This window comes from Patiria miniata, unplaced genomic scaffold (genome assembly GCF_015706575.1).
Source record: "Patiria miniata isolate m_02_andy unplaced genomic scaffold, ASM1570657v1 HiC_scaffold_6, whole genome shotgun sequence".
In the NCBI taxonomy this organism is placed as follows: Eukaryota; Metazoa; Echinodermata; class Asteroidea; order Valvatida; family Asterinidae; genus Patiria; species Patiria miniata.
Genome location: NW_024037073.1, coordinates 15,748,901 through 15,870,982, shown reverse-complemented (window position 1 = coordinate 15,870,982; position 122,082 = coordinate 15,748,901). Strand labels below are relative to the sequence as shown.

The window sequence follows — 122,082 nt, the reverse complement described above, 5'->3', positions numbered from 1 at the left end:
AATGCATCTGAGCTGGACTTGTACACTTTGATCTACACAGTTCAAGTAAAAAGGTAAAGGGTGAAGGACCTTTATTAGCAGGAACCGAGTGCCCGTCTCTCTTTTGGTAGCGATTGGGCCAGACCCATGTAATATGCTGCTGTGGGGGTATCACCACACCTCTACAGCGAGTCTGTTACCTTCCCAGCATTGAATACCTGGGTTGAGAGGAGTAATTGAGGTAAAGCGCCTTACTCAAGGGCACAACACGCGGCCAAGGCGGCGGGGCTCGAACCACAACCTCACGATCATGAATCCTGTGCTCCACCGCTAGACCACACATGCAGTTCAAGTGGACTTCGAAGTTTGAGCTAAGTCACCTAATGCCACGCAACATATTGCCGTAATAATGAGCCAAAATCGACTAAAACACAATAATTACAATTAATGAAAAGCAACAATTAAAGATCAAGCAAGGTTTATAACTATCTTTCGCACCCAAACTGACGCCCCAACCCCCAATGCTTGCAACAATCGAACCACGATGTATCAAAATCGATAAAGCACGCCTAGATGCAATCAAGTAAATATCAGGTCGTCAACTTTGTGTTTTATTTTCGCAGCCAACAGCCACATTTTCTCGGTCGTTCAAAAGTGTACTCGTCACTTTCCCGCGAAAGGGACGCGCCCCATGTTTCTCACCTCCGCACACAATGCGCTGTTGACACAATGGACAATGTTTACCCTTGCCTCGTCCATTTGAAACTTTATGCTTGTTTTATTTTAAACAGATACAAATTTGTTCTTATATCCATATGTTTAGAGCTAGAGCTGCATCGATTTTCGGCATAAACAGTGAAAAGTGTCATCTCTCTGTCATGTTTTGACTGTTTGTTTAATTCAGGCGATGTCTGCGAGTTTTGATGGGCGCACACGAACTTGTTTTAAGTCGTGGACACGAACGTACACACACGCGCGCTGCAATTTTATTTCATTAAACGAAATACCAAGAGAGGGCGCTAGGCACAATAAAAAGTGGTCTTTATTATGACCAGCCTGCCCTTCCTTTAAATTTAAGAAACGTCTTAACAGTGTTCGATGGGAATCTGTTTCTGTTTTGCTTTTCATTTTGTGTTTATTTGTTTTGGTTGTTGATAGTTTCCTGTTTTTTCGAAGGAGGTGTTGCCGCGCCTAATCTTATGCCCCGGAAATATATGAGAACACCTATCTCAATGAACTTTTCTCATCTAATTCATTTAAAGGTAAGAGTAGATCATTTGCAGCTATCCAAACAGTAACCGTAACCGACAACATTATTGTGAAAAAGCTTACCTTGTTTAAAGATATTAATGACATATTCCTTCGGGCATGCTGTCATTTTGAAGAAAACAACAAAAGAGGGTCATTTCCAAAGATGTGTCAAGTGACAAACTTTTGGAAATTTCCGCTCATCCGTCCCCAGCCGTTCTAATTTGTAGTTCGTTTGCACTTGGGCAAATTCGTGAATGGGTGACAACTGGCCAGCTGAATGAACATGTCCCGAATGCTGATTTCGGCATTTAGTGAGGTTTGCGGTAAAACCATTTGGAATAAACCCTTTTGAGAAGTGGTTTTGAAAAGAATCGGTTGGTTGTAAAACTCGACGTGTCACGAGAGGGCGCAATTCAAATATGACTCGGCAGCTGTCGAATTGAAATCCAACTCCAGCATATTGTGTTTATGATTATATTTGTTGTAAATGTTTTCTCAAAATATACAACATTCACAGAGCTAAAAGTTGATCAGCTTAGTTATTAAGCCACCATCTTTAGTTTCAATACACTTGTGTTAGTTCAAATGAAAACAATGCACAAAATGGTCTAGCCTACCTAATCACAAAACTAAAACAAAAAACAACGAGAGACATGAACCTAAAGATATAAAAGAACACTATCAACAATTGTGCCCCGTGCTCTCCGGAAATAAAGACTTTTTTTTAATAACGAGTGTTTATTGTATTTGTATAATTTGTTTGAACAAAAACACTACTCTTTCCGATTGTGAGCATATGGTTTTGCGGCAAAATCTCTGCAAGAAAATAAGGTTTTCATTTTTGCGCCGGGTCAAATAATTCGAAGTTCAAATTAATTAGATAATTTTAACGTCCGTGGATGATTTCGTTCGATGGCTCATATATATTCGAAAGTGAATGACTTTTATATTGACATGAGAATTTTCTTGAACTGGCCCTTTTTGAGATCATAAAATAAAAGCGAGCGCCAGCGCGCGCGCTCGAGTCGAGGCCAGCCCAGCTATCCAGTTTTTGGAACAAGAGGGCGCCCTTCATGTATTGCACTGCGGTTTACTAAGTTACGAAAGTGGCCCGGGGTTCAGAAATCCGGACAAAACATGATTTCGCATGTTCGTAATTCTCTGTAAACGAAACAAAAGATGGAAGGACAAGGGGAGGGCGCTTCTAGCAGCAGTTTGCTTGGAGTGCTGGATTCACCGGCGTATTTATACCTGCTGACGATATTTGCATGTAAGTGTATAGCTTGACTTAGTAACTCCAGCTGAGCTGACAATCATGCTCATATTCATTCACATGTAGCGCTAGCCCCATAAATGTGGCCTATTTACTGGACTGCCTCCGTAAACATAGGCCACACATCCACATGTACAAAAAACGTGTCGACTTTGCCAAATTTTGATTTTCACATTTAGGCTTAGTTTTTAGGATTTTTTTTGCTTTAGAAGCATACTCACCCTATATAGGCTAGTCAGAAAGTGCTGCCTTTTTCAGATGTCTAATTTTCGTGAAATTTCATGTTGAAATTTTGATACGCAAACGTGTAAAAATGAATCTGGAAATTTCACGAAAAATAAACATCTGAAAAAGGCAGCACTTTCTGATTAGCCTATATAGAGGGTGAGAATGCTTCTAAAGCAAAAAACCTTCAAAGTAAGCCTAAATGTGAAAATCAAAATTTGGCAAAGTCGACACGATTTTTGTACATGTGGATGTGTGGCCTATGTTTACGGAGGCAGTCCAGTAAATAGGCCACATTATGGGGCTAATGTAGCGCTGGAGACATAACCTATTTGTTGGAGTGTGGTAGCAAGACCAAGAGACCCTAAAAAAAAAGGCCTCTAGAAAAATGGTCCATTTTCACCTTTATAATCCCACCCCAGATTCCATGGACATACCTCACACCATTCAGCAGTCATTCACGAAGCTAATGATCGACTTGAAACAGAACCAAAAAAAAAATAAAATGTGAAAATTGTTGGCGATTTTGGCGGCTTGTCCATAAAAACCGTCCAGTTCCAACGGCTGTCGTCCATCTTGTTTACTTAATTATGCAAATGAATGCATCACGTGATGATTATCGAAAAAAATTTGCACGATGTATGTGGGTACCACACCGCTTTCAAGCTCCGCTAGTGGGTTCAATTTTCGTCTGGTGCGTTGTCTAGCTTTCCACGACTGCTTTTCACGACAACGCACCAGACGAAAATTAAACCTACTACCGGTGCTTGAAAGCGGTGTGGTACCCACATACATCGCGCAAATTCCAGATTTTACCGAGCGATAATATTCCTCCCATTTCACAATTTAACATGTTTAAAGCCGCTCAATATTTGTTTTATAATTATATTGATCAGTGTCATAGCCTTGTCAGTTGATTGAACTTTCAGTTCAATACAAAATTGGTGGAAAATGTATTTCTCTCTTCCAAACCACCCCTTCACGAAAATGTTTTAACCCAACTCTGTAGCACTTGCTCTTTGGAACAACGCGCGCTACGCGAAACGCTCAACGCGCACACCAGCATGCATTTGCACGCAAATACCGGTACCACGTCATGGAACAAGAACGATCCTAACTGTTGAATAGTATTTCCCATTCCCCACGATCGAATGGGACTTTTTGAGCCCCGGCGTGAATGGGAGCAATAACGAATGTCACGTGATGTGAGTTCCACCAATCAAATGACAAGGATCTGTATGTCAGTTATATAATATCGATTATCCACCCTCAAACAAATATTTGTGTACACGACTTTCTTTGTCTGTATTATTTTTGTTAGGTTATCCTCTGACGTATATTTCTCGGACCTATTTGCACGGGCAGTCCCCGTCAGTCAAGCATGCCTACTTCATCTTCTGGGGCCTACTTCTCATGTTCGCCAACTTCGGTGAGAAACTGACTGAATTACATTCCAAAATGCTTACTGAAACCTCTAAGGTGTAGGGCTGTCCCAGTATACCCAAATATTGGATAATCAACCGAATTTTAGAATCTAGGTTTTTGCTAGTTTGAATATTAACCCTAACTCCCTTGGCCTTTTTTGCTACCGTAGGATGTATAGTGGAGCTGCTAAGCGAAAAATCGTGCACTTTGTGGTAAAAGCATGAAATTTGGCATGTGGGGTCAAAATGGGCTAAAAATCATTTTAAGATCGGGACCCATCCTGGATCTTGCCCATTTTGGGGGCGGAGCTTGATTTTTCAAAAAAGGGGGTGCAAACAATACAAACTCATGAAAACTGTATTTAACATCAAATTTCCTTGTTTTTTTACGCTTTGAAATAAACTTAAACATGACATATAACATTCTAGCATTCTAACACCTGTTCATTTTCCACCCATTTTGTGGGCGTGGTCTAAATGGTAAAAGAGGCGGTATATATTAGCAGTTTGGTTCTAATATGGAAAACATCATTCAGTTTGGTGGTAAAATTCTGAAAATTGGCATGTCCAATTGAAATGGGCGAACATAATTTTTAGAGGTGAACGCATCTTGGATCTTGCCCATTTGGGGGCGGAGCTTGATTTTTCAAAAAGGGGAGTGCAAAAAAAGAAAACTCAGAAAACTGTATTTTACATTCACTTTGTAAATTCTAACATTCTAACGTGTTATTTTCACCCTTTTGCGGGCGTGGCCTAAATATGTAAAGAGGCGGTACATTAGAGCAGCTTGATTCAAACGAGGGAAAATCATCATTTTTGCTGGTAAAAACACAACTTTTCTATCGGTTAACTATGTTTACCATACACTGTAAAGATAAGTTTAAACGGTTGCAAGACTAATTGTTGCCCTTTAGGGGTGGAGCTACATTTTAAAGTAGGCGGCTATAAAAAAAATCATATCTAAATTGTTATGATTGTCTACAAGTAACTTACACAGGGTGAGTCAAAAAAAGGAAACCCAAATGGCAAGACAAATTTGTTTAATGAAGTTCTGCATGTAGCACTATCAAAATCAAGATATGAAAGCCCAATTTATAAGCTTTGTTTTAGTACAAGAGTCATTCAAATCACTTATGTACTTTGCAAGTTACAGAATTTTAAACACAAACGCCGTCTTAAAAGTTCTGTCAGCAAAACGAAAACAATTCACATATAGGGGGATGCGCTGGAATTGTTTTCGTTTTGCTGAAAGAACACACACCATTTTTTGTGATACGTGGACAGAACTTTAAAACAGTGGTTATGTTTAAAATTCCGTAACTTGAAAAGTACATATATGAGTGATTTGAATGATTCTTGTACTATAAGAAAGCTTATGAATCGGCTTTCATATCCTAGATTTTGAAAGTACTACATGCAAAACGTTATTAAGAAATGGTCCCGCCATTTGGGTTTCCTTTGTTGTTCACTCACCCTGTATACTTACAATGGCGGCATTTCCTAATTGTGCATGTATTATAAACACTATGGGGATCATAAGGAGAGGGAGGGGAATTAGGGGCGGCCCAATGAAGGATTTCTTGAAAGTGCTCTTCTAATATGTTTAATATATATATCTATATATATATAAGAGAGAGTTTAACTCGGCCTCCGAGACGATGTTTGCTCATGAAAGGATCCGAGACCGCGGGCTCCCGCGGCGCCAAAATCGCTCCACGTCCGTGGAAAAATACGGAGGGTGTCTTCCGCCGGGTCGGACACTTCGGGTCGTCCTGATTTTCCCGTACGGACCGGCGATCCTTTTCGTCTATTTTTCGTGACAGCATTTTGCACAGGAATTTTCCGTCGTGTGCGCTTTCACGTTGACTGCCTGGCCGCCCCCTGTGCTGGCTTTTCTGCGAGTCTAGACTGTGCGAGGTCAGCGAGGTCAACGTAGGGGTTTCGTTTACGTGTTCTACTCAGCCGTACTGCCAAAGCGTTCACCAAATTGTGATATGGGGTGACCTTGGTAAAATATTTTTTCTTCATGGTGCGTGGCCACCGAGTGCCCCTATTCTTTCATATGCTTCGCTTGCCGCCCCTGCGCCGAGTGCAACGAATACTCAGAAGGACTACACATTAAGTATGCCTTGCACGGTCTGACCAATCGAAAGTCTACACTGCGTAGTAGGGTAAACTGGGGTAAAAACGCCCGATTTTTCAGTTTTTGTTAAATATCTCAGTACTACTTGGAGACACCAGGAAATAAATGTGTGGTTTTATGCAATACATGTCTCCTCTATCAGGTGCAAATATAAAATCATGGTCATAATATTGATAGGGGGAAATTTTCCCCCATTTTCGGGAGGAAGTTTGGCGGGCGTTTTTACCCGGGCCTCGGGGTAAAAACGCCCGCCCACATTTATAAAAAAAAAAATGGCTATACCTCAGGCTTCCCTGTAGTATAGTCATATTTTTGTAATTAATTTAATATTGAGGGATACTCCATCAAATACAAATAACTTTTCAAACACAACTGGTTAATTATATCTACAAACTTGATCATTTGAAACAGGTATTTTTATGTGGAAGGAAGCGGAACATTAGCGTACATAATTCGCCCATAACAAACTTGTACTGAAAATCTATTTCAATCTTGTTTAGCCAAATCATAGTTCCAAGTTATTAGGCCACAAAAAAAAGTCTCCGGTTTCTGGTATGCGCGCGCGTCGCCGTAGCCATGCGCGTCGGCAAAATAAAAAAGGTTTTTTTCAATACAAGATGGTGTTTCAAAACCGCCAAACTCACTGGTTTGACTGGAATTCTGCTGCTGCACAATTTTAACGTGTTTTTAGATGGGGTTATGATCGAGAATAAGATTTATGTGGCCTCTCTGGACTCCCATATATTTGCACTAAGTTTAGTCGGGCACCATTTGCAGTCATCAGCCGACATTTGAAGCCAAAAAAAAAAAAAAAAAAAACCAGGTAAAAAAAAAAAAAAAGCTGCGTCGCCGCACCACTTTTGGGGCAAGCTCCATACCAGAAACCGGAGACTTTTTTGTTTGGCCTTAGGCATGTTTGTATGTTTCTAGCCTTCTGCTGATAACCTAAGGCTTTATCAAAGGAGAACTACAGTACTAAGATACGCACATTTCTGTAACAACGAGACAGAGTTCTTAGAGAAAAGAAATGTGTTCGTAGACATGATGGAGAAACTTCTACTCTGTAACCACAAGAAAGAGGAAATTGCCAACTGGTCATAAAAGACGTACAATTTGAAATCTGTGAGCAATACATCATGAATGAAACACGACCAAAAGAACCACATCTAGTCTTCAAGATCACCTACATGTACACACCACTCATTAAAACCCAGCGGCTAACAAAAGTATTGCTGAAAGACTGGCATTTAATTCCAGAACACCTGAAATTATGCAATCCGTTTCCCAGCAAACCAATTACTGCCTATATAAGGCCAAAAATCTTGAAGGTGTACTTGTCAAATCAAGATTTATCAATAACCAGGAATTGGACTCATTTACAAGGTTCCCAAAAATGTTATTACCGTAGATGCACTTATGTGTATCAACATGTATGCACTCTAACATTTGACACGACTAATTTAGCCGAATATAAAATACTGGTTTTGGCGTACTACTGATGAAGCTCTGCTATTAGAGCATGAGAGCAGAAACCAGTCTAGTTGGGTCTTAGAACCATTTCTAGTCATTTTTACTTATTAAAAGTACACTGAAATCACCATAGATGTGTTATTTTTTTTTTCTTGAGAATATGCCATGAGCTCATGATTTCTCGGGCATTCCCTAATAAATGCTAGTCTGAGTACGTTATCCACGGAGCCCAGACTCCTGTCTAACGTCTGATATATCAAAGCATGCCAATTTATGCGATCTCACGCCTCAGCCAATTGGAGTCGACTTTACTAAACGTCATTGCATTCCTAAATCAGGACTACCGGTAAAAGTTTGATTGGTCAATTCGAATGCAGTGTTTTGTAATGCAACAACAGCCGGGCGCGTTATCGCGTAACATGATAACAGAGTGCGTGACACAGGGCTTTTTAATCCATTGTCTATGACGCGCAACGGGTGAATGAAGGAAAACCCGATATAGAAAGCACCCGCTGATTGGTCAAAATCTAGGAGGTCAAGAAGTGGGGTCTGGCCTAATTAATCAGCGAATCTGCTCACATATCATTACATAGACTAAACAAGTGCCAGATTCCTTGCCACTACGTAACGTCAGTTAGTTATACGGCCTACATGTACCTCCCCACTTCACACAATGCACTGTTTAATATTTATGTGGCAGGACTCTAATAGCTAATACTTACTCATACAACAAACATAATGCTGTAGAAAGTTCTAACAGTGAGGTTTTTGAAGATAAATGAGGCTTCATTAAAGTTTGATGTCAAGGAAAGTACTGGGCGTTTTTACCCCGAGACCCCTGATTAGCCCGGGGTAAAAACGCCCACTCAAATAAACATTATTAAGCACATATTAAAATAGATTTTAATATTTTAATCATTTATAATTATGTAATTAACCCTTCTTAATATATATCAACTAAAGAATAATAAAAATATAAAATACTTTTTTTTATAAAATAATTTTAAGCGATATAGGCTAAACCTTCGACGGCCATTTTTTCAAACTTTTTTTTAAATATTTTTTTCAACAGCACCTATGCACCCTTCAAATATGTTAATGAATTTAATTCTTGTTATTATTAGTTTTTATCTACAGTGTACTTATTAAAAATATATTCCATTGAATAATTCATCTTGTCATTTTTTACTAGCAGTGGAAACAAGTCAAGTGGGCGTTTTTACCCCATGGGCGTTTTTACCCCAGTTTACCCTATATCCGGGCTATGCAAAACTGTCGATGGCAACGCGTACTGCACCCTGCTCCACACCCTGGAAACGAGGTTGGGTCTACGGTGCTCGCTATTTGCATGATTTGAAGCACAAGCATGTGAGTGACGTGTACATGTATAGTGCTCTGTTGCTTCCATCGTGTGTTAATACAGCTCCATGCTTCCACCAAGGCTGAGCGTTGTGAGTTCGCTGCCCGCCACAGTGTTGCGTTATAATTTCGGGGCCTGTCTGGGATCAACGAAGGATCGATGCATTGCTTCAAACATCGCGATCTTAAACGCAGTCACACAAAAAATCAACGAAAATGTGTCCGATCCGGCGGAAGACACCCTCCACATTTTCCCACGGACGTGGAGCGATTTTGGCGTCGCGAAAGACCGCGGTCTCAGATCGTTTCAGGAGCAAACATTTCTCGGAGGCCGAGTACAATTTGCTCTTATATAGATGGTTGACCCAAGTTGAATAACAGTTGACTCGACAAGTTCCTCGCAGACAGTCTCGCAAATTGTAAGACGTTCAAGTTTACGTTTGTTGAAGACTCCATTATACTGAAACTTAATTATGACCTTCTTAATCGGCCTTCGCCTGTGTACTACGGCAAGCCTTTCAAGTACGTTTTCTCACAAATGCCACTGCCTCACAAAATGCCAATTTAACAGACCAAAGGGAACATTTACAGACTGTTGTCATGGTACATAATTATCATGGGCGTCAATCGGTGGGGGACGGGGAACCCCTCCACTCCCCCCCCCCCATTTTAAAGCGGTGGAGACTTTTTTGGTCCCCCCCCCCCCACTTTTCTTCCCCGAATAAAAATTGTAGCTACTACATGTACAATGATTCCATTACTCAGAATAGCTGATTCAATGACACCAAACTCGAAAATGGTGTTTAAAAGATGATCTTCGTTTTCCAAATGCGACTGCCTCACAAAAAGCCAATTTAACAGACCAACGGCAACATTTACAGACAGTTGCCATGGTACATAATTATCATGTGCGTAAATCGACGGGGGACAGGGGACCCCCCCCCCCCACACACACACACACACACACACACACACACATTTTGAGGGGGGACATTGTTTGGTCTCCCCCCCCCACACTTTTTCTTCCCCGAATAAAAATATTGTAGCCTACAATAATGATTCTATTGCTCAGAATATATGTAGCTGATTCAATTACTCAAAACTCAAAACTTTCACAGATGATCTTTTGCTCAAATTGGTTTTAGTGATCAGAAATTGCCTCAGATCACACCACAGAAATTGATATTCTTTAACTGCATGTCTCACCAACTATATCCCCCATTTACATTTAACTCCCCACATTTTCATCCCCAACACTACGCCCTACCCGATCTATGATCGGGTAAACCAGCTTGTATATATATATATATATATATAGGCATATAAACATGAAAATGTGCACAGAATATACGTCCATTCAGGCGCGGTTCTAGAACCAATATTTTGGGGGACTAGCACGGTGGATCCAGAATTTTTTCAGGGAGGCGTGCTGAAATGTTGACCGGTTATTTTTTCCAGACACTTAGGCCTCCGAAAATCAATAGGTGGGGAGGGGGGGGGGGGGGGGGGTTCATGCCATATTTTCAATGGGGAGCGCCAATAAAATCCTAAAATCATTCACACTATATTAACTAATGCACCCTTGTCACTGCTATTTCTTCTTTAGGGGGAGACCGTTCGCATGTACATCACAATCCTTCTTTATGCTATAAATGCAATTTTTTTTAAAGGAATTTATTTTGAGGGGGCTAGACAAAATTTGTCTAGCTACAGCCCCCCCCCCCAGCCACCTCCCCCCCCCCCCCCCCCCCCCCCCCCCGTAGAACCGCGCCTGCGTCCATTCCTTGCAGTGTGTACTGTTGGATTTATATTAGATGGATGTTGGGACTTGGGGGAGTAATGTGTTACTGACTGAAAAGGAGGGAATAATGTTGTTTTTTTTCGAGAAATTATGTAACTTCTTAAATAATGCGTTAGCAATGTCCAGTTTGCTGACGTCACGATCCTAAAACCTCACAAAGTCAGTACGTTTTTCTATATAATATCTAAGGGTAAGTTTGGTAAAATTTGGATGAATGGTTTTTAAATTAAAAATAGTCTAACTTTCTTGGACGTGCTAGGGGGTGCCCTTTCAGGCGTTTTTATGCCCCGCGGCGAAGCCGAAGGGGCATACTGTTTCCGCCTTGTCCTTCCGTGGGTGGGTGGGTGTGTGAGTTTGTCTTACATTCCCTATGTGGACTTGTGAACAAAAGATGTCCACATAATGCAGGTTGTGTTAACGTTATGTGGACTAAGCCGTGTCCACATAACGTTTTGCCCTTTCTGGAAAACAGGTTTAGAGGCATTTTGAGGTTAGGTTTATTTGTAGCAGAATGAAGAGAAACACTATAGGGAATCATAGAAAAAAAAATTGGGTTGAAAGAGTTTTCACAGTTTAAGTAAAGTTATTTTTTGTACTGAGTTTTCTTAACTACACGAAAACAAAGGAATGTCCACACAAGGTATGTAACGTAAACCTGGGTGTGTGTGTGTGTCCGGACAAATCTTGTCAGCGCGATAACTTGAGAAATACTTAAACATATGAACTTCAAATTTGGTTCGTGGATTGTTCTTGGTATTATCCTAAGAAGCCTATTGCATTTGGGACCGAAAGGTCAAGGGTCAATGTCACACTGGCTACAACAAAAGAAATTTTGTCAGCGTGATAACTTGAGATATACTTTACATATGAACTTCAAATTTGGTTTGTAGATTGTCCTTGGCAATCCTAAGAAGCCTTTTGCATTTGGGGCCAAAAGGTCAAGGGTCAAGGTCACAGTGGCTAAAACAAAAGAAATTTTGTCAGCGCGATAACTTGAGAAATACTTTACATGTGAACTTCAAATTTGGTTTGTGGATCGTTCTTGGTCATAGGCCTATCGCATTGGGGGTCGAAAGGTCAAGGGTCAAGGTCACAGTGGCTAAAACAATAGAAATCTTGTATTTATTCTGAGATCATAGGGTTTAGGGATTAATTCATATAAAACCTACACGAACGTGTTTGCTTAATTTTCATTCATACAGATGTGAGTAAATGCTTCAAAATTGGAAGTACCAGTAAAAGCAAATGCCATGTTTTTTTCATACGAACATGGTATCATTTGTACTTTATGAACTTTGTTAATATTAATTTTTCGCGATTCACATAATAAATGCTGTAGCTTTTGCGCAGAATTATTTGCTTTATGATTTCAAGGTTGCCCCAACCCAGCCTTGTGAATGACAAGTGCATATTTGAAATCTGAAGCATTTACTCCTTAATATTCATACGAAACGTACAGATGGGAGTAATGCAAATGCCAGTTTTTATTCATACGAACTACCGTATGGTATTATTTGTACTTTTTCGCGATTAACATTAATAAATGCAGTAATTTTTGCGCATAATTATGTGCTTTTATATTTTCAAGGTAGCCCCAACCCAACCTTGAAATATGACAAGTAAATATTTAAAATTTGTAGCATTTACTCCTTTTTATTCATAAGAAACGAAGTATACGCTTATAGTGTAGCAAAAGCTTAAAGGTAAAAGTAATTATTTTCAGAATTTAGCAAACGGTTTTTAGTAAAAGTGTTTGCTTAATTTTCATTCATACAGATGCGAGTAAATGCTTCAAAATGGTAGCAAAAGCAAATGCCATGTTTTATTCATACGAACATGGTATCATTTGTACTTTATGAACTTTAATAAATGCAGTAATTTTTGCGCAGAAGTATTTTACTTTATAATTGCAAGGTTGCCCCAACCCAGCCTTGTAAATGACAAGTGCATATTTGAATTCTGAAGCATTTACTCCTTTATATTCATACGAAACGAAGTAAACGATAAATATTTTTTTTCTGGTAATGAAACCAAGGATCCTCAAATGTGCATGCCCCAGGCACTGTAGCTTGCAAATCCCGAAAAAAAAAACGTTGAGAAAAGACAATGAGAAGAAATTACAGTATTAGAGGTGGGAGGAAAACCCCAGAAAAATAGTCTGGGGAAAACCCACGGAATCAGGTAGGGACTGAAAACCCAATCCACATGTAGACCATGGGTGCCGATGCACAGCGCATTGTGCACGTAAACGGCATTGCGTTCGTCGCGTTTGATGCGCTTTTTTTGTATCTGTCCTCCAGCACGTGACCCTCCCCGGTGCCGCTTTCCGTTTCGGTTATGATAGTTTTATTTTCTGCAAACTTACAAACATGTAAAGCTTTACATTTTGAAGGCCATTTACTCAAGAGCAAATGGTTTTTAGTAAAAGTGTTTGCTTAATTTTCATTCATACTGATGCGAGTAAATGCTTCGAAAGTGGTAGAAAAAGCAAATGCCATGCTTTATTCATACAAACATATGGCATCATTGGTACTTTATGAACTTTAATAAATGCAGTAGTTTTTGCGCAGAATTATTTTGCTTTATAATTTCAAGGTTGCCCTAACCCAGCCTTGTAAATGACAAGTGCATATTTAAAATCTGTAGCATTTACTCCTTTTTATTCATACAAAACGAAGAAAACGATTATTAGGCCAAAAAAGGCTCTGGTTTTTGGTATGCGCGCGCGTCGCCATAGCCATGCGCGTCGGCAATGTAAGATGATGTCTTTCAATGTAAGATGATGTCTCAAACCACCAAACTCACTGGTTCGACTGGAATCCTGCTGCTGCACAATTTTAACGTGTTATTTCTCATAAAGTTATTTCTCATGTCTAAGTTTATTTCAAGCATGAAGAACAAAGGAAAATGGATGTTAAATACAGTTTTTCTGAGTTTTTAATTTTTTGCACTCCCCTTTTTGAAAAATCAAGCTCCGCCCCCCAAAATTGTGCAAGATCCAAGATGTGTTCACCTCTTAAAATTATTTTCAGCCCATTTTAACTAGACCTGCCAATTTTCAGGATTTTACTACCAAACCGAATAATGTTTTCTATATTAGAACCAAACTGCTAATATATACCGCCTCTTTTGTACATTTAGGCCACGCCCACAAAATGGGTGGAAATTAACTGGTGTTCGAAAGCTAGAATGTTATATTTTATGTTTAAGTTTATTTCAAACCATAGAAAAACAAGGAAAATGGATGTTAAATACAGTTTTCATGAGTTTGTATTGTTTGCACCCCCTTTTAAAAAAAATCAAGCTCCGCCCCCAAAATGGGCAAGATCCAGGATGGGTCCCGATCTTAAAATGAATTCTAGCCCATTGGGACCCCACCTGCCAAATTTCATGCTTTTACCACAAAGTGCACGATTTGGGCCAAAAATGGACCTAAGCAGCTCCACAATTCTGCAAAATCCTCCAATTGGCCTCACGGAAAAATAGCATGTAGCCTCATTCTTGCAAATTCCTCCATTATTTCTTGAATATGGTCCGTAAAGGGGTGACCACTGCCTGAATCCTGCAAAAACCTGCGGCAGTGACCTGTCAATAAGTTGAGGCTTGGCCAGTGACATCCTGGAGCAGTACGGGGGATTTCAAGCATAATCCAGGCCTATATTTATGCATGGCTGAGCAAAAACAACAAAAGAACACTCTAGCGGTCCATAGTATCCATCGCCAAATTTTAACCGTCGCGCTTCGTATGCAAGTTTTTGACCAGCGAGGAAGGCAGCTGCAGCTGGCGTGTGTAAAACTTGATCAGCGAGTTTGGAAGATTCAGTCAAACGGAGTTTTGAATTAATCGAATGCTAAATTATTTGAATACAGGGTGAGTAAAAAAAAGCGAAACCCAAATGTCGGGACCATTGTTTTAGTGAAGTTCTAAATGTAGCACTTTCAAAATCTAGGATATAAAAGCCCAATTCATAAGCTTTCTGTTAGTACAAGAATCATTCAAATCACTCATGTACTTTTCAAGTTACAGACTTTTTATACACAACCTCTATTTTAAAGTTCTGTCCACGGATCAAAAAACGGTAAGTGTTCTTTCAGCAAAACAAAAACAAATCACATAGGGATGTGTTTAATTGTTTTCGTTTTGCTGAAAGAACGCACACCTTTTGTGTGATTCGTGGACAGAACTTTAAAACAGTGGTTGTGTTTGAAATTCCATAACTTGAAAAGTACTTGAGTGATTTGAATGATTCTTGTACTACTAAAAGAAATTTTTATGAATTGGGCTTTTATATCCTAGATTTTGAAAGTGCTACATGCAGAACTTCACTAAAAACAATAGTCCCGACATTTGGGTTTTATTTTTTTGGTCTCACCCTGTATGGACAGCCCTAATAAGTGACCAAAGAAATTGACTGGAGTGGGGTTTGAACCAAGGACCTCCGGATTGCCGTTCCGGTGCTCTACCAACTGAGCTATTTCCCGGTTTGCAGCATTGCTAATGTTACCAGCATCGCGACTTGGGGTGTGATCCCTGGCTACATGGCATACATGTATATCCAGCGTGTCCCAAAATACCAGCAACTTTTGTTTGCGAGGCTTAAGCGTCAGCGCGGAAACACAAACTGATACCATTTCAAAGCTTGGAATCTGAACTTTATCCCTGGCGAGTATTGGTTTGATATTTAACCCCAACCACCCTGAATCCTTCAAAATCCTCTTTGCCAAAGTGGAGGAATTTGGAGGATTGAGATTACATGACAAAAAAGCGTTACTGATTTTGTAGGATGCACTTTGTCAAGGTCTTGGGCCGGACCTTGTGTTGTTTTTGCTCAGCCATGCATAAACAAATATAGGCCTGGATTATGCTTGAAATCCTCTGTACTGCTCCAGGATGTCACTGGCCAAGCCTCAACATGATTGACACTCACTGTCGTGGATTTTGCAGGATTCAGGCAGTGGTCATCCCTCAAGAAATATGGACCATATTCAAGAAATAATGGAGGAATTTGCAAGATTGAGGCAATGCTATTTTTTCATGAGGCCAATTAGAGCATTTTGCAGGATTGAGGCTACATCCTTGCGAAAAGGCCTAGGGAGTTAGAGTTAAAACAGTTTTAAAATTATTTGTGTTCACATAAAGGAATATATTTTTACAGGTACATGTAGTTTAGTGTCACTTCTATCTTTAAACCGTGTAAGCTTTTTAACAATAATTTGGTCAGTTACTTTTTGGGTAGCTGCAAATAATCCACTCTACATGTATCTTTAACTGAGCTGCCTTTTTTCCCCTGCTAACAACCACTCTCTGATCCGTTAATTTTATACTTAATTGTCTCTCCTTGAAGTATTATTAACTCATTGTATATACAGGGTGAGTAAAAAAACACGAAACTGAAATGTCGTGACCATTGTTTTAGTGAAGTTCTGCAAGTAGAACTTTCAAAATCTAGGATGCAAAAGCCCAATTCATAGGCTTTCTTTTAGTACAAGAATCATTCGAATCACTTGTCAAGTTACGGAATTTTAAACACAACCACCGTTTTTAAGGTTCTGTCCACGGATCACAAAAAAGTTCAGTGTTCTTTCAGCAAAACGAAAACAAATCACATAGGGATGTGTGTGAATTGTTTTCATTTTGCTGAAAGAACGCACACCTTTTTTTTGTGATCCGTGGACAGAACTTTAAAACAGTGGTTGCGTTTAAAATTCCATAACTTAAAAAGTGCATAAGTGATTTGAATGATTCTTGTACTACAAGAAAGCTTATGAATTGGGCTTTCATATCCTTTATTTTCAAAGTGCTACATGCAGAACTTCACTAAAACAATAGTCCTGATATTTGGGTTTCATTTTTTTCACTCACCCTGTATTATTAACTCATTGTATCTATGGGGTATTGCCTTGCTGTGGGTTTTGATCCGTTTGCATTGATACTTTACCCTTAGAGTGATCTATTTTTCCCATCAGGTGATCGTGGGATCTCGTTAACTTTTCACATACTCGTATGCATGTGTTGTGTGCTGCCATTCATTCTACCTCCTCCATGCTGATCAAGTAATTCTGCTGGTAATGCTAAATTATTCATGAAATCATTCGTTACGCACTATAAACTGCACCTTATTTAAGTGAGGCCAAAAACAAATGTGTGTTTATGCTAACCTGACCTGTATAGGTACCTGTATTTTTTGCGCTCAAAGATATAGTCCATCATTTGTAATTTGTGCATTTTGTCCGTTTGAAGCAACAAAAGTGTTCAAAATCTAATGAAGGATACTGAACAACTAACCTGATAAAGTTTCAGTTCAGCTTCAGCTGTACCGGTATATTCCGAGAAAAACAGCATTCTAGGATCTCAATTTCAAATCAAAAGTTGCTGAATAATGTTTTGAATTGTTTAGAATTGCAGCTATACGCGATGTCGCGTGCACTGATTCGACGAATTATAGCAACCGCGCACGCGTGAGCGTCGTGCCAATGCTTGCGCGCGCTGCGCCGAATAACAAAACGAACTACTAATTTAAATTTTCCTACGGTGCGTCTTAAGACACACCGTTGGAAAGGCCTTCTTTCGTTGATTACTTCAACATGATAGCTTGTCAGAAAGATTAATTTCACAGGGAGTTTAGTCCCCTCGCTATCTTTCAACCAACTATGTTTTTTAACAATAATTCGCCAGTTACTTTTTCGGATAGCTGCAAATGATGGATTATAGCTTTAAATTGTCAACCTCAAAACTTGTTATTGTTGAGAAATTTAAAATTTTGAAATTCCCTCTTTACAGTTCCGTCTTTTACTAGGAACTGGACCACTTCCATTGAAATCCATCAATCACTGTGCGTCCAATACAAAACTGTACATGACATAATGGAATCCACCACTGACGCACTGGTTGACATTTATGGACATGCTACATGTACATGTACGGTTTGTATCTCAATAGCTGTACAGGAAGCTAGGCACATCGGATAGCCCTAGCACTGCTTCAGGCCATTATTTAGGCCCAAGTCCATCGTACATGTACTCCATCAATATTTAGTCACGCCAGGCCTTCTGGACTAAGTCCCCAAACTATATGCACATATTTCCCACCAACATTGTAGCGGTACCTACCAGTAATGATGTGCAAACCCGACCCGAAACTGAAACCGACCCGACCCGAAACTGAAACTGACCCGACCCAAAACTGAAACCGACCCGACCCAAAACTGAAACCGACCCGATCCGAAACTGAAACCGACCCGATCCGAAACTGAAACCGACCCGACCCGAAACTGAAACCGACCCGACCCGAAACCGACTTCGGGTCGGGTTAAGTCAGTTTGTCCATCTTTTCAGTTGGGTCGGGTCGGGTCGGTTTAGCCATCTTTTGAAAAACCGAAATAAACCGAAAGAAACTGAATAAACAGTTGAGAAATTCAGGTGATGCAATATAATAATAGACAGTCACTGTGACGGCAGCCCATTGTGTGGTGTGGCCACCGAGCGCTTTATCAAGTGCCCACGGTGTTAATTTCTCCAGTCGGATCGGGACTGACAGTGAAATAGATTGTAACAGTTTTCATACCGCGTAGTGACCATGCGTTTGATTAACCCTAACGTCTTAAGGGCTCTTTGGGGGTCAAGGACCAAATACCACAGAATACTACATGTTTTGTGCACACTTGTATGGAAAGAAATGCATACTACAAGTTACTACTGAGTAGTATTTTGTAGCTTTAGGTGACGTTAGGGCTAATAAGCGGAGTTACTCTCGATCAACCCACTGAGTATGACAGAGAGAGAGACGATTGTTTTGCAAAAGAATTCATGTCACGTGGGTGAGGGTAGGCACGAAAAATTGATCACTTTGTCCAAGCGGAAGCCAGGTATTCGTTTTTTGGGGTTTTTTTTTTTGGCTCGGCTTTACCTTATTTTTTGTCGGGTCGGCTTGAGTGAGTTAAGATCGGTTTCGGTTCGGATTTGGTTTATATCTCTAATGTTTCGGGTCGGTTTGACTTGGTCAACCGAACCGGTGCACATCATTATCTATCAGTACCTGGATAATTTTAGAGCGTCACCGTAAACACACAATTTGGCTTTACCTTATTTAATGTCGGGTCGGGTCGGGTCGGGTCAGCTTGAGTGAGTTAAGATCGGTTTCGGTTCGGATTCGGTTTATATCTCTAATGTTTCGGGTCGGTTTGGCCTGGTCAACCCGACCCGTTGCACATCATATCAGTATCCAGTACCTGGATTATTTTAGAGCGTTATCGTAAACACACTAATTTGATTTGGCACAACTAGGAATATATGCACTGACTACCGGCATCTCATCCGTTGCTGTTTTCATCCTACATTAATTTAAGGAATGCCCAAGTCATGCAAGTCGTGCCTCAATGGAATGTGTAATATTTCATATCAGTTGTTCACATTTGTTTTCTCACATGCACGCTGTACTCACATGTTACCATCTATCTTGCACTGGTGCACCCTTGCTGGTCTGCTTTTAATTTATTCATATATTCATGTAATTTACATATATATATATTCATGTTATTCAGGATACGATGTCATCCATTCAGCAATCTCCATATTGGTCAACTATGCCCTGCTGGTCACGATGGGCGGTACCCAGCTGATGGTCGCTTTGTCATTCATATTCAACATGGTGAGTAGTGTTACCACCGTTGGTACCAGGAGTTCTGTTGAGTTATTCCCCTCTCCCCACCCCAACTCCACACTCCCACCCTAGTGTGTGTTTGCCTGCAATCGGGGTCCCTCTTTTGTTTGGGGCCGTATCATAAGTCCGATGCCTCATAGTTCCGACGCCTCATAAATTTCGGACTTATGAGGCGTCGGACTTATGAGACATACAGTTGATTGATTCTGCCTCATAGGTCCGACGCCTCATAAGTCCGACGCCTCATAAGTCTGACGTCGGAAAAAACAAGGCGTTTAATTTGTCGGACTTACGAGGCGACAGAGCTATGAGGCGTCAGACCTATGAGGCATCAGACCTATGAGGCGTCGGACTTAAAAGGCGTCGGACTTATGAGGCGTCGGATCTATGAGGCGTCGGACTTATATGGGCCTTTATTTGGTTAGGGGATGCGATTTTGTCGGACTTATGAGGCGTCGGACCTATGAGGCTTCTGACTTACGAGGCTTCGGACTTATGAGCGGACCCTTTTTGTTTGTACTCAAACTTGTCGGGAAGACCTCCCATATGTTTTGTGCACGAATCCAATCCGGGACCTCTTGGGATTTTGAGACCCTATTGTCCTCTATTGTTCAACGTCCCCTATTGAATGCAGAAACAAAGTCAATCTCCATTCAGTTGAAGTCCAACTGGCACCAAACTCGGGTCATAGATGCGACATGGGAACATATGATAATGTTGTCAAAGGTCACAAACCAAGGTCAAAGGTCATCTATCAAAAAAAATGGAAAAGAAAACAGGCGAGACGCGTGGTTCGAGAACCACCTTGTTTCCGGTTTATTTCGGGTTATTTCGGGGTTTTCCAAAACGGCTTAACCGACCAGAGCCAACCCCAAAAACGCAAACGCAAAACCGACCTGAAGTCGGTTTCGGTTTCGGGTCAGGTTTCCACATCACTGTTATGCAAGCGGGTGATATCTTAGCATGGGTGCCAGGTGCACAAAAGCAGCCCTTTTTTGGTCACTGTTTGAGGGTAATTGTTCATAGGATTCTTCATCACTGTGCTCATTTTTTGCCCTTTTCATTTTTGTCTCCAGGGCTATCTTTTGACCGCCTACGCCCTGTTTTCCACCGACGGCTACGATCTGATCTGGACCACGCCTCACTGCATCCTGATCTTCAAAATGATCGGGACGGCCTTTGACCTTTACGACGGCAAGAGGAAGGAGGTAAAAGACTGAGTCGGAATCTAGTGTTTTTTGGGCTACGGCTTTTAAATTTTGCAGTTGGAATGCTACAGTGAGTAGCCACAGCCGTTGGCAACAATTAATGTTTTGGGGCTTGGCCAATGCTTGAGCTAAGCTGTAAGCCATTTGCAGTTAAAGCTATAGTCCATCATTTGCAGCCATCCGAAAAAGAAACTGGCGTATTATTGTTGAAAAACATACTTGGTTGAAAGATAGTAAGTGGACTAAAACTCCCTGTGAAATTAATCTTTCTGGCAAGCTATCATTTTGAAGTAATCAACGATAGAAGGCCTTTCCAATGCACCGTAGGAAAATTCAAATTAGTAGTTCGTTTTGTTATTCGGCACAGCGCGCGCAAGCATTGGCACGACGCACAGGCGCGCGCGGTTGCTATAATTCGTCGGATCAGTGCGCGACATCGCGTATAGCTGCAATTCAAAACAGTTCAAAACGTGATTCAGCAACTTTTGATTTGAAATTGAGATCCTAGAATGCTGTTTTTCTCGGAATGTACAGCTGAAGCTGAGCTGAAACTTCATCAGGTTAGTTGTCCAGTATCCTTCATTAGACTTTGAACACTTTTGTTGCTTCAAACGAACAAAATGCACAAATTACAAATGATGGACTATATCTTTAAACAGTTTTTCTTTGTTTGGCAACAGAACGGCTGTGCTGAAAATTCAAATCTTTGAACACTCGACCATTTTTAAGACTCAATTCTATTTATTTGATGCAAAATGAAAATAAATGCCCCAAAACAAAATTAAAGAGACAATATTTTGATACCTGAGTTGTACATGTATTTCTCCTGTTCTTAGTAGAGTATATGTAGTGAATTCCTCACTACTTCATCATAAGTCAATCACAAGTCATGTAGTCTGAAAGGTAGCGTCCATCATTTGTAACTTGTGCATTATATTCGTTTGAAGCAACAAAAGTGCTCAAAATCCAAAGATATGATTGACTTGTGATTTGACTTGTGATCGACTTGTGATTGACTTGAGATTGACTTGAGATTGACTTGTGCACAGTGGTTTAAAACCATGCAATCAAAGTCAAATCACAACCAGAATTTTTTCGGTGCGTTGGGGTCCAGGTTATCAATGGGCAACATATGTGAAGCTAGTAGTAGATCGGTGCCCACGTTTTACTTTGAGATCCTTCTAAAAAAAATCCACATTTTGTAGCTTCGGCCAGTTTGTTTCTTAAAGAAAAAAATCAGTAAACAAGACCTTAAAATTGAGACGCTTTTACAGTTAATGGGCAAACCAGGTTATGCTGTAAGTGAAAGTCATACAGAATCGTACTGAATGCTTTCCCCCACTTCATAATGGAATAGAAAGAACCTATTCCCAAATAAACTGTGCTACAATTATACTCCAAAGTGGTACTTAAAGGGAAAATACAACATTTGCAAACATCAAAAAATAAAACTACCAAATCATTTTGAAATACCTTGCTGGACTGTTAGTGAATGACAGTGTAAAGCATCCTGTAAAATCATGGCACCTGGTATACTGTCATTTTCAAGAAAATTGGTATTTTTGTATCAATTTCCAAAGCTGGTCGGCCGACCAGCTTTGGAAACAACTGGCTTTTTTTCAAATACTGGTCCCAATTGACCATCGCACTTGTTTGCAATCGATTACACACCTACGAACGGGTACAAGCCAGCTAGACTGGTTCCCTGACCATACAATTCCCCAATGTATGTAAACTGCTCTGTTTTTTCTTAAATGGAGTCAGGGAACCAGACTACAGGAAAATGATTGTTTTTCTTGGTTTTTATAGCATTTTCGAACCCAAAACCTCAAAAAAGTCAGTGTAACTATATTTGCTATATATTTCCAACCCCCCAATTCCATCCATTTCTGAAAATTACAGCAAAAGCAAATGATGTATATTCCCTTTAAACACATGACATTTTGAATAAAAGTTAATGTCTGGCACGTGCAAATACCGGTAGGTAACGAAAATAATATTTCTTTACTAGAAAGTTTTTGACATTAGCTGCTCTACATGACATCCAAAGCCTACAAAGAACCTGCCTGTGCAAATTGTTCACCTTTATTTCATGCCAAGGACACTCAGTAAAATGTAATATCGACGTACCTGCGGCATACATGAGCAATGCGTGAGGCGCGCTCACTAAAGGAATTCCACTCTTCATAGCTTGTCAACAGAGGGCGCTGTTTTCTTGCTCAGCCGCTGTATTCTGATCACCGGGCCGGCAAAAATGATCAATTTTTCGGAATGAAGGCGATTTTGCGGGATTTTTGCGCTATTTTATTTTCACAGCCAGATAGTTGGTCTAACGATTTATGAAGAAAAAAGTGGAAAATGCCCTGGCCGTTGGTGGCCGATTGCAAAAATGTGTCAAGTTTTAGTTTTGTAAATATTTTTCTTAAAATAGCAATATACATGTACTCTTTATGTCTACCCTCATTTTACTGACCCCTTGCTACAGCTATCGGTATAAATCATATATCAAACGAAAGACTGATAAAGTGGCTTCAGAAAAAATGGGTTACAGAAAACAACAAGTTAAGGTCTTGGACACAGCAACTCCTTAAATCTCATGAAGCCAAGTTATAATGTGCCATTATTGAACAAAGAGGCTGGGTAATAAAATGTAAATTTCGAAGTGAATTAAACCTCAAAATAACTTTTTGGTGATTTGAATTTAATATCTTTAGACATGTCAGGTAAAAGCAATGACAAAAACTGGAAAAAAATGGGGTGAAATGTCTGGGTCTTAAACCACTTTGTTGTGATCAAGTCAGGATTGACTTGTGATCAGGCCAAAAAAAAATAAGTCGGTCTCTGGTCAGCGCGCGCGTCGATTTTAATCATGCGCGTCGATCTTTTTTTTTTCCGAAATGTTCTGCGGTAGCTCCAACAGCGCCCTCTATTTCCGCACCTCCTCAATTTTTTTTACCAAAGAGCACCAAGGAATGGGAAATTGCACCAAGGCAAATGATCGAAAGCACCAAGGCAAATTATTGAGGACAACAATGTACATGAGGACACCAAAAAAGCAAAATAGTACCTAGCTTGTCTGTACAATCCAAGCTTGAAGAAAAAAAAAAAGCAAAAAAAAAAAAAAAAGCCGCGTGGCCGCGTCAATTCCGGAACTTTGGTCAGACCAGAGACCGAATATTTATTTTTTTTTGGCCTAACCTGTGGTTGATTTGAGATTGACTTGTGATTTGACTGTGATTTGTACAATTCATGGACTACATTAAACAAATTCTTGCAGGAGAAACTGAGTCAAGAACAGAAGGAGTTGCGTCTGAAAAGCCCGCCCTCATTCCTGGAGTTCAGTAGCTACGCATACTTCCTTGGCGGCTGTTTCTCCCCGCCCGTATTCCCCCTCCGGACCTACCTGGATTTCACGGCGGGCAAATTAACGGACAACGACCAGGGGCTGCCGCCCAATAGCATCAAGCCGGCATTCCAGAAACTCGGCGTGAGCTGCGTGTTCATTGTGCTGTACACGTCATTGTCTCCTATCTTTTCCAATGCCTACATCATGTCTTCCGAATTCGCAGTAAGTGGCAGATTCTAAACAAATAAACAGTGTTGTATAAAGAACATGCGAACAAAATGTGACTGGCTCCACAAAAAAGTATTAAAGAGGTTGTGGAATGCTCGAAGACATTTCCGTCATTTTTTGGGTATATGTAGCCTAAGGTGTGATGAAATAAAAACGACTATTGTTTCTGTCATGAAATGAGTACAAAGGTTACTTTTGAGAGCTATTTTTCAGGTCCTGTTTCGACCCGAACGTGCAATTTGTGTAAAAGTCGTCGTTGCGGGCAGCAAACAAAACACAGTAAATCGTGACGTAATAAACAGGACTCGTTTATGCTACTCTGCATCGGGAGTTATATACCCGAAAAATGACGGAAATGTCTTCGAGCATTCCACAACCTCTTTAAGCCGTGCTGTGCATTATTGTGTAATGGCCCGCTCAACATTGAGAGGGTGAACATTTTGTCAAAATATGATTTTCATTTTTGTCATGAATGACTTCTTGTAACACACCTAGAGTTTCAGGTTTCATTTACAGAAATGTTGATTTTGATGAACAAAGTGGAAAAACCAACCATTTTGTATGCATCGTTCTGTTGTTCTACAACAAAGCCAGCTATTTTCAAGCCTGTTTTCTCAGTTGTGTAATTCGAACTCCAAGGAAGTAATTAATATGCAAATACGTCATGTCTCCAGAACGGGAGGGGCTATGGAGCTCTGCTATATATACAAAATGAAAGCTTACGTTGTGGGCTTTCCAACCATGTATATAACCCAATTTCACTTTTTGGCGACATAGTACCCTTTTTTTTGTTGAGCCTGTCACATATAATGGAATGCCAGACATAGAATATTTAACCAACATAAATAATATAGGTATGGTTTGAAAGATACGCCTTTCCACTTCAAAATGAAACATTATACGTCCAAATCCGATAATTTTTGACAGAGTTATGAGTCATTTTCCAAGAGAGGTCAAGTTGACCATCGGACCGAGTTTTCAATTTTAGGCATCGGGACAAATGTAGCCTAATTGCCTCTGTACTGGGATATTTGCCTGGCCTACAAAAATGTGTTCAGCAAGTAAACACAATTCCAAACACTTTCTTGCTATCGCCTCATGCTAATTTTTTTTTTTTATCATGTAAACGTGGGAAACCAGTTTATTTTATCATTTGATTGTTTTGCTCTCGCAGAGTTTGTCTTTCCCGTTCCAAGTGTTGGTGGTGATGGGATGGGGCAAATGTGTCCTCTTCAAGTACTCTGTCATCTTTCTGTTGGCGGTAAGCAAATTATCTGGTCACAATAAGAAAATAAGTATTTTTTCTCCCATTTTCAATTTTTGTGTTCTATTTGATTGAAAAAGTACCTGTTCCATTGTTGGCATGTGCAACCCACTAACAAATTTTTTTTTTGAGGATTGATTTTGCATTTCCACTGCAAAAAAAAGATCCGATTGAATTATTTCCGGGCCACTTGAAATCTGTAAAGTATTATGTCATTACTAAATGTGACCTGTTCTGTCAAAATCAGACTTTTCTGGGCATATGGTCCAAAATGAGATTTGTGCATATTGTTAAAATATGTACATTTCCCTTTTAATAGGTGGTTTAATTTTTGAAACCTGTAATTCCTGGGCAAAGTTATGCTATTTTGAAGTTCATTGTGTCGAAAAGTAGAAAACGGAGAAAATGGCCACGAACGTCACAAAACAGTAATTTCTTTAACTGATATACCTCAACAAATCATCAAAAATACCATATTTAGAGTTCAAATTAGGGTTTCAAACTTTTATAGTAAATTTTAGACATGTTCAGGATTACAAATATGCAAAAATTAGAAAATCGAAAAAAAATCACCACCACAGCGTTTTTTGGCCCTATCTCAATTTCATCCTCTGCCCAGAAGCGTCTGCTTTTGACAGAACAGGTCACAAATGTTCGGAGATCTGATTAATTTCAATAACTCCTCAAAGAGTCGATATTATTTTATAATGTTAAAGAAAGCTAAATAAAAAAAAGTTTGAACAATTGGAAATAACACAGGGAGAGGCATCTTTGCTAGGATGTAACCTCAATCCTGCAAAATCCTCCAACTGCCTCCGTGTAAAAATTGCATACAGCCTCAATCCTGCAAGATGCACCGTTATTTCTTGAACGTGGTCCTTGGAGGGGTGACCAACTGCCCCAATCCTGCAAAATCCTCCGGCAATCACTGTCAATATGTGATGCGATCAAGCTAAATGAATCATTTGTCGACCCTGGTCATTTTTTTTTTACAGATTTGAAAAAAAAAAATCTCAGCATTACTGCTGTGAAAACCGCGTGCTGGAATCATCTGTTATTCAAAAATTATGAAAGTTGGAACACCAAGAAAAATGATGAAATGATGTGAAGAAGTGGTCCTATTTTGGCCCAAATCTCCAAATGAAAATTCCCGACAAACGACTCATTTAGCCTGATCGCATCACATATGTTAAGGCAGCCCATTGACATCCTGGAGCAGTGCAGAGGATTTCAAGTATAATCCACGCCTATATTTATGCGTGGCTGGGCAAAAGGTCCGGCCCAAGACCTTGACAAAGTGCATACTCCGAAATCAGCCACACCTTTTTGCCATGAAGCCTCAATCCTGCAAAATCCTCCATTTTCCGAAGAGGATTTCGGAGGATTTGGGAAGGTTAGGGGTAATCCTTACTTTTAGGACACCTCTATTTTTTACAAGTTCTGTTCAAAACTGACTTTTGCAGATGTCTGTCCAGTACCAAAGTGACTTTTGCAGGCTAAAGCAGTCTTTTTTCTTCATATAAACTCATGTTAGTTGTAATTTTGAAAGCACTTTCAAAGAAAATGTGACTTTCCTACCTTTTTCGCAGTCAGACGTGCATGTTGTAGTTCTCACAACACAGTGAAAGCCCTACATAATGAAAGCCCGATGCTGATTGGCTGCTCAAAAAGATAAATAAGATGTTTATTTTTTATCAGCCAATCAGCAACGAGCTTTCATTGCATTGAGCTTTCACGTTTGCCATCTTGGTTTTTGAGTCTGAAAGCCCTACATAATGAAAGCCCGATGCTGATTGGCTGCCAAAAAACAATAAATAAGATGTTTATTTTTTATCAGCCAATCAGCAACGAGCTTTCATTGCATCAAGCTTTCACGTTTGCCATCTTGGTTTTTGAGTCTGTTTTCTGGTTGTCATCGTCGTCTTTTACCCCTGAATTTCCCTCATAAATCAAAGCCCTGCCCTCTTTCCACAAAATTAAACTTGCTGATATTCAAGAAGGTGTCATTGCCAATTGTTCAGATGTGCCAAGAAGTATCAGAATGTCAATTTTGAGTGTCATTTAGCCAACTGTTTCGGTGAGTCTTTCCCTTCCTATATAGGAACGGGGTCCTAAAAGTAAGGATTACCCGGTTAGGGTTAATCGTCGGGTATCGTTCCCTTGCTGATCCTCAGGAGGGTGTTTGCATCATGAGCGGGTTGGCCTACAATGGACGAGACGAGAATGGCAATGCATTGTGGGACGGCTGCGTTAACTTCAGGCCTCTGGTGTTTGAGCTGGCGACGAATGGCAGGGATCTTGTCCAGTCACATAACATCACTATTAACACTTGGCTCTCAAGGTGGGTGTGGAAAACATGGAGAACTCCAGTTCTTCAAAGTGTTATAGGACCATAATTTTCAGTATGTATTGATAATAATAATAATAATAATAAGGCAAAAAAAAAAACCACTCGGTCTCTGGTCAGCGCGCACATCGATTTTAATCATGCGCGTCAACCTTTTTTTTCTTCTTCAAATTAACACGGAAGCTACAACAGCACCCTGTATTGCCGCACCTCCTCAAATTTTTGTACCAAGGAGCACCAAGAAATGGGGAAATTGCACCAAAGCAAATGATAAAGGGCACCAAGGCAAATGATGGAGGACACCAATGTATAATGAGGACACAAAAAAGCAAAATAGTACCCACCTTGTCTGTACAATTGAAGCTTGAAAAAAAAAAAAAAAAAGCCACCAAAAAAAAAAAAAACGCGTCGCCGCATCAATTCCGGAACTTCGGTCTGACCAGAGACCGATTATTTTTTTGGGGGGCCTAATACCGGAGTCTTATATAGTGTACGTATCTACCAACAATTAGTACTCAAGGCGCTGGAAATTATGTCTATTATTAGAGACAGGTAAATGAAGTACATGAGAAATATGAGACCCATTATGTAGCTCCTTATAAGGGTATATACAAGGTGCTGTGGCGCATATTGCAGCCACTGCCAGAAACACCGGGGCAAACCTCTTCTCTTAATAGCGATAAGTGTCACTGGGTTCTTTAACAAGCATTACACAACACACGGGACCTACGGCTTTACGTCCCATCCAAAGGACGAAGCAGTAATGGTAAAGTGCCTTGCTCAAGAGCGCAAGCACCATGTTCCCACGTTCAGGATTCGAACCCATGTACCACGGCACACGAGCCGAACACCGTAACCATTGGACCACAGCACCCCACTTTGATAAAAGTCTTTGAGGTTTCTCGCCAGAATTTAATGCAACAATTATCTTGTGATATATAGGTTCATTCTATAAAAAGTTCAGGTAAGCTCAGGCACAAAAAGCGGACACAGTTGCCCAGGCTAGATATTTAGGTTTTTTTGGGGGTCGGTTCGGGTCGGTTTCTTTGAAATTTTGTCGGGTTGGTTTCCGGGAGTTCAGATCGGTTTCGGTTCGGATTCGGTTCGTATCTATAATGCTTCTGGTCGGTTTGGCCTGGACAACCCGACCCGATGCACAACACTACTGTGAAGGGGCTTTGTACCGGTATATCCGTAAACATTTGAGAATCAGTGCGCCAAGGTACCAAAAAAAGACGAACAAATCTGGTTCCTGATCTCTCCAAAATAGTCTGAATATGACGAAGAATGCGGACCAAATCAAGAGCTCTCTATCTGTTTGGTTCACCTTCCTTAACATAACAAGTTAAAGAGGTTGTGGAATGCTCGAAGACATTTCCGTCATTCTTTGGGTATATGTAGCCTAAGGTGTGATGAAATAAAAAAGACTATTGTTTCTGTCATAAAATGAGTACAAAAGGTACTTTTGAGAGCTGTTTTTCAAGTCCTGTCATGCCTGTTTCGACCCGAACGTGCAATTGGTGTAAAAGTCGTCGTTGCGGGCAGCAAACAAAACACAGTAAATCGTGACGTAATAAACAGGACTCCCGATGCAGAGTAGCATAAACGAGTCCTGTTTATTACGTCACGATTTACTGTGTTTTTATTGCTGCCCGCAACGACGACTTTTACACAAATTGCACGTTCGGGTAGAAACAGGACCTGAAAAATAGCTCTCAAAAGTACCCTTTGTACTCATTTCATGAGAGAAACAATAGTCGTTTTTATTTCATCACACCTTAGGCTACATATCCCAAAAAAATGACGGAAATGTCTTCGAGCATTCCACAACCTCTTTAAAGGGAATATACATCATTTGCTTTTGCTGTAATTTTCAGAAATGGATGGAATTGGGGGGTTGGAAATATATAGCAAATATAGTTACACTGACTTTTTTGAGGTTTTGGGTTCGAAAATGCTATAAAAACCAAGAAAAACAATCATTTTCCTGTAGTCTGGTTCCCTGACTCCATATAAGAAGAAACAGAGCAGTTTACATACATTGGGGAATTGTAAGGTCAGGGAACCATGCAGTCTAGCTGGCTCGTACCCGTTCATAGGTGTGTAATCGATTGCAAACAAGTGCGATGGTCAATTGGGGCCAGTATTTGAAAAAAGCCAGTTGTTTCCAAAGCTGATCGGCCGATCAGCGTTGGAAATTGATACCAAGATAGCACTTTTCTTGAAAATGACAGTATACCAGGTGCCATGATTTTACAGGATGCTTTACACTAACTTTTCACTAACAGTCCAGCAAGGTATTTCAAAATGATTTGGTAGTTTTATTTTTTGATGTTTGCAAATGTTGTATATTCCCTTTAACATTACAAGTTAAAAACATCATTGCATACCTAGGAAATGGAATTGACTTTTTTGAGGGAGACTAGGGGGCACTTTTGAATTGTCCCAATAGTAAGTATACAGATTACCCCAACAGGTACATCTACAAGAGACTCAAGTTCCTGAACAATCGTCTCGTCTCCCAGTCAGCCTCGCTGTTCTTCCTGGCAGTCTGGCACGGTCTGTACATCGGCTACTACATGGGTTTCGCCCAGGAGTTCCTTGTTTTCTTCATTGAAGCTAAGGTGTGGCATCATTTTAAAAATAAAAGAAAATGTACTGGCACACATTCTGGACTAAATGAAATAAGTTTCCCTTATTCATTTCAGTCCATCTTTGAAATGTTTTGTTTCTATGCAGTGTCAAGTCAAGTCAATCACAAGTCTTACAAGTCTATCACAAGTCCATCACAACATCAGACTATTTTTTTTGGGGGGGGGGGGTGGGGCACTTGGGGGACAAGGAAATATTTTTTGAGGGCGGTCAAAATAAAATGACCCACATCATCGTGCCGATGCACACTTTAAATACTAAAGCCTGTGTATGTGCACATGTCCATTGGCAATTGTCTGGAAATAAGTTACTCGAGCAACTTGGAGGTGTAGTCATTTTTATGAATGAGAAATGTATCAAAGTGCAGAATGGTGTATCACAGATGTATAACAAATGTACAAAGACGTTGGCTGCACACTATCTACAGCTGTATCAATGCATGTGTGGCGGGTTTTGTCTGAAGTACCAATGTTTATAATGCTTTCATTGGTCCAAAATGTGTCTACATGTTATGAATCTTAGCAGCGAAGAAAATAAACATAATCTATTTGTTGATTAAGTGTTGGGAGAAAACGGGGTGGGGACCCCCCCCCCCCCCCCTTCGTAGTGCCACCACTGCTCACAAGTCTTCACAAGTCTGTCACAAGTCCATCACAAATACATAACAAGACCATCATTAGACCAAATTAGTATGAAATAAGACCAAATTAGTATGAAATACCTTATTGACTGTAGGTGAATAATAGTCTCAAGCATGCTGTGAAAGAATGACACCTGGTGTGCTGTCATTTTCATGAAAAGTGGACTCTTTGTATCAATTCCAACGATGGCAGACCATTGTTGGATGAAACTGATTTTTTTCTCCAGTACTGCCCCCAGTTTACCAAATTTAGGTGGTCCTTGTTTTTTCTTTTACAACCTGTTACACATACATAAATGGCTGCAAGCCAGCTTAATGTCTGGTTCACTGCTCTGTCAGTTCCCCAGACGACCATAAATCGTTCAGTTTCGTCTGAAGTAGACTCGGGGAACCAGACTACAAGAACAGCATTTTTTTTGCTTGGTTTTCCAGCATTTATGAACACAAAACTTTAAACAGGTCAGTGCAACAAATAGCTACAAAATACTAACTCCCAAATCTATCCATTTCTGAAAATTACAGCAAAAGCAAATGTTGTTTGAAACAGTATCAGAATACTCTAGAATGCCTTGATTTCAAATGTCACAGTAAACATGAGCCATACCTAATGCAAGTTGCCGATTCAAAACCACCAAGAAATGTCTGCTCACTTTGCGTGGTAATCGGTTCCTGAATTTCTTCAGTCCGTTTTTCAAGATTAAGCTGATTTCTTTTTGGGTTTTTTCCCCTCCAAATTCAGGTAGTTGATATCAACAAACGCTACCCACCCTTGGCCCGGATTGCCGAGATACCCCCGGTCAAGATCTGCCTGCTCGTAGTCTTCAAGGTGTGGAATGTCTTCACCTTCAGCTACGCACTGATTCCCTTTGTGCTGCTGCGATGGAGGAGAACACGCATAGTAAGTCATTAAAATATTGGGAGTTTTTGTATATATGACCAGTCACCAGGAAATTGCTATTTTGCAGTACAGTGGGACAAAGCAAAAATTTAAAGGGGTGCAAATTGTTTTTTTTTCAGGTGAACTTACGTCTGGAAGTCCTGTTCACCAGCAACCAATCACTTTCTCAGATATATAAAGTAAATTACTTATACAGGGTGGATAAAAAAAAAGGAAACCAAGATATTATTGCTAATTGGAAGAGAAGTAGGGCACGTGTGAATCAAAGGGAGATATCCTCTGTTAGGGTTGAATCTCCTCTTTAAAATGACACCCTGATCATGTCTTTACATTCACGGTTGACTGAGCAGTGACCAATGTTATGAAAGGGTCTATTTAGAGACTTGCACAACTTTTCATGGTGAAATCTCTGTTTTTTTTCCACCCGCCTTAATTGGCAACCATAGCCTTTCACTCTGTGACAAATGACACCACAAAAACCACAATTGAAAAGTGGCGCAATGTTTTAAATAGACCCTTTCATAAAATTGGTCATTGCTCAGTCAACCGTGAATGTAATGACATGACCAGGGTGTTATTTTAAAGAGGAGATTCAACCCTAACAGAGGATATCTCCCTTTGATTCACGTGTGCCCTATTTCTGTTCCAATTAGCACTAATATCTCGGTTTCTTTCTTTTTTGATCCACCCTGAATTTTATTACGAGGCCAGACCACCTGCTGCCTCGAAGTGGGTGTCGCGTGTTTCCAACCCATGACATGCCCCTTTGTGAGACGAACCGCCACTTTCTCCGCGAGCAATCACCCGCTACTCAGGTGATCAACTCCGGAACACACTCACACAGACTTTCCCTAGTTGGGTACCATCAGACACAGAACGACGTATTGGGTACCATTGTTTCCTCTTTGCGAGTACCCACAAGTACCCTCTTGTAAAAACACACAGACACACATCCAGGCCTACCTTACACACCTAGTGTGGACATTCCTTTGTCTTCGTGTAGTTCAGAAAAACCTGGAGAAAAACTTTACTCGCACTGTGAACACTTTTTCAACCCAATTTATTTATCATGATTTCCTTAAGTGTTCCTTTTCATTTTGCGATGGATAAACCTAACCCCAAAATGCCTTTAAACCTGTTTTCCAGAGATGGGGAAAACTGGTGTGGGCCTGGCCTAGTCCACAGAAGGTTCACACAACCTGCGTCGTGTGGACCTGTTTTGTTTTCATGTCCACACAAAGATTGCAAGGTTAAACGTGAATTACATACACCCCGAGGACAGACAGACAAAAGGACAACAGGTGGAAAGATTTCCATTTACGAAGTTCACTAATTTTCCTCTGTATTGACTAACAAGCCCCCAGATAGCAATTTCATGTCATCAAAGTCAATTTGAGCAGTGAGAAAATACAAGCATTTTCTTAGAAAACACTTAGAATTTTTCAGTCCAATCTCATAGGGTTTGTACACAGGGTGTTGAGTGAACTTCGTATATGGCAATCTTTCCCAACAGGTTCTGTGTTGTCCTCGAGAGTTCATCTTTTGTTGAAAACGGTCCTCGATTGTGCGTTTGTGTGCTTAGTCTTTGGGAGAGTGTTATATTATAGGGACAAAGGGAAAGACAATGCCTTGTCCTCGAGAGTTATGCAAAACACAACTGTGTGTGCTTGATTGTGTAGTGAAGATGTGCCATTTTTCTCCCTGTGTTTTGGCTGCCCAGGCACAAAGCACATATTGTACATTTGGCCTTTTGGACGTCAACTTTTTGTACCGTAGAAAAAAAGCTACCCAAATAGACTCTTGATGGCACATTCTATTGTGAATATTGTGTTATATTATAGGGACAAAGGGAAAGACAATGCCTTGTCCTCGAGAGTTTTGTACCGTAGAAAAAAAGCTACCCAAATAGACTCTTGATGGCACATTCTATTGTGAATATTATGTTATATTATAGGGACAAAGGGAAAGACAATGCCTTGTCCTCGAGAGTTATGCAAAACACAACTGTGTGTGCTTGATTGTGTAGTGAAGATGTGCCATTTTTCTCCCCATGTTTTGGCTGCCTAGGCACAAAGCACATATTGTACATTTGGCCTTTTGGATGTCAACTTTTTGTACCGTAGAAAAAAAGCTCCCCAAGTAGACTCTTGATGGCACTTTCTATTGTGAATATTGTGTTATATTATAGGGACAAAGGGAAAAACAATGCCTTGTCCTCGAGAGTTATGCAAAACACGACTGTGTGTGCTTTATTGTGTAGTGAAGATGTGTCATTTTTTCTGTGTTTTGGGTTTTTAGGGCACAAAGCACACATTGTACGTTTGGCCTTTTGGATGTCAATTTTTTGTACCGTAGAAAAAAAGCTCCCCAAGTAGACTCTTGATGGCACATTCTATTGTGAATATTGTGTTATATTATAGGGATGAAGGGAAAACAATGCCTTGTCCTCGAGAGTTATGTAAAACACAACTGTGTGTGCTTGATTATGTAGTGGAGATGTGCCATTTTTCTCCCTGTGTGTTGGCTGCCTAGGCACAAAGCACATTGTACATTTGGCCTTTTGGATGTCAACTTTTTGCCTATAATGTACTGTAAAAAAAAAAGCTCCCCAAGTAGACTCTTGATGGCACATTCTATTGTGAATCCGTTATTTCTCCACTTTTCATGGAATTGTTCCTTTCATTCTGTGTAGGTGTATTCAGCCATGCACTACGCCCCCCTCTGGTTTTACGTCGTGTTTATACTCGTCTTCCAGTTTGCCATCGATCCAGCACTCAAGAAAATGGAAAGAAGCAAGAGAGAGGCAGCATCTATGTAAGTGTCATTTGTGGAGTTCATTTTGTGGATGAGATTTACTTTGAGAGAAGGGGGGGGGGGGGGAAATTTACAGATGATTTGCCATGTCTAGACTATTAGCCTATTTGAGATATGGCAGACACAATAGGGGGGCGCTGTTTGATTTGGGTAAAGTCTTTGGTATTTACTCAAAGCAAACAGCCCCCCTTATTGTGTGTACCATATAGGCTAGTAAAATTTGCTCCATTTTAGCAGTTTCATTATGCCATAGATGGGGGCTAGTCCAAGTATCACCCGTTATCCACGAAGCTAAGTCTCCTGTATAACGTCTGATATGTCTAGACATGCAGATATATGCAAGCCGCGCACCAGCCAATCGGAGTCGCCTTTACTAAATCGTGACGTCATTTCATTCCCAAATCAGGACTAATGGTTTGATTGGTCAATTCGAATGCAGCGTTTTGTAATACAACAACCGGGCGCATTTTACGTAACATGATACAGAGCGTGTGACACAGGTTTTTTATCCATTTCTATGACACGCAATGGGTGAATGACTGAAGACCCGATATCGAAAGCGCCCGCTGATTGGTCAAAACCTAGAGGTCACAATGCGAGGGCTTTCGCAACAGTCTATTACATAGACTAGGTGGGGGCTTGGGTACACGACCATTTCCTGTGCATACAATGTTCATAATAAAGTTTAATGCACGCACGCCTGGAGCCAGCGTGGAATGACGTCATCCCATATTTCTATGTTTTATTGTACCAGCCATGTGATAGACATGCCAGAGGTCATCTATCACTAGATCCTAGTTTGGAGCATGGTACATCCACCAGAGGGGGTGTCACTTTCATGGCCCTAGTGGGGTGAATATAAATAGGCGGGAAAACCCACTGTATTTGTGAACATTTACATAGGCTTGCACTGTTCACATGGGGATTGCCTGGATCACCCCTGCTGACCAAAATGGAAGAGTTTTAACCGTCACAGGGCAATCACGGGGCAAGTATGTGGTTGTCATGGTTGTTTGGGGTCTGAAGGATACCAGGGGTGAATGGACTGGGTTTGAGGGCTGGGTGGCTCAAATTACATAGTGGTAAGAAAGCATACCACGCTACAGTCAGATTTGTGTAATTAAAGGGGCTGGCTCCAGCGAAGGTTCTTAAAGAGAAGCAACTGTTCTGCTCATAGAAACTGGGACCACTTTCACACTTGCTGGATTCGAACCCACACCCTTTGAAAATTACCCTTAAGATTGTGGAGTAAAAACATACTGAAAAGGCTAACTCTCATTTTCCTTGTGTTTGCAGGAGTCAAGAGTCCGAGACTGCCAAGACAAAGTAGAAGCCCTAGGGCAAGTTCGAGCAAGGTCCAGTGGTGAACTAGTGGTTAGTTCGTGACGTACCTAACGCATGCGCACTGAAGTTGAAGTGCCAACGACTCTAGTCGAACAATTGTCATGTCAACGACCGTCAGAAAATGGCGGTCGCGGTCGCACAATTATTCAACCCTTGTTTCCTCTTTATTTACACAATAATAGTGATTGTGTATTGTTTCGGACATCTTACATAATCACCAGTATTATGACAAAAGTGACATAATCGTAAACTAACATGGAAAAAGTGTGCCATGAAAATGAAATTTAATGCTTACAGTTTCGTTTTCCGCCATTTTTGATGATAGTTGGTCGCCTCTGCACAATGCTATGGAAATTGCTATTGATAACCAGCTATAAATCGTTGCGCGACCAGCCACGGTAGGCTGGTTCCAATAGTCGACTAGCGTAGTCAACCATCGTCGACTAGACAGTTCGGGCAAACATTAGTCGAACTATGGCTAACCATTGGTCAACAATAGTTCTTGCGCGAACTTGCCCCTGTCTGCCAATCTTTGGAGAGTTCTAGTTTAGCTGAATAGAGGCGATTCACAATACCGCTAAACTGTCGCTAGAGGGCTCAAACCCAGAGAAAATCGCTCTGCATTGTGGGGAAAAGTTGACAATGTGTGACTCGGAACGTAAGATGTCGCCGAAGACTCGGTTACATAGCGATTCGTTACATGGCAAAATTGAGCATCAGTTTACAGTTATTTTTGGCCATGGTTTTCGCACGTGAAGCAGCAGAATGCTCTTCACATACCTCAAAAGTGATGTTTCCTGAGAAGTTTCCATGGGGCTGTCGCGTAGTTACAGATGACGACCCACAAGCCAAAAATAGACCTTTTTGGGAATAAACGTTGGTGGCAGCACGTCTTGTGATTCGCTCCTATTTCGTGTCGAAAAGCCGACCTTAGTCGCTGGTAGAATATATTGAATTATCTCTGCCCAACAAACTTGCTGTGGTGACTGCACTTGTAAATTGATTAATACTATACCTCATCCATATTCATTCTTACTGGTCCATTCACCATCACGTGACAGCCAATAGTTTTGCTATTCACCAAGTACGCATCCGTACCTCGATAATATCATACCATGTTTATGTGTATGCTATTCATAAATACCTGAGACAGCCTACCATTCCTTTTGGTCAAGAGCCCATCACGTGGGTGGTTTTAAACCGCTGATAATGAGTATGCGTTGCACGCCAGCTAATTTCCATATAAAATTTTTAGGGCTACGCGCGCGCAGTACATACCATATAGACACAGCCAGAGGGCTGTTTCACAAAACAGAAAGTAAACTTGTTGAAAAAAAATCGTTGGAATTTTGTCAATTTTTGATTTTTTGACTGAACAGGTATTTATGAATAAGAATAAATATGTGCTTGGCCATTTTTAAAAAGTACAAAGTACGAGCCTAAGGCGAGCGTCATTATCTGTGACCAGGCCCCTAGCTGGTTTTAAAGGAACGTGTTTAGAACTGGCCAAACACATGTTCATTCCCTTAAAACATATCGTGAGAAATTTTGTTGTCTGATCATATTTTCTTTTTAGATTTTGTCACCCGTACTGGTTTTCTACGTTACATCATTGTTTTTATTACATGTACTGTCAAAAAGAGTTTGTTTTAAAATGCCAGCTGTCAAATATTGAAGTAGTTATATGTACGAAAAGTTTAATACGCTAATTTTTTTTTTAGAAAATTTCTATAACGACACTTGGAACATGAGAACTTGGGTGCTCTGTAATAAAAAAAGGTGCTTCTATGTGTCGAATAATTGCAATTCATTGCTATAAAGTACTGTTCTTCTAAGGTATGGGTCAAAGTTTAAAAAAAGAAACATTCCTCTGAGATTATATGAAACTAGAGAAATGGTCTGTGTTTGTAAATTATGATAATATCGAAATAAGATACAAAAGTTATATACTAATATTGCAAAAAGCTTGCTGTGAACACCATGTAAATTTGTAGAATTCATAAAAATATGGATTTGGCGTTATTGTATGTTTTGTCGGGAAGTGTTTTTAAAATGATTAATTATATTGGTTCTATAAATTGGTTCTCAGGTTTTATATGAGGTGTATATTGTGGCTGATTAGATCGTTAAATGAGCTGATAGTTGTAGAACAGGAAGTCCCTGTGTTGTACAGGGTGAGTAAAAAAAAAGCGAACCCCAAATGTCGGGACTACTGTTTTAGTGAAGTTATATGCATGTCGCACTTTCAAAATCTAGGATATGCAAGCCCTGCTCATGAGCTTTCTTTTAGTATAAGAATCATTCAAATCACTTATGTACTTTTCAAGTTACTGAATTTTAAACACAACCACCGTTTTAAAGTTCTGTCCACGGATCACAAAAAAAGGTGTGTGTTCTTTCAGCAAAACACACACATCCTTATGTGATTTGTTTTCGTTTTGCTGAGAGAACACTTACCTTCTTGCGATCCGTGGACAGAATGGTAAAACGGTGGTTGTGTTTAAAATTCCGTAACTTGAAAAGTACACGAGTGATTTGAATGATTCTTGTACTAAAATAAAGCTTATGAATTGGGCTTTCATATCCTAGATTTTGAAAGTGCTACTTGCAGAACTTCACTATAAAAACAATTGTCCCGACATTTGGGTTTCGTTTTTTTTTTACTCACCCTGTATTAGTTATCCCACGAGCGCGAGTGGAACACGGAATAACTATAGATTGTGGTTGTAACTGAACAACCACAGAGCTGTTCCCAAAATGTTTTTGATCGTCTATTGCACAGCAGAAAATGATTTGATGATTTTTCCAAAATGTTATCACCCTTAAAATTGAAATTATAACCTTTAATAATTGCACAGGAATCATACCGTATCGTATTATTGAGATATGGTAGCCACAAAATTGCCTCATTAAATATTCATGACGTCATAGCATTAGAACAATAAACTGCACAGTGAAAATAATGCAATATATATCTTTCGGATGTTGCTTCCCAACTAATATATGATATCAGCCCCATCAGATTTACAATGCATGAGATATGTTAATAAGAGTCTAAAATTAACACTTCCGGTAAAACCGGAAAAAGGAAACAAAAAATCTTAACCAAACACAATAGCTGTTGGACCGATCCAGTAAGCTCCGCCCAGTGCGCACGTGGGCAAATTAACATGTGCTCCTCTCCAATGCCACGCTGCATTTTCCTTCCGCGCGCATCATACGCACGTGCACGCATGTCGGACTTTAGTGCACGCACGTCGGACATAAATCACGGCTGTGATTGGTCAGAACACCATGGGGCGGTGCTTACTGGATCGGTCCATTGAAAGTGGGAACAGCTCATTAATGTAGTGTGTCTGTGTCCCACTTTCCATGAGGCCAAAGTCTGAGTGGTACGTAGGACTAAAGACGCACTACATTTTCCATGTTCCACGAGTGCAAGTGGGGTAGCGAATTTATCTTCAAGCAAACTTGACGCACAGAAAAGATGGAACACGCACGCTGGACACTAACTTTTCAGTGGTTATCCATTTACCAGGCGTGCAGCGGAAATGGTGCACGCATCTTGGATTAGTACACAGAGTGCGATACGGACCGTGGTATTCAGTAATAAAGTACACTGTTGTTGCCATGGATCGACCAATCAGGATCAAGAATTCAAGTTTGCTTTAAGTTGAAGAGAAATATTTTTATCTCCATGGTGCAAACATTCCATCAGAATTAATTTTTGAAGATTCTGTCTTTCCTTTTTTGTTGTAGTTATTGTTATTTTGCCCACCAAATTTTTAAGTCCTTGGATTTGTTTGTCGAAAAGTTGAGCTTGTTTAGTTTTAAAGCAGTCAAGCATGGTATTGCTGAATAGCCATAGCTGCGTTAGATTTTTTAATGGTAATCACACAAATGTAATTATAATTGTCTTTGTTATATGTTTTTGATGTATTGGTGATGGTCCCTTAAGCGTGATATATCTTTAGTACTACTTGTAATTGCGCCTGATGTATTTTAAATCACAGAGCCTTTATATTTCAATTGGTTTTGTTACTTTCGGTCAATTATTGGACAAAATGGGTCTTGGACATTAATGCTTAGAGATTTGTGACAAATTAGAATTTGTGTTTAGTTTTATTTTGATTGGTGGTGGAAGGTGTAACAAGGTTTTATTTTTCACATAGTAGAGAACAATCTAATGCACAATTATATTTTTATTGTATAATCTATTTTTGAGAATTCAAAAATCTTCATGTATAAACATTTGAACTTCCAACCCTCATTTTGAGTCTTTGCAAAAACCTCGTTCCCGGGGCTTGCTTGATTTCAACACTGCTTGTAATAGAGCAGGTGCCGGTAGTTTAAGAGTATACTGCTTGACACTGTGGGAACAAGGTTGGGGTCAATGTGAACGGATAAGCAAGATGGATGAAAAACTCGATTTTTTTTAATATTGTCATTTGATGAAAATTCTGAAATAAAAATTGTTTTGATACATGAAAATCGACTTTGTTTACAGTTCTTGCAGCTTTGAAGATTGTTCAACCCAGTTTCCCAATGCATTTGACCTTAAAGATAACACACTGAATGCAAATGATAAAGTCTAGGTATTGAATACAAAATGGTAAATATTGAATAGAGGTCACACCCGGCCCCTGCCCAAGCCCCCGTAATAAAAAAAACTTATAACGTGAATTTCGCTGGAGCAGAGACAACAGGTCAGTGTCATCAAACTTTCGACACACTGACTGTACCATTATTATCACTTGGGGAGTTGCTTCTAAAGTAAAGTATACTGTTGTTTTATTAATAAGTATAACATTTCCTTACATTAATTTTATTTCCCTATCAATTGTATACAAATGGTTTTTTTTTTACTGAAACAACTAACAAATCTCATTATCATTGTCCCTGATTATTAAAATAACAATCATCTTTAATTGAACATCCCTATTAGACAAATGGACGACGCCACCGGGCGTAAAGTACGGTCAAAGGTTAGTTCAGGTCACACCATATCCACAAGTTGAGGAAAACTGAGCGATTGTGCATGCAAAAATGTCTTCTGAAACCGTGGAAACTGCGAGTAATTCCGGCCTTTTGGCCGGGGTTGCAGGTCTTGTGGGTCTAGATGCCCCAAGCTTTCTTTATCTCATGACACTGCTTTTGTGTAAGTGGAGATTTTTAAAACTTTTCTTTTTAAACAGGCGCCCGCCGGCAACAAATACTTGCCGCACGTTCATTTGATTGTACTTGCTATTATTAACGTTAGGTCTGTCGACTCGCCCCCTGGCCGACCTTCCCCATACCAACTCACCCCTTTCCAATTCGCCTCCTGACCAACTCGCCTCTTACAAACTCGACCCCTGGCCTAATCGCCCCATTTCCAACTCGCCCCCTTCATGCCCTTTTGTGGGATTTGTTTGAACTAAAACTTGAGCGAAATTTATCCTCGACCATGTCGACCCGCCATAATAATCTATGCAGCAGGTAACGCTTGCAACGTGCAAGCATTGTCAAATTATGCAAATTGAAGGTGAGCGCATAAAAATAGGATCGCATAGCTTTAGGCATGTTAGGGGGTCTGACGATATGTTAACTTTTTGGAAGACAGTCATGCATCATGACAATGGATATTTGGCTGGTGCCTGTTTCCTTGTCATGCTTGTTATATTGTAATCAACGTTGTTTTCACAGAGGCTTTCCCTGATTTACTCATTGATAGTGGATATTTATCCCGATATTAAGCCAGCTAGATTGTACAGCGCCCTCTTTGATGCGTATATGTTGGGCGCGATTGGTGGCTCTGGAGGATTTTGATTCATGGCTCTGGAACATTTTGTTTTAAAGGGAAATAAAGTCTGAAAGTGGGACAGTTCAGGTGCAAAAATCATACACATTTGCCGAAGCCAGATATTTGGGGTTTTTTCCGGATCGGTTCGGTTTCGGGTCGGTTTTCTTTGAATTGTCGTCAGGTCGGGTCGGGTAAGTTTAAGGTAGTCGAATACCGCCCCCCCCCCCCCCCCCCCCCCCCCAGCAAGCATTACTCCACTATCCCCCATTGACAATAATGATTGTTGTCCTTTTTCCCCTAGGTTATCCATTGTGCTACATTTCCAGGACCTACTTGCACGGCCAGTCACAATTTATCAAGCATGTCTACTTCATTCTGTGTGGCCTCACGCTGGCATCACTGAACTTTGGTAAAAGAACAAAAAAAAAACTAAACGGACAAATTTGATTTGCAAGCAATGTTTCTCCATTTTTTTATTTTTCTTTTTAATGCATTTGCAGTGACTGACTCTCGTTAACCCTAACCGCCCTGAATCTTTCAAAATCCTCTTTGCCAAAATGGAGGAATTTGTAGGATTGAGGTTACATGGCAAAAGTGCGTTACTGATTTTGTAGGATGCACTTTGTCTATGTTTTGGGCCATATCTTGTGTTGTTTTTGCTCAGCCATGCATAAATATAGGCCTGGATTAGGCTTGAAATGCTCTGTACTGCTCCAGGATGTCACTGGCTCTGCCTCAACATACTGACAGTGATTGCTGGAGAATTTTGCGGGATTGCGGCAGTGGTCGCCCCTCCAAGGACCACATTTAAGAAATAACGGAGGATTTTGCAGGATCGAGGGTGTGTACTATTTTTACGCGGAGGCAGTTGGAGGATTTTGCAGGATTGAGGTTACATCCTAGCAAAAATTTGAAACAAATAACAAGTCAATATATTGACAAAATTTGCAAAAAATATTACAAATATGTATGAATTTAAAAAAAAGGAAAGAATTCCATACATGGACATCACATATTTTCCCCTGCAGTAACCAATCAGCCATGAGAAAGCGCTAACATGTCCTAAAAGCCATATTTAGTAGGAAACAAATATTGAAGCATTTATTAAGAAAACACTTGGAATTATTTAGACCAGTCTCATAGGGTTTGTGCACAGGGTGTCAAGTTATGTCCAGGTATGGAACTCTTTCAATTAAAAAAAAAAACCCCAAAAAGTGGTTCAAATTGTACTTATTATGAAAAAGTGGCATCAGGTTTTGTTGCCCAGGATTCTAACTTTTTCCCCCTTCATTATGTAATTCATATTGCCCATCATTAAATATTCACATATTCATATGTGCAGGCTATGACATCGTCTACTCAATGATCTCCGTGTTGGTCAACTACGTCCTGCTGGTTACAGTGGGAGGAAGCCAGCTCTCTGTGGCTCTGTCCTTTGCTTTCAACATGGTGAGTTTATTTGCAGATTGAAGCATTGTCTCATTCACTGTGCATAACCACTTCGCGCCGGGATTAGACATTGACCGGACCCAGGCGTGGGATTGTTTTTCACGAACCTTGATGCGAGACGGGTTCAGGTCGTCATCTATGGGTAGCACACCCTGATAATTCCGGCCTCGCTCGCTGCGAGCGGGTCGCAGACAGATATTTCCGGCCTCGCTCGTTGTGTGTGTATCCGTCATCTGTTCCGAATACCGCAAAACCTTTGTGTGTATACTGACTTGAACTGGTTAAAGGTAATATACAGGGTGAGTAAAAAAAAGCAGAACCCAAACACAAAAAAATACATTTCATATTTTAACAAACTATGTAGCACCAAAATTAATCATGACTTGAAAGCCTACTTTTAAGTGAGAAAATGATTTCCATTGCCTCTACACATCAAAATCTTATCACTATTTAAACGCAGTAACCCTAAAATCAGTTTCCTCCAAAAAAGTAATGTATTGTGTGTTCTCACTGTTTGGAACAACAAAGAAAATGACACACCATACTTGTTCCAACAACTGTAGTACAGGTTCATAGTATCTTTATCAACAACCTTGCTTTGGCTAACAATAGGATTAGCCGCAGACTCGTATGACTCGTGACTCGGACTCGAGTCCCATTTTCCGTGACTCGGACTCGAGTCACGGTGACAAATGACTCGGACTCGACCCTAAGGACTCTGACTCGGACTCAACCTACGTGACTCGGGACTCGACCAAAATTACCACAAATCACTTGGGTGGTTTTTTTTCAACAATATAATTACAAATTGTTTTGAAGACGATCCTCTCCTGAGCAAGCGATACAGTCTGTGCGGTGCATCTAAAGTACTGTACAAACGCACGTGCGGCTGGCTTGTTTCCGATATATTGATTTGGAAAATCAATGTATCGAAACACATACCCCAGCGTCCATACATGATATTGTGTAAATGCAAGCTTGACAGTGTTTGGTACCAGATTATCCTTTCAAGACACTGATGCCTTGCTTTATTTGACATGTTATTTCCAGTACATTAAATTAGAGAAAAGCTGTGAAAATAAAGGAAACACTTATACCCTGTGAGGTTTTTATAGCAAAATTTATTTCCAATATATTTTAAAGGTGACTCGTGACTCGGACTTGACCTTTGTTACTTGTGACTCGGACTCATGCTCGACCTGCATGACTCGGGACTCGGACTCGAGAGAGGTGACTCGGTCTCGGACTCAGACTCCCTGGTTGGTGACTCAAATACAAGTCTGGCATAGCCGTTCCCTCATAGTTGCCCAAACTACATGTTTTCAACTATCGTTGACTAGCATGCATTTGATCCGAATCAGTCAACATGTGGTTCTAATTGTTTCTTGTTTTGACTTGCTCTCGTCAGGGTTATCTGCTGACTGCGTACATCGTGCTCTCCACCGACGGCTACGACGTCATGTGGACCACGCCCCACTGCATCTTGACCCTCAGGATGATTGGCACCGCCTTTGACCTTTTTGATGGCCACAAGGACGAGGCAAGTATCAGTTCAAATTTTACTTTAATGAACAAAAACCTGTGAATAAAATTTCATGTGATTTACTTGTATGCCTGTTTTGGTGACTCATATAGAGCGTGAGCCAGTTGCTATGGCAGATAACAAATAATTTGTGATGTATGTCCCAACATGCGTGCACAAAACTCCGACGCGACGCGCATGGCTGGAAAATGCAGTGTGGCATTGTACACAATGGGCGGGGCCTCATAATGTGGGGTGCTTATAAAGGGTGGCCCCCCAAAAAAACGGAACGGCGTACTTCCGCTACCTTGAGACTCAAACAACCTATACCAATGCAGGGGGAATTCTGTTAAAAGCAAAATGATACCAAGATCGCCTGATTCGGTCCAGTGGTTTTTGTTTCTAGAGCCTATTTTGTGAAACAAAGTCGGGAGTCATTTTGTCCCGTATTATGTAATGATACCCACATGAAAGATGTGTGCTTCACAAAATAGGCTCTGCAGCACAAAGTACTGGACCGAATCGAGAGATCTTGGTATCATATTTCTTCTAAAAAGAGACCGCTTTTCTGCAGCCAGTATGGGCACCCATTTATAGTTGCTGGGTGGAAAGAGCCAATTGTAGTAAAGTGTCTTTCCCAGGGACACAAGTACCATGTTCAGGGGTCAGGGACCGAACCCATGTACCATGGCACACGGGCCGAACACCGTAACCATTGCACCCCAACACTCCACGTGCTTGATGCAAATGCCTGATGGTGAATTGCATCGCGAATCATTCCAATTGCTTTCGATTCCCGCAGAGTCAACTCAGCGCTGAGCAGAAGCAGCTGAGCATCAAGACCGTCCCCTCCCTCCTGGAGATGTGCGGTTACACCTACTTCCCGGGGGGTTCTTTGCCGGACCCCAGTTCTCCATCCGACGGTACCTGGACTTCACGGCTGAGAAACTCCTAGACAATGACCAGGGGCACCCGCCTGCCTGCGTCATGCCGGCGCTGAGCCGCCTCGGTGTGGCGGCTGTGTACGCCATTCTGGAGTGCGTACTGGCGCCCATGTTCTCCAACGCGCTCTTGCAGTCGGAAGAGTTTGCCGTGAGTAGACTTTCCCCTTTTAGGCCAAAAAAAAAAATATTCAGTCTCTGGTCAGACCAAAGTTCCGGAATTGACGCGGCCACGCGGCTTTTTTGTTTTTTTTCCTTTTGTTTTTTTTTCTTCAGCTTGGATTGTACAGACAAGGTGGGTACTATTTTGCTTTTTTGGTGTCCTCATGTACATTGGTGGCCTCCATAATTTGCCTTGGTGCTTTCGATCATTTGCCTTGGTGCAGTTTCCCATTCCTTGGTGCTCTTTGGAAAAAAAAGTTGAGGAGGTGCGGAAATAGAGGGCGCTGTTTGAGCTACCGTGGAACATTTTGGAAAAAAAAAAGATCGACGCGCATGCTTAAAATCGACGCGCGCGCTGACCAGAGACCGACTTATTTTTTTTTTTGGCCTTACTCTGTCTTTTCCAGTGGTTTGGTCACACATTTTTATTATTATTAATCACTTCTGGTGATGAAACCAAGGATTCCTCAAAAGCGCCCTAGGTAGACACTGTAGCTCGCAAGCCTGAAGAAACCTGTGGAGAGAAGACAATGAGAAGAAGTTACAGTTTTAGAGGTGGGAGGAAAAGCCCAGAAAAATATTTTTGGGGAAAACCCACGGAATCAGGCAGGGACTGAAAACCCAATCCACATATTGGCCCAGGCGGGATTCGAACCCGGGTCACAGCGGTGGAAGGCGAGGAAAGTACAGCTACGCCAACCCGACTCTCATGGCGTTGAAGCATGATGGGACGAATATTCAATGAAAAGCCTCCTGAGATTACCATGTGACCCCAAACATGGCGGTATCCATGAAACTATCCATGCACGATCCGTCAATAGACCATTATCATGTTGCGGCCATCTTGATTTCCCCAACAACAACCTCGTTCTTGCTGCGCCATGTTGTTTCCCATCATGCCTTGCACGATCTTAATCCCTCAAGTGGATTTGTCCCATTTAAATGTGTCAAAATATGACACATTATAATTAGGGCTGCAGTCGTTTTGCAGTATATAACGCGCGATGCCATCTTTACAATGTTGAAAGTTGTGTTTTTGAAGAATCAGTCCTTTCAAACATAAGGTTTTGACGTAGCGTTATTTAGCAAGGATTTGTTGACACACAACGTATCCCAGCTGTATCCTGGTATCAATCAAGCAATGACCTTTAAAGTGTCTTCAGTATTAATGTACCATTGAACCAATGATGTAGACTACATGTAGAAGAAATCAAGTTATTTTCTTTAAGGCCAAATAAAAAAAGTCTCTGGTTTCTGGTATGGAGCTTGCCCCAAAAGTGGTGCGACGACGCGGCTTTTTTTTTTTTTTACCTGTTTGTTTTTTTTTTTTTGGCTTCAAATGTCGGCTGATGGCTGCAAATGGTGCCCGACTAAACTTAGTTCAAATATATGGGAGTCCCGAAAGGCCACATAAAGCTTATTCTCGATCATAACCCCATCTTAAAACACGTTAAAATTGTGCAGCAGCAGGATTCCAGTCAAACCAGTGAGTTTGGCGGTTTTGAGACATCATCTTGTAAGGAAAAAAAAACCTTTTTCATTTTGCCGACGCGCATGGCTACGGCGATGCGCGCGCATACCAGAAACCGGAGACTTTTCTTTTTGGCCTAATCACTGATTCAATACAATTTTGTTCAAAAGCATTATCTATTTATTGAGGCGTTAGTGAAGGAACGCGCACGCACCCATTGAGTCGAGGCCGATGCACACATAATGTGTTGTGTAATGAGCGTACTGCCATTGCCATTGTTTCCCCCTTGTTTTAATGCTTCTTGAAAAATTGCCCCTTAATTATTATTTTCTTTTCTTGTCCAGAATTCGTCGCTACTCTACCAGATCATTGTGGTTGGAATCTGGCACAAGATTGTGTTCTTCAAGTACTGCACAGTGTTTCTTATTGTGGTAAGAGTTGTATCTTTGGGGGAAAAAAACAATTGACCCCTAATCCACCGCAATCCTCTGAAATCCTTCAGGTGGTATTGGAGGATTTTGGAGGATTGAGGCTGAATGGCAAAAAAGTGTCGGTTGATACTGGAGGATGCATTGTGTCGAGTTCAACCCATTAACAGGGATTGTTGGAGGATTTTGAAGGATTGAGGCAATGGTCACCACTCCACTGAACAAATTCAGAAGTCCGGTTTTCACATGGTGGCAGTTGGAGGATTTTGCAGGATTGAGGCTGAGTCCAATGTTTACATGGTTGCTTTTGGAGGATTTTGCAGGATAGAGGATGGTTCCTATAGTCAAAAGGGCCTTGGGGATAGGGTTGATCAGTGGATGAAGATAACATTATGATAAAAAGTATTTTGAATCATCAGTCAGCTTCCCAGTTTGTTCATGAACAGATTGGACTTTCAGCCAGTTTGCATAATATTGCTGTATTACCGAAGATGGATTTTTAAAACGTTTTGAAACTTCACTGGCTTAACTTACTTCTACTGGCTCAAAGTTATTAATGACTCTCTTTGACACCAAAATTATCACGGCCATCGTATATTGAAGTGTCTAAAGGTTTCAAGGGCCGTTTGTCATTACAATTGTGTTGTTAATGCTCAGCCATGCATGAATTTAGCCTGCCTAGATTATACTTGAAATCCTCCACACTGCTCCAGGATGTCACTGGCCCTGCCTCAACATATTGACAATGATTGCTGTAGGATTTTGTGGGATTGATCGAGGCAGTGGTCACCCCTCCAAGGACCACATTCAAGAAATAACGGAGCATAGATGCAGGATTGAGGCCTTATGCAATTTTTACATGGAGGCAGTTGAAGGATTTTGTAGGATTGAGGTTGCATCCTAGCAAAAATGTCCAGGGAGTTTTAAGTCAATTGGAAGGTATGGTAGAGCAAGGGTTAGGCTTTGTCTTGATTTTTTTCTTCTTCAAATTCAAACTTTTTTTTTCTTCCTTGTTTAGGACGGGTCCTGCATCATGAGCGGCCTGCCCTACAACGGCAAGGACGAGAAGGGCAATGCATTGTGGGACGCCTGCACCAGCGTCATACCCTGGAAGTTGGAGACAGCGACGGTCACCGCAGAGTACATCCGCTCCTTCAATATCACCACCAACGTCTGGGTGTCCAGGTCTGTGGTTAAGTCGAGGCTTTTTTTGATTATACCTTGCATGATTTGAGACCGATGGGTAGCCCTCCCCCATGTTCCTATACCTTATACATACTCTACACCATTGTTACCTAACACATCCCCCTAGATATCTCAAAAAAATTCCTGAGATTCCCAGAATACATTGACCAACACAAAGGGGGAAACCCTCTGTCCCATATCTTGCTTCAGATGTTTTAGAGACCTCACCTTTTTTCTGCTGTTGGATGAGGATAATAAATAAATAATTAATGCTTGGGCTTTATATAAGCACCGTCGATATCAGAATTTTCAACAATCGATACATTGGAAATCCAATATTGAGATTATTCGATACATCAATTATCCCATGTAAAAGTTAAAGACTGTAAAGTTGACTCTTTGATTTAAAAGAAGAAAAAAAAAGTCCCAGTTTTCCACGGCTTTATCTGGAGCACATTGCACATACTTTTAAAAACAAACCTCAGCACAGAGAGTTTGTCCAGAACGGGCGGTTTCTTTTGAGGTTTTACATTGGGGGAGACCGTGAATTCCAGCGAATGCAGAGACCAAAAAGCGATGCCGCTTGGTGTTCCGCGGTGTTTTTGTTTCGAGTCTCAAGCACAAGTTGCCGCCGAGCTTTATTTTATTATGCAGCAAACGTTAAACACAAAGTAAAAGCACAAACGGGCGATTTATTTTGACGATAAGCTGATGCATCTTCGATATTTTCGTTATCATTCTTCAATATCGAAAATTTTGATCTTTTGATATGATTAAAGAATTTGCTATCGACGATATCGATATCAAAATAACATTGAATAATGGAGTAATATCGATATAGCGGTGCTACTTAGCTTTAAAGTTGCACTACCCGTGCCGTTTTTGAGTTTCATCCTGAAAAATTAGATTTCTTTTCTAAATTGCTTTGTTTTCAAGAAATGCAAAAGTTATTCACATTTGAATGACACATCGACAGAAAAAAAGGCCCACGTTTAGTTATTGAATTATTACTTAACAAACTTCGAGCGGCCCAACAATTATTTCATTCTCTCGGGATAGACTGGTTCCCGACCCACAATCAGTATCAATAATGTCAAGACCGGGAGTCAGTCTGCTCGCAAAGCATCTGTTTGTGCCCAAAAAACGAAGCTTTCTTTTTTATTTGAATTAAACATACTTGTTGAAAACTTATTAAGGTAAAAAAAATGAACTTGCTGAAGAGTATGGGAAAGCAGCCTCAACATACCTGTAGGTCAGTTGATTCATTTGAATGTTAAAGGAAGATTTTATTTGAAATTGTCTTTGTTTCTTACTCTGTGTAATCTGCTCACAAGTGCCCAGTTATCGGGGTTATTTTTTCAGTGGTATTAACTCTTTCAGTGCCTGCGAAATCTGAAAAGTTTAACCCTAAAGTGCCCAACTTCGAGCGTTTTTGTTAATTGTTCAAAATTCTGTAAAAAAAAGAAGTAAATAAGTTTTACTCACTAAATTTGTTGTTGTTGCTCTCTGGTATATCCTTGGTATATTGGAAAGTCAACAGTAGTCACGTACATAGTGATACACCCTGAGACACTGCCCTGCACACAGGAGAATTCCGCACTTTTTGCAGAAAATACGAGTGTCAGTGCTGCGCCCTCTCGCAAGAACTCGAATGAAACAAATAAATACAGGTCGTACCAGAATGAAAATGATATTATTAGAAAGAGCGAGAGCGCCCCCTTGTGATAACGTACTTACTCTACCTCGTACATGTACGAGGTTTGGCAATTTTGAGTACATATATTACCTCGTATATGTACGAGGTTGGCAATTTCGAACTAACAAATAAACCTCGTACATGTACGACTTTGGCACTGAAATAGTTAAAGAGAATTAGTTGATACTAATAATAACGGAGTCTTGTATAGCGCACGTATCTACCAACAATTAGGTACTCAAGGCGCTGGAAATTATGTCAATTATTAAAGAAAGGTAAATAAAGTTTATGAGAAATATGAGACCCATTATGTAGCACCTTATAATGGTTTACAAGGTGCTGCGGCGCACATTGCAGCCACTGCCAGAAACACCGGGGCAAACCCCTTCTCTTAGCGATAAGTGGTACTGGGTTCTTTAATGTGCATTACACATCACACGGGACCTACGGCTTTACGTCCCATCCGAAGGACGAAGCAATAATGGTAAAGTGCCTTGCTCAAGAGCACAAGCACCATGTTCCCACAGTCAGGATTCGAACCCATGCACCACGGCACACGAGTCGAACACCGTAACCATTGGATCACAGCGCCCCAACGCCCCATACTGATCTGGTAATTGTGTTTCCTTGTAGGTACGTCTTCAAGAGGCTGAAGTTTCTGAACAATCGCTACATTTCTCAGACGGCCGCCGTCATGTTTCTGGCTGTCTGGCACGGCATGTACATCGGCTACTATATATGCTTCGGGTTGGAGATCTTTGTCACTGCCACGGAGACATTTGTAAGCACGTCTCAAAATTGTTGACTTTTTTCTTTTCAAAGATTTTTTTTGTTCAAAGTTTAAAAGGACTATACAACATTTGCAAACATCAAAAATTGAAACGACAAGCACGTCTCAAAATTGTTGATTTTTTTCTTTTCAAAGATATGTTTTGTTCACAGTTTAAAGGTACTATACAACATTTGCAAACATCAAAAATTGAAGCTACCAAATTATTATGAAATACTGGACTGTTAGTGAATGACAGTCTAAAGCATCCTGAAGAATCATGGCACCTGGTGTGCTGTCATTTTCAAGAAAAGTGGTATTTTTATATATCAATTTCCAATGCTTGTCGGCTGACCAGCGTTGGAAAAATCTGACTTTTTGTCCACTACTGCCTTCAATTTACCACATTTTAATCAGTCCACATTTTTGCATTTGGTTACACGTTTTTGAACGGGTGGAAGCCAGCGAGACTGGTTCCCTGACTTTACAATTCCCCGACGTCTTTAAATTGCTCCGTTTCATCTTAAGTGGGGTCAGGGAGCCAGACTACAGGAACATGATTGTTTTTCTTGGTTTTTCCAGCATCTATGAACACCAGACTTCAAAAAAGTCAGTGAAACAATATTTACTATAAAACACATAAACCCCCAAAACCATACAATACTGAAAATTACATCAAAAGCAAATGTTGTATATTCCCTTTAATTTCAGCAGGTAAGACAAGAAATGATAACAGGTTTTTTTTCCCCAAACACTTTGCAACTAAGGATGGATTTCTGTTTCTCTCCCAAAATTGGTTCGATAACTGCCATAATTCATGCACAAATCTTGAATTTGATGAAAATCAAAGTGAACTTGATGCTGTGACATTTTAAGTTTTTCAAATACTTTTAAACTCATAATTCATTAAATTTGAATTTTTAATTCCTAATGGTGGCAAATTAATACTCTGCAACTTGAAACTGGAAATAAGTTGAAAAATCTGTGCAAATGGACATCTCGATATCAATATACGTTTCATTTCAGTGTTGCAATGATTTATTTTCACATTTGCACTTACATGTACATGTATGCACCAAAAAAAAAAAAAAAAAACCACAAAAATATGTACCCAAATTACCCACATTTGGACTTATTTCTGGCTCGTATTTGGACTTATTTACGCCCGTAAGTTCAACTGGAAATGAAGTCAGATTTATTTATTTTTGATCTCCTAGGTACAAGACGCAGTCAAGAGATATCCCCCTCTCACCAAGCTTGTCAGCAACCCCGCCCTAAAGTTCCCCATCTTTGCTCTACTCAAGATCACCGTCTCCCTGTCTGTAGGCTACCCTCTCGTGGGTTTTGTTCTCCTACGATGGCGAAGGATACGACTGGTAGGTTGACAGATTGATCCTCATATCCTTTTGACTTTGTTAAAAATTGTTTCTTTTTTGGATATTTTATTTTAAATAAGGGGATATTTCTGGTAGAGTGTAGTCTATGTAATGGCCATGGTCTATGATATGTGAGCAGATTCGCTGATTAATTGTGCAAGACAACCGCATCTTGACCTCTAGATTTTGACCAATCAGCGGGCGTTTTCTATATCGGGTCTTCGGTCATTCACCCGTTGTGTGTCATAGACATGGACAAAAAAAAAAAAACCTGTGTCACGCGCTCTGTATCATGTTACCCGATATGCGCCCGGCTGTTGTTGTATTACAAAACACTGCATTCGAATTGACCAATCAAACCATTAGTCCTGATTTGGTAAAGAAATGACGTCACGATTTAGTAAAGTCGACTCCGATTGGCTGGCACGCGGCTTGCATATATCTGCATGTTTAGACATATCAGACGTTATACAGGAGACTTGGCTCCGTGGATAACGGGTGATACTCAGACTAAGAAGAGTGTTAAAGTAGTTACAAACGTGGTTTTAAACCAGAGCGAGCGCTATTATCGGTGACCAGGTCTGTATTAAACCGGTTTTAAGCATCACCATATAAAATATAAGTGTGAAAAAGATGGCAAACTTCCAATGATTATGTTCTACCATTTTACTCCATTTTGGAGCCATTTCTTAGTCTAGGGGCTAGACGTTGTTATGGTTTGATACGCGATAACCCACCGCACGAGGGCACTATCACCACCAAGCAATATCACCCACGAACTTGTCGGTAGCTTCGTCTAAGCCAACTCCTAAAATCTCCCCCGAAAAATGGGGGAAACTAGTGCGCATGCGTGACTTCTGCAGGCAATTATGGTCCGTTTTCAGTCCTACACATACTACACACAACAAAAGAGCTGACCAGTGAAGTTGCAACAGAGTCTTGCTGCATCTTTTATTGCACTGGAAGAAATTTGAGAGTTTGCTTCGGAACTACTATGAATTGTTTTGAATTGTGCGCTGCATATATTAGGCCAAACAGGTGCGCGCGCATTACACAACCAAAAAATTAATTATATTATTAGTATCACAATATAAAAAGGAATACTTTTGCAATGTTTGAGGCACTCCGTAAATGGTTCACAGTCACTGATGACTATTCATGCATGAGTTTGACTAATTGATTGATTTGTCCTTGCAGGTGTATGGAGCCATGTATCACATCCCTACCCTGGTGCTGATCATCTTCCCCTTCCTGTATCAGATGGTCATCTTGCCTCGCCTCATTAAGATGGAACGAGCCACCAAGAAAGCTGCAGAGGCTGCCCAAGACACTAAGTATGTCAATCAGACATTGTAGTTAAGCCCGCACAAATCCATTGGTCACAAACTCACTTACATCATCTGCTGCAGAACATCTCATTCACACTGTCATATCATCCAGATAAGATTTTTGTGATAGCCTGCTTGTATGTCTACCACAACATAGGATAAAACATCTCCAACTTGTACAGAATGCTGCCGCTCGCACACTCACAAGAACGAAATCATCTTGCCAGATACATGTAACACCCATCTTGCGTAAACGTCATTGGTTACCAATCAAGGACAGCATACATTACAGAGTTCTTCTTCTTAATACATTCAAAGCTCTTCATGGCTTAGCCCCTCTTTTTCTGAAGGAAATGGTACAACATCGTCAACTGAGACCAGGTCTTGAACTTTTTTACCCTCTCTGCAGGAATTCTGAAAACGAAAAGTCGGACTGAAAGAAATCAAGAAATCAAGAAATAACTACAGAAGAGATGCAGCATTGGGTGACTGTAATCATTACCTGTATTAAACTACTCCCAAATCTACCAAAAATCAGAATGCAGAAAATTGATTGATTCTAATAGGTTCAGGATTGAAGTTTTTGTCAAATTTTCTTCTTTACTTTGTCCACATCATGTGGTCATAAAAAGCAGGTGTGCAGATCGAATCTTACAAAACCCAACATGCAGTCATGACTGTCAGATTTGGATGGAAGTGGATACTGTTGCAAAATACGAATTGGTAGATTTTGGCAGATTTGGTGTTGTTGCAATTGATTGTCTCAAAAGTATGTATATTAATCTTACCAGAAATCAGCTTTAAGGTAATTTACAACATTTTCGCTTTTGCTGTCATTTTCTGAAATAGATGGATTTGGGGGTTAGGCCAAAAAAATAAGTCTCCGGTTTCTGGTATGTGCGCGCGTCGCCGTAGCCATGCGCATCGGCAAAATGAAAAAGTTTTTTTTTCAATGAAAGATGATGTCTCAAAACTCAATGGTTTGACTGGAATCCTGCTTCTACACAATTTTAACGTGTTTTTAGATGGGGATATGATCGAGAATAAGCTTTATGTGGCCTCTCTGGACTCCCATATATTTGCACTAAGTTTAGTCGGGCACCATTTGCAGTCATCATCCGACATTTGAAGCCAAAAATATCAGGTAAAAAAAAAAAAAAGAAGCTGCGTCGCCTCACCACTTTTTGGGCAATCCCCATACCAGAAACCGGAGACTTTTTTTTTTTGGCCTTAGTATTTTATAGCAAATGTTGTTACACTGACCTGTTTAAGGTCTTGTGTACATGCTGGAAAAAAATCCTGTTCTTGTAGTCTGGTTCCCTGACCCTACTGCAGATGAAACACAGCAATTTATATAGACGTCAGGCATTGTCAGGTCAGGAAACATGTCTAGCTGGCTTGCTCCCGTTCGTGGATGTGTAACTTATTGCAAACTAAATGTGGACTGACTTAATTTGGTAAATTGGGGCAGTATTTGACATAAATCATTCCCCCCCCCCCCCCAACGATGGTCGGCGAACTATCGTTGGAAATTGATACAAAAATTCCACTTTTCTTGAAAATGACAGCACACCAGGTGCCATGATTTCACAGGATGCTTGAGACTATTATTCACTTTACAGTCAAGTAAGGTGTCTCGTTATAATTTGGTAGTTTGGTTTGTTGATGTTTGCAAACGTTGTAAATTGCCTTTAAAGAGAGGAGTATCGGTCGAGTGTTTACAGCGTAAGAAGTGATGCATAATTCAGCTTTGACCTGCAACATGTCTGCTGTGTACAGGCATGCAACTTTTCCTCGGATCCGCTGATGTCCTTGTTTTTTTACTTCTCATGAATGCCATTACAACTTGAAAGACACTGTACAAAGTCTTGTGTGGTTTGGAGTTTCCCTTTTTCTTCTTCTAAATTCCCAGTTGCATGCCTGTATGTGCCTCAGGATTATTCCAGTTACAATGAGTTTATGACTTTTTTTAGTCTTTAATGACCGATCCTAATTGACCTTCCTGGGATTGCTGAAACGTCAGGCCTGCATGTAAGTGTGTCAAAAGTTACGGATGCCATTTGCAAAATAAATCTGTTTTGCCGATTCAGTGAACAACACAATTAATCTGTAGTCTATGTAATAGATGGCTCTATGATATGTGAGCAGATTCGCTGATTAATTAGGCAAGATCCCGCCTCTTGACCTCCTAGATTTTGACCAATCAGCGGGCGCTTTCTATATCGGGTCTTCGGTCATTCACCCGTTGCTCATCATAGACAATGGATTAAAAAGCCCTGCGTCACGCGCTTTGTTATCATGTTACACGATAACGCGCCCTGCTGTTGTTGCACTACAAAACACTGCATTCGAATTGACCAATCAAACGTTTAGTCCTGATTTGGGAATGAAATGACATCACGATTAAGTAAAGTCGACTCTGATTGACTGAGGCGCGATATCGCATAAATCTGCATGCTTTGATATATCAGACGTTAGACAGGAGTCTGGGCTCCGTGGATAACGGGTGATACTCAGACTATTAAATCTGAAGCAGGTTATGAAAAAGAAATTCCTGTTGGAATTTTAGCTCAGTAGATATCAGAATCCATCCCCCCATTTTGGGGGAATTTGGTGAACATGGTCCTCCAGACTGTTGCTGGTTTGCCCAAATTTTGATGGAGTGTGACGGACTTATATATAGGCTTACTTATAGGATTAATACTTGAAATAGTAAGTCCTCTTCGTACATATTTTGATGTATTTAGTAGATGGTCCAGTAGATTTAGTAATAAACGAAGAATGTAAAAAAAAAATTGAGTATTAAAATGATGGTAGAAACTTGATCAGTACGTGGTTCAAATGTTTTTAAAATTTCAATAATGTTGTGGATATGGTTCAATTTGTGTGCAAAAAAATTAATGGAATTGTTTTTAAAAAAGTGTGTGTTACAAACCAATCACAATGTTTAACTGAAGATTACTTAACCAACTTGTAAAGATACTTTTCTGGAATTGCAAAGGCATGTTACCCAATGTGCTTTGCCTTTGTTTAATAGAAATTTACTTAAAACAGTTACTTGCAATATTCCTCCATTTTGAAATTCTCTCCTTTTGATCCAATGAAAGTAGTTTAAATAAAAAACTAGTGAGAAAAATATCTACAAAGCTTACAGGACATATTAACTTTTGACCTAAAGTTTTCATTTAAATGCCTGTTGCCATCAACCAATGTCTAAAATAAAGGGTGAGTCAAAAAAAAGCGAGACCCAAATGTCAGGACCATTGTTTTAGTGAAGTTCTGCATGTAGCATTTTCAAAATCTAAAATATGAAAACCCAATTCATAAGCTTCCTTTTAGTACAAGAATCATTTAAATCACTCTTGTAATTTTCAAGTTACGGAATTTTAAACACAACCACCGTTTTAAAGTTCAGTCCACGGATCACAAAAAGGTAAGTGTTCTTTCAGCAAAACGAAAAAAAAAATCACAGTAGGGATGTGTGTGAATTGTTTTTGTTTTGCTGAAAGAACGCACACCTTTTTTGTGATTCGTGGACAGAATTTTAAAACGGTGGTTGTGTTTACAATTCCGTAACTTAAAAAGTACATGAGTGATTTGAATGATTCTTGTTCTAAAACCAAGCTTATGAATTGGGCTTTCATGTCCTAGATTTTGAAAGTGCTACATCCAGAACTTCACTAAAACAATAGTCCCGACATTTGGGTTTCATTTTTTTTTACTCACCCTGTAGAGTACCAACAAAACTTAAAATTTTTATGTAATTGAAAATATCTGTTGCCAGTTCCTCAACTGTTGCCAGTTCATGAATGTAAACAGTCGTGAACATTCAGTAATGTAACTGAAATGGACATATTTGTCATTGTCAACAAGTGTTTGTAAATAAACATCTGGTGCGTCTCAGATTAAGTGGCAATTGATCACACAAAAAAGGTGCCGTAGTTTATCATTAGCGTGTCATTTTGTGGACAATTGATAGTGGAACAATTGACTTTGGAATTACCATTCATGACAATGGAATGCGTGTCGAGGTCAAAGGTCACTGAGTACAAAGTACAGGTAGCAGATAGCAGCGATAACTTGCCAACTCTCTGACGCACTTTGGAAAAGCACTGTGTTTGCACTCCAGTTGACATGCAAACTTTCTGCATGTTATTGTCTTAAACTCGTGTGAATCAAAGATGATTTCATATTTGCAACAACTGACGGCCGTGCTGTTAGCCCCCGTGATGTCGCTGCTCAACAACACTCTGGTTGGCTGGCTGGCCAAGCACTTCTGCATCTGGTGGCAAAGGAAGCGACCCCCGACCCAGGGATCTGTTGCGCCGGGATTCGAACCAGTGGCAGCACTTTTCAGGTTGTATTTGCTGTCATGATCGCCCGTTTGCCAAACCATTTCAACCCAGATGTTTTTTATTATCCTTGAAGCTTGTTGATAACATAATTATTGTTTACAATAAGTGGTTTTTGGTTCATGCAAATGTTGTGTTTTTATCATTCAGTGTTTGAATCAACTATCAAGCCTGTTCTCATCATAAGCCTTTAAAAGTACAGTCCATCATTTGTAATTTGTGCATTTTGTTGGTTCGAAGCAACAAAAGTGCTCAAAATCTAAAGAAGGGTGCTGAACAACTAACCTGATGAAGTTTCAGCTCAGCTTCAGCTGTTTATTTCGAGAAAAACAACATTCAAAGATCTCGATTTCAACCCAAAAGTTGCTGAATCTTTTTTCGAAGTGGGCCTGAATTCAGGGTCCGAGACACGTTCTCACTGAGCCGATTGCACGTTCTCACTGAGCCGAAATTAAAAATTTTGCTTGCCCGACAGTTGCCCATCGGCATAATGTCATAGGTAACATAATTATGGTTTGTACTTGGCCTTCAAAATCACAGAAATTACAAACAAAGATATTTTCCGAGCGCAAAATATTGTTCGCCAAAAAAGCAGCTTTCTTCCAAACTCGCTTGTATATTATTTATATATTAAAAATATATACATATTTTTTTGTGAGTGGTCGTCATGGTTATATTTCAAGTTCAAATTGATCTCAATCATGTGTTCCTTTAGAAATTTGGAAAGAATTGTTTGGTTTCATGCAGGAAAAACTTTGAGAATGGAGTTGAGCAAAGCACAGGAGGCTCGGCCTTCAGCGTGTACTACAAAGGGTCAAAGGTCGTGGACCTGTGGGGGGGCTTTGCCGACACGACTGTCAGACAACTTTGGGAGGAGGACACAATGACTGTGATATTTTCAGCAACCAAAGGTCGGTGTCAGATCATTTGCGTTTGATGTATGTTTTGTGTTTCCAGTAATAATACCACTGAAAATTCAAAGAAGATTGCTCAAAACCTAACCTGTTGAAGTTTCAGCTCAGTGGATAGTACACTTTTTGATAAGATAGTTGAAAACCCATGCAAAAACATTTGATTAGGCCAAAAAAAATAATAAGTCGGTCTCTGGTCAGCGCGCGCGTCGATTTTAATCATGCGCGTCAATCTTTTTTTTCCCAAAATGTTCCGCGGTAGCTCCAACAGCGCCCTCTATTGCCGCACCTCCTCAAATTTTTTTTACCAAAGAGCACCAAGGAATGGGAAATTGCACCACGGCAAATGATCGAGAGCACCAAGGCAAATTACGAAGGACACCAATGTACATGAGGACACCAAACAAGCAAAATAGTACCCACCTTGTCTGTACAATCCAAGCTTGAAGAAAAAAAAAAAAAAAGCAAAAAAAATAAAAAAAGGCCGCGTCCCCGCGTCAATTCCAGAACTTTGGTCTGACCAGAGACCGAATATTTATTTTTGTTGGCCTTACTAAACCCATTTTGTCGATAGCACTCCTTCTTTCAAGTCTTTCCAAATCAGTTAATTAACTGACAAAAGGGCTCGTTCAATGACGGCCATCTCTGTAGGAGAACTGCAACTGCGCATTTTACGCAATCACTCAAGTGTTGAAAATGTTCCAAACGCGCGTGCTTGTTGCTCGAAATGTGTACGAAATACTACGCAGCCGATGCACGTTGTGCAAGTTGACGCTCAAATGCCGATGCACGTGGATGGTCTGTAGGAAATGACGTCATTTGAACGAGACCTATTGGAAATCACCTACATTTCTTGATTTCTTTGAAATGACAACAGTAGTTCAGTCGGAAAAGGGGGGTATCGTGCACCCTCGGAAATCAATTTCTAATCAACGTTTCTAGGTCAGAAAAATGCGTAGAAAACGATTTGCTATGTTAAAAAATTCAAAAAATGTCCCACGTATTGTTTTTATGCAAATTAGTGCCGCCATTACCGAAAAATCTATTTTTAATTATATCTCAGCCAATATTGCAGATAACTGAACGAACTAGGTGTCTAAACCCATGTTTTCAAGGTCAGAGATCACAATAAAACTATTCTGGAAGTGACCACATGTGTCTGTGGCATAGGAATATGCAAATTAGTGCCGCAAATACCGGAACGTTATGTTTTTGGCATATCTCGGCCAATATAGCACATAACTACACCAGTAAGGTGTCTAAACCCATGTTTTGAGGGTCAAGTATCATTAGACGACCATTCACGAAGTAACTATGTGTGTCTTTGGCATGAAAATATGTAAATTATAAAGTGTCGGTTTATCCGCTTTTTGATTTTTAGCCAATATCTCGGCCAATATTGCACTTAACTACACAAGTAAGGTGTCTAAACCCATGTTTTGAGGGTCAGGTATCATTAGAAAACCATTCACGAAGTAACTATGTGTGTCTTTGGCAAGTAAATATGTAAATTCTAAAGTGTTGATTTATCAGAAATTTGATTTTTAGCCAATATCTCGGCCAATATTGCAGCTAATGTTTACATAAGGGTTTTTGATAAGCAATAATGATCAACGTTTATTTTAAGCCATCATATTCAAAATAAACTGTAATATTGGCTGAAATTGAATATAATTTGGCTGAAAATCACTTTTTTGATAAACCGGCAATTTAGAATTTACATATTTTCATGCCAAAGACACACATAGTTACTTCGTGAATGGTCTTCTAATGATACCTGACCCTCAAAACATGGGTTTAGACACCTTACTTGTGTAGTTAAGTGCAATATTGGCCGAGATATTGGCTAAAAATCAAAGAGCGGATAAACCGACACTTTATTATTTACATATTTTCATGCCAAAGACACACATAGTTACTTCGTGAATGGTCTTCTTATGATACTTGACCCTCAAAACATGGGTTTAGACACCTTACTGGTGTAGTTATGTGCTATATTGGCCGAGATATGCCAAAAACATGATTTTCCGGTAATAGCGGCACTAATTTGCATATTCCTATGCCACAGACACATGTGGTCACTTCCAGAATAGTTTTATTGTGATCTCTGACCTTGAAAACATGGGTTTAAACACCTAGTTCGTTCAGTTATCTGCAATATTGGCTGAGATATAATTAAAAATAGATTTTTCGGTTATGGCGGCACTAATTTGCATAAAAACAATACGTGGGACATTTTTTCAATTTTTTAACATAGCAAATCGTTTTCTACGCATTTTTTCTGACCTAGAAACGTTGATTAGAAATTGATTTCCGAGGGTGCACGATACCCCCCTTTTCCGACTAAACTACAGGTCGGACAGAATAATATCAAGGGGAGTTTAGTAGCATAATGATCTTTAATCCAATTCAGTAAGCATTTTTTTATAAACTGATTTTGGGATAAATGGGAAATATATCCTCAGTGCACAAATGTGATAGTGTTTATACAGTCATGACAGTTGAACCCTGATAAGAAGAGCACTGTTAAAGGGAATGTACATCATTGGCTTTTGCTGTAATTTTCAGAAATGAACTATTTGAGGGGTTGGTATAATAGATCAAATATTGTTACACTGACATGTTTGAAGTTTTGTGTTCGAAAATGCTGGAAAAACCAAGAAAAACAAAAATGTTCAAGTAGTCTGGTTCCTTGACTCCACTAAAGATGAAATGGATCAATTTATGGATGCCAGAAAATTGTAAGGTAAGGGAACCAGTCTAGCTGGCCTGCACCCGTTCATGAACATGTAACCAATAGCAAACAAAATTTGGACTGAATTAATGGTAAATTTGGAGCAGTAGTTGAAAAATAGTTAGGTTTTTCCAACGGTGGTCGGCTGACCACCGCTGGAATTTTTTACAAAAATACCATTTTCTTGAAAATGACTTCACACCAGGTGCCATAATTTTACAGGATGCTTTAGACTGTCATTTACCAACATCCTATTAAGGTATTTCATAAAATCTTGGTAATTTTATTTTTCGATGTTTGCAAATGTTGTATATTCCCTTTAAAAGTGTAAGCAAAACTGCTAAATTTTTCAGAAATCTGTATTGTATGCTTCCACAAATGTGCTATGTCGTAAATTTCATTTAAGTCCCTAAAACAATTTAGGCACTCTCCACAATGTGTTATTTAATCTTCACAATCAATTGTTGCTTGTTTTAATGGTTGAGCAGATTTTTGTTTTAATGGTTCAACAAGATGTGCTTGTTGATCCTAGGAATTGCTGCATTGTGCATGTCTATGCTCGTAGACAGAGGACAGCTGGATTACGACCAGACAGTGGCCTTCTATTGGCCAGAATTTGCTCAACGTGGCAAGGAGAAGATCACCGTACGAATGCTGCTCAACCACGAGGTGAGACATTTGAAAACATTGCTGTCACATTTTAAGGTTACAAGGCTGATAGCAAGAAACTCTGATAGGTGAACCAGTTTGTGCCGGGATTATTTTGACCCAGACACGGGATTTTTTTTTCATGAACCTCGATGCCAGACAGGTTCAGGCCATCATCTGTGGGTAGCACACCCTGATATTTCCTGCTTCGCTCACTGCGGGTCGCTGACAGATATTTCCAGCCTCGCTTGTTGCATGTTTATCCGTCATCTATTCCAAATACCGCAAAAGCCTTGCATACACGTCATCCGACGTGAACTGGTTAAAGCATAGCAAACTGCTTCTAAATGTTTTGAGTATCAAGATAGTGAGCAAAATACTTGTGTCCCTTGGCAAGTTACTTTACTTCATTTTCAGTGCTGTATGTGTGATGTAAGCTGTGTGAAATCCTGCATGTTGTGAAGAAAAGGCTGATGTGGAATTGGGATTTGAATCATTTGCCTTGAACATTAAGCTGAGGTCTTGCCATGATGACTGATACTCTGATAGCCAGGCAAATGATTTCAAACCCATGTCCTTCTTTTTACGTCATTTACGCAGCTTACGTAAAACAGCATTGACATTCACTATTAAGGGAGGGAACCTGGTCACAGTGTCCAAAAATGTGGTTGTTCTCAATTGACCATTGTGTAGTAATGCGTGACTGAAATTAAATGAAACTCGTAGGGGTTCAGGCCTAGGAAAAGGAGTATCTGCACAATCAAAGATTTTCAAAATTGACTTCATGGTTTTGTAGTTATTTTCAAAATAGTCAGAAGCACACTTTTCTGGGACATACTGTAGATATTAACACTCGATGTTTGTTATCTGTTTTGAATCTTTAAGGCAGGGCTGGCCGCGACTGCCCAACCAATCAGCTTCAAGGATCTGAAGGACCAGGATGCTCTGGGCCGACTCCTGGCCGAGTCCCCGCCTTGCTGGCCGCCGGGGACCGTCCCGGTACGGGCACGTACCACGCCTTCACCTTTGGTCTGTACTGCAGTCAGCTGCTGATGCGCGTCGATCCACAGCGCAGGACCCTGGGCCAATTCTTCAAAGACGAAGTTGCTGAACCTTTTGGTAAGGCATTCTTTTTTTTGCTGCTGAAGAGTGTATGCCCTAGTGCATTGTGTGCGACTCGATCATGTAGTGTTATGAGAAATTCGGGTGATTCACAATGCAGTGCGCCACCCAGAGTTTGCCACGAAGAGTTCATTTTTTCCCAGTGCATTGTGGGAGATGGTCGACAAATTCACAGCGCGGGACATTTGAAATTGTTCGTTTTTCCAGTCAGTAGTTTCGCAAAGGTATGCTTCAAGTATCTGTTTGCTCTTTGGTTTTCTTTTTATCAATGTAGTTTTTTTTTTTGTGAGGCGGCAGAACGCTATGCCCCAATCTATGACAAATTAGTTCAAGTTGTCTACTGACACTCATTCAAATGGGCCATGTTTTGTCGACTGTAGACTAGAAAAATGGACTCTCCAAGGCAAACTCTTGGTGGCGCACTGCATTGTGAATCGCCCGAATTGAATCTTGATTTGAACATGTGTGTGTGTTCTTGAGCAAGACACTTTACTCGTGTAGTGGCCTTGTGGTTAAGGGCATCGGATTCGCGGTCTGCATGTAAAGCTGCAGGTTGTGGGTTCAAGTCCAGCCTGGGGTCATGGTGCATGTGCCCTTCAGCAAGGCACTTTGTCACTCATTGCTTCTCTCCACCCAGGAGTAAATGGGTACCTGTGAGGGCAGAGATGGTTATTGTGATTTAATTAGCTGCTTTGCGCCGAAATGGCAGCATCGAGCTGTATACTCCCCAGGGAGCTGAGATGGTATTTGGAGTGTTTCATTAGCCCACTGAGCAGGGGTAATAATGATGTAGCGCCTTGAGCACCAGTCCTGGTGGATACGTGCGCTTTATAAAAATACCCACTGCCCACTATTGCCTCTCTCCACCCAGTGCGTGAGGGGAGAAAACTTTTTGCCTTGATGTTTTTACTGATCTCATGACGTGATAACCGCAGAGGTCAAAATTGTGATGGGCTAGACATACATGTATGCTTAATGTGCTGTTGTTACTTCTGTTGGCACGTTGGGTTGTCTTGCACCCACTGCCCTACTATTAGCCGCTGTTTAAGAAATGGCAAGCATTCATGTTGAATTTGGCCTGAAGTTTTGTGGACGCAAGGAGGAGGGCATGTTTGGACTTCTGAAACCTGCTTTCTTATATTTCTTTTAAGTACTGTATTTTTGTAATTTGATTTTTTTTTTCAATTTAGATATTGACATTCACATCGGTCTGCCCTTGGAGTTGAACTACCGCGTGGCACGGTTGACGGGCATACTGGACTTTCCCTATAGCGTCAGCTTGAGCTACATCCCCCGCGACGTCGTGTCCTGGCTGTTCATCTGGGCGTTTGTGACGGGCCGCAGCTTCATTCACGAAGTCATCCAGAAAGCCACTGATATGGCCATGGTCAGTCTGTTTGCTGGAATTTTTCTTCAAGTTGAATTGGTCAAATTCACTGTGGTATAATTTTTAAATTTGAATTGTGCTGTTCCACATTGTCACTCTAGTCAGGGGCCAAGGGAGGCATTCCTCTCCCCACCCTACCCACACCCCCACCCAGGGGCGGCGGACCCGGGGGGGGGGGGGGGGGGCTGGATGGGGCAGTTGCCCCCCAGATTTACCCAAGTGCCCCTTTTGCGGACATAGATGTACCCCCACGAGCAAAAATGTGCTCCTCAAGATAAAAAAATGGCCCTAAAAGTTTTTCGGAAAGTTGTTTCAAGTAACTTATTTCCAAAATGGTATCGATATTTTAGATATAAACAAGGAATATGAAAAACCAGCCCCAAAATCCTTACAATGTGCCCTGAAATGGGCACATAATACGTATTTTTCATAGCAATGGCCAGTTTTGAAGAGCGCCCCCTGTTGGGAAATGGTACCAGCCCCCCCCCCCCCCTTCACTATTTGATTTTTTGGAGGCCAAGCGTCCGGTGAAAAATATGTGTCGACTTTTCAGCATGGCTGCGCCCCCAAAAATACTGAGCAAGTGCCCCTTTTTGGTAATGCCCCCCAGTTTGAAAACGGCTCTGCCGCCGCTGCGGGCCCTACCTCCACCACCACCCCATCCCAAATCAAGGACACCAATCAGATCCCGTTCACTCCTATGTAAGCAGTTCATTCTCATTCATATAACTGCAAAACCAAGAACAGTTACAGTTGGATCAAGGGGGCTTGGAACTCTCAGATGGGGACAGTGGGTGTGCATATATACAGTATGCATTATGGGCTTCGTGCTCACGATCGTATAGGGGTTTCCCCGGTGGGCCCGTATGCGCGCAAGCTCAACAAGCACATACCCAGCCTTGCATTCACCGCTACCATTTGTTCAGACTTTACGAGGATTTGAAATGAGATTTAGAGCCAGAGTTGATGCCAATGCTGGAGGGTTTAAGTTAAGTTAGCAAAGGTTTAGTTAAAGACATAGTCCATCATTTGTAATTTGTGCATTTTGTTCGTTTGAAGCAACAAAAGTGCTCAAAATCTAAAGAAGGGTACTGAACAACTAACCTGATGAAGTTTCAGCTCAGCCTCAGCTGTATATTCCGAGAAAAACAGCATTCTAGGATCTCAATTTCAAATCAAAAGTTGCTGAATCATGTTTTGAATTGGGCCTGAATTCAGCGTCCGAGACACGTGCTCAATGAGCCGATTGCAGCTACGCGATGTCGCGCACTGATCCGATGAATTATAGCAACCGCGCGTGCGTGTGCATCGTGCAAATGCTTGCGCGCGCTTCGCTGAATAACAAAACGAACTACTAATAATTCAAATTTCCTACGGTGCATCTTAAGAAGCACCGTTGGAAAGGCCTGCTTTCGTTGATTACTTTCAAAATGGCAGCTTGCCAGAAAGAATAATTTTACAGGGAGTTTAGTCCCCTTACTATCTTTCAACCAAGTATGTTTTTCAACAATAATTAACGCCAGTTACTTTTTGGATAGCTGCAAATGATGGACTGTGCCTTTAAGTATTCATACCGTCTCAGCTATAACCAGGTGAGGGTATAAATTGTATTATCTTCAAGTAAACTTGAATCCTCGATCCTGATTGGTCGATCCATGGCAACAAGCCGTGCTACATATAACCATGTATCACGGCCTCGGTCCATACCGCACTCCGCATATTCCGCTGTTCCAAGATGCGAGCAACATTCCAGCTGCATACGCTAAACTGCTGAATGTTCGTGTAGGGTGTGCTCGTTCCAACTGTCCTGCGCGTCAAGTTTGCATGAAGATAAATTCGTTATCACGCTTGCGCTCGTGGAACACAAAAAATGTAGTGTGTCTTTGTTCCACCCACATACCACGAGGCCGAAGGCCGAGTTGTATGTGGGACACAGATGCACTACACTATTCCGTGTTCCACTCGCGCTCGCGGGATAACTAATAATATTTAAAAAAAAATCCTTCATTCAAAAAGATGTAATTTTTTTTCCGTTTTCTGTCTGAAGATCAGAAAATGATCAAGCGCAGCAGGCGAGAGCACTTGAGAACCCCTCCTCCTCTGGCATCGGAACGGCAAGGGCGGCTGCAAAGGTTTATGGGATACTCGCTAACGGAGGGCAGATGCTACAAGGTCAAAGGTTACTGTCCAAGAAGCTGGTGGAGGACATCTTGGCTGAGGCCGGCCGCCTTCCCTCGACAAGGTCGTCGCCATAAAACCAATTTTTCAAATGGATACGCATTGTTCGATTGTGAGGTAAAAAATAAGTCTTGCTGTTAAATGTATAGGATGTAATATGCCATTCTCTAATCTGTTATTCATGCCGGGAATCCTCTTATACCAGAATACCATAACAATATGGAGCTTATATTCGGGTAATTTCCATAGCCTGTACCAGGATTTCAACCCTCGCTTTTCTCAAGCTGTAATCGGGGGAGTTTATTAGCGGATGAATGCCTAACACCAACGTTTACACACCTATGTTCCGACACACCCATGTTCTGACACCCCTATATTCCGACTGCACATATTCCTATACCTAACCCTAACCCAAACCGGAAGTAAAACAATGACCCTTTCCACACTAGAGCCTCTCAACCCGGGTTGAACTCAACCCTGGGCGAACCAAGTGCCGCCCCGGGTTGAGTTTTTGATTTTTCAACCCCGCCTTCAACCCCGCATCGTTTCACACTTGTTTCATGCAAATCAAGCTTATCATGCTCAGTTACTACTGGTTTGAACCCTGGCAAGAATTTCAACCCGGGTTGAAAATCTCAACCCTGGTATGGAGCAGGGTTGAGTTCAACCCCGGGTGAAATCAATCTCAGGGTTGACGTAGGGTTGACGGAGGGTTGAAATTTTTAAGTGTGAAACGATGCATGTTTTCAACCCTGCGTCAACCCCGAGATTTGTCTAGTGTGAAAAGGGCTAATCTTATGTGCGGGTCGTCGGAACATAGGGGTGTCGGAACATATAGAGCAGTCACCACAAACAGCAGGGAACAATTAGTATCGCTTGACTGAACAAATTGCGGGTGACGCCTATATCTTTTAAACACATGAGGATTTTCAAAAATTTAACCGCCAATGCAATGTTTGTTTTTATGGAGTAATGAAACCGTCTAGTATTTTTTGAATCATTGAAATTGGTGCATGAACAACGGAAATCCTGCATGGTCGAGAGCCCGTCACGTGGGTGGTTTTAAATGGTTGATAAAACACCGGCTACCTCGTGTCACATGAAATTTGGACTCGGATGAAATCGTCACTGTCACCACGAACTGACCCTCACGTGCACCTATTCACAGAATCATGCTTGGGTGTCAGTTCGTGAAAACGAAAATGTATGGGGTGCACTCTAAAAGTGCCGCACTGTGGAGGATGTCAGTTCGTGAAACCCGGTTCTGTAAATACGCACGCATGCAGCGCACTCACGCGTGCGTGAATGTCAGTTCGTGGTGACGATGACGAAATATGGCCCTTTTATTGGTTGAACATTCACAATCTTCACTTGGGCATGCACACCAATGAGTCCGTATTTTGAGAGTCTTAAAATTACATACACTGGCACATACAGCCCCTGTTCTGCACCACATCAGCCGCAGTATGCCCCATGCACACACCAATCTCCATATAAGGAGATGTTTACGAGTACTCGCAAGAGGCACATATCTAGACTGGTGTTTAAAAAAAAAACATGAAGTAAAATTGTTGAACAAAATCGTTGGAAATTGATATTTTTTTTACTTGTTTTGACTTTTTCACCGAAAAGGTATTCATGAACATGATGAATGGGAATGAATATGGGCCTAGCCGATATTAAACAAGTATGTTACAGGCCGGCTTGGGCCTGGTCACCAATAATGTCCCTCGCCTTCGTTTCGGGCCATTAGCGTCCAGTCCCCAAAGCCCGTCTTAAACGTCCTTGTTTAAAACCAGCCAAACACATTTGTATTTCCTTATTAAAACTATTGTTTATATTTTACAGGGTAGTCGGCAGTTTGGTCACCATGGTGCAGGAGGCCAGCAATGCGTAGCTGATCCCCAATACAAGCTGGGTGTCGCCTACGTCTCCAGCCACTTCAGCCCCTACGGCTTCGGCAACGATCCCAGGTTCCTATCGCTCCAGAAGGCTACCTACAAATGCGTCCGCGATCTCCAAGCCAAGCCACTGTGAACAGTTGGGCAGCCCGGCTGTTTTTTTGCCATGAATCAGTCAAGCTCGTAGCTTTGCCGAGGGTTTCTCTAAAATAGACATATTTTGTAAACAGTAAGGGATCGATGATGAAAAAAGGTCCGTTCTACGCCTTCCCTTGGAATTCAAGCCTGTACATAGAATGTTATTATTTATATCAGGCTCCCAATGGTAAAAATAAATCAGCGTATTGTATGCTTTCGTAAAAAGTACCCGGATGACTGCAGTGTTATTTTTGATAGTCATCCAGCCGCACCCGATTTCACGAAGCGCTGCGATGCGTCGCAACTCGAGTTACGACGTGTAACACGTCGCAACTCGCGACGCGTCGTATCTTCCATTTCACGAAAGTTGCGATGTGTTGAACGCGTCGTAAGTTCCTTGACAACAGCGTAAAACACGTCGCAAGTTAAGACGTGTCTTGTGGTCGTCGCAAAATAAGAAGAGTAGCCAGTTTTATGCCATAAACATTACATTAACGAGATAATAATACTGAGGCAATGTGTGTAAAGTTGTAAATAGAAAATTCATTGAATAATTATGAATTAGACCGGAATATTAGAATTGAAATTTCAAAGTAGCTATACAGTCCAATGAGAGTTTGTTTTCCTTCAAAATTGCATCGCACGGCCGCCATTTTGTTTTACGTTTTAACAAATTTCGAGCTGAGATCCGACGACTCTTTGTTGAATATCAGACGACTATTTACTGTACGCTGACTAAATACATAAAACAGTCACCGAGTTGCGCTATAAATACACCTACGACGCTTCGCACTTACGACGTGTTTTGTGAAATGGATCGCAGGACGCGTCGCAGCTGCGACGCATCGTAGAGATACGACGCGTCGCATCACTGCGATGCATCGTAAGTTACGAAGAGTTTGATGAAATCGGTTGGCATTTTCAATGGTGCCTGCACAATCTAGAGCGTAGAAACTTTACAGTTGTCAACCAGTCAACAGAGCGTAGTGTGCAGTACCGTCGTGACTGCATGCGGACGCAGCGCGCAACACTAGCAGCAGGGTATACGTGCACTGTTGTCAACTTGGTACTTGGTACTTGGTACTTGGTTGGTGGTCCTCCGAAATATTCCATCTAGGGAATTTAAACTGGAGGCGTGGCAAGGTGCTGCGGCCACTGCCAGAAACACCGGGGCGAACCCTTCTCTTAGCGACAAGTGTTACTGGGTTCTTTAATGTGCATTACACAACACACGGGACCTACGGCTTTACGTCCCATCCGAAGGACGAAGCAATAGTGGTAAAGTGCCTTGCTCAAGAGCACAAGCACCATGTTCCAACGGCCAGGATTCGAACCCGTGTGCCACGGCACACAAGCCGAACACCGTAACCATTGGACCACAGCACCCCACAGCACAACCGCAATGGCAGCTTCAACGGCGCGAAATGTGCTTCGGTATGCGGAGCATAATACTAGTGTCCTGAAATGTATTTCTAGCGAATCGAGTCAGCCTAATATAAATACTAATAATAATATTGGATGGCTTTTTTTCGGGGGGGGGGGGAATACAAGAATATATTGCACTCAATATAACAATGCACTCGTCTTCAACTCGTGCAATATTATTTTAGCTTGTGCAATATAGTCTTGTATATCGCCCTCAAAGCGATCCAATATTATATAATAGTTTTGGAGTGACGAAGAGATATACACAAGTTAAAAAAAGTTATAGTGTTGCAGAAGCAATAATTTCCAATTCTGGAATAAAATTTAAAGGTAGGTAGGATCAGTTGCTTTTGGTGCCTTTTTTGTTGTCTTTTTTTGTTTAAAGCAACAACTTTGCTCAAGATCTTAGGATGCATAAGGCCAAAAAAAAAGTCTCCAGTTTCTGGTATGCGCGCGCCTCGCTGTAGCCATGCGCATCGGCAAAATGAAAAAGGTTTTTTTTCAATGAAAGATGTCACAAAACCGCCAAACTCACTGGTTTGACTGGAATCCTGCTGCTGCGCCATTTTAACGTGTTTTTTAGATGGGGTTATGATTGAGAATAAGCTTAATGTGGCCTCTCTGGACTCCCATATATTTGCACTAAGTTTAGTCGGGCACCATTTGCTCATCAGCAGACATTTGAAGCAAAAAAGTCAGGTAAAAAAAAAAAAGAAGCCGCGTCACCGCACCACTTTTTGGGCAAGCTCCATACCAGAAACTGGAGACTTTTTGGGGGGGCCTAACAACCCCTGTTGAAGTTTGAGTTCATGGGCCATTATACATTTTGAGAAAACAGAAAACATGCAATTTTTTTTTTGAGATTTTATTACTGGATTCCAACGTGTGCCGGTAGGCACACTTTTTAACCACCTCTGATTGTTTTCTACTGAACGATACCATTTCAGGCGGAATCATTTGACAGGGTTTTTGATAGTCCTATCTTCACCCAGTTGAGCAAGGTTTTTGCATTAACCCTAAAGGGGCCGGGTTATTTTGACCATCTCTAAGCTGGGGGGGGGGGGGCAGCATCTCGGCCATCAAGTGACGAAAAATTTTGAAACTCGGTACATGCTGCCGAGCATGCATACATGCATAGAGCAACTCTTCACGAACATACCCAAGAAATTTCATGACCAAAGGTCAAAGGGTTTTGGAATTATGGCTAATTAATTATTCATATGTATGAATGGCAATTCTGGTCTGTGTACACGACGTATGTGGGAAAATTCAGTTTTCACGGCGCGTAGCGCCGGAAAAAAATTGTGCTGCGCGACAACACCTCGTCCGATATTTATGTATTTGGTGTCAAAAGATGCGCAAGGCTTAAGGCTAGAAAGTCATAAAAGCTTGGGTTTCGAATTTTTTTTTTAAAGGCTATTGCGGAAAAAGTCGAAGGGGGGGGGGGGCGGATTCCGCCCCCGGCCCCTTTAGGGTTAAATTGGTTGGTTTTTTTCAGGGTATAATGGCACAACATCAATTTACTCTTTTAATTGTAAAGGTTTTCATAACGTTATTAATACTCCTTTCCCAAAACTAAACAGTAGATGAAATCATATACTGCTCAATTGAATTAATTCATGTACATTTCATTAAATAAAGTGGAAAAAAAAGAACGATTTTAAATGTTTTCTATCTGGAAGTTCTCTGGCTTTTGTTATATTTACTGCTTCCTGATTGTTGGTTGTGTATATATATCTATTTTAATATATGTCTATCATGATTTTGTAACTTTGATGCATTTTCTACTTGATAATATTTTGGTGAAATAGCAGGTTGATAGTTCTTTCCTCCATTCAAGGGCGGATCAAGAAAACAATTTTTTTGGGGGGGGGGGGCAAAAACAAATTTTGGTCCCCCAAAAAAGTGGGTCAAAAAAATTACGGCGTGGGGTCGGGGCCCGCTCAAGGGCCCCGAAAAATGTTTGGATTCTAGATGCTCTGTGGTGCGATCTGAGGCAATTTCTGACCACTTTAACCAATGTTTTTTTGAGGAAAAGATGGTGGTGTACTCATTGCCTCCCTTTATTGCGATGTCACATAAAAATTAACAAAAATTGGTATCGTTTTTTTTTTAGGGGAGGGGGGGGGAGCATGGCCCCCTTTGGCCCCCCCGGATCCGCCCTTGCATGACATATCAAGTATATTTCCTTCTAAAATGTCCATTCACTTGTGCATGTTCCAAAATGACTAAATCTAATACTCCCATATCCTTGAGAAGCAGACTTTTTTGAAACAATGTGTATTAGTTGAACTATAGATTTACCAGCTAGCTATAGCAACTCATTCCTGATTTTTTCCCGGCGTACTTTTTATTTAATTATGTTTGTAAACTTTGTATATTACTGCTGTACAAGTAAAATGTAGTACGACCTGTGATTCAATTCTTATGTGTTTTGTGTGTGTGATATATTATGTAGTATGGAAATAATCGTTATCCCACATTGACCGGGTTCGACCTAAATGTTTTTTTTTCACTAGCCAGCCCGGCACAGAAACAGACTCTTAAAGGGAAAATACAACATTTGCAAACATCAAAAAATAAAACTACCAAATCATTTTGAAATACCTTGCTGGACTGTTAGTGAATGACAGTGTAAAGCATCCTGTAAAATCATGGCACCTGGTATACTGTCATTTTCAAGAAAAGTGGTATTTTTGTATCAATTTCCAACGCTGGTCGGCCGACCAGCGTTGGAAAAAAACTTGCTTTTACTGGCCCCAATTGACCATCGCACTTGTTTGCAATCGATTACACACCTATGAACGGGTACAAGCCAGCTAGACTGGTTCCTGACCTTACAATTCCCCCAATAAACTGCTCTGTTTCTTCTTATAAGGAGTCAGGGAACCGGACTACAGGAAAATGATTGTTTTCTTGGTTTTTATAGCATTTTCGAACCCAAAACCTCAAAAAAGTCAGTGTAACTATATTTGCTATATATTTCCAACCCCCCAATTCCATCCATTTCTGAAAATTACAGCAAAAGCAAATGATGTATATTCCCTTTAACTAACCCGTGTGCAGTTTCATTAGCCGTGGTATGTTTTTCTTCTATAGAGTGTCTCAATAAACGACAATGCGTGCATGTAAAAAGAAATTGTGGGGACAATCTTGTCTGTGTTTTTACACAGAAACAGTTAATAAAATTAGACAGAAGTTCCAGGTTTGCCCAAATCTTCAAAATTATGTGTGTCAGAATATTGATTGATTTTCTCTTGCATCTGGATGAATTTCTGCCTTGTTTTGAGAAAAGTCAATTTTTGGCCGATTTCGACTAAAAATGTAAGGCTTACCCCTTGCATCTTTTTCAATTTTGGCCAAAAAATGAAATTTCCTGAAAGGTGCTAGAAAGATGCCTTAACCCTAAAGGGGCCGGGTTATTTTGACCATCTCTCAGCCGGGGGGGGGGGGGGGGGGGGGGGCGGATTCCGCCCCCCCCCTTAGATCTCGGCCATCGAGTGACGAAAATTTTTGAAACTCAGCACATGCATAGAGCAACTCTTCCTAAACATGCCCAAGAAATTTCATGACTATAGGTCAAAGGGTTTTGGAATTATGGCTAATTAATTATTCATATGTATGAATGGCAATTCTGCTCGGTGTACACGACGTATATGCGAAAATTCAGTTTTCACGGCGCGTAGCGCCGGAAAATCTTTCGCTACGTGCCAACCCGTGGTCCGATTTTTATGTTTTTGGTATCAAAAGATGCGCAAAGCTCGAGGCTAAAAAGTCATAACAGCTCGGGTCGCCAATTTTTTTTTTAGAAGCTATCGCGGAAAATGTTGGGGGGGGGGCGGATTCCGCCCCCCGGCCCCTTTAGGGTTAAGGGTCCTAGAACGCATTCCAAATCGATTGCTGGACAATTGTGCTATTGAAAGGTAAATTCTGTCGAAAAATAAAGATTAATCGCTCCAAAAATTACCTATTTTTTCTCCAAAAATTGACAATTTTTGCCCATATCTTCAAATTATGTGTTTCAGAGTATTGATTGATGTTCCTCTTGCATCCAGATGAATTTCTGCCTTGTTTTGAGAAAAGTCAATTTTTGACCGATTTTGACTAAAAATGTAAGGCTTACCCCTTGCATCTTTTTCAATTTGGCCAAAAAATGAAATTTCCTGAAAGGTGCTAGAAAGATGCCTTAAGGGTACTAGAACGCATTCCTAATCGATTGCTGGACAGTTGTTCTATTAAAGGGGAAATTCTGTCGAAAAATTAAGGTAAAATCGCTAAAAACTTACCCTTTTTCTCAACAAATTGACGATTTTTGCCCAAATCTTCAAAATTATGTGTGTCAGAGTATTGATTGATGGTCCTCTTGCATCCAGATGAAATTCTGCCTTGTTTTGAGAAAAGTCAATTTTTGGCCGATTTTGACTAAAAATATAAGGCTTACCCCTTGCATCTTTTTCAATTTTGGCCAAAAAATGAAATTTCCTGAAAGTTGCTAGAAAGATGCCTTAAGGGTGCTAGAACGCATTCCAAATCGATTGCTGGACAATTGTGCTATTGAAGGGTAAATTCTGTCGAAAAATTAAGGTAAAATCCCTCAACAAATTACCTTTTTTTTCTCCAAAATTGACGATTTTTGCCCACATCTTCAAAATTGTGTGTGTTAGACTATTGATTGATGGTCCTCTTGCATCCGGATGAATTTCTGCCTTGTTTTGAGAAATGTCAATTTTCGGCCGATTTCGACTAAAAATGTAAGGCTTACCCCTTGCATTTTTTTCAATTTTGGCCAAAAAATGAAATGTCCTGAAAGTTGCTTGGAAAATGCCTTAACCCTAAAGGGGCCGGGTTATTTTGACCATCTCTCAGCCGGGGGGGGGGGGGGGGGGGGGGGGGGGCGGATTCCGCCCCCCCCCCTTAGATCTCGGCCATCGAGTGACGAAAATTTTTGAAACTCAGCACATGCATTGCGCAACTCTTTGTAATCATGCCCAAGAAATTTCATGACTATAGGTCAAAGGGTTTTGGAATTATGGCTAATTAATTATTCATATGTATGAATGGCAATTCTGCTCGGTGTACACGACGTATATGCGAAAATTCAGTTTTCACGGCGCGTAGCGCCTGAAAATCTTTCGCTACGTGCCAACCCGTGGTCCGATTTTTATGTTTTTGGTGTCAAAAGATGCGCAAAGCTCGAGGCTAGAAAGTCATAACAGCTCGGGTCGCGAAAAAATTTTTTTAGAAGCTATCGCGGAAAATGTTGAGCGGGGGCGGGGGGGGGGGGGCGGATTCCGCCCCCCCGGCCCCTTTAGGGTTAAGGGTCCTAGAACGCATTCCAAATCGATTGCTGGACAATTGTGCTATTGAAGGGTAAATTCTGTCGAAAAATAAAGGTTAATCGCTCCAAAAATTACCTATTTTTTCTCAACAAATTGACAATTTTTGCCCATATCTTCAAAATTAAGTGTTTCAGAGTATTGATTGATGTTCCTCTTGCATCCAGATGAATTTCTGCCTTGTTTTGAGAAAAGTCAATTTTTGGCCGATTTTGACTAAAAATGTAAGGCTAACCCCTTGCATATTTTTCAATTTTGGCAAAAAAATGAAATTTCCTGAAAGTTGCTAGAAAGATGCCTTAAGGTGCTAGAACGCATTCCAAATCGATTGCTGGACAATTGTGCTATTAAAGGGAAATTCTGTCGAAAAATTAAGGTAAAATCCCTCAACAAATTACCTTTTTTTTCTCCAAAAATTGACGATTTTTGCCCACATCTTCAAAATTATGTGTGTTAGACTATTGATTGATGGTCCTCTTGCATCCAGATGAATTTCTGCCTTGTTTTGAGAAAAGTCAATTTTTGGCCGATTTTGACTAAAAATGTGTAAGGCTTACCCCTTGCATTTTTTTCAATTTTGGCCAAAAAATGAAATTTCCTGAAACTTGCTAGAAAGATGTCTTAAGGGTCCTAGAACGCATTCAAAATTGATTGCTGGACATTTGTGCTATTGAAGGGTTAATTCTGTCGAAAAATAAAGGTTAATCGCTCCAAAAATTACCTATTTTTTCTCCAAAAATTGACAATTTTTGCCCATATCTTCAAAATTATGTGTTTCAGAGTATTGATTGATGTTCCTCTTGCATCCATATGAATTTCTGCCTTGTTTTGAGAAAAGTCAATTTTTGGCCGATTTTGACTAAAAATGTAAGGCTTACCCCTTGCATCTTTTTCAATTTTGGCCAAAAAATGAAATTTCCTGAAAGTTGCTAGAACGCATTCCAAATCGATTTCTGGACAATTGTGCTATTGAAGGGGAAATTCTGTCGAAAAATTAAAATCCCTCAACAAATTACCTTTTTTTTCTCGAAAACTTGACAATTTTTGCCCAAATCTTCAAAATTATGTGTGTCAGAGTATTGATTGATGTTCCTCTTGCACCCGGATGAATTCTTGCCTTGTTTTGAGAAAAGTGAATTTTTGGCCGATTTTGACTAAAAATGTAAGGCTAACCCCTTGCATCTTTTTCAATTTTGGCCAAAAAATGAAATTTCCTGAAAGTTGCTAGAAAGATGCCTTAAGGGTACTAGAACGCATTCCTAATCGATTGCTGGACATTTGTGCTATTGAAGGGTAAATTCTGTCGAAAAATAAAGGTTAATCGCTCCAAAAATTACCTATTTTTTCTCCAAAAATTGACAATTTTTGCTCATATCTTCAAAATTATGTGTTGCAGAGTATTGATTGATGTTCCTCTTGCATCCAGATGAATTTCTGCCTTGTTTTGAGAAAAGTGAATTTTTGGCCGATTTTGACTAAAAATGTAAGGCTGACCCCTTGCATCTTTTTCAATTTTGGCCAAAAAATGAAATTTCCTGAAAGTTGCTAGAAAGATGCCTTAAGGGTGCTAGAACGCATTCCAAATCGATTGCTGGACAATTGTGCTATTGAAGGGGAAATTCTGTCGAAAAATTAAGGTAAAATCGCCACAAATTATTTTTTTTTTACTCAAAAATTAACGATTTTTGCCCAAATCTTCAAAATTATGTGTGTTAGACTATTGATTAATGTTCCTCTAGCATCCAGATGAATTGCTGCCTTGCTTTGAGAAAAGTCAATTTTGGGCCGATTTTGACTAAATATGTAAGGATAACCCCCTGCATTTATTTCAATTTTGGCCAAAAAATGAAATTTCCTGAAACTTGCTAGAAAGATGCCTTAAGGGTCCTAGAACGCATTCCAAATCGATTGCTGGACAATTGTGCTATTGAAGGGGAAATTCTGTCGAAAAATTAAGGTAAAATCCCTCAACAAATTACCTTTTTTTTCTCCAAAAATTGACGATTTTTGCCCACATCTTCAAAATTATGTGTCTTAGACTATTGATTGATGGTCCTCTTGCATCCGGATGAATTTCTGCCTTGTTTTGTGAAAAGTCAATTTTGGCCGATTTCGACTAAAAATGTAAGGCTAACCCCTTGCATTTTTTTCAATTTTGGCCAAAAAATGAAATTACCTGAAACTTGCTAGAAAGATGTCTAAAGGGTCCTAGAACGCATTCCAAAAGGATTGCTGGACAATTGTGCTATTGAAGGGTAAATTCTGTCGAAAAATAAAGGTTAATCGCTCCAAAAATTACCTATTTTTTCTCAACAAATTGACAATTTTTGCCCATATCTTCAAAATTATGTGTTTCAGAGTATTGATTGATGTTCCTCTTGCATCCAAATGAATTTCTGCCTTGTTTTGAGAAAAGTCAATTTTTGGCCGATTTTGACTAAAAATGTAAGGCTAACCCCTTGCATCTTTTTCAATTTTGGCCAAAAAATGAAATTTCCTGAAAGTTGCTAGAAAGATGCCTTAAGGGTGCTAGAACGCATTCCAAATCGATTGCTGGACAATTGTGCTATTGAAGGGGAAATTCTGTCGAAAAATTAAGGTAAAATCCCTCAACAAATTACCTTTTTTTTTTCCAAAATTGACGATTTTTGCCCACATCTTCAAAATTATGTGTGTTAGACTATTGATTGATGGTCCTCTTGCATCCGGATGAATTTCTGCCTTGTTTTGAGAAAAGTCAATTTTTGGCCGATTTTGACTAAAAATGTAAGGCTTACCCCTTGCATTTTTTTCAATTTTGGCCAAAAAATGAAATTTCCTGAAAGTTGCTAGAAAGATGCCTTAAGGGTCCTAGAACGCATTCCAAATCGATTGCTGGACATTTGTGCTATTGAAGGGTAAATTCTGTCGAAAAATAAAGGTTAATCGCTCCAAAAATTACCTATTTTTTCTCCAAAAATTGACAATTTTTGCCCATATCTTCAAAATTATGTGTTTCAGAGTATTGATTGATGTTCCTCTTGCATCCAGATGAATTTCTGCCTTGTTTTGAGAAAAGTCAATTTTTGGCCGGTTTTGACTAAAAATGTAAGGATAACCCCTTGCATATTTTTCAATTTCGGTCAAAAATGAAATTCCTGAAAGTTGCTAGAAAGATGCCTTAAGGGTACTAGAACGCATTCCTAATCGATTGCTGGACAGTTGTGCTATTAAAAGGGAAATTCTGTCGAAAAATTAAGGTAAAATCCCTCAACAAATTACCTTTTTTTTTCTCCAAAAATTGACGATTTTTGCCCACATCTTCAAAATTATGTGTGTTAGACTATTGATTGATGGTCCTCTTGCATCCAGATGAATTTCTGCCTTGTTTTGTGAAAAGTCAATTTTTGGCCGATTTCGACTAAAAATGTAAGGCTAACACCTTGCATTTTTTTCAATTTTGGCCAAAAAATGAAATTTCCTAAAACTTGCTAGAAAGATGTCTAAAGGGTCCTAGAACGCAATCCAAATCGATTGCTGGACAGTTGTGCTATTAAAGGGAAATTCTGTAGAAAAATTAAGATAAAATCTCTAAAAAAATACCTTTTTTTTCTCCAAAAATTGATGAGTTTTGCCCAAATCTTCAAAATTATGTGTTTCAGAGTATTGATTGATGTTCCTTTTGCATCCAGATGAATTGCTGCCTTGTTTTGAGAAAAGTCAATTTTTTACCGATTTTGACTAAAAATGTAAGGCTTACCCCTTGCATTTTTTTTTAATTTTGGCCAAAAAATGAAATTTCCTGAATGTTGCTAGAAAGATGCCTTAAGGGTCCTAGAACGCATTCCAAATCGATTGCTGGACAGTTGTGCTATTAAATGGGAAATTCTTTTGGAAATTAAGGTAAAATCGCCACAAAATTACCTTTTTTTTCTCGAAAATTAACGATTTTTGCCCAAATCTTCAAAATTATGTGTGTTAGAGTATTGATTAATGTTCCTCTAGCATCCAGATGAATTGCTGCCTTGTTTTGAGAAAAGTCAATTTTTGGCCGATTTTGACTAAAAATGTAAGGCTGACCCCTTGCATCTTTTTCAATTTTGGCCAAAAAATGAAATTTCCTGAAAGTTTCTAGAAAGATGCCTTAAGGGTGCTAGAACGCATTCCAAATCGATTGCTGGACAATTGTGCTATTGAAGGGGAAATTCTGTCGAAAAATTAAGGTAAAATCGCCACAAAATTATTTTTTTTACTCAAAAATTAACGATTTTTGCCCAAATCTTCAAAATTATGTGTGTTAGACTATTGATTAATGTTCCTCTAGCATCCAGATGAATTGCTGCCTTGCTTTGAGAAAAGTCAATTTTGGGCCGATTTTGACTAAATATGTAAGGATAACCCCCTGCATTTATTTCAATTTTGGCCAAAAAATGAAATTTCCTGAAACTTGCTAGAAAGATGCCTTAAGGGTCCTAGAACGCATTCCAAATCGATTGCTGGACAATTGTGCTATTGAAGGGGAAATTCTGTCGAAAAATTAAGGTAAAATCCCTCAACAAATTACCTTTTTTTTCTCCAAAAATTGACGATTTTTGCCCACATCTTCAAAATTATGTGTCTTAGACTATTGATTGATGGTCCTCTTGCATCCGGATGAATTTCTGCCTTGTTTTGTGAAAAGTCAATTTTTGGCCGATTTCGACTAAAAATGTAAGGCTAACCCCTTGCATTTTTTTCAATTTTGGCCAAAAAATGAAATTACCTGAAACTTGCTAGAAAGATGTCTAAAGGGTCCTAGAACGCATTCCAAAAGGATTGCTGGACAATTGTGCTATTGAAGGGTAAATTCTGTCGAAAAATAAAGGTTAATCGCTCCAAAAATTACCTATTTTTTCTCAACAAATTGACAATTTTTGCCCATATCTTCAAAATTATGTGTTTCAGAGTATTGATTGATGTTCCTCTTGCATCCAAATGAATTTCTGCCTTGTTTTGAGAAAAGTCAATTTTGGCCGATTTTGACTAAAAATGTAAGGCTAACCCCTTGCATCTTTTTCAATTTTGGCCAAAAAATGAAATTTCCTGAAAGTTGCTAGAAAGATGCCTTAAGGGTGCTAGAACGCATTCCAAATCGATTGCTGGACAATTGTGCTATTGAAGGGGAAATTCTGTCGAAAAATTAAGGTAAAATCCCTCAACAAATTACCTTTTTTTTTTCCAAAAATTGACGATTTTTGCCCACATCTTCAAAATTATGTGTGTTAGACTATTGATTGATGGTCCTCTTGCATCCGGATGAATTTCTGCCTTGTTTTGAGAAAAGTCAATTTTTGGCCGATTTTGACTAAAAATGTAAGGCTTACCCCTTGCATTTTTTTCAATTTTGGCCAAAAAATGAAATTTCCTGAAAGTTGCTAGAAAGATGCCTTAAGGGTCCTAGAACGCATTCCAAATCGATTGCTGGACATTTGTGCTATTGAAGGGTAAATTCTGTCGAAAAATAAAGGTTAATCGCTCCAAAAATTACCTATTTTTTCTCCAAAAATTGACAATTTTTGCCCATATCTTCAAAATTATGTGTTTCAGAGTATTGATTGATGTTCCTCTTGCATCCAGATGAATTTCTGCCTTGTTTTGAGAAAAGTCAATTTTTGGCCGGTTTTGACTAAAAATGTAAGGATAACCCCTTGCATATTTTTCAATTTCGGTCAAAAAATGAAATTTCCTGAAAGTTGCTAGAAAGATGCCTTAAGGGTACTAGAACGCATTCCTAATCGATTGCTGGACAGTTGTGCTATTAAAAGGGAAATTCTGTCGAAAAATTAAGGTAAAATCCCTCAACAAATTACCTTTTTTTTCTCCAAAAATTGACGATTTTTGCCCACATCTTCAAAATTATGTGTGTTAGACTATTGATTGATGGTCCTCTTGCATCCAGATGAATTTCTGCCTTGTTTTGTGAAAAGTCAATTTTTGGCCGATTTCGACTAAAAATGTAAGGCTAACCCCTTGCATTTTTTTCAATTTTGGCCAAAAAATGAAATTTCCTAAAACTTGCTAGAAAGATGTCTAAAGGGTCCTAGAACGCAATCCAAATCGATTGCTGGACAGTTGTGCTATTAAAGGGGAAATTCTGTAGAAAAATTAAGATAAAATCTCTAAAAAAATTACCTTTTTTTTCTCCAAAAATTGATGAGTTTTGCCCAAATCTTCAAAATTATGTGTGTCAGAGTATTGATTGATGTTCCTTTTGCATCCAGATGAATTGCTGCCTTGTTTTGAGAAAAGTCAATTTTTTACCGATTTTGACTAAAAATGTAAGGCTAACCCCTTGCATTTTTTTTAAATTTTGGCCAAAAAATGAAATTTCCTGAATGTTGCTAGAAAGATGCCTTAAGGGTCCTAGAACGCATTCCAAATCGATTGCTGGACAGTTGTGCTATTAAAGGGGAAATTCTTTTGAAAATTAAGGTAAAATCGCCACAAAATTATTTTTTTTACTCAAAAATTAACGATTTTTGCCCAAATCTTCAAAATTATGTGTGTTAGAGTATTGATTAATGTTCCTCTAGCATCCAGATGAATTGCTGCCTTGCTTTGAGAAAAGTCAATTTTGGGCCGATTTTGACTAAATATGTAAGGATAACCCCCTGCATTTATTTCAATTTTGGCCAAAAAATGAAATTTCCTGAAAGTTGCTAGAAAGATGCCTTAAGGGTCCTAGAACGCATTCCAAATCGATTGCTGGACATTTGTGCTATTGAAGGGTAAATTCTGTCGAAAAATAAAGGTTAATCGCTCCAAAAATTACCTATTTTTTCTCCAAAAATTGACGATTTTTGCCCATATCTTCAAAATTATGTGTTTCAGAGTATTGATTGATGTTCCTCTTGCATCCAAATGAATTTCTGCCTTGTTTTGTGAAAAGTCAATTTTTGGCCGATTTTGACTAAAAATGTTAGGCTGACCCCTTGCATCTTTTTCAATTTTGGCCAAAAATGAAATTTCCTGAAAGTTGCTAGAAAGATGCCTTAAGGGTGCTAGAACGCATTCCAAATCGATTGCTGGACAATTGTGCTATTGAAGGGGAAATTCTGTCGAAAAATTAAGGTAAAATCCCTCAACAAATTACCTTTTTTTTCCAAAAATTGACAATTTTTGCCCACATCTTCAAAATTATGTGTGTTAGACTATTGATTGATGGTCCTCTTGCATCCAGATGAATTTCGGTCTTGTTTTGAGAAAAGTCAATTTTTGGCCGATTTTGACTAAAAATGTAAGGCTTACCCCTTGCATTTTTTTCAATTTTGGCCAAAAAATGAAATTTCCTGAAAGTTGCTAGAAAGATGCCTTAAGGGTCCTAGAACGCATTCCAAATCGATTGCTGGACATTTGTGCTATTGAAGGGTAAATTCTGTCGAAAAATAAAGGTTAATCGCTCCAAAAATTACCTATTTTTTCTCCAAAAATTGACAATTTTTGCCCATATCTTCAAAATTATGTGTTTCAGAGTATTGATTGATGTTCCTCTTGCATCCAGATGAATTTCTGCCTTGTTTTGAGAAAAGTCAATTTTTGGCCGGTTTTGACTAAAAATGTAAGGATAACCCCTTGCATATTTTTCAATTTCGGTCAAAAAATGAAATTTCCTGAAAGTTGCTAGAAAGATGCCTTAAGGGTGCTAGAACGCATTCCAAATCGATTGCTGGACAATTGTGCTATTGAAGGGGAAATTCTGTCGAAAAATTAAGGTAAAATCCCTCAACAAATTACCTTTTTTTTCTCCAAAAATTGACGATTTTTGCCCACATCTTCAAAATTATGTGTCTTAGACTATTGATTGATGGTCCTCTTGCATCCGGATGAATTTCTGCCTTGTTTTGTGAAAAGTCAATTTTTGGCCGATTTCGACTAAAAATGTAAGGCTAACCCCTTGCATTTTTTTCAATTTTGGCCAAAAAATGAAATTTCCTAAAACTTGCTAGAAAGATGTCTAAAGGGTCCTAGAACGCAATCCAAATCGATTGCTGGACAGTTGTGCTATTAAAGGGGAAATTCTGTAGAAAAATTAAGATAAAATCTCTAAAAAAATACCTTTTTTTTCTCCAAAAATTGATGAGTTTTGCCCAAATCTTCAAAATTATGTGTTTCAGAGTATTGATTGATGTTCCTTTTGCATCCAGATGAATTGCTGCCTTGTTTTGAGATAAGTCAATTTTTTACCGATTTTGACTAAAAATGTAAGGCTTACCCCTTGCATTTTTTTTAAATTTTGGCCAAAAAATGAAATTTCCTGAAAGTTGCTAGAAAGATGCCTTAAGGGTCCTAGAACGCATTCCAAATCGATTGCTGGACAGTTTTGCTATTAAAGGGGAAATTCTTTTGAAAATTAAGGTAAAATCGCCACAAAATTATTTTTTTTACTCAAAAATTAACGATTTTTGCCCAAATCTTCAAAATTATGTGTGTTAGAGTATTGATTAATGTTCCTCTAGCATCCAGATGAATTGCTGCCTTGTTTTGAGAAAAGTCAATTTTTGGCCGATTTTGACTAAAAATGTAAGGCTTACCCCTTGCATTTTTTTCAATTTTGGCCAAAAAATGAAATTTCCTGAAAGTTGCTAGAAAGATGTCTTAAGGGTCCTAGAACGCATTCAAAATTGATTGCTGGACATTTGTGCTATTGAAGGGTAAATTCTGTCGAAAAATAAAGGTTAATCGCTCCAAAAATTACCTATTTTTTCTCCAAAAATTGACAATTTTTGCCCATATCTTCAAAATTATGTGTTTCAGAGTATTGATTGATGTTCCTCTTGCATCCAGATGAATTTCTGCCTTGTTTTGAGAAAAGTCAATTTTGGCCGATTTTGACTAAAAATGTAAGGCTAACCCCTTGCATATTTTTCAATTTTGGCCAAAAAATGAAATTTCCTGAAAGTTGCTAGAAAGATGCCTTAAGGGTGCTAGAACGCATTCCAAATCGATTGCTGGACAATTGTGCTATTGAAGGGGAAATTCTGTCGAAAATTAAGGTAAAATCCCTCAACAAAGTACCTTTTTTTTCTCCAAAAATTGACGATTTTTGCCCACATCTTCAAAATTATGTGTCTTAGACTATTGATTGATGGTCCTCTTGCATCCGGATGAATTTCTGCCTTGTTTTGTGAAAAGTCAATTTTTGGCCGATTTCGACTAAAAATGTAAGGCTAACCCCTTGCATTTTTTTCAATTTTGGCCAAAAATGAAATTTCCTAAAACTTGCTAGAAAGATGTCTAAAGGGTCCTAGAACGCAATCCAAATCGATTGCTGGACAGTTGTGCTATTAAAGGGAAATTCTGTAGAAAAATTAAGATAAAATCTCTAAAAAAATACCTTTTTTTTCTCCAAAAATTGATGAGTTTTGCCCAAATCTTCAAAATTATGTGTTTCAGAGTATTGATTGATGTTCCTTTTGCATCCAGATGAATTGCTGCCTTGTTTTGAGAAAAGTCAATTTTTTACCGATTTTGACTAAAAATGTAAGGCTTACCCCTTGCATTTTTTTTTAATTTTGGCCAAAAAATGAAATTTCCTGAATGTTGCTAGAAAGATGCCTTAAGGGTCCTAGAACGCATTCCAAATCGATTGCTGGACAGTTGTGCTATTAAATGGGAAATTCTTTTGGAAATTAAGGTAAAATCGCCACAAAATTACCTTTTTTTTCTCGAAAATTAACGATTTTTGCCCAAATCTTCAAAATTATGTGTGTTAGAGTATTGATTAATGTTCCTCTAGCATCCAGATGAATTGCTGCCTTGCTTTGAGAAAAGTCAATTTTGGGCCGATTTTGACTAAATATGTAAGGATAACCCCCTGCATTTTTTTCAATTTTGGCCAAAAAATGAAATTTCCTGAAAGTAGCAACTTTCAGAAATTTAATTTAAGGAAAGATACCTTTAATTGAACGGTGGCCAGGTGATTTATCATGAAAAATAGACAAAGTAGATTGTCAAAAGATTTAGACAAAATATTGTTTTTTCTTGACACATTGTCTTGTGTCAACGCAGAGAAAAACTTGGCAATAGAATGCAGTCCCAATCCAAACATACCATTTTCCTCACTTTTTGCTCAAAAACGATAGTCCTGGTCGCCGAACTATCTAGAAAATTAAGTATTGCATTAAATTGCGCGTTGACCAGGTGATTTATCATGAAAAATAGACAAACTAGACAGTAGAGTCAGACAAAATATTGTTTTTCTCTCCCTCAACAGTGACTTGTGTCAACACCGAGAAAAACTGGGCGAGAGTGCAATCCCAGTCCAAACAGACCATTTTCCACACATTTTGCTCGGAAACGATAGTCATGCACGACAAACTATCTCAAAAATTAAGTAATGCATTAAATTGCACGTTAGCCAGGTGATTTATCATGAAAAATAGACAAGTTAGACAGAAGATTCAGACAAAATATTGTTTTTCTCTCCCTCAACAGTGATTTGTGTAAACGCGGAAAAAAAGTAGGGGAGAGTGCAGTCCCAGTCCAAACAGACCATTTTCCACACATTTTGCTCGGAAACGATCGTCATGCACGACAAACTACTTCAAAAATTAAGTAATGCATTAAATTGCACGTTGGCCAGGTGATTTATCATGAAAAATAGACAAATTAGACAGAAGATTTAGACAAAATATTGTTTTTCTCTCCCTCAACAGTGATTTGTGTCAAAACGGAGAAAAACTGGGCGAGAGTTCAGTCCCACCCAGTCCAAACAGACCATTTTCCACAGATTTTGCTCGGAAACGATAGTCATGCACGACAAACTATCTCAAAAATTAAGTAATGCATTAAATTGGACGTTGGCCAGGGGATTTATCATGAAAAATAGACAAACTAGACAGAAGATTTAGACAAAATATTATTTTTCTCTCCCTCAACAGTGTTTTGTGTAAACGCGGAGAAAAACTGGTCGAGAGTGCAGTCCCAGTCCAAACAGACCATTTTCCACAGATTTTGCTCGGAAACGATAGTCATGCACGACAAACTATCTCAAAAATTAAGCAATGCATTAAATTGCGCGTTGGTCAGGTGATTTATCATGAAAAATAGAAAAGCTAGACAGTAGATTTAGACAAAATATTGTTTTTCTCTCCCTCAACAGTGACTTGTGTCAACACGAAGAAAACTGGGCGAGAGTGCAGTCCCAGTCCAAACAGACCATTGTCCACAGATTTTGCTCGGAAACGATAGTCATGCACGACAAACTATCTCAAAGATTAAGTAATGCATTAAATTGCACGTTGGCCAGGGGATTTATCATGAAAAATAGACAAACTATACAGAAGGTTTAGACAAAATATTATTTTTCTCTCCCTCAACAGTGATTTGTGTAAACGCGGAGAAAAACTGGTCGAGAGTGCAGTCCCAGTCCAAACCGACCATTTTTCACAGATTTTGCTCGGAAACGAAAGTCATGCACGACAAACTATCTCAAAAATTAAGTAATGTATTAAATTGCACGTTGGCCAGGTGATTTATCATGAAAAATAGACAAACTAGACAGAAGATTGAGACAAAATATTATTTTTCTCTCCCTCAACAGTGTTTTGTGTAAACGCGGAGAAAAACTGGTCGAGAATGCAGTCCCAATCCAAACATACCATTTTCCTCACTTTTTGCTCAAAAACGATAGTCCTGGTCGCCGAACTATCTAGAAAATTAAGTTTTGCATTAAATTGCGCGTTGACCAGGTGATTTATCATGAAAAATAGACAAACTAGACAGTAGAGTCAGACAAAATATTGTTTTTCTCTCCCTCAACAGTGACTTGTGTCAACACCGAGAAAAACTGGGCGAGAGTGCAATCCCAGTCCAAACAGACCATTTTCCACACATTTTGCTCGGAAACGATAGTCATGCACGACAAACTATCTCAAAAATTAAGTAATGCATTAAATTGCACGTTAGCCAGGTGATTTATCATGAAAAATAGACAAGTTAGACAGAAGATTCAGACAAAATATTGTTTTTCTCTCCCTCAACAGTGATTTGTGTAAACGCGGAAAAAAAGTAAGGGAGAGTGCAGTCCCAGTCCAAACAGACCATTTTCCACACATTTTGCTCGGAAACGATAGTCATGCACGACAAACTATCTCAAAAATTAAGTAATGCATTAAATTGCACGTTGGCCAGGTGATTTATCATAAAAAATAGACAAATTAGACAGAAGATTGAGACAAAATATTGTTTTTCTCTCCCTCAACAGTGATTTGGGTCAAAACGGAGAAAAACTGGGCGAGAGTTCAGTCCCACCCAGTCCAAACAGACCATTTTCCACAGATTTTGCTCGGAAACGATAGTCATGCACGACAAACTATCTCAAAAATTAAGTAATGCATTAAATTGGACGTTGGCCAGGGGATTTATCATGAAAAATAGACAAACTAGACAGAAGATTTAGACAAAATATTATTTTTCTCTCCCTCAACAGTGTTTTGTGTAAACGCGGAGAAAAACTGGTCGAGAGTGCAGTCCCAGTCCAAACAGACCATTTTCCACAGATTTTGCTCGGAAACGATAGTCATGCACGACAAACTATCTCAAAAATTAAGCAATGCATTAAATTGCGCGTTGGTCAGGTGATTCATCATGAAAAATAGAAAAGCTAGACAGTAGATTTAGACAAAATATTGTTTTTCTCTCCCTCAACAGTGACTTGTGTCAACACGAAGAAAAACTGGGCGAGAGTGCAGTCCCAGTCCAAACCGACCATTTTTCACAGATTTTGCTCGGAAACGAAAGTCATGCACGACAAACTATCTCAAAAATTAAGTAATGTATTAAATTGCACGTTGGCCAGGTGATTTATCATGAAAAATAGACAAACTAGACAGAAGATTGAGACAAAATATTATTTTTCTCTCCCTCAACAGTGTTTTGTGTAAACGCGGAGAAAAACTGGTCGAGAATGCAGTCCCAATCCAAACATACCATTTTCCTCACTTTTTGCTCAAAAACGATAGTCCTGGTCGCCGAACTATCTAGAAAATTAAGTATTGCATTAAATTGCGCGTTGACCAGGTGATTTATCATGAAAAATAGACAAACTAGACAGTAGAGTCAGACAAAATATTGTTTTTCTCTCCCTCAACAGTGACTTGTGTCAACACCGAGAAAAACTGGGCGAGAGTGCAATCCCAGTCCAAACAGACCATTTTCCACACATTTTGCTCGGAAACGATAGTCATGCACGACAAACTATCTCAAAAATTAAGTAATGCATTAAATTGCACGTTAGCCAGGTGATTTATCATGAAAAATAGACAAGTTAGACAGAAGATTCAGACAAAATATTGTTTTTCTCTCCCTCAACAGTGATTTGTGTAAACGCGGAAAAAAAGTAGGGGAGAGTGCAGTCCCAGTCCAAACAGACCATTTTCCACACATTTTGCTCGGAAACGATCGTCATGCACGACAAACTACTTCAAAAATTAAGTAATGCATTAAATTGCACGTTGGCCAGGTGATTTATCATGAAAAATAGACAAATTAGACAGAAGATTTAGACAAAATATTGTTTTTCTCTCCCTCAACAGTGATTTGTGTCAAAACGGAGAAAAACTGGGCGAGAGTTCAGTCCCACCCAGTCCAAACAGACCATTTTCCACAGATTTTGCTCGGAAACGATAGTCATGCACGACAAACTATCTCAAAAATTAAGTAATGCATTAAATTGGACGTTGGCCAGGGGATTTATCATGAAAAATAGACAAACTAGACAGAAGATTTAGACAAAATATTATTTTTCTCTCCCTCAACAGTGTTTTGTGTAAACGCGGAGAAAAACTGGTCGAGAGTGCAGTCCCAGTCCAAACAGACCATTTTCCACAGATTTTGCTCGGAAACGATAGTCATGCACGACAAACTATCTCAAAAATTAAGCAATGCATTAAATTGCGCGTTGGTCAGGTGATTTATCATGAAAAATAGAAAAGCTAGACAGTAGATTTAGACAAAATATTGTTTTTCTCTCCCTCAACAGTGACTTGTGTCAACACGAAGAAAAACTGGGCGAGAGTGCAGTCCCAGTCCAAACAGACCATTGTCCACAGATTTTGCTCGGAAACGATAGTCATGCACGACAAACTATCTCAAAGATTAAGTAATGCATTAAATTGCACGTTGGCCAGGGGATTTATCATGAAAAATAGACAAACTATACAGAAGGTTTAGACAAAATATTATTTTTCTCTCCCTCAACAGTGATTTGTGTAAACGCGGAGAAAAACTGGTCGAGAGTGCAGTCCCAGTCCAAACCGACCATTTTTCACAGATTTTGCTCGGAAACGAAAGTCATGCACGACAAACTATCTCAAAAATTAAGTAATGTATTAAATTGCACGTTGGCCAGGTGATTTATCATGAAAAATAGACAAACTAGACAGAAGATTGAGACAAAATATTATTTTTCTCTTCCTCAACAGTGTTTTGTGTAAACGCGGAGAAAAACTGGTCGAGAATGCAGTCCCAATCCAAACATACCATTTTCCTCACTTTTTGCTCAAAAACGATAGTCCTGGTCGCCGAACTATCTAGAAAATTAAGTATTGCATTAAATTGCGCGTTGACCAGGTGATTTATCATGAAAAATAGACAAACTAGACAGTAGAGTCAGACAAAATATTGTTTTTCTCTCCCTCAACAGTGACTTGTGTCAACACCGAGAAAAACTGGGCGAGAGTGCAATCCCAGTCCAAACAGACCATTTTCCACACATTTTGCTCGGAAACGATAGTCATGCACGACAAACTATCTCAAAAATTAAGTAATGCATTAAATTGCACGTTAGCCAGGTGATTTATCATGAAAAATAGACAAGTTAGACAGAAGATTCAGACAAAATATTGTTTTTCTCTCCCTCAACAGTGATTTGTGTAAACGCGGAAAAAAAGTAGGGGAGAGTGCAGTCCCAGTCCAAACAGACCATTTTCCACACATTTTGCTCGGAAACGATAGTCATGCACGACAAACTATCTCAAAAATTAAGTAATGCATTAAATTGCACGTTGGCCAGGTGATTTATCATAAAAAATAGACAAATTAGACAGAAGATTGAGACAAAATATTGTTTTTCTCTCCCTCAACAGTGATTTGTGTCAAAACGGAGAAAAACTGGGCGAGAGTTCAGTCCCACCCAGTCCAAACAGACCATTTTCCACAGATTTTGCTCGGAAACGATAGTCATGCACGACAAACTATCTCAAAAATTAAGTAATGCATTAAATTGGACGTTGGCCAGGGGATTTATCATGAAAAATAGACAAACTAGACAGAAGATTTAGACAAAATATTATTTTTCTCTCCCTCAACAGTGTTTTGTGTAAACGCGGAGAAAAACTGGTCGAGAGTGCAGTCCCAGTCCAAACAGACCATTTTCCACAGATTTTGCTCGGAAACGATAGTCATGCACGACAAACTATCTCAAAAATTAAGCAATGCATTAAATTGCGCGTTGGTCAGGTGATTCATCATGAAAAATAGAAAAGCTAGACAGTAGATTTAGACAAAATATTGTTTTTCTCTCCCTCAACAGTGACTTGTGTCAACACGAAGAAAAACTGGGCGAGAGTGCAGTCCCAGTCCAAACAGACCATTGTCCACAGATTTTGCTCGGAAACGATAGTCATGCACGACAAACTATCTCAAAAATTAAGTAATGTATTAAATTGCACGTTGGCCAGGTGATTTATCATGAAAAATAGACAAACTAGACAGAAGATTGAGACAAAATATTATTTTTCTCTCCCTCAACAGTGTTTTGTGTAAACGCGGAGAAAAACTGGTCGAGAGTGCAGTCCCAGTCCAAACAGACCATTTTCCACAGATTTTGCTCGGAAATGATAGTCATGCACGACAAACTATCTCAAAAATTAAGTAATGCATTAAATTGAACGTTGGCCAGGTGATTTATCATGAAAAATAGACAAACTAGACAGAAGATTTAGACGAAATATTGTTTTTCTCTGCCTCAACAATGTCTTGTGTCAACGCAGAGAAAAACTTGGCGATAGAATGCAGTCCGTAAACGATAGTCATGCTCGACAAACTATCTCCAAAATTAAGTAATGCATTAAAAGGAATTACCCTAATGGTGTTCCGATTGTTGCGTAACGATGTTTAGCACTCGATGTTTAGTACACATATCAGCCTACGATTAGCGAGGTAGCCGTATGTAATTTTCCAAACAAATGACAACAGTTTGCTCATTATTGCCCGAAATGTCGACTTATTTTCGTCCATGGAGCCAAAACAGATGCACACAGCAATGTTCCACGTTCCTCTGCCTATTAAGACAAATAGTTTTGACAAGAATTCTAAGAAGCCGTATGGCGTAGTGGTTTGATTCGTCGTCCACGAATCGCGGAGCCCGGGTTCGAATCCCGTCTGTGTCTTTTTGCTTTTCAACGCACGCATTTAGTATATAAGATGTTTTATTTCCCATCGTAAAACACCAACAGTACCTTAGCTTAATCGGTAAGCACTGCTGCTGGTACTGTCCGTGAGTTCCAGGTTGGCGCCTTCGTACAGGTTCAGGGCATGTGGTCCACTCGGGGGATCAGGGCTTAGGGTGCCGCCCTGTTCCTCCCTTAGCATTTGCTTTTACATGGTGCCTGGCCCTCCGGGGTTATATGGATGGATAGGGAAGGAAGTGTGTATTGGTCGGGAACACCGAGATCCCGGAAGAGAACTAAGGGATTGGCTGGGGCATTGTTATGGCTCAGACCGATCCCTGAAAGCTTGGCTAGCACATAACTTTTCGATTTTTTTAATCCTCTATTTCATTAAACTTTGGTTAGTTTGATATGTTAGTCTGCTCAGCAGGTCTATACGGTGATGTTGAAAACGAGATAAAGTTATATATCATAAATCAATGAATATTTGATAATAAGGGAATAACAGTGTGAGGAGCCGGTCTTCACTGCGTGATAATGACCGGGTTTGGGGGTGACCGCTGTTAATGGACTGAGACGAAGTTTCCAACGGTGGTCGGCCGACCACCGTTGGAAATGTATACAAAAGTACAATTTTTCTTGAAAATGACTTCAAAGCAGGTGCCATAATTTTACAGGATGCTTTAGACTGCCATATTTACCAACATCCTAGTAAGGTATTTCGTAACAACTTGGTAGTTTTATTTTTCGATGTTTGCAAACAATTAATGTTGTATTTTCCCTCTAAATTTTGTCCGGAAAAGATAATCTCAATTTTGAAAAAGCAGGCATAGGCCCTATGAAATTTGTGCGTGACGATGCAGTATTTCGATTATCTCTCAAAAATAGTTGCTGGCGGAGGGGGCGGGTGTTGGATGTGTTGCAGAGTGGCAAATTAAGAGCGAGCCAGGCGGGGACGCGTGACGTGACAGAACAAATCGGGCCGGCGACATCGAAAAAGCCTTGTCATGGCAGTCGGCAGGCATGAAGAGCGCATCTTCGTACAGGTTCAGGGCATGTGGTCCACTCGGGGGATCACGGCTTAGGGTGCCGCCTTGTTCCTCCCTTAGCTCTTTGCTGTGACCCATCCGATCCCTGAATGCTTGGCTAGCACTTTTCGATTTGTTTTATCCTCTATTTTTCAAAACTTTGGTTAGTTTGATATATACATCTGCTCGGCAGGCCTATACGGTGATATGAAAAACGAGACAAAGGTCTATATGTCATAAATCAATGAATATTTGATAATTGACTATAATCAAAATGAAGGAGACTTAGCTCCGTGACACCCAGACTAGATCTGGGTCTGGATCTAGGAGTGTTTTGGATGGATTCTTCACCATTTTATGCGAGTATTTCTTTTGAGTGTACTGACAATATGGCGGGGAATTGTTTAGCCTTGGCGGAGGTTTGCACTCTCCTAGTACATTATAGTTTTACTGATGTTCGTTTGGGGAAGGGCCTCCAGATAGTGTCGGCGGTGATGACAAGTTTTTTTCCCTTCTTATGTCAAGAGCCTATAAATTAGTCTGAAGATCAGACATTCACCTTGGCAGAGAGCAACAGTTGAACGTCTGAAACATCGTAGCGGAGTCTATCCGATGTTCCCCAATACCTATGTTCTCCAATACTGATGTTCCCCGAAATCCTTAGGATTAGGGTTAGGGTCGGGTAAGGATTTGGGAACATCGGTATTGGGAACATAGCTATGCACCCATCGTATCCGATGTTCCCCAATACCTATGCTCTCCTATACCGATGTTCCCCGAAATCGGAGTGGTCCTGAGAGACTGTGACGTCATATGGACCACGAATATAGACTAAGCTGTGGCTTGGTCAATTTGGATGCCACTTTTTTTTTTTTAATACGGCAGATTACGAAGGACCCGAAGACCCGAGATCAAGACGCAGTCTTGTTTTGTTAGTCGCCGAATCTGACTTGCAAGTCAAAGGAATAATCAATAGTCTATCAAAAATCAGGATCGGTCAGAAATGAGAACCGAATAAGGGATGCCTGAGACCAAGAAATGTACACATGGAATGATATGTGTCATTTGGGATTCAAGGGAACCATCATTTATTTTATAAGCCAAGTTTACTTCTGTTTATTTCCGAAAAATTATGGAAAATTGATATTGTGTTATGATATTACATATATATCAGTATGAAGCACATTTAAGGATTTTTTAAAGGAGTTTTAGGCAAATTAATCAGTCCAATTCACATATTTATGAGCAAAAGTGTGATGTCATTTCAGGCTGAAACCTCTGTTATAGCTATTTCAGAACCAAAAGTTGCACAAATTTTGAAATTTTCATAAATTTTCTTTTCTTTGTTTCAGTACAAGGCAGTAAGCCAATGAGCACACTTTTCCCACAAACGTTTTCACTTTACAACAGAAAACTCCTACGCTGAACATTGTCTTCCTGAAATGACAACACATCAACACATCAACAGCGCCCTCAGTCGAAAAGAATGGAAAATTGTTTAAAGAAGAACACTTTTCAATAAAATTAACCAAAAAGGGAGGTCAAATAGTTTTCTTACATTCTAAGAGGAGTTGAAAGTTGCAAATAAATTATGTTCCCAACTAAAGATTCAAAATGACAATGCTATCCACTCTAGCTCTTCAAAATATCCTTCATTTTTCGCCCTGAATAACATGCGCATTGAATGGAAGAAAACTTGATGATAATGACTACACTTCCACTCAGCAGACTCTATTTAAAGGGAATATACATCATTTGCTTTTGCTGTAATTTTCAGAAATGGATGGAATTGGGGGGTTGGAAATATATAGCAAATATAGTTACACTGACTTTTTTGAGGTTTTGGGTTCGAAAATGCTATAAAACCAAAAAAAACCCGATCATTTTCCTGTAGTCTGGTTCCCTGACTCCATATAAGAAGAAACAGAGCAGTTTACATACATTGGGGAATTGTAAGGTCAGGGAACCAGTCTAGCTAGCTCGTACCCGTTCATAGGTTTTTAATTGATTGCAAACAAGTGCGATGGTCAATTGGGGCCAGTATTTGAAAAAAAAGCCAGTTGTTTCCAACGCTGATCGGCTGATCAGCGTTGGAAATTGATACAAAAATACCACTTTTCTTGAAAATGACAGTTTACCAGGTGCCATGATTTTACAGGATGCTTTACACTGTCATTCACTAACAGTCCAGCAAGGTATTTCCAAATGATTTGGAAGTTTTATTTGTTGATGTTTGCAAATGTTGTATTTTCCCTTTAAAAAGACATTCATAAATACCCAAGACAGTTTACAAATTCCTATTGGTCAAGAGTCTGTTTTAAACGGATGATAAAGACCGGCCAGCTAGTCTTGAAAATTTTTTCCAGCATCACATGAAATTCGGACTCCTATGAAATCCAGTGCATTTTAACCGTTTTATTGGTTGAACGTTCACAATCCTAATGTGAGTCAGTACCTCATAGTCCTAAATTCACAATAAATCGGCGCAGCTGCATTCTGCGCCAAATCGGGCGAAAATCTCCGTATAAGGAGTTGTTTACGACTACTCGCGAGAGGGACCATAATATAGCTTGAGGGGTGTTTCGAAAAAACTTGAAGTAAAATTGTCGAACAAAATCGCTAGAAAATTTATAATTTTTGACTAATTTTGACTTTTTGACCGTAAAGGTTTAAATGGATGGGAATGTGCTTGGCCAGTATTAAACAAGTCCGTTTATTAGACCAGGTGGGGGTCTGGTCGCCAACAATATCCCCCTCGCCTTCGGCTCGGGCTATAATCAGTGTCCATTCCTCCAGCCAGTCTTAAACGGACTTGTTTAAAACTGGCCAAGCATATTTATTCCCTTAAAGGGAAAATACAACATTTGCAAATATCAAAAAATAAAACTACCAAATCATTTTGAAATACCTTGCTGGACTGTTAGTGAATGACAGTGTAAAGTATCCTATAAAATCATGGCACCTGGTATACTGTCATTTTCAAGAAAAGTGGTATTTTTGTATCAATTTCCAACGCTGATCGGCCGATCAGCGTTGGAAACAACTGGTTTGTTTTCCAAATACTGGCCCCAATTGACCATCGCACTTGTTTGCAATCGATTACAAACCTATGAACGGGTACGAGCCAGCTAGACTGGCTCCCTGACCTTACAATTCCCCAATGTATGTAAACTGCTCTGTTTCTTCTTATATGGAGTCAGGGAACCAGACTACAGGAAAATGATTGTTTATCTTGGTTTTTATAGCATTTTTCGAACCCAAAACCTCAAAAAAGTCAGTGTAACTATATTTGGTATATATTTCCAACCCCCCAATTCCATCCATTTCTGAAAATTACAGCAAAAGCAAATGATGTATATTCCCTTTAATAGACAGTAGCTCTGGCAATTTAAAGGGTATGTACAACATTTGCTTTTACTGCAATTTTCAGAGATAAATGGACTTGGGGGATAAGTATGTTATAGCAAATAATGTAAAATTGATTGTTTCGCGTTTTGGGCTTGTTATTGCTGGAGGAACCAAGAAAACCAATCATGTTCTGGTAGTCTGGTTCCCCGACCACACTTAAGATGAAACAGAGCAATTTATAGACTTTGGGGAATTGTTAGGCCAGAGAACCAGTCTAGCAGGTGTACCCCTTCACAGGTGTGTAATCAATTGCAAAGACAATGCGCAATAGCCAAATATGAAAAGTAGGAGCAGTTTTTGAGAAAAAAAAAGCCAGTTTTCCCCCCGACATTGGTCGGCAAACCAGCGCTGGAAAAATACAATTTTTCTTGAAAATGTCAGCAGGAGCTACGATTTTAGAGGATGCTTTAGACTGTCATTCCTTAATAGAAACAATCCAGTACGGTATTTCGTTATAATTTGATCGTTTCGTTTTTTTGATGTTTGCAAATGTTGTATCGTCCCTTTAACCCTAACAACCCTGAGCCCATCAAGCTCCAACAGCGGGTTTTGCTTGATTTTGGCAGGGTTGGTACCGAACACTGGCCAGCTGGTGTTGGACTTTGATTGACTGGGTACCAAAGGCCCAGGGAGACCCTGTTGAATTTTGTGAGGTTCGGGGCAGAAGGGCATGAGATTTGTGAACACGTTGGAGTTCACTGGCATTTCTTCGTGGGTATGCTCACCCACGGTCCTCAGCACAGCTTGTGGTCAAATGTGCATGTACATATTGCTTTATTTTGTTAGGTTTGGTACCATCCCTATCCAATCACTCGACAATGCATAGGCCCATCCATACCAAGTCAATCATACTCCAACAGTTGGAGTTTGGCAGGTTTAGTACTGTTCCCCGTACAAGGCCTGTTGGAGTTTGGCAGTTTTGGTACCAGTGCTTACAGACCTGTATGCAGCTGTTGAAATTTGTTAGGTTTGGTATACTTTCTAGTGCAAGAGCCTAGGGGGTTAGGGTTAAGGGACCCATCTCGTTTGGTTGGGTCAGAAACATTTCCGAAGGAGCACGCCAGCTACCTACTCGTCGTGGTGACCGTACACCCTCCGCAGTTTCTCCCGCTTGTTGCGGTTGCCGTGCTTCTTCCAGGGCTTGTCCGCCAAGCGCTGCTGGCTGGCCGACAGCTGCTGCGGGGATGACTCTTGGCCTCTGACCCCGCTGGTGCCGCCCCTGGGGCCGATGGCTCCCTTGGTGTGCGACGCTACGGTCTTCTGTGCAAAGAAGGCCTCGTCTATCTTGCTTGACGTGGGTTGCTTCTTCAGCTGTTCAATTAAAAGAAGAAAAAAATTAATAGGGAAATAATCTACTAAATTATGGCTTTGTCAAACAAGCACTATTTTATCAAGGGAAGGGGCAACCTCGTCCCCAGTGCTTACTTTATTTCCAACCGCGTTTCCAATAGTAAACCCTGGATAGGAAACTTTCTTCCTGTATCCTGATTGGATATCGCAATTGGCTAGTAATGGATTTTTATGGTGTACTTGGTGCTATTATTCACAACGTGCAGTACGTGTTTTCGCGATCATGCGTCCACGCCTTCTCGAAAATACTAATTTCCTTTCCAATTTGCTCATATTTTTATGTAATATGATACTGCATGTTGTCTCTAAGATCGTAACAGTCTGATTTCAAAAATCGTGTTTTCGTAACTCACGCCGTGCACGCGCTGCTACGAATTGACTCTGTTTTTACCCCAGACACTGCATACAAAAGCAAACGCTAATGTGTAACGCATATCCAGGCACCAGACTGTTCCTCATTTGCATACGTGTTCAAAAATCTTGCACATGCAAATGATCCAATACCAGGGTGAGAGAGCAGGTAGTGGTGGGCGCGTACTGCTCGACACCCTGGGGACGAGGTTGGGGAAGGGGTGCCTCGAATTGTCTATTTTTTATTACTTGTTTTGACTTTTGGACCGAAAACTTTTGATTTTTTGACCGAAAAAGGTATTTCTCAATGGGAATGTGCTTGGGAGGTTTTAAACATTATGTTTAAAACCGGTTGGAGTCTTCGCTCGTACACCCGCCCTGAAAACAGGACGCTGGGATACTCTGATGAATTCACGCTCTGATTGGTTGGATTTTGCGTGACCTGTGACCATTGCGTCATCACGATCATGACTCTGCAAGGTTTGAAACGGCCGTTAATACTGATTCATTACTCTTTTATTCCAGTTTAGAGATTTTTTTTTTTTCATTGAAAATCTTAACAATGTAGGAAATTCTGTAAAACTTATCTGTGTTGTAAATTTACAATTCCCGTCACTTGCTCAGGCTCTGTGTCGAATCACGAACGGACGGATTGCATTATGCGACACTCAAAACTTTGTCCACACTGTCCGCAATGAAACAGAAATCACATCCGGTATGGAACGTGTGAATTTCTATTGGAAGTTTTCAGATAGCATTTGCGCACATTGTCTAACTGCGGTCTTGAACAGCTGCAGCCAGATGCTTTATACATAGGTCATAGGTCACTTCCTTCACAAGATTCTGTGAAGTTCATCAGAGTATCCCAGCACCCTGTTTGCAGGGGGGGGGGGGGGGTACGAACGAAGTTGGAGTCTGGAATGCTGATAATTACCCTCGGCTTGGCCTCGGGTAATCATCAGCATTCCTGACTCCAACCAGTCTTATACATAGTGTTTAAAACCTCCCAAGCACACATTTATTCCCTTATTTAACCCTTTCAATACCACATTGTTTATTGACTTGGCTCTCCCCAGGACCAAATTGTTTGCTCAGTCATGCGGAAATCACTAGAGCATGAAAGAAATGACCACAAGTCCAAAACTCGCTTTTTTCAACCCAGATTTTCACTGCCAAGGAGTGATTTAAATCATAGGTGTTGTGTGTAAAGTTTGTTCCTTGAACCTTACTCTTTTATGTGATGTAAAAATGAAGTCCATATGTGTAAAGATAAGAAAGTTATGCCTGTTTGTTCATCTGGTTCCATTTATCAAACTGCAAGCCATTTCACATGACCAAATGGCACTCCATACCTCAATTTGTGTGTGGATACTTCTGAAGCACTTTTCTCATTTTTTTGTAATAGCAACACTATGAATAAACTACACCATTAGAACGATCCGAAAACGCTCTTTCAGCTGGTATATGGTTGTTGTATGGACGGCCAAACACATCAACATGCCGCCTTTCTGAAAAGTAGTAAATAATCTGTGTTGAGGGTGTTCTGTGTGTGGTTTCCTGGTCGACTAAAGTCGCCCATGGTAAAGAAAGGGTTAAGACCGGCCACGTGACGGGCTCTCGACCAATGGGAATGGGAAAACTGTCGTGGGTATTTATGAATGAAGTTTACACGGCAACTGTTACCCTACGTACTTTGGTTCCTTCGTCGGTGATGACAGGCCCCGAGGCTTCCCGCTGCTTCCTCGCCGTGTCGCCACCACCGCGACTCACATCCATCTGGGAGAAGTCCTGAAACTCGACGGGATCGATCCCTGGTGGGGGGTGGCTGTACAGCAGTTTGCCCTGTGACGTGAGAAAAATATAACCAAACTCCTTGTAATGAAGACGAGGTCCAGTCAACCAATACCCAAATATCAACTGCTTCCAACTATGTACATGTGGTATAAACGAGCTACCCAAGGTGATCTGCGGAATGTTCTATTTTTTGTTTTCTGAGACAAAGGCAAGGGGCAATAGAAGACTATTCAACCACCTACAGCAGTCACTATTTGTTTATTATGTCACATCTCTCGCTGGTTCTCCATCCTGGTTGGCTAAAACACGGTCATGTGTTGTTCACTAATATAGGCTAGTGCATGAAATTCGCGTCAGCGTGAACTACACACGCGTCAAGACATCGCGCGCGTAATTTCCGGAATATAGTGCCCGATATGGCACTATACTTAACATTTTTTGACAATTATTTTTTGCTTAAAGGGAATGTACATCATTGGCTTTCGCTTTAATTTTTAGAAATGAACTATTTGAGGGGTTAGTATAATATGATCAAATATTGTTACACTGACATGTTTGAAGTTTTGTGTTCGAAAATGCTGGAAAACCAAGAAAAACAAAAAGGTTCAAGTAGTCGGGTTCCCTGACTCAATTAAAATTGAAATGGATCAATTTATAGATGCCGAAAAATTGTGAGGTAAGGGAACCAGTCTAGCTGGCCTGCACCCGTTCATGAACATGTAACCAATAGCAAACACAATTTGGACTGAAACAAATGGTAAATTTGGAGCAGTTGAAAAAATAGTAAGGGTTTTCCAACGGTGGTCGGCCGACCACCGTTGGAAATGAATACAAAAATACCATTTTCTTGAAAATGACTTCACACCAGGTGCCATAATTTTACAGGATGTTTAAGAGTGTCATTTACCAACATCCTAGTTAGGTATTTCGTAAAAACTTGGTAGTTTTATTTTTCGATGTTTGCAAATGTTGTATTTTCCCTTTAACAATAAAAACCTTCCCTATAACGCGGTGACACCCAATCAACACCTGTATGCTTGTTCTCACAGACATCTGATTGCCATGTCAGCCGCTATGCATATATCACTATTCAGAGCAAGGCTGCTGTTGTATTGTCAGTTTGGGCACCCACAATTATGGCCAAGTTCGCGCAAGGACTATAGTTGACCAATGGTTAACTGACGTTTGCCCGAACTCTGTCTAGTCGACGGTGGTTGACTACGCTAGTCGACTATTTGGAACCAGCCTACTGGGGTTGGTTGCTTCGCTGGTAACCAATAGCCGCGCGCATTCATAACGCTAGCAGAGAACCAGGATCCAGAAGTTTTGCGATGACATTTTGACCAGCGTTTGACTAGAGATGTTCGCACTTTGCTATTAGTGTGCAGGCGTAAGGTACGTCACAAATCAACCACTAGTCGACTAATGGTCCTTGCCCGAACTTGGCCAAGGATTTAAAAAAAAGGGAATATTATATGATACGCTATCGGCCATTCAAGACACAAAATCTGTGGGTGAGGTGCTATATCATAAGCTATTTCCATGTAGGATACAGCAGCAGATAAAACATTCATTTATTTCCATGAAACTTTTTGTTATTATAAGATGGAATTTTGCGTCGGGGTGATATAATTTAAATTAGGTTTTGCCCTTCACCGATGTTTAAACACTGTATACTCAGTGTGTTACCTCCCAAGTGAAAGTTGGAAAAAATCACTCGGGTGGGACTCGAACCCACGACCTCCTGCTTTCTAGTGCAGATGTCTTACAACTCGACCACCGAGCTAACGGGATCGGTTGGCCGGTTCGAATCTGATGTACATAGCAGCGGGTACTGCATAAACTATTATAAGATGGAATTTTGTGACGGGGTGATATAATTTAGGTCGTGGGTTCGAGTCCCACCCGAGTGATTTTTTCCAACTTTCACTTGGGAGGTAACACACTGAGTATACAGTGTTTAAACGTCGGTGAAGGGCAAAACCTAATTCAAACTTGTTGTTGTTTGTTATGTGGTCCCTTCATTACTCCAGACTCAATGACCATTTGCTGCCTAAAACTCTTCAACAACAATAAAAGCTGAAGAATTTGTTCACCTTCACGTAGTCTTTCAGGACGACTCTTGCTGCTCTAGGGCAGTCTGGGATACCATGGTGGGTCATGAAGCCTCGCATATCTGTACAGAATAAAATCAAAATAATGTAGACAAATTAATAATGCATTGAGATGGGGAAGTCTAACAGGTAAAAACATATCCAAATAAACATATCCAAATAAAACTGTAAAGTCTGGCCTATTAACTTCGTCAAAACTTTGACACAAATTGATACAGGTTTGCTTTCTGAATTTAATGATTTCTTACTGTCCTTTCATCTTTGCCGTTGCCCCACAAATTTTGAGTCGCCAGCCGGGCTACTTAAGGAAAAGTATTACTAACCCGCCGCTGTTTTGACTAGCATTTGGCTAGCAGGCTACCGCTAAAGTCAAACCCCGACTGCTATTGAACCTAGAAGCGCTCTGTAATAAAAACATCAAGTGCCCACAAAATACTACAGAAGGTAACACATTTGTGAGAGTTTGTGACTTTTGCTTAGTGTATCAATTTGTAGCCTTTCGTCAAAGCCATTGTGGCTTAACTTGCCGGCATTAGACAAAGCGGCGAATACGGCAAATCGACTGGAGCGGGAGACCACACATATGAGTGGTGAAGCAACGAGGCATTTTACAACTTGTCAAGAATTTCTTATGTTTTTCTTTATAATCTCAATTTAGCAAAATTCCAACCAATCATCAGCCTTTTAGTGCGTGCGTGGCTACTACCCGGACGCGTCGAGGCGCCCGGATGCTTGCACAAAATTTAAAAACAAAAAATGCGAGTCTAGTTTTCCACAAGACCGTGACCGCGTAATTGTTCTTACATTATCTTATTTTAATTGTACTTATAAAAGTATTTCAAGAAATTATTTGAGTGTATGAACTTATTTTTTATCTCAAACTTACAGTTACTTGCTCCAACGTTTTCCTTACTCACCCTTCTTTCACAAATGGAAGCAACTGGGCAAAATCCGCGTTGTGATTGGTTAACCTTTCAGCACTCTTCTTATTTGCATAAAAATATGAATAATTCAACAAAATCAAGTTGAAAAAGGCTTTGTGGCTTCGCCACTCGTGCGTGCTAGCTGACTTAATCTTTGCTCCAGTCGCTTTGTGTTTTTTCGCAGCTCCGCCGCTCTAAGCCACGATGGCCTTGGCGAAAGGCTAATCGATTTGCTAAGCGGCAATGATGATTTGTGCTTACAGGCGTAGGCATTTAGGAACTCCCTTGCCGTGGGGATCCTGTTAGCATCTTCCCCATCACGCGGCTTGATGATGTTGATGCCGTAGATGCTGTTTAGGATGTGTCTCGGGATCCGCTGACACAAGTACGGTGGGGTTAAGGAGAAAATGCTGAACTCTAGCAAGGGCCCAGTTTATCTAATTATTATGTGAGCTGATTCGACGATTAATAAGCCTCTGTACTGATGACGTAACACTTTGTTAATACGTGTGTACTTTCCTATGGTGCTCAGTGGACCGCAGACGTCACAGGGAGAAAAAGTGGACCCCAAATTTATCGAATGACCCACTGGTGAATAGTCTGAGTATCAACCATTAACCAACGTCTGATATATGAGAGCAATGCACATTTTATGTGACCCCGCGTCAGCCAATCGGAGTCAACTTTAGAAATTGTGACGTCGTTTCCATCAGAAACATGGACTAAGCTATGGATTGGTCAATTTTGGCTGACATGGTTTCTTTAATGTAACAATGGGTTACTGAAGACCCTATATAGAAGGCGCCAGCTGAATGGTCAGAATCTGGAGGTCAAGAGGCAGTCTTGTGTTGCATAATTTAACGCCAAATCTGCTCGCATATCACAGACCCTTGCTGTGCAAGGGGATATTTCATAGTCCACTGGCGCAGTCCTTCTGATTTGAGGTGTGCGATTGCACCCCCACCCCATTGCATGCCTAAAAGCTTCCCGAGAAGTGCGAATAATCGCATGCCTGAATCCCTCTGTACAGCACACCTCCGCATACATTTACGGCATTATTACACTTCTGTGAGCTTTTAAAATGGTTTTACTGTAAACCATGATGAATATTATTAAAAAACATACCAGATTGGTCAGTCCCTGTTTGGACCACAGAATCACAAACCTAGAAAAATCACACGCCTAGAAAAATCACACGCCTAAAAAAATCACACGCCTAGAAAAATCACACGCCTAAAAAAATCACACGCCTAGAAAAATCACACGCCTAGAAAAATCACACGCCTAGAAAAATCACACGCCTAGAAAAATCACACGCCTAGAAAAATCACACGCCTAGAAAAATCACACACCTAACATCACAAGCCTAGAAAAATCACACGCCTAGAAAAATCACACACCTAACATCACAAGCCTAGAAAAATCAAACGCCTAGAAAAATCAAACGCCTAGAAAAATCGCATGCCTAGAAACATCTAGGTGCATATTTCCACACACCTGTGATATTCAAATCAGAAGGACAACTGGTGAAGGGCAATATCCAACGTTGAAGTTCACAACAAATGCTGTCACATTTTGTACTTGACTCAATATGCCTCATGATGACATCACACTTTGTTTACGTGTGTGCTTTCCTATGGTGCTCAGTGGACCGTGGGCCCCCACTGGCTCCATAGGAAAGTGCACATGTAAACAAAGTGTGACACCATCAGTACAGAGGCTTAATAGGATACATACATAGGTGTTAACCCTCTCAAAAATCACCTTTTTCCACATTAGGCCAAAAAAAAAAAAGTCTCCGGTTTCTGGTATGCGCGCGCGTCGCCGTAGCCATGCGCGTCGGCAAAATGAAAAAGTTTTTTTTTCAATACAAAATGATGTCTCAAAACCGCCAAACTCACTGGTTTGACTGGAATCCTGCTGCTGCACAATTTTAACGTGTTTTTAGATGGGGGTTATGATCGAGAATAAGCTTTATGTGGCCTCTCTGGACTCCCATATATTTGCACTAAGTTTAGTCGGGCACCATTTGCAGTCATCAGCCGACATTTGAAGCCAAAAAAAAAAAAAACAGGTAAAAAAAAAAAAAAAAGCCGCGTCGCCGCACCACTTTTGGGGCAAGCTCCATACCAGAAACCGGAGACTTTTTTTTTGGCCTTAGGCAAAGACATCCAAAAATATGACAACACATCCTCAGCAGAGAAACTTGTGACCGAGCATAACATTTTCAGAATATCTGGAGAAGGCTTGATGTGATAAAGGATATGAGTGAGGTAGGAGGCATGAAGTCCCTGAGATGGTCGATGCACAGGACGCCATTGACGATCATCTCTGCCTTGGATGAGACCATGGATGGCATGACCAGACCGGGACAGTCACACAGGCACATGGTGGGCTCCACAAACAGCGTCTGGGGATGAGAACAACCATAATAGAGAAACTGAAATAATAAAGTCAACTTTATTAATGAAATACTTTAAATGAATAAATAGTTAAATGAAAATGACTTGAAGTTTGCATGGCGGTTGAGATAAAATTGAGGACATTTTAACACCATGTGGAAAGAAATCTCTTCAGGGAAGAAGTGTGGTTCTGAATAAGAACTCGACCAACCGGTTCTTTTCAGAACCACACTTTTTCCCAGAAGAGATTTCTTTCCACATGGTGTTACCCGAAAATCTCCTCTATTTTAGTTAATCAACAGCAAGATCAATTAAAAGTGTTCGAATTTTTCAATGTCTATGACTTTTGTATTCGTTTAATTATACTAAGTTAAATTAACTACCTGGAAATGTTTTGTTCTTCCTGGAGTTGCTGACACAGGAACTTTCTTCTGTTGCATGATGGCATTAATGGTGGAACTCTTACCGACATTGGGATAACCGACCTGCAAAATAAAAGCAAGAACCAAAATTTCAAAGATCAGGCATGTAGCATCATTTGCTTTCTGTATAATGATTTTGTTTAAATCTGAAACAACAGAAGAGCTCAAAATCGTAAAGGGTCCATTCGTGAGGTGACTTTTTCTTAGGAACAACTTTCAACTTTCAACTCCTCATACAAATTGTATGAAAAATATTTGACGCCCCCTTTTGGTTAATTTTTGTGGGGAGTGTGTGGCCTACTGGTTAGGGTTCGTGACTCATGATCAGAGGGTCCGGGGTTCGAATCCGGCCACTGGCCATATATTGTGTCCTTGGGCAAGCCACTTCACCCCACTTGCCCCTCTCCACCCAGGAGTATAAATGGGTACCGGCATTAGCTGGGGAATAACCTGCGATGGACTGGCATCCCATTCAGGGGGAGTAGAAATATTCTCAGTTGACTGGTGCCACTGAAACCTGGAGATAAACACCGGCCTGATGAGCCACATTGGCTCGCGACAGACTTTACTTTTTTACTTACTTTGGTTAATTTTACTGAAAAGTGCACTTCTCTTTTATCATTTCCAATTGTCCGTGCTTTTCCGGACAACTGAGGGCGCTGTTGCTGTGATGTCATTTCAGGAAAACATTGTTCAGGCTAGGGGTTTTCTGTTCAAATTGTGAACCCAAAATTGAGCCCATTGAAAAAATTTGTGACAAAAGTTTGCTCCTTGACTTACTGCCATGTACTGACACAATAATGAATCACCTAAGAAAAGAAAATTCACGACAGCTAACATGCTAAATATCTAAAATTTTTGGCAACTTTTGGTGCTGAAATAGCTGTAACATTCAGGTTTCTGCCTAAAATGACATTACAGTTTTGCTCATGAAGACGGAAATTCGCATTAGCATGAACATAAAAAAGGCACCAAAGTACCCTTAAAACCCTAACCCACCTCACTCCTCCAAAATCCTCCTGGCGGTTTTGGAGGATTCTAGAGGATTGAGGATGAATGGTGATTGAAGCACATGAGGATTCTGGAGGATTGAGGATGAATGGTGATTGAAGCACATGAGGCTTTTGGAGGATTGAGGATGAATGGTGAATGAAGCACAAGAGGATTTTGGAGGATTGAGGATGAATGCATTTTGAGGCAGGACTGCCTGATGATTTTGAAGGATTTGGCGTTGGTTATCCTTCATTTAGACACGAGTGCAAAGTTTTGGGATGAGGAGGATTTTGGAGGATTGAGGATGAATGCCTTTTGAGGCAGGACTGTCTGACAATTTTGAAAAATTTAGGCGGAGTTGCAAAATTTTGGAAAATTTTGGAGGATTGAGGATGGTTGTAAGCAACAAGGGCCTAGGGGGTTAGGGTTAATGGGGTTAACTGACATTGCATGGGCCCTTTATTACGATGCGTAACAACTAACCTATTTAAATTTCAGCTCAATGGACACTGTAGAATTTGAGAAACATATGCACTATGTTTTGGTCTCTTAAAGAGGTTGTGGAATGCTCGAAGACATTTCCGTCATTTTTCGGGTATATGTAGCCTAAGGTGTGATGAAATAAAAACGACTATTGTTTCTGTCATGAAATGAGTACAAAGGGTACTTTTGAGAGCTGTTTTTCAGGTCCTGTTTCGACCCGAACGTGCAATTTGTGTAAAAGTCGTCGTTGCGGGCAGCAAACAAAACACAGTAAATCGTGACGTAATAAACAGGACTCGTTTATGCTACTCTGCATGCAACGACGACTTTTACACAAAATTGCACGTTCGGGTCGAAACAGGCATGACAGGACTTGAAAAATAGCTCTCAAAAGTACCTTTTGTACTCATTTTATGACAGAAACAATAGTCGTTTTTATTTCATCACACCTTAGGCTACATATACCCGAAAAAATAACGGAAATGTCTTCGAGCATTCCACAACCTCTTTAAGTGGAGTCTTTTGCTAAACCCCTACTTTAAAACCACTTTGAATGACTGTTATTTCCACCATAACAATACCATTTCTAGGGAAAATAATTTCTCAGGGTATTACATACAATCCCTCACTTCACTTAAAACAAGGTTTTTCTCATTAAATCGGTACATGTACAATTCTGGATAATTACCAATATTCCTACTGTCTTTCAAATGACAATTTCTTCATTGTCTTCTCTCTCTACTTTTTTTTCAGGCATCCGGGCTACAGTGTCAGTGCGCTTAAAGGGAATGTACATCATTGGCTTTTGCCGTAATTTTCAGAAATGAACTATTTGAGGGGTTAGTATGATAGGTCAAATATTGTTACACTGACATGTTTGAAGTTTTGTGTTCGAAAATGCTAGAAAACCAAGAAAAACGAAAATGTTCAAGTAGTCTGGTTCCCTGACTTCACTAAGGATAAAATGGATCAATTTACAGATGCCGGAAAATTGTAACGTAAGGGAACCAGTGTAGCTGGCCTGCACCCGTTCATGAACATGTTGCCAATAGCAAACAAAATTTGGACTGAAAAAATTGTAAATTTGAAGCAGAAGTTGAAAAATAGTTAGGTGTTTCCAACGGTGATCGGCCGACCACTGTTGGAAATGTATACAAAAATACCAGTTTTTTAAAAATGACTTCACACCAGGAGCCATAATTTTACAGGATGCTTTTGACTGTCATTTACCAACATCAAGTAAGGTATTTCGTAAAAACTTGATAGTTTTATTTTTCGATGTTTGCAAATGTTGTACATTCCCTTTAACAGGAATTGTTTTTCTCCTTGGCAGAGTCGTGGTTTAAGGGACTTGTACCCTTAATATGGCTAACACAAAAAGTTTGGGAAACAATAATTTCAAATTTGAGACTTTTTTCTCACCATGCCAACGGTCGTGACCCCCTCTTGAACTTTGGGCCCCGTGTGAAGGTCGTAAAAGAACTGAATGAGCTCCTCTCCCGTCAGGAGCTTACTGTCATTCACCACTGGGCCACACCCGGCCTGGCCACGCCCCTCCCCATCTCTATGGCCACGCACATTTTCTGCATCCCTCTCCTGTCTCGTGCTGGAACCGTCTTCATTGGCTTGCGAACTATCTTCAGAGTCTGGTGCGGCGAATCGTACAGTTCTAGATGAAGAAGGGTCTGTAGTTTCGTGCATATTGCTATCGTCCGTTTGTGGGAGGTTCGCACTGGCTGTCTCTGAATACTTTGAGATCTCCGTTTCCGGCCCGTCGTGAGTTCTTTGGTCAATACTAGTATTGAAGCTGGTTGGTGCGATAGCTGTCTCTGAAGAGTTTGGAGAAACGTCTCGGTTTGATGGCGCATGGAGTTGGTCGTTCTGTTGGTCTGTCTGTGCAACACCGGCATCAGGTCCGAGACTTTGAGGTTCAGTCTTGTCCGAGTCGGCACTGTGCAATTTTTCACCAGTTGTGTCACTAGTATCCTGTGGTGTGCCATCTTTAGGAAAAAAAAATATACATAATGCTTCAGAATTGTGTTCAATAGTGAATGCCGTTTTTAAATTATGGGTAACTGTGTAATATTATACAAATAATGAATGTTTGTGAGGGCAATGGTAAGAATAATTTCATGAGGTGGCAGATGAAATGTTCCATTCCACGAGGCGAAGCCGAGTGGAATGGAACATTTCATCTGTCACCGAATGAAATTATTCTTTCCATTGCACGAACGTGAAACATTCATTATTTGTTTTATATAACACCTGAATAAATCCTTGTCATCTCATTGGTTGACTTTTAATAGCCATTTTATTCAGGTTAAAATCTGTTTAAAAGTTCGACAAGTTCATCATATTTAATTTATGCAAACTGTTCATACTCAATTTATCTCAATTTAAAACAGCGCCACCACCTATGTACATCAGATTCGAACCGGCCAACTGATCCCGTTAGCTCGGTGGTCGAGTGGTAAGACATCTGCACTAGAAAGCAGGAGGTCGTGGGTTCGAGTCACACCCGAGTGATTTTTTCCAACTTTCACTCGGGAGGTAACACACTGAGTATACAGTGTTTAAAAACGTCGGTGAAGGGCAAAACCTAATTTGAAGATTTCCTAACACACACCAGAACAGAAACCCGGCAAGAAACTAATTTATATCTTGGAGTATCTCTAAAAGTGTGACGTCTAGAGACTTCTGGATTCCTGCAGGTTGTAGCCCTTTACTATTCAGCTTTCGTCATTATATTCCCAGTTTCAGATACATTCCTGATCCGGTTTCAGATTGTGACCATTTTTCTTACAGAGACCTTACCAGCATTGAAGTCAAGTACTTTTTCCGAGTACCAAGTACTGCCGAGCACTTGTTACCGAGTACGAGTACTTCCGAGTACAAGTACACCATTTCAAGCTGAAAGTATCGATAAAATAAGGCCGTGGTAAGTCAAGCTATACTTTTTTTTTTTTTCGAGTACTGCTTTTCGAGTGCAGGTACTTTGATGATCGAGTACAATTTCGACATGCCGAGTACGAGTACTTTGCTGCCCGAGTACGAGCACTGTCATTTTGAGTACGAGTACTTTGACAGTCGAGTACGAGTACTCTAAAAAAAAAGTACTTGAGTACGAGTACTACAAGACTGGACATTACAAAGTTCGAGGGCAACTCTTACCTTGAATGCAAGACGCAGGTTGGGAGGAGACACCGTGATTCTCGTCATCTTCATCACCGTCGGTATCTTCTGGGTCCGATTCGGAGGACTGTTCCTCGTCATTCTCGACATCTTCGTTCTCTTCTGCGGCCTGGAAAATTGAAAACATTTCAAAATGATCGTCATGGATACAATTCATGGGCTACATGCACATGTCCCTTCAGCAGTTATAATTATTAGGCCAAAAAAAACAAATATTCGGTCTCTGGTCAGACCAAAGTTCTGGAATTGACGCGGCGACGCGGGTTTTTTTTTTTTTTTTTTTTTTTTTTTCCTTCAAGCTTGGATTGTACAGACAAGGTGGGGTACTATTTTGCTTTTTTGGTGTCCTCGTGTACATTTGTGTCCTCCATAATTTGCCTTGGTGCTTTCGATCATTTGCCTTGGTGCAATTTCCCATTCCTTGGTGCTCTTTGGTAAAAAAAAATTGAGGAGGTGCGGCAATAGAGGGCGCTGTTGGAGCTACCGCGGAACATTTTGGAAAAAAAAAAGATTGACTTGCATGATTAAAATCGACGCGCGTGCTGACCAGAGACTGACTTATTTTTTGTTTTGGCCTTATTATGGTTTATTTATCTGAATTAAAAGCAGCCCACAGGCTGAAAACATTCAAATTTACAAATGGTATTTTAGTTAGAAACCACTTAAAATACAATCAATACATCTTTAAATTGTAAATTGAAAGGTACAAATCATAACGGGAGAAATTATTCATTATCATTAACAGACTTCTAAAGACTTGCTAAGACAAGACATTGCTGATTAAAACTGGGGTGTAAAACTATTTAAAATGATCATTAAAAAAAGAGAGTGGATCACAGAGGCTACACTAATTATTGACAGATTACTAAAGACTTGCTAAGCTAGACAAGAAATTGCTGATTAAAACTGGAGTTCATAAAACTGGAGTTCATAAAGATATGAAACTTCTATCAATGAACAGCAGCCGATTCCACGAACAAGTGTGTAGCTGGCGCCATGCGTAAGACTTTGTCTTTGTGGATTGCCTTATACAGTTACTCGTAAGGCCATGTCCTAAGCACTTGTTTACGGCTGTACATAACACGCGCACCCACGCAAGCCACTGGCTAGCGGCTGCAGTCACTGCCCATAGACTAGTGCATTATTGCTGGCCGTAGCCACATGATTGGGATATAGCCTATAAATCATAGGGCTATATGTGACCTGTTCTGTCAAAATCAGACTTTTCTGGGCATAAGGTCAAAAATGAGATTTTCGCATATTGTTAAAATATGTTCTGATTCCTTTTAATAGGTGGTTTGATTTTTGAAACCGGTCATTCCTCCGCAAAGTTATGCTATTTTGAAGTTCATTGGGTCGAAAAGTAGAAAACAGCGAAAATGGACACAACTGTCACAAAACAGACATTTCTTTAACTGATATACCTTAACAAATTATCAAAAAAACTATAATTAGAGATCAAATTAGGGTTTCAAACTTTTATAGTACATTTTAGACATGCTCAGGATTACAAATATGCAAAAATTAGAAAATGGAAAAAAAATCACCCCCACAGCGTTTTTTGGCCCTATCTCAATTTCAACCTCTGCCCAGAAGCGTCTGCTTTTGACAAAACAGGTCACATATTAGATTACTAGAGCGCTGACTCATGTACAAAGTGCTGCCTGCTGGGCGCGTCCATGTTTGTGCACAACCTATGGAAAACTCGAAATTTTATATGGCTTCTGTACAGCTATTTGCATTGGTATTCTAAACAGGCCAGCGCGTTACCGAAGTTGATCCGCCCAAAACCGAAACGCGCAATCAGTAAATGAGCATTTAATTTTGCTCTGCGCAAACAGCGTAACGCGTGCACGTATCCGCTGCAGATGCTTTTCGCCGTGACGTTTTTGAACGTACGTTCTACTTGCGCGTTGCATTTAGAGTACACTTTCAAAATCCCAATCCATCTAATGTCATTATGTTCTACAGACACGCACATGAATTCAAAATGTCTGCGCCCAGGACGGCTCCAAAGCGTCTCCGCGCGCAAGAATGAGGAGTTAGCACTCTAGTAATTTAATATAGCTCTAGTATGGGCCTAATACAAAAACAAGCCAGACTCTAAACACTGTACTGACCTCTCGTTTGATCCTCTCTGTTTCAAGCACAGCAGACCAGAAGGCAACCTTCAGCCCCTGTTGGGAGAAATAGTCGGCCCACTGCTGTCTCTGCAGTGGCGTGAGTAGATCCGCCTTGCTGATCAAAACCATATTCTCCTTACCGTTGCCAACCTCTTTGACATACTTCTCCTGCAAAAAAAAACATATTCAAAACAAATTAATTTTTTTTTAAAAATAAAACATTGAGAAGTTTCATTTGCAGTTTTGTCATAAGAAATTTGACTTTTAAGTACCGGTATTTCGCTATTTTTTATATTTCTAAAATCTTGCTCATTTCAAGTTAATTTTTGTTGTCGTTCTGAATTACTTTGTGGGACCAGGGTTGAGTTGTGCTCACACAACATGTGCATTGGCCATTCAGGTGAGTCGGCAAAATCAGGACTTACAGCAGGTTTCGGCATTCGCGTAAGTCGTCACAAATTCTCGGGTCCTGAGAGTGCCGACTTAGCCAGAGTTTACTGTATTAACAAAACAAGCACAGACTTTTTACATTTTTAGAATAAAATTATCTTTCAATTTACCAAATCTTCACAGCGGAACAGCAGGGGGTTGCGAGCGTCCACTATCTGGACGATGATGTCACTGCGCTCAATGACGCGCCACAGCTGACGCCAAAATTCCAAGTTTCGCTCGAAGGGCGTCATGACGACGTGATCCTTCTCTTGCAACCTGCAACATTGGGAGTTTAAAAAGTCCAAAAACTTTAAAGGGAATATACAACATTTGCAAACATCGAAAAATAAAACTACCAAGTTTTTACGAACTACCTTACTAGGATGTTGGTAAATGACAGTCTCAAGCATCTTGTAAAAGTATGGCACCTGGTGTGAAGTCATTTTCATGAAAATGGTGTTTTTGTAAACATTTCCAACGGTGGTCGGCCGACCAGCGTTGGAAAAACCTAATTATTTTTCAACTACTGCTCCAAATTTACCATTTTTTCAGTCCAAATTTTGTTTGCTATTGGTTACATGTTCATGAACGGGTGCAGGCCAGCTAGACTGGTTCCCTTGCCTTACAAATTTCCATCATCTATAAATTGATCCATTTTATCTTTTGTGGAGTCAGGGAACCAGACTACCTGAACACTTTTGTGTTTTTTTGGTTTTGCCAACCTTTTAGAACACAGAACTTCAAAAATGTCAGTGTAACAATATTTGATCTATTAAAACTAACCTCTCAAATAGTTCATTTCTGAAAATTACAGCAAAAGCCAATGATGTATATTCCCTTTAATTTGAAGAGTTGTATCTCGAGTCAATCACAAGTCCGATATCACTTGTTAACCCGTTCACGTCGGATGCATGTTAACATGATCTGGCTGTTTTTATACACAGGTATGGCTGACAGGTTTAACCCTTTCATGCCCACACTGTTTATTGACTTGGCTCTCCCCAGGACCAAATTGTTTGCTCAGTCATGCGGAAATCACTAGAGCGTGAAAAAAATGAGCACGAGTCAAAAACTCACTTTTTTCAACCCAGATTTTCACTGCCAAGGAGTGATTAAAATCACAGGTGTTGTGTGTAACGTTTGTTCCTTGAACATTACTCTTTTATGTGATGTAAAAATGAAGTCCATACGTGCAAATATAAGAAAGTTATGCCTTTTTGTTCACCTGGTCCCAATTATCAAACTGCAAGCCATTTCACCACGTGACCAAATGGCACTCCATACCTCGAATTGTGCGTGGATACTTCTGAAGCACTGTTCTCATTTTTTTGTAATAGTAACACTATGAATAAACCACACCAATAGAAAGATCCGAAAACACTCTTTCAGCTGGTATATAGTTAATGTATGGGCGGCAAAACATATCAACATACCGCCTTTCTGAAAAGTAGTGAATATGTCTGTGTTGAGGGTGTTCTGTGTGTGGTTTCCTGGTCGACTAAAGTCGCCCATGGGAATCAGCAGGGGGGTTCTTCTTGTCGACAAAATTCGCCCATGGTAAGGAAAGGGTTAATAAATGTCAAATGTCGACTCTCCTCCGGATGACATCTTCGCACGCTAATCCCCCATTAGTTTTGTACACACACACACAAAGTGCGAGAAGTCTGTGGAGGCGGGCCGTGTGTTGAACCTGTAAAAAGGCTGCTGGGCACGGGCTGTTGTGGTACAATTGACGCTCCGTGGGCCCACCTCCGAGTGTTGAAAAATTTGAGATTGCGGTACGAAATATCATACAAATACTGTTCAAATGACTCTCGCAAATCAATGTATTTGGCTGTATATCAAAAGTTGGCAGCTACATTTTGCCTTTTTCGAAAATCTAAATTTTCGGGAAAAAAATAATCCCGGCGCGAACTGGTCAATAATACCAATTTTTTTCCGTTAAGAAAAAAGTGAACATCTGGCAAGTGCAAAAGTGGCCAATTCTTCAAGAGTGACTACTCACAATGCCAGCTGACGACGCCATTCCAGGAAGGATTCTCGCTCCCTTTGGGCAAGCTTTTCTTTGGTAGTGTTGGCATCCCACTTTGGTCTATAAAAAAAGAAACAACATCACTCAACATTTACACCAATTATTGGATCTGGAAAAAAGTCACAATTAAAAAAATATTCAAGCTGCCTTAAGAAAACAAAAAATTACTGAAGTTTTTGAAGTTTTGAAATTTTGGAGGGCAAAAATCCTTTAACATTCGTCAAAAGCCATTTGCAATCACGGGGTAGAGGAAAATCACCGTCTATCATGGCTATCCAAATGCTCAACAATGACAGGCTAATATTATACATAATACAAAATGGTAAACAGGGGCAGAAGTGCGAAATTACTTTTTTTTTGCTTTTTTTGCTTTTTTTTCTTCAAGCTTGGATTGTACAGACAAGGTGGGGTACTATTTTGCTTTTTTGGTGTCCTCATGTACATTGGTGTCCTCCATAATTTGCCTTGGTGCTCTCGATCATTTGCCTTGGTGCAATTTCCCATTCCTTGGTGCTCTTTGGTCAAAAAAATTGAGGAGGTGCGGCAACAGAGGGCACTGTTGGAGCTACCGTGCAACATTTTGGAAAAAAAAAAGATTGACTTGCAAGATTAAAATCGACGTGGCGCTGACCAGAGACCGACTTATTTTTTTTTTGGCCTTACGATGAGTTTCATGAAATCGGGTGCTGGTTAGCCACTGATGCTTCGGAAAACTGACCAATAAGAAAGAGCTCATTTGGCTCATCAATATGTATGAGATATAATAATGGATGCTGCCCACCGTCTGGGAATGCACAGGAGATTCTTGTTGAGTTCTTGAGCCTCACGGATTGCTTTGGTTTCCTCGGCTGACGGCAGACCAGAATCATCTGGGTCAACCACTCGGATGTTTTGCCTCTCTATCATAAAATTAAAAAAAATGAAAAATAAAACCGGGTTAGGATTATAAGAGATACTTTGGTTTAGTTCTCGACTTGCCAAATTAGTGATTTTTTTGGGGGGTGCAAAATTTGGAGACTGCCTCAATCCTCCAAAAATCAACCGTTATTTCTTGAATTTGTTCAGTGGAGGGATGACCACCGTCTCCAAATCCTTTCAAAATCTTCCGACTGAATCAACAAAGTCCAGTAGTGTGAATGGTATTCAGAAGCAGTGCAGATGATATCTGGTAGATTTTGACAGATACATGTAACATCTTCCAAAGACCTGTTCTGTCAAAAGCAGACGCTTCTGGGCGGAGGATGTAATTGAGATAGGGCCAAAAAACGCTGTGGGGGTGATTTTTTTCCATTTTCTAATTTTTGCATATTTGTAATCCTGAGCATGTCTAAAATATACTATAAAAGTTTGAAACCCTAATTTGATCTCTAATTAGGCCTATAGTAGTTTTGATGATTTGTTAAGGTATATCAGTTAAAGAAATGTCTGTTTTGTGACGTTCGTGTCCATTTTCTCTGTTTCCTACTTTTCGACCCAATGAACTTCAAAATAGCATAACTTTGCGCAGGAATGACCGGTTTCAAAAATTAAACCACCTATTAAAAGGAAACAGAACATATTTTAACAATATGTAAAAATCTCATTTTTGACCTTATGCCCAGAAAAGTCTGATTTTGACAGAACAGGTCACAAATGACACATGAATGTATCATATGGGCATATGGCCACAATACTCTCCAATAGTCCACAGCTTCCGGTTGACTTGGGTCGATTTTAGTTTTCATACATTTAAGAGGAGTAGAAAGTTGCACAGAATATGTTCCTAAAAAAAATGATCGCATGGACCCTTTAACCCCAACTCCCTAGGCCTTTTTGCTAGGATGTAGCCTCAATCCTGCAAAATCCTCCAACTGGCCTCATGGAAAAATAGCATATCTATAGCCTCAATCCTGCAAATTCCTCTGTTATTTCTTAGAATATGGTCTATCGAGGGGTGACCACTGCCTGAATCCTGCAAAATCCTCCGGCTACGACTGTCAATAGGCTGAGGCAGAGGCAGTGACATCCTGGAGCAGTGCGGAGGATGCCAAGTATAATCAAGGACTAAATTTATCCACGGCTGAGCATAAACAACACAAGGTCCGGCCCAAGACCTTGACACAGTGCGTACTCCAAAATCAGCAACGCACTTTCGCCATGTAACCTCAATCCTGCAAATTCCTCCAATTTTTCAAAAAGGATTTTGGAGGGAGGATTTAGGGCAGTTAGGGTTAAGTCAAGCCAAAGCTCTTTCAGATTGTCCACATTATTTTTAATTTTTAATGGCAACCAGGGGAAGTAAGTTTGCTTTGAAAACCTTTGTTGTGTTTTCGAGCTACATTTTGGAAGTCTGGAAGTTTAATAGGTGTTGAGTTTTAGTCGTACCTGCTGTGAACTCGGTGCCGGCTAGCTCAGCTGTTAAGAGGAAATCATCCAAGTGACTCTGCTCTGTGACGGAGTTCAGGTTCAGACGACCCCACTCATATCCATCGTTCAGGTCACTTGTATGTAACTACAAAATAATGCAACGGAAATATGAAACAAATGGGAGTGATATCGGTCATGCGAGTATATGTGAGCTAGGGCAACAGCCACATCGAGGGTCTTTGGCCAAATCTGATGCAAGCTCAGTTAGGGACCGTGACCATTCAGCCCCGGTATGAAAAGGGCCCCCCGGTAAGCTCGTCCCCTCCCAAGAAGTCATTTCACACCGTCCTAGCTACCGGCCCAGGAGCTGGTCCGGTTGCTAATCAGGAACTCCTCTATCCTGGGGTCTATTGTTTGCAAGTATTGACACATGTAATATATCCCAGAAGAAACCCGCTTGTGGTTTTTATGTCTCAGCGTGAAACAACAGAACAATTTCATTGGCACAGATCAAAACCCCTGCCATGGGGTTTCGCGCACAATGGGACCATAAATTACCAAGGCGTTTGGAAGGATTTTATCTTTAATCCGGTAAGTCTGCTATTGTTCTGCTCTGGAGGTTCTCTGAAGGGCAATAAATTGATGCGCCTGACTGACTTCAAAACTTCTGGTCAGACAGGACCATGTACCGGACGAGACTGGGCTGAAGACCGGACTGGCTCTGGATTGGACGAGGTACCAGGGGGCCCTTTTCATACCAGGGCTGAATGGTCATGCCACGGTCCCTTAAGGAGCGATTATCACAACCCATGACGTCATGCAGCATTACCCCTAGTACTATGGGGCTCTAGTTGAGCCCCAAAGGTGGGCATATCAACGCGAACATACATTTTACTATATCCCATAGAGCTATATTAAATTACTAGAGTGCTAACTCATCATTCTGCGCGCGGAGACGCTTTGATTGAAGCCGTCCTGGGCGTGGATCCTGAATAGAGATCAGTGCACGTGGCCCCCAGACGATAAATGCATGGTACAGGAAACAGCCGTCGCATTTGCAACTCGCGCCCTCGCGCTCGCCAACAGCCAGCGCAGCCAGCAAAAACGAGTAGTTGACAGCGATCGCTCTCTGTGCCTGTTAATCGACCGCCATTAATTGTACACAATTTTTTTTGTGCACAAACCAATTGCGGTCCTGGCCATGCCTAAAAGGTTGTCAGGTTAGCGGTTATTCCTCCTGTTTTCACTGCAATTGTAGGCTGAATCTTCATCGTGGATCTTTTTTTTACTTCAAGGACCTGTGTAATGGTTATTCCAGGCAAGTTTGGGGTGAGTTGCAGTTGCAATTAGTGTGTAACGGGGACAAAATTGAACATTTTCCAAAATTTTTTGCCTATACTATAAGTTACGAGAAAAACTCGCTCCAGCCCTAGATGACAACCCAATGATAAAACTCAGGGCTGGGTAACTCCAGCTAGGAGTCAGACATGTCAGAGGGACAATTTCGCCAGGTTCGGAAATACACAACAGCGTGGCGTAGTTTACAAACAAGCCACGTGCACGGGTCTACCCAGAAGTGATAGATGAGACATCATAGAATACAACCATATGTAAGAAAATGCCTGTAATTTTTATGAAAACATCCTCAGTAGTGCGCGTACCACGGTGTGTGGCCAGAGGTTCAGCGCAGCATACCGTGGCCACACTAGTGGGGCTATTCCAGAGTAGGCCTAGTTAGGTGTTAGTCCGAGTAACTTGGACCCAACTTATCGCCTTTTTAAAAATTTGGACATGGTCTGGCGATAGTAGGGTCCAAGCCCATTCCGAGACCTAGACAACACAGTCACTGACAGTCCCAAAAACCAACATTTTCCAACAAAAAACATCAGATTTCACCTTCAAAACGGCCTCCAAATTACTAGGTATGCCACCTGAGGTACAAGTAGACATCGATAATTAAGATAGTTGTACTGAAGTTTACTTACGATCCGGAAAAAAAGTGAAATTTTCCGTTCATTTCGGAGAGCTCCCCTCGCGATCTTGAACACGTTAAATTTGCGATCGTGTTTAAAGTTTGAACGACGCGATTTCTTCTACATGCCCAGCGTACATTCGATGGTCCCCGTATCCCGTATGCGATTCCCTTACCGAGCGCGCGCGATGCATCGATTATGATAATGATCACGTTTGTAAACACATACATGTGCATTTCGAACTGTAAAAGGGAATCGGGAACCAGCTTGAACTGGTACCCGCTATAAAAGCTGCGCTAGTTCCCGACTCCCTATTATCGTTTGAAATGCACATGTGTTTACAAACGTGATCCAGTCTACTCATTATCATAATCGATGCATCGCGCGCGCTCGGTAACGGAATCGCACTCGGGATACGGGGACCATCGAATGTACGCTGGGCATGTAGAAGAAATCGCGTCGTTCAAACTTTAAACACGATCGCAAATTTAACGTGTTCAAGATCGCGAGGGGAGCTCTCCGAAATGAACGGAAAATTTCACTTTTTTTCCGGATCGTAAGTTAACTTCAGTACAACCATCTTAATTATCGATGTCTACTTGTACCTCAGGTGGCATATCTAGTAATTTGGAGGCCGTTTTGAAGGTGAAATCTGATGTTTTTTGTTGGAAAATGTTGGTTTTTGGGACTGTCAGTGACTGTGTTGTCTAGGTCTCGGAATGGGCTTGGACCCTACTATCGCCAGACCATGTCCAAATTTTTAAAAAGGCGATAAGTTGGGTCCAAGTTACTCGGACTAGTTAGGTGTCCATTTTCGCCACAACTCACCCAACTATTATCTGCATCTCTGCGCTGATTGGTAGCCTTGAATCGATCCTTTATTATGCTCTTACCCAAAACGCTTTGATTTTTCTTCTTTCCCATATTTATGATGACTCAAAAATGGACAAATTCTCGATTCGACTTAAATCACGTAACTACTATTACACATGTGTTACTAAACCAGTTGTGCAACACAATCGCGGAAATTTCAACCGGTTCCCTATCATTCCATTGACATATTTTTGTACAAAGCGTGCTTACCAGTGCCGGCCATGCGTTTAGTGCTCTCTTGAGGGCGCTATTAATTAAAGAAAGCAAGAGTAAAGATGAATAATATGAGTTTTTTTTTTAAAGAGAGAAGTAATTCTTCCATTCCAAAAGTTTATGCACAAAATTAATGTCCAACGAATCATTGCAGATAGCTTGCAATGTTCATTTGAAAATCGAGATATATACACAGTAGGGTTTTGTGAAATGATAAAGTTTTTCCTTTCCCCCTTTCTGATGTTCCACTATGCGAACGCAATGTGTCAAAAACCTGAGAATCTGGTTTTGTACGATGAACATCATACATGCGGCGCCCGTACGTGTACATGGTACCGTACGTCGTACTTGCGTTCATGTACTTCAACGTCGTGAATTATTGTCCAATCACAAAATGGCAACAAGGCTACGACTATTGCGCAGTTTTTATCGACAAATTCATCGAACATTTCGCGTTCAAAAAACCAAGTTTTAAAATAATTTTAACTTTTTAATTAATTGATACGCAGAAGATGTTCTTTATCGCTTTTTCTACCATATAAAGCTATTTTTAATGTTCAAAAGCCTATACAAAATTTGTTGACGCTCGCTGACGACCGTTGAGGCTTGTTGAGGCTTGTTGACGCTTGTTGACGCACTTTAGTAGGACCGCGTT

At 40.3% G+C, this 122,082-nt stretch overlaps 3 protein-coding genes and 1 pseudogene across 6 annotated transcripts; 3 read left to right on the top strand and 1 right to left on the bottom strand.

The window, feature by feature from the left end:
• The first annotated feature begins 2,313 nt into the window (after positions 1-2,313).
• On the top strand, positions 2,314-38,539 carry LOC119743102 (lysophospholipid acyltransferase 5-like). 3 transcript variants are annotated; one of them, XM_038219454.1, is made up of 11 exons: positions 2,314-2,500; positions 4,050-4,157; positions 19,466-19,572; positions 20,661-20,792; positions 24,070-24,360; positions 25,541-25,627; positions 27,805-27,971; positions 30,454-30,601; positions 32,009-32,167; positions 34,860-34,981; positions 36,278-38,539. In XM_038219454.1, the coding sequence occupies exons 1-11, from the start codon at positions 2,410-2,412 to the stop codon at positions 36,309-36,311; spliced, it is 1,446 nt and encodes a 481-aa protein (XP_038075382.1). In that variant the 5' UTR covers positions 2,314-2,409; the 3' UTR covers positions 36,312-38,539. The 3 variants fall into 3 exon arrangements, with proteins under 3 accessions (XP_038075382.1, XP_038075383.1, XP_038075384.1); XM_038219455.1 differs by lacking the exon at positions 2,314-2,500 and adding an exon at positions 16,893-16,991 and having other exon boundaries at positions 4,059-4,157; XM_038219456.1 differs by lacking the exons at positions 2,314-2,500; positions 4,050-4,157 and adding an exon at positions 17,813-17,838.
• A 2,812-nt stretch (positions 38,540-41,351) lies between these two features.
• Positions 41,352-55,306, top strand: LOC119743078 (lysophospholipid acyltransferase 5-like). The gene is given in 12 exon segments (XM_038219420.1): positions 41,352-41,483; positions 42,409-42,516; positions 43,450-43,556; positions 44,965-45,096; positions 45,881-45,959; positions 45,962-46,170; positions 47,997-48,083; positions 49,099-49,265; positions 51,595-51,742; positions 52,948-53,106; positions 54,304-54,440; positions 54,844-55,306. Coding segments are annotated over 12 exon segments (1,473 nt in total). The 5' UTR covers positions 41,352-41,371; the 3' UTR covers positions 54,872-55,306.
• Positions 55,307-58,100: 2,794 nt separating this feature from the next.
• On the top strand, positions 58,101-70,198 carry LOC119743291 (annotated as a pseudogene).
• A 27,141-nt stretch (positions 70,199-97,339) lies between these two features.
• Positions 97,340-121,382, bottom strand: LOC119743071 (large subunit GTPase 1 homolog). 2 transcript variants are annotated; one of them, XR_005272957.1, is made up of 15 exons: positions 121,170-121,382; positions 118,387-118,513; positions 116,804-116,921; positions 115,996-116,082; positions 114,119-114,266; positions 113,556-113,726; positions 111,415-111,544; positions 109,666-110,243; positions 106,729-106,830; positions 106,210-106,353; positions 104,205-104,328; positions 103,003-103,082; positions 100,805-100,954; positions 98,424-98,722; positions 97,340-97,371 (listed from the first exon to the last, which is right to left on the bottom strand). XR_005272957.1 is itself a non-coding variant. In XM_038219417.1 (14 exons), exons 1-14 carry the CDS (start codon positions 121,263-121,265, stop codon positions 98,480-98,482), a joined length of 2,298 nt encoding a protein of 765 aa, XP_038075345.1. In that variant the 5' UTR covers positions 121,266-121,382; the 3' UTR covers positions 98,341-98,479. The 2 variants fall into 2 exon arrangements, 1 of the variants encoding a protein (XP_038075345.1); XM_038219417.1 differs by lacking the exon at positions 97,340-97,371 and having other exon boundaries at positions 98,341-98,722.
• Between the last annotated feature and the right edge of the window lie 700 nt (positions 121,383-122,082).

What these genes read in the sequence shown, in the direction of transcription:
- LOC119743102 (XM_038219454.1), top strand. Translation starts at nt 2,410, where the DNA reads ATGGAAGGACAAGGGGAGGGCGCTTCTAGCAGCAGTTTGCTTGGAGTG. An exon ending in ATTAACACTTGGCTCTCAAG is followed by an intron (nt 27,972 to 30,453) that starts GTGGGTGTGGAA and finishes TTACCCCAACAG; the next exon opens with GTACATCTACAAGAGACTCA. An exon ending in AAGAGAGAGGCAGCATCTAT is followed by an intron (nt 34,982 to 36,277) that starts GTAAGTGTCATT and finishes TTGTGTTTGCAG; the next exon opens with GAGTCAAGAGTCCGAGACTG.
- LOC119743071 (XM_038219417.1), bottom strand. Translation starts at nt 121,265, where the DNA reads ATGGGAAAGAAGAAAAATCAAAGCGTTTTGGGTAAGAGCATAATAAAG. An exon ending in TGTTCCGCTGTGAAGATTTG is followed by an intron (nt 113,727 to 114,118) that starts GTAAATTGAAAG and finishes TTTTTTTTGCAG; the next exon opens with GAGAAGTATGTCAAAGAGGT. An exon ending in TCATGCCTCCTACCTCACTC is followed by an intron (nt 104,329 to 106,209) that starts ATATCCTTTATC and finishes ACCCCACCGTAC; the next exon opens with TTGTGTCAGCGGATCCCGAG.